This window comes from Pseudophryne corroboree, chromosome 8 (genome assembly GCF_028390025.1).
Source record: "Pseudophryne corroboree isolate aPseCor3 chromosome 8, aPseCor3.hap2, whole genome shotgun sequence".
Taxonomy (NCBI): domain Eukaryota; kingdom Metazoa; phylum Chordata; class Amphibia; order Anura; family Myobatrachidae; genus Pseudophryne; species Pseudophryne corroboree.
In genome coordinates, this window is record NC_086451.1 from 194,723,002 (window position 1) to 194,867,180 (window position 144,179).

Here is a 144,179-nt window from a genome sequence, read left to right on the forward strand (position 1 = left end):
AATCCGCACTTGGGATGGGCGCCCAGCATCCACTACGGACTATGAGAAATAGAATTACCGGTGAGTAAATTCTTATTTTCTCTAACGTCCTAAGTGGATGCTGGGGACTCCGTAAGGACCATGGGGATTATACCAAAGCTCCCAAACGGGCGGGAGAGTGCGGATGACTCTGCAGCACCGAATGAGAGAACTCCAGGTCCTCCTCAGCCAGGGTATCAAATTTGTAGAATTTTGCAAACGTGTTTGAACCCGACCAAGTTGCAGCTCGGCAAAGTTGAAGAGCCGAGACCCCTCGGGCAGCCGCCCAAGAAGAGCCCACTTTCCTCGTGGAATGGGCTTTTACCGATTTAGGATGCGGCAGTCCAGCCGCAGAATGTGCAAGCTGAATCGTACTACAGATCCAGCGAGCAATAGTCTGCTGAGAAGCAGGTGCACCCAACTTGTTGGGCGCATACAGGATAAAGAGCGAGTCAGTCTTCCTGACTCCAGCTGTCCTGGAAACATAAATTTTTAGGGCCCTGACTACATCCAACAACTTGGAAGCCTCCAAGTCATTTGTAGCCGCAGGTACCACGATAGGTTGGGTTCAGATGAAAAGCTGATACCACTTTGGGGAGAAACTGGGGGCGAGTCCTCAATTCTGCCCTATCCATATGGAAAATCAGATAAGGGCTTTTACATGACAAAGCCGCCAATTCTGAAACACGCCTGGCCAAAGCCAATAACATGACCACTTTCCACGTGAGATATTTAAAATCCACGGTTTTCAGTGGCTCAAACCAATGTGACTTTAGGAAATCCAACACCACGTTGAGATCCCAAGGTGCCACTGGAGGCACAAAAGGGGGCTGAATATGCAGCACTCCCTTAACAAAAGTCTGAACTTCAGGTAGTGAAGCCAATTCTCTCTGGAAGAAAATCGATAGAGCCGAAATCTGGACCTTAATGGAACCCAATTTTAGGCCCATAGTCACCCCTGACTGTAGGAAGTGCAGGAACCGGCCCAGCTGAAATTCTTCAGTTGGGGCCTTCCTGGCCTCACACCACGCAACATATTTTCGCCATATGCGGTGATAATGGTTTGCGGTTACTTCTTTCCTAGCTTTAATCAGCTTAGGAATGACTTCCTCCGGAATGCCCTTTTCCTTCAGGATCCGGTGTTCAACCGCCATGCCGTCAAATGCAGCCGCGGTAAGTCTTGGAACAGACAGGGCCCCTGCTGCAGCAGGTCTTGTCTGAGCGGTAGAGGCCATGGGTCCTCTGACATCATTTCTTGAAGTTCCGGATACCACGCTCTTCTTGGCCAATCCGGAACAATGAGTATAGTTCTTACTCCTCTTCTCCTTATTATCCTCAGTACCTTGGGTATGAGAGGAAGAGGAGGGAACACATAAACCGATCGGTACACCCACGGTGTTACCAGAGTGTCCACAGATATCGCCTGCGGGTCTCTCGACCTGGCGCAATATTTTTCTAGCTTTTTGTTTAGGCGGGACGCCATCATGTCCACCTGTGGTTTTTCCCACTGGTTTACAATCATTTGAAAGACTTCTGGGTGAAGTCCCCACTCTCCCGGGTGGAGGTCGTGCCTGCTGAGGAAGTCTGCTTCCCAGTTGTCCACTCCCGGAATGAACACTGCTGACAGTGCTAACACGTGATTTTCCGCCCATCGGAGAATCCTTGTGGCTTCTGCCATCGCCGTCCTGCTTCTCGTGCCGCCCTGTCGATATACATGGGCGACCGCCGTGATGTTGTCTGACTGGATCAGTACCGGCTGGTTTTGAAGCAGGGGTTTTGCCTGACTTAGGGCATTGTAAATGGCCCTTAGTTCCAGAATATTTATGTGCAGGGAAGTCTCCTGACTTGACCATAGTCCTTGGAAGTTTCTTCCCTGTGTGACTGCTCCCCAGCCTCGAAGGCTGGCATCCGTAATCACCAGGATCCAGTCCTGTATGCCGAATCTGCGGCCCTCTTGAAGATGAGCACTCTGCAGCCACCACAGCAGAGACACCCTTGTCCTCGGAGACAGGGTTATCAGACGATGCATCTGAAGATGCGATCCGGACCACTTGTCCAACAGGTCCCACTGAAAGGTTCTTGCATGAAACCTGCCGAATGGAATCGCTTCGTAGGAAGCTACCATTTTTCCCAGGATCCGCGTGCAGTGATGCACCGACACCTGTTTTGGTTTTAGGAGGCCTCTGACTAGAGATGACAGCTCCTTGGCCTTTTCCTCCGGGAGAAACACTTTTCTCTGTTCTGTGTCCAGAACCATCCCTAGGAACAGCAGGCGTGTCGTAGGGACCAGCTGTGACTTTGGAATGTTTAGAATCCAGCCGTGCTGCTGTAGCACTTCCCGAGATAATGCTACCCCTACCAACAACTGCTCTCTGGACCTCGCCTTTATCAGGAGATCGTCCAAGTACGGGATAATTAAAACTCCCTTCCTTCGAAGGAGTATCATCATTTCCGCCATTACCTTGGTAAAGACCCTAGGAGCCGTGGAGAGACCGAACGGCAACGTCTGGAATTGGTAATGACAATCTTGTACCACAAACCTGAGGTACTCCTGGTGAGGATGGTAAATGGGGACATGCAGGTAAGCATCCTTGATGTCCAGCGATACCATGTAATCTCCCTCGTCCAGGCTTGCAATAACCGCCCTGAGCGATTCCATCTTGAACTTGAATTTTTTATATATGTGTTCAAGGATTTCAAATTTAAAATGGGTCTCACCGAACCGTCCGGTTTCGGTACCACAAACATTGTGGAATAGTAACCCCTTCCTTGTTGAAGTAGGGGCACCTTTACTATCACTTGTTGTGAATACAGCTTTTGAATTGCCTGTAACACTGCCTCCCTGCCTGAGGGAGTGGTTGGCAAGGCAGATTTGAGGAAACGGCGGGGGGGAGACGTCTCGAATTCCAGTTTGTACCCCTGAGATACTATTTGAAGGATCCAGGAATCCACCCGTGAGCGAGCCCACTGATTGCTGAAATTTTTGAGACGGGCTCCGCCTGTGGAGCCCCAGCGTCATGCTGTGGACTTAGAGGAAGCGGGGGAGGACTTTTGCTCCTGGGAACTGGCTGTATGCTGCAGCTTTTTCCCTCTACCTCTGGGCAGAAAGGACGCGCCTTTAACCCGCTTGCCCCTATTGGGCCGAAAGGACTGTACCTGATAATACGGTGCTTTCTTTGGCTGTGAGGGAACATGGGGTAAAAATGTAGACTTCCCAGCTGTTGCTGTGGAAACGAGGTCCGAGAGACCATCCCCGAACAATTCCTCACCCTTATAAGGCAGAACTTCCATGTGTTTTTTGGAGTCTGCATCACCTGTCCACTGCCGAGTCCATAACCCTCTCCTGGCAGAAATGGACATTGCACTAATTTTGGATGCAGCCGGCAAATATCCCTCTGTGCATCCCTCATGTATAAAAGTGCGTCTTTTATATGCTCTACGTTTACAAAATAGTGTCCCTGTCTAGAGTATCTATATTTTCTGACAGGGAATCTGACCACGCAGCAGCAGCACTGCACATCCAGGCTGAAGCTATAGCCAGTCTCAGTATAACACCTGTGTGTGTATATATAGATTTCAGGATAGCCTCCTGCTTTCTATCAGCAGATTCCTTCAGGGCGGCCGTATCCGGAGACGGTAGTGCCACCTTCTTTGACAAGCGTGTGAGCGCTTTATCCACCCTAGGGGATGTTTCCCAGCGTGACCTATCCTCTGGCGGGAAAGGGTACGCCATTAGTAACCTCTTAGAAATTACCAGCTTTTTATCAGGGGAAGCCCACGCTTCTTCACACCACTTCATTTAACTCTTCAGATGGAGGAAAAGCTACTGGTAGTTTCTCTCCAAACATTATACCCTTTTTTGTGGTACCGGGGGTAACATCAGAAATGTGCAACATATTTTTCATTGCCTCAATCATGTAACGTGTGGCCCTACTGGAAGTTACATTAGTCTCTTCGTCATAGACACTGGAGTCAGTATCCGTGTCGACATCTGTGTCAACCATCTGAGGTAGCGGGCGTTTTAGAGCCCCTGATGGTTTTTGAGACGCCTGGGCAGGCACAGGCTGAGAAGCCGGCTGTCCCACATTTGGTATGTTGTCAAACCTTTTATGTAAGGAGTCGACACTATCACGTAATTCCTTCCACAGCACCATCCACTCAGGTGTCGACCCCGCAGGGGGTGACATCAAATTTACAGGCATCTGCTCCGCCTCCACATAAGCCTCCTCATCAAACATGTCGACACAGCCGTACCGACACACTGCAAACACACAGGGAATGCTCTGACAGAGGACAGGACCCCACAAAGCCCTTTGGGGAGACAGAGAGTATGCCAGCACACACCAGAGCGCTATATAACACTGGGATCCCACTATCAATGAGTGTTTTCCCTATAGCTGCTTTTTTATATATATTATATCTATACTGCGCCTAAATTTAGTGCCCCCCTCTCTTTTTTACCCTTCTGTAGTATTCAGACTGCAGGGGAGAGCCAGGGAGCTTCCTTCCAGCGGAACTGTGAGGGGAAAATGGCGCCAGGGTGCTGAGGGAGAAGCCCCGCCCCCTTTTTGGCGGACTTTCTCCCGCTTTTTCTGTAATACTGGCAGGGGTAATTTTACATCTATATAGCCTCTAGGACTATATATGATGTATATTTTGCCAGCCAAGGTGTTATTTATTGCCCTCAGGGCGCCCCCCACAGCGCCCTGCACCCATCAGTGACCGAAGTGTGAGGTGTACATGAGGAGCAATGCCGCCGATTTTCCGGACCTTCTTCGTGCTTCTGGCTCTGTAAGGGGGACGGCGGCGGCGCGGCTCTGGGAACGAACACCAAGGTCGGGTCCTGCGGTCGATCCCTCTGGAGCTAATGGTGTCCAGTAGCCTAAGAAGCCCAAACTACCACCTGTTAGGTAGGTTTGCTTCTTCTCCCCTTAGTCCCTCGCTGCAGTGAGTCTGTTGCCAGCAGATCTCACTGAAAATAAAAAATCTAAATATACTTTCTTTCTAGGTGCTCAGGAGAGCCCCTAGTGTGCATCCAGCGCAGCCGGGCACAAGAATCTAACTGAGGTCTGGAGGAGGGTCTTAGTGGGAGGAGCCAGTGCACACCAGTAGTCTAAAAGCTTTCTTTAAAGTTGTGCCCAGTCTCCTGCGGAGCCGCTAATCCCCATGGTCCTTACGGAGTCCCCAGCATCCACTTAGGACGTTAGAGAAAATAAGAATTTACTTACCGATAATTCTATTTCTCGTAGTCCGTAGTGGATGCTGGGAACTCCGTAAGGACCATGGGGAATAGCGGCTCCGCAGGAGACTGGGCACAAAAGTAAAGCTTTAGGACTACCTGGTGTGCACTGGCTCCTCCCCCTATGACCCTCCTCCAAGCCTCAGTTAGGATACTGTGGCCGGACGAGCGTACACAATAAGGAAGGATTTTGAATCCCGGGTAAGACTCATACCAGCCACACCAATCACACCGTACAACTTGTGATCTGAACCCAACAGCATGATAACAGAGGAGCCTCTGGAAAGATGGCTCACAACAACAATAACCCGATTTAGTTAACAATAACTATGTACAAGTATTGCAGACAATCCGCACTTGGGATGGGCACCCAGCATCCACTACGGACTACGAGAAATAGAATTATCGGTAAGTAAATTCTTATTTTCTCTGACGTCCTAGTGGATGCTGGGAACTCCGTAAGGACCATGGGGATTATACCAAAGCTCCCAAACGGGCGGGAGAGTGCGGATGACTCTGCAGCACCGAATGAGAGAACTCCAGGTCCTCCTCAGCCAGAGTATCAAATTTGTAGAATTTAGCAAACGTGTTTGCCCCTGACCAAGTAGCTGCTCGGCAAAGTTGTAAAGCCGAGACCCCTCGGGCAGCCGCCCAAGATGAGCCCCCTTCCTTGTGGAATGGGCTTTTACAGATTTTGGCTGTGGCAGGCCTGCCACAGAATGTGCAAGCTGAATTGTACTACAAATCCAACGAGCAATAGTCTGCTTAGAAGCAGGAGCACCCAGCTTGTTGGGTGCATACAGGATAAACAGGGAGTCAGATTTTCTGACTCCAGCCGTCCTGGAAACATATTTTCAGGGCCCTGACAACGTCCAGCAACTTGGAGTCCTCCAAGTCCCTAGTAGCTGCAGGTACCACAATAGGCTGGTTCAGGTGAAACGCTGAAACCACCTTAGGGAGAAATTGTGGACGAGTCCTCAATTCTGCCCTGTCCGTATGAAAAATCAGGTAAGGGCTTTTATAAGATAAAGCCGCCAATTCTGACACGCGCCTGGCCGAAGCCAGGGCCAACAGCATGACCACTTTCCATGTGAGATATTTAAAATCCACAGATTTAAGCGGTTCAAACCAATGTGATTTTAGGAACCCCAAAACTACATTGAGATCCCAAAGTGCCACTGGAGGCACAAAAGGAGGCTGTATATGCAGCACCCCCTTGACAACGTCTGAACTTCAGGAACTGAAGCCAGTTCTTTCTGGAAGAAAATCGACAGGGCCGAAATCTGAACCTTAATGGATCCTAATTTTAGGCCCATAGACACTCCTGTTTGCAGGAAATGCAGGAATCGACCCAGTTGAAATTCCTCCGTTGGGGCCTTCCTGGCCTCGCACCACGCAACATATTTCCGCCAAATGCGGTGATAATGCTTTGCGGTCACATCCTTCCTGGCTTTGATCAGGGTAGGAATGACTTCTTCCGGAATGCCTTTTTCCTTCAGGATCCGGCGTTCAACCGCCATGCTGTCAAACGCAGCCACGGTAAATCTTGGAACAGACAGGGTCCTTGCTGGAACAGGTCCCTTCTTAGAGGTAGAGGCCACGGGTCCTCTGTGAGCATCTCTTGAAGTTCCGGGTACCAAGTCCTTCTTGGCCAATCCGGAGCCACGAGTATAGTTCTTACTCCTCTCCGTCTTATAATTCTCAGTACCTTGGGTATGAGAGGCAGAGGAGGGAAACACATACACTGACTGGTATACCCACGGTATACTGGTATACCTGAGGGTCCCTTGACCTGGCGCAATACCTGTCCAATTTTTTGTTGAGGCGGGACGCCATCATGTCCACCTTTGGTTTTTTCCAACGGTTTACAATCATGCGGAAGACTTCTGGGTGAAGTCCCCACTCTCCCGGGTGGAGGTCGTGTCTGCCCATTGCCCTCCTGCTTCTTGTGCCGCCCTGTCTGTTCACGTGGGCGACTGCCGTGATGTTGTCCGACTGGATCAGCACCGGCTGACCTTGAAACGGAGGTCTTGCTTGGCTTAGGGCATTGTAAATGGCCCTCAGCTCCAGGATATTTATGTGAAGTGATGTCTCCAGGCTTGACCACAAGCCCTGGAAATTTCTTCCCTGTGTGACTGCTCCCCAGCCTCGCAGGCTGGCATCCGTGGTCACCAGGACCCAGTCCTGAATGCCGAATCTGCGGCCCTCTAGAAGATGAGCACTCTGCAACCACCACAGGAGAGACACCCTTGTCTTTGGTGACAGGGTTATCCGCTGATGCATCTGAAGATGCGATCCGGACCATTTGTCCAGCAGGTCCCACTGGAAAGTTCTTGCGTGGAATCTGCCGAAAGGGATTGCTTCGTAGGAAGCCACCATTTTTCCCAGGACCCTTGTGCATTGATGCACTGACACTTGGCCTGGTTTTAGGAGGTTTCTGACTAGTTCGGATAACTCCCTGGCTTTCTCCTCCGGGAGAAACACCTTTTTCTGGACTGTGTCCAGGATCATCCCTAGGAATAGAAGACGTGTCGTCGGGATCAGCTGCGATTTTGGAATATTGAGAATCCAACCGTGCTGCCGCAACACTACTTGAGATAGTGCTACCCCGACTACCAATTGTTCCCTGGATCTTGCCCTTATCAGGAGATCGTCCAAGTACGGGATAACTAAAACTCCCTTCCTTCGAAGGAGTATCATCATTTCGGCCATTACCTTGGTAAAGACCCGGGGTGCCGTGGACAAACCAAACGGCAGCGTCTGAAACTGATAGTGACAGTTCTGTACCACAAACCTGAGGTATCCTTGGTGAGAAGGGTAAATTGGGACATGGAGGTAAGCCTCCTTGATGTCCAAAGACACCATATAATCCCCTTCTTCCAAGTTCGCAATCACCGCTCTGAGTGACTCCATCTTGAATTTGAACCTGTGTATGTAAGTGTTCAAGGATTTCAGATTTAAAATAGGTCTCACCGAGCCGTCCGGCTTCGGTACCACAAACAGCGTGGAATAATACCCCTGTCCCTGTTGCAGGAGGGGTATCTTGATTATCACCTGCTGGGAATACAGCTTGTGAATGGCTTCCAATACCGCCTCCCTGTCGGAGGGAGACGTCGGTAAAGCAGACTTTAGGGGAGTGCCTGAGTCCGCTTGTAAAGCCCCAGCGTCATGCTGAGGACTTGGCAGAAACGGGAGAAGGCTTCTGTTCCTGGGAACTGGCTGTTTGCTGCAGCCTTTTTCCTCTCCCTCTGCCACGGGGCAGAAATGAGGAGCCTTTTGCCCGCTTGCCCTTATGGGGCCGAAAGGACTGCGCCTGATAATACGGCGTCTTCTTATGTTGAGAGGCTACCTGGGGTAAAAATGTGGATTTCCCAGCAGTTGCCGGGCCACCAGGTCTGATAGACCTACCCCAAATAACGCCTCCCCTTTGTAAGGCAATACTTCCATATGCCTTTTGGAATCAGCATCACCTGACCACTGCCTCGTCCATAACCCTCTTCTGGCAGAAATGGACAGCGCACTTACTCTTGATGCCAGTCGGCAAATATCCCTCTGTGCATCCCGCATATATAGAAATGCATCTTTCAAATGCTCTATAGTCAGTAATATACTGTCCCTATCCAGGGTATCAATATTGTCAGTCAGGGAATCCGACCAAGCCACCCCAGCACTGCACATCCAGGCTGAGGCGATTGCTGGTCGCAGTATAACACCCGTGTGAGTGTATATACATTTTTGGATATTCTCCTGCTTTCTGTCAGCAGGTTCCTTAAGGGCGGCCCTATCAGGAGACGGTAGTGCCACCTGTTTTGACAAACGTGTGAGCGCTTTATCCACCTTAGGGGGTGTTTCCCAACGTGCCCTATCCTCTGGCGGGAAGGGGTATGATGCTAACAACCTTTTAGGAATTATCAGTTTTTTATCGGGGGAAACCCACGCTTCATCACACACTTCATTTAATTCCTCAGATGCAGGAAAAACTACAGGCAGTTTTTTCTCACCAAACATAATACCCTTTTTAGTGGTACTTGTATTATCAGAAATATGTAAAACATTTTTCATAGCATCAATCATGTAACGTGTGGCCCTACTGGAAGTCACATTCGTCTCTTCATCGTCGACACTGGAGTCAGTATCCGTGTCGGCGTCTGTATCTGCCATCTGAGGTAACAGGCGTTTTAGAGCCCCTGATGGCTTTTGAGACGCCTAGACAGGCACGAGCTGAGTAGCCGGCTGTCTCATGTCATCAACCGTCTTTTGTAAAGAGCTGACACTGTCACGTAATTCCTTCCATAAGCTCAGCCACTCAGGTGTCGACTCCCTAGGGGGTGACATCTCCATTACAGGCAATTGCTCCGCCTCCACACCATTTTCCTCCTCATACATGTCGACACAATCGTACCGACACAGCATACACACAGGGAATGCTCTGATAGAGGACAGGACCCCACTAGCCCTTTGGGGAGACAGAGGGAGAGTATGCCAGCACACACCAGAGCGCTATATATAGACAGGAATACCACTATAAAACGTGCTTTTCCCTTTATAGCTGCTGTTATTATTAGAACTGCGCCAAATTAGTGCCCCCCTCTCTTTTTTACCCTTTTCTGTAGTGCAGGACTGCAGGGGAGAGTCAGGGAGACGTCCTTCCAGCGGAGCTGTGATGGAAAATGGCGCCAGTGTGCTGAGGAGATAGGCTCCGCCCCCTTCTCGGCGGCCTTTTCTCCCGCTTTTTGGTGAGTTCTGGCAGGGGTTAAAATACATCCATATAGCCCTGGGGGTTATATGTGGTGTATTTTCGCCAGCCAAGGTGTTTACATTGCTGCTCAGGGCGCCCCCCCCCCTAGCGCCCTGCACCCTCAGTGACCGAAGTGTGAAGTGTGCCTGAGTAACAATGGCGCACAGCTGCAGTGCTGTGCGCTACCTTGTTGAAGACTGATGTCTTCTGCCGCCGATTTTTCCGGACCTCTTCTTGCTTCTGGCTCTGTAAGGGGGCCGGCGGCGAGGCTCTGGGACCGGACTCCGAGGCTGGGCCTGTGTTCGGTCCCTCTGGAGCTAATGGTGTCCAGTAGCCTAAGAAGCCCAAGCTGGCTGCAAGCAGGCAGGTTCGCTTCTTCTCCCCTTAGTCCCTCGATGCAGTGAGCCTGTTGCCAGCAGGTCTCACTGAAAATAAAAAACCTAAAACTAAACTTTCACTAAGAAGCTCAGGAGAGCCCCTAGTGTGCACCCTTCTCGGCCGGGCACAAAAATCTAACTGAGGCTTGGAGGAGGGTCATAGGGGGAGGAGCCAGTGCACACCAGGTAGTCCTAAAGCTTTACTTTTGTGCCCAGTCTCCTGCGGAGCCGCTATTCCCCATGGTCCTTACGGAGTTCCCAGCATCCACTAGGACGTCAGAGAAAATGGGTTTATGAACAAAGCTATTGCTATAACCTGTCCTATAGGGTATATTTGAAGCAAGTGATAAATAAAATAACTGTTGATTTAGTCAATTATCCTAGGATAGGCAGTCTTGTGGAAAGGTGTGAAAAGTCAGTGTGAGAAGCCTTTAAAGTAGATTTCTTGTGGGGGTAGTGATAACGTGTCCTGGGGAATGGATCCTGATTTGAAACAGTGAGCCTTTAGCAATTCAGAGCCTGAATATACGGATATTAGTTGATTAATGGAATAAGTCAGTTATTTGTTGCTCAGAGAACAGAGGTGGATGATGTCTAAGTGAGGGGCTGGATGTAGCTAAAGATAGGTTGTAGTCCACAGTACCTTATCTGGTATGTCCAATGCAGAGTACAGCAGCTGATAAACTGAAGGACTTCTCAGTGGAGGTATGCAGAGGATTCAATCCAGTGTGCATCTCAGCGCAGGAATGCAATCCGTTGGTTTTGATGCGATGTCCGCGTTAGAGTAGTACAAGTTAAAGGTAAGTCCTTGGATATTTATGATGATTCATAGGTCAGTTGTGGTGAATTTAAGCTGTTTTATGGAGATGATCATGCAAAAGGTGAGGCAGCCATCTTGGGCGCCAGTATAACCTTAATTTATGATTGCCATCACCTGTGCTGAATGTAGATGAAGATTATTGTGTTTTTGCGCTGAACAAACAGTGAGAAATGCAGCATATACACCTCAGAAAAATCCACTAATTTTCCATACATCAAATACTAAAAGAAATTAGGTGTACTAATTGCGCAAATCCTGTTTAAATGATTACAAAATTAAATAAATAAACATTACTTCCCTTTTCTTTCTTTATGGGAAGAACAATAACTTCTCAAATGTCACCACATATTGGATTATTTGGACTGAAAAAGATAATACACACAATAGTGCAGACATCCAATTCAAAAACAATAAAGTTTTTATTTATACACCACACTCACAATATGTCAATGGGTTGAGAGCGTATAATAAATCTCTGCATTGAAGGGGAGATAGATGTTTTTGCTGGATTATTTTAGTATCCTCCTGTGCTTTACTGAAATAAATAAAGCAAAGCAATAGTGCAGACTCCCAATTCCAGGAAAGGATTTTAATAAAAAATGCACTCACAAACAAACAAGTTTAAAATCATGTAATATCACTGATGCTAGAGATGACTGTATACTCATCGATCCAAAAAAAAAAGGCCACAGAGTTCCGGATACTCCTAGGATTATCTCCAGGATCGGTCCCAGTCCTATGCCTCTATCCACCAGGTTAGAAATAGCCACACTGCTTAATGCATTTCGAACCCTGCTGGGTTCTTCCTCAGAAGCGTTTGTGGCTAGACAAAATAATCTTACATTTATACCCATTCAATTAATCCCAATAATGTCCATCAGATGTGTCCAATAGTGCACCCACTCCCACTTCCGCTTTCAAAATTTGCGGGGGGAGGCAGTGACATATATGTCCTCCAATGTAAAGATGTCTCTCCCACTCTCACCGCCGCTGACGGCGGACAGGAAGTGACGTCATGCGTGCCACCCGGTCTTATGTGTTCCATATGCGGAGGTTACCACTGAGCGAGTACTTCCTGTTCCCGTCGTCAGCTGCAATAGACAGGAAGTGCCCTCACCAACATCTTTCGAAATCCCCCGGCTTCATTCTTATACAGAAGTGTGCGTTCCACGTATCCATATGCGGTCCAAATCGGCACCATATTTGTTACATACGTCCACTTCCATTCAGTCATGTTTTTTCTCGTTAATTACTCCATCTTTTAATGCATTAGATGTTAATGTTAGTAATGCTTCATTGATCCTCTGTGTTGGGTCAGATCTTAGTTTTTTTATATGTATTTCCTGTATTTAACGGTTTCATGATTTCTTCTATATAGTCCGATTTGTCCATAAGGACAACCGCTCCACCCTTATCCGCTGGCTTAATAACAACTTCCTTATGTTCCTTTAGTGATCTTATTGCCTCATATTCCTTTTTAGACAAGTTACATTTTACCCTTTTCTTTCGTTTCATCAATTTTTCCAACTCGTCATTAACGACTTCGTTGAAACAATTAATGAATTTTCTCCTTTCATAGGTTGGGTTAAAGCTAGAATTATTTTTACATTTCTCACGTCCTGAAGGAGTTTCAACCTCAAGGACAATGTCCTCTTTATTTTTATTCATACAATTTTTTTTTTTTTAAGGGTAAGTTTCCTTATATATTTTTGTGTGTCTATATAAAGACCAAAAGGATCGACTTCCCCTTTGGGGACAAATTTTAACCCTTTCTTTAAGACCCTAATTTCTACTGGTGTCAATACCCTTTTGCTCAGGTTAAAAATCTTACCTTCAGATTCTATCACTTTTGTTCCATTTTTTAGTTTAGGCAAAGTTTTTTTTCTGGCCTCATAGAAACATAGAATTTGACGGCAGATAAGAACCACTTGGCCCATCTAGTCTGCCCCTTTTTTATTTTATCCTTTAGGCAATCTCAACCCTTTTTTAATCTTAATTCTTTGTAAGGATATTCATATGCCTGTCCCAAGCATGTTTAAATTGCCCTACAGTCTTAGCCTCTACCACCTCTGATGGGAGGCTATTCCACTTATCCACTACCCTTTCTGTGAAGTAATTTTTCCTTAAATTTCCCCTGAACCTCCCCCCCTCCAGTCTCAATGTATGCCCTCGAGTTCTAATACTTCTTTTCCTTTGAAGAATCTTTCCCTCCTGAACTTTGTTAAGACCCTTGATGTATTTGAAAGTTTCAATCATGTCCCCCCTTTCCCTTCTCTCCTCCAAACTATATATGTTAAGATCTTTTAGCCTTTCCGGGTAAGTTTTGTGATGTAGGCCATGCACCATTTTAGTTGCCCTTCTTTGTACACTCTCGAATGTATTTATATCCTTCTGGAGAAAGGGACTCCAGAACTGGACACAGTATTCCAGATGGGGCCGTGGCATTATCACTTCTTTTTTCCTGCTACTGATTCCTCTCCCTATGCAACCAAGCATCTGACTTGCCTTTCTCATTGCTTTGTTGCATTGCTTTCCTGCCTTCAAGTCACTTGAAATAGTGACTCCTAAATCTCTTTCCTCCTCAGTAGTTTCCATTATAGTACCCTTGATACTATACTTAGCCTTTGGGTTTTTGAGACCCAAGTGCATGATTTTGCATTTTTTAGCATTAAACTGTAGTTGCCACGTTCTTGACCATTTCTCAAGCCTACCTAGGTCATTAATCATTTGTTTAACCCCTCCCGGTGTGTCTACCCTGTTGCATATCTTTGTATCATCTGCAAAAAGGCATATCTTCCCTTCAATACCATCTGCAATGTCACCAACAAAGATATTAGAGAGAACTGGACCAAGTACAGATCCCTGGGGTACTCCACTGGTAACATTTCCCTCCATAGATTGCACTCCATTAACTACGACTGTCTGTTTCCTATCCTGCAACCAGGTTCTTATCCATTTAACTGATTTATAATCCACCCCCAGGCTTTCAAGTTTATTTAGCAGTCTGCGATGTGGGACAGTGTCAAATGCCTTACTAAAGTCTAGATACGCTACATCTACAGCTCCCCCTTGATCTATTATTTTCACCACAGAGTCAAAAGTCAATAAGATTTGTTTGGCATGATCTCCCACCAGTAAATCCATGCTGTTTTGGATCCTGTAAGTTGTTTGATTTAAGATATTCCACTACTCTTTATTTTAATAGTTTTTCCATTACTTTCCCTACTACTGATGTAAGGCTTACTGGTCTGTAGTTACTTGCTTCTTCCTTGCTTCCACTTTTGTGCAGTGGAACTACATTTGCTCTTTTCCAGTCCTCTGGAATAGCACCTGTATTTAGTGACTGGTTAAATAATTCTGTTAAAGGTGTAACCAGCACATCTTTTAGCTCTTTGAGTATCCTTGGGTGTATCCCATCTGGTCCCATTGATTTATCCACTTTTAGTTTTGAAAGTTCTGTTAGGACCTTCTCCTCTGTAAATGTATTTTCATCTACCTTATTCTTATGAATGTCCTTGCAACTTAACTGTGGCCCCATCCCTTCTTCTGTAGTAAATACTGAGCAAAAATAATTATTTAGGTGATCTGCTATTGCCTTGTCTCCCTCCACCAAAGGCCCACTCTCTGTCTTAAGTCTTATTATTCCTCCATTTGATTTTCTTCTTTCACTTATATACTTAAAAAAAAGTTTTGCCCCCTTTATCTACTGACTGGGCCATTTTCTCCTCAGCTTCTGCCTTTGCACGTCTGATCACTTTCTTAGCATCCTTCCGTCTGTCTAGATACACCTCTTTGTCGTTATTATTTTGAGTCTGTTTGTATTTCCTATAAGCCATCTTTTTTGCTTTCACACTAGTTGATACTTCTTTTGTGAACCACACTGGCTTCCTTTTTCTGGTGCTTTTCCTAACCATTTTGATACAAAGGTCTGTTGCACTTAGTATTGCACTTTTCAGTTTTTTCCACCTATCCTGCACCCCTTCCAAGTTCCTTCAGTCCGCCAATGAATCACTTAAACATCTGCCCATTTTTGCAAAGTCAGCATTTCTAAAATCCAACACCTTTGTTTTTGTGTGACAGGAGTTGGATCCTGTCTTTATACTAAACCATACTGCTTGATGATCACTGTATCCCAGGTGCTCACCCACATATGTATCAGATATCCTATCACCATTTGTAAGAATTAGATCTAATAAGTCTTTGCGAGTGGGCTCCCTCACCAATTGCTTGAGAGATGCTCCCTGTAAGGAATGTAGAAATTGCCACTTGTAGCTGAACTTGCAAAAGACCCCTCCCAATTTACATCAGGTAAATTAAAGTCTCCCATGATTATGGCTTCTCCCTTAAAAGCCATTTTTAGAGATGTCCAACAATAGGTTCCTGTCCAAATCCTGCCCCTGGCCTGGTGGTCTATAGATCACCCCAATGCGAATAAATAAGAATTTACTCACTGGTAATTCTATTTCTCGTAGTCCGTAGTGGATGCTGGGGACTCCGTAAGGACCATGGGGAATAGACGGGCTCCGCAGGAGACTGGGCACTCTATAGAAAGATATAGGACTATCTGGTGTGCACTGGCTCCTCCCCCTATGACCCTCCTCCAAGCCTCAATTAGGAACTGTGCCCGGAAGAGCTGACACAATAAGGAAGGATTTTTGAATCCCGGGTAAGACTCATACCAGCCACACCAATCACACCATATAACACGTGATAGGAACCCCGGTTAACAGTATGATAACAAATAGAGCCTCTGAAGAGATGGCTCACAATAAAACCCAATTTTTGTAACAATAACTATGTACAGGTATTGCAGACAATCCGCACTTGGGATGGGCGCCCAGCATCCACTACGGACTACGAGAAATAGAATTACCGGTGAGTAAATTCTTATTTTTTCTGACGTCCTAGTGGATGCTGGGGACTCCGTAAGGACCATGGGGATTATACCAAAGCTCCCAAACGGGCGGGAGAGTGCGGATGACTCTGCAGCACCGAATGAGAGAATTCCAGGTCCTCCTCAGCCAGGGTATCAAATTTGTAGAATTTTGCAAACGTTTTTGCCCCCGACCAAGTAGCTGCTCGGCAAAGTTGTAAAGCCGAGACCCCTCGGGCAGCCGCCCAAGATGAGCCCACCTTCCGTGTGAAATGGGCTTTTACAGATTTAGGCTGCGGTAAGCCTACCGCAGAATGCGCCAGCTGAATAGTGCTACAAATCCAGCGCGCAATAGACTGCTTAGAAGCAGGAGCACCCAGCTTGGTGGGTGCATACAGGATAAACAGCGAGTCAGTCTTTCTGACTCCAGCCGTCCTGGAAATATAAATTTTTAGGGCCCTGACTACGTCCAGCAACTTGGAATCCTCCAACTCCCCAGTAGCCGCAGGCACCACAATAGGTTGGTTCAAGTGAAAAGCTGAGACCACCTTTGGGAGAAACTGAGGACGAGTCCTCAATTCTGCCCTATCCATATGGAAAATCAGATAAGGGCTTTTACAAGACAAAGCTGCCAATTCTGAAACCCTCCTGGCCGACGCCAGGGCCAACAGCATGACCACTTTCCACGTGAGATATTTTAAATCCACAGTCTTAAGTGGTTCGAACCAATGTGATTTCAGGAACGCCAAAACCACATTGAGATCCCAAGGTGCCACTGGGGGCACAAAAGGAGGCTGAATATGCAGAACTCCTTTGACAAAAAAGACTGAACTTCAGGCAGTGAAGCCAGTTCTTTTTGGTAGAAAATCGACAGAGCCGAAATCTGGACCTTTATGGACCCCAATTTGAGGCCCAACGTCACCCCTGCTTGCAGGAAGTGCAGAAATCGAGCCAGTTGAAATTCCTCCGTCGGGGCCTTCATGGCCTCACACCAAGCAACATATTTTCGCCAAATGCGGTGATAATGTCTTGCGGTGACATCCTTCCTGGCTTTGATCAGGGTAGGGATGACTTATTCCGGAATACCCTTTTCCTTCAGGATCCGGTGTTCAACCGCCATGCCATCAAACGCAGCCGCGGTAAGTCTTGGAACAGACAGGGTCCCTGCTGCAACAGGTCTTGTCTGAGCGGCAGAGGCCAAGGGTCCTCTGTAAGCATCTCTTGAAGTTCCGGGTACCAAGCTCTTCTTGGTCAATCCGGAACCACGAGTATGGTTTTCACTCCTCGCCTTCTTATTATTCTCAGTACCTTGGGTATGAGAGGTAGAGGAGGAAACACATAAACCGACTGGTACACCCATGGTGTCACTAGAGCATCCACCGCTATCGCCTGAGGGTCTCTTGACCGGGCGCAATATCTTGTCAACGTCTTGTTGAGGCGGGACGCCATCATGTCTACCTGTGGTTTTTCCCACCGGTTGACTAGCATTTGGAAGACTTCTGGATGAAGTCCCCATTCTCCCGGGTGGAGGTCGTGCCTGCTGAGGAAGTCTGCTTCCCAGTTGTCCACTCCCGGAATGAACACTGCCGTCAGTGCTAACACATGATTCTCTGCCCATCTGAGAATCCTTGTGGCTTCTGCCATCGCCATCCTGCTTCTCGTGCCGCCCTGTCTGTTTACATGGGCGACCGCCGTGATGTTGTCTGACTGGATCAGTACCGGCTGGTTTTGAAGCAGGGGTCTTGCCTGGCTTAGGGCATTGTAAATGGCCCTTAGTTCCAGGATATTTATGTGAAGAGAAATCTCCTGATTTGACCACAGTCATTGGAAATTTCTTCCCTTTGTGACTGCCCCCCAGCCCCGAAGGCTGGCATCCGTGGTCACCAGGACCCAGTCCTGTATTCCGAATCTGCTGCCTTCTAGTAGATGAGCCCTCTGCAGCCACCACAGCAGCGACACCCTGGTTCTGGCCGATAGGGTTATCCGCTGTTGCATCTGGAGATGGGACCCGGACCATTTGTCAAACAGGTCCCACTGGAACGTCCTTGCGTGGAACCTTCCGAATGGAATTGCTTCGTACGAAGCTACCATTTTTCCCAGGACTCGTGTGCATTGATATACCGACACTTTTTCTGGTTTTAGGATGTCTCTGACCAGAGATGACAATTCCTCGGCTTTTTCCAGTGGAAGAAACACTCTTTTCTGGTCTGTGTCCAGAGTCATTCCCAGGAACAGAAGACGTGTCGTCGGGACCAGCTGTGACTTTGGAATGTTTAGAATCCAGCCGTGCTGTTGTAGCACTTCCTGAGAAAGTGCCAACCCCACTATCAACTGTTCTTTGGACCTCGCCTTTATCAGGAGATCGTCCAAGTATGGGATAATTAAAACTCCCGCGAAGGAGTATCATCATTTCGGCCATTACCTTGGTAAAGACCCTCGGTGCCATGGATAACCCAAACGGCAGCGTCTGGAACTGATAGTGACAGTCCTGTACCACAAATCTGAGGTACTCCTGGTGCGGAGGGTAAATGGGGACATGCAGGTACGCATCCTTGATGTCCAGGGATACCATGTAATCCCCCTCCTCCAGGCTCGCAATAACCGCCCTGAGCGATTCCATCTCGAACTTGAACCTTTTGATATAAGTGTTCAAGGCTTTTAAATTTAAGATGGGTCTCACCGAACCGTCCGGTTTCGGTACCACAAACATTGTGGAGTAGTAACCCTTTCCTTGCTGAAGGAGGGGTACCTTGACAATCACTTTCTGTGAATACAGTTTTTGAATAGCCACCAACACTGCCTCCCTGGCAGAGGGAGTTGCTGGCAAGGCAGATTTTAGGAAACGGCGGGGGGGAGACATCTCGGATTCCAGCCTGTACCCCTGAGATACTACTTGAAGGACCCAGGGATCCACTTGTGAGAGAGCCCACTGTGTGCTGAAAAACCTGAGACGTGCCCCCACCGTTCCCGATTCCGCCTGAGCAGCCCCAGCGTCATGCTGTGGACTTACCGGACGCAGGGGAGGACTTCTGCTCCTGGAAACTAGCTGTGTGCTGCAGCTTTTCCCCCCTTCCTCTGCCCCTCGGCAGAAAGGATGAGCCTCTAGCCCGCTTATTTTTCTGGGGCCGAAAGGACTGTACCTGATAATACGGTGCTTTCTTTTGTTGTGGGGTAGCCTGTGGCAAAAAAGTCGATTTCCCAGGAGTAGCTGTGGAAAAGAGGTCTGAAAGACCGTCCCCAAAAAGTTCCACCCCTTTATAGGGTAAAACTTCCATGTGCCGCTTGGAGTCGGCATCACCTGACCATTGCCTAGTCCATAACCCCCGTCTGGCGGCAATGGACATAGCGCTTATTTTTGATGCCAGCCGGCAAATATCCCTCTGTGCATCACGCATGTATAAGACCGCGTCTTTTATATGGTCAATCGTTAGCAAAATATTGTCCCTATCCATGGTATCAATGTTTTCCGACAGGGAGTCTGACCACGCAGCAGCAGCACTGCACATCCAAGCTGATGCAATAGCGGGTCTCAATATAATGCCAGTGTGTGTGTATATAGCTTTTAGGGTACCTTCCTGCTTTCTATCAGCAGGTTCTTTTAGGGCGGCCGTATCCGGAGACGGTAGTGCCACCTTCTTTGATAAGCGTGTCAGCGCTTTATCTACCCTAGGGGGTGTTTCCCAGCGTGACCTATCCTCTGGCGGGAAAGGGTACGCAGCCACTAACCGTTTAGAAATGATCAATTTCTTATCATCTGGGGAAGTCCACGCTTCCTCACACCCCTCATTTAATTCGTCAGATGCAGGAAAAACTACTGGTAGTTTTTTCTCACCAAACATAATACCCTTTTTTGTGGTACCTGGGGTATCATCAGAAATGTGTAATACATTTTTCATAGCCTCAATCATATAACGGGTGGATCTATTGGAGGGTACACTCGTCTCATCATCGTCGACACTGGAGTCGGTATCCGTGTCGACATCTGTATCTGTCATCTGAGGTAGCGGGCGTTTTATAGCCCCTGATGACATTTGAGACGCTTGGACAGGCACAAGCTGAGTAGCCAGCTGTCCTATGTCGTCAAACCTTTTATGTAAGGAGCTGACACGGTCACGTAATTCCTTCCATAAATCCATCCACACTGGTGTCGACCCCGCAGGGGGTGACATCACATTCACAGGCATTTGCTCCGCCTCCACATCATTATCCTCATCATACATGTCGACACAGCAGACACACAGGGAATGCTCTTACAGAGGACAGGACCCCACAAAGCCCTTTGGGGAGACAGAGGGAGAGTATGCCAGCACACACCAGGGCGCTATATAACACAGGGATATCACTATACAGAGTGTTTTCCCCTATAGCTGCCTATAATATATATATATATATATATATATATATATATATATACTGCGCCTAAATTGTGCCCCCTCTCTTTTTTACCCTTTCTGTAGTGCAGGACTGCAGGGGAGAGCCAGGGAGCTTCCTTCTAGCGGAGCTGTGAGGGAAAAATGGCGCCAGTGTGCTGAGGGAGTTGGCTCCGCCCCTTTTTCGGCAGGCTTTCTCCCGCTATTTTATCGTTTCTGGCAGGGGTTAATATACACCTATATAGCCTCTGGGGCTATATATGGTTTTAGTTTTGCCAGCCAAGGTGTTACTATTGCTGCTCAGGGCGCCGCCCCCCAGCGCCCTGCACCCATCAGTGACCGCAGTGTGTGATGTGCATGAGGAGCAATGGCGCACAGCTGCAGTGCTGTGCGCTACCTTGGAGAAGACAGAAGTCTTCAGCCGCCGATTTACCGGACCACCTTCTTGTTTCTGGCTCTGTAAGGGGGACGGCGGCGCGGCTCCGGGAACGGACGACGAGGTCGGGTCCTGTGTTCGATCCCTCTGGAGCGAATGGTGTCCAGTAGTCTAAGAAGCCCAAGCTACCACCACTTAGGTAGGTTCGCTTCTTCTCCCCTTAGTCCCTCGTTGCAGTGAGCCTGTTGCCAGCAGGTCTCACTGAAAATAAAAAAACCTAAACTATACTTTCTTCTAGGAGCTCAGGAGAGCTCCTAGTGTGCATCCAGCTCAGCCGGGCACAGAAATCTAACTGAGGCTTGGAGGAGGGTCATAGGGGGAGGAGCCAGTGCACACCAGATAGTCCTAAATCTTTCTATAGAGTGCCCAGTCTCCTGCGGAGCCCGTCTATTCCCCATGGTCCTTACGGAGTCCCCAGCATCCACTAGGACGTCAGAGAAATGTCCTTCTTTCCAGTTTCTATGGTGACCCAAAGGGCCTCAGTTTTGGCTTCAATATTTTGTATTAAAGTAGCATTTATGCTTTTTTTCACATACATTGCTACCCCTCCTACTATTCTTCCTATTCTATCTTTCCTAAATAAATTGTGTTTTAGTAAATTGTGGTATAGTTAAGTCCCAGTCATGATTTTCATTGCACCAAGACTCTGTAATTGCCACAAAATCCAGGTTATCCCTTGTCATTATCGTAATTAGCTCTGGAATTTTGTCTCCTAAGCTCCTAGCATTTGTAGACATAGCTTTAAGAATTTTGACTGTGCATTTGTTATTAGTAGCCATGTCCAGAGCGTACAAATAAATGACAAGTTTAAATTACCTGTTTGGGGATGTTGCTCAGTGTTTGTTTTCTTTTACTAATCAGTAATCATACTCTGTCCTTTACACCATGACTACACCTTACTAAATATAAAGATATAGTACACCTGACCACAATGGGTAAATGTTCAAAGGAGGTAAACACCAGTCAGTATGCAATAATAAACTGTTTCACCAGGCAACTTCCCCACACATGCAATGACATTTACAAGAAATCATTACATCAAGAAACATACATAAGTTTGCATAAGAGAGAACTGTAGTGAGCAGGTTTTTAAAAAACGGATAATATGCATAAGATGAATTACATACTTTTGAGGCATTAAGGCAGTCCTTTTGTGGTAGTGTTGGTGTGTTTCCCTTCTGTTTTCCTTCGGTTTAACACAGGTATAATGCTATTTTTATAATAACACTTTTATGTCAGCACTTCTATGTAAGCACTACCAGCCGATGGCTATCCAGCCGTATACTAGACTTCAAATAGGAAAAATATCCATGTGAATGCAATGATTGCAAACTCCACCCAATACAATCTCCCTTTAAGCTAAGGCCATAAATTAGCTTAGAAAAACAGACATTACATACCAATAAGGCAGCCAACTATATCTTTACAAAGAGAAAAACATACAAAAAAAAAAAAAAAACAACTCGCTTTTTCAATATACCTAGACTATTCAATCATGATATTCATTTGACATAATCAGCAAATGCAGTGCAACTTGCTGGGATGTGTAGTTCCACAAATCATACCTAGACTATTCAATCATGATATTCATTTGACATAATCAGCAAATGCAGTACAACTTGCTGGGATGTGTAGTTCCACGAATCATACCTAGACTATTCAATCATGATATTCATTTGACATAATCAGCAAATGCAGTACAACTTGCTGGGATGTGTAGTTCCACGAATCATACCTAGACTATTCAATCATGATACTCATTTGACATAATCAGCAAATGCAGTACAACTTGCTGGGATGTGTAGTTCCACGAATCATACCTAGACTATTCAATCATATTCATTTGACATAATCAGCAAATGCAGTACAACTTGCTGGGGTCTTAGCATGTATCCTCTCTGTTCTTCAAACCACAGTACCAGAAATAGTACTGGAATTGTGAGATCACCTTATAACTAGCTTTCTCGTTGGTGAGAAACTAAAATAATTTGATATCAAATGTCTGCTTGGATAGGGAGAAACTTATTTGATCAGAACCTACTAAACTTGACAAAAAAACATTTCTGGCACTATTACTAGTTTTCAATGCTCTTATCAGAATCCAGGTAATTAGATACACCTGTCTTCAGCAAAATTCCTGTAACACATTACATCTACAAATAAGATGTGAAGCTTCAGTTATTCATTTAATGATTTCAGTATTTTAATAGGGTGTATTTACAATAAACAGTGCTAAAGGTAAACTATTTCAACACATTATAACAGACCAGATATTGCTTTTTTTCTGGGGGGGTTTTCTACTTTTAGGAAAGCAGTCTGTACAAACTCAAAGTAATCATCATTACTTCAGGGTCTCCCGATTTAATGTCAAGTGCTTTTAAAAAACAATCCAAAGCTTCCTTCACATGACCATCATCTTTAAGTTCCTTGCCACGTTTAACCAGTTTAGAGTAAGTGTCTTCATGATGGGAAACATTTATTTGGGTAGTTTTTGTTTCTTTTGCAAGGTAATCAACTTGTTCATCAGAAAGGAGTTCCACTTCATCAGTAGATTCGTTTGTGGAGTCTTCAGTATAAGAGCTTTTGACAAGAAAGTTATTAGGTTTAGAATCCTCTCCTGAAGTCGAAAAGAGAGTTTCTCCAGCTGGTTCCTCTTCAATATATTCAATCTGCACCTCTTCAACTTCTTTAACTTCAGCCTTTATAAATTCATCTTCTTCCTCATCCTCACTCTCGTCTTCATCATCAATATTTTCTTGAACATCTGTTGCTTCCTCTACAGCTACATAAACGAGAGATCTTCTTGAAGCAATAGACCTGCGTCTCCCTGAAAAACTGGTTTGTAGAAAGAGTTTGTCAGAGATAGATTTTTCTAACTTCGGAGTTGATGCACTCACTGCTTTCACTGAAGGGCTGCTGAAAGGTGAAAACACCATATTACCCTCATTTTGCGAGATTTCTGGCTCACTTTCTGAATATATTCTCCTTGTAACTTTACGCTTTGTAAAGAAAAATATCTCCTTGCCTTCCTCTTCGTCATCATCTATGGAAGCATTCATTTTAAAACCATCATTAGTTTCCTGAAAAGAGTTTAATACATCCATTTCATTGTGAGATCTCTCTAGAATTTTTGAGCAGTCTTCAAGTTGGCGTATTGAATACTTTATTTTATCGCTTTCATTTTTAATTTCATGTTCCATGGAAGTTTCCAAGTTGTTGCCTTCTTGACTCATATTTTCTGCAGAGCCATCTAATACTAGTATAGCTTCCTTCTGCAGTGCCTCAGATGTTTCCATCATACTTCCCATTTCACCCACGGAAACAAGATGCTCCTCTCTTTCCAAAGAATCTTCTAACACTAGATTGAAGTCACATGGTAACTGAGCCTTTGAAGGAGACAAATAAGTTTCTTCTTTGAAGTTCATACTAGTATCTTCCATCCAAGACTGTTCTTGTTCTGTAGTTTTGATGGTCAAGCTTTCTGACAGATTTAAACCTGTATTAGTGAACGAATTGCCAACTAGTGAAACTTTTGGAGCAGAATCCACTTCAGCAAAATGTCCATTTGATGGACAAATTCTATTCTGTAGAATAAAAGAATATTGCATTATAACCTAATCAACATATTAAACACAAATATATTTAGGGTCAAATCAAAGATGTATTTCACATATTTAAGATATAGATGGATGTGTAGACTACATCCTCTGACATCAATGAAGTGTTTGACATTAGCAGTGGCAGTCAGACATTTGTTACCAAGGGAGGTTGCAAATGCAGATTTGCTAGTAAGGATTTAAAAGATGGTTCTAGAAAAAGGAGATTTATGGTAAGAACTTACCTTTATTAAATCTCTCTGCGAGTTACACTGGGTTCCCCAGGGATAACATTGGGGTGTAGAGTTGGATCTTGATCCAAGGCACCAACAGGCTAAAAGCTTTGACTTCCCAGGATGCTTAGTGCCGCCTCCTCTAACACTGCCTCCATGCACAGGAGATCAGTTTTGTGAGCCAGTCAAATGCAGTAGCAGATAATAAAGACGACAACCGTTAGTAGCCACATACACCACATTCTCACGACAGGAGAAGGTATCAGCGGCTAATGCCATACAAACCCAAAGAAGCTAAGTGCGTCAGGGGAGTAAACCTAATCAAACGATAAAATCGACTGCTTAGAAGCAGGACACTCAACTTTGTTGGGATCAAAAAGGACAAATAAAGCGTTCGACTTCCTGTGATGAGGTCTCTTCACATAAATTTTCAAAGCCCTCAAGGACTTTGAGGTAATTGAGGAGTCAGCAGCCACTGGCACCACAATAGGTTGGTTGATATGAAAAGCAGACATAACCTTTGGAAGAAACGTACGCATTCTGAGCTCAGCTCTATCCTCATGTAAAATCAAATAGGGGCTCTTGCATAACAATGCCCCCCATTCTGACACACGTCTAGCAGATGCCAATGCCAACAGTGTGACCGCCTTCCAAGTAAGAAACTTGAGGTCTACCTCCTGCAAAGGTTCGCACCAATCCGATTGCAGGAACTGCAGCACCGCATTAAGATACCAAGGTGCCGTAGGAGGCACAAAGGGTGGTTGGATGTGCAGAATCCCTTTCAAGAACGTCTAAGTCTCAGGGAGGGCAGCCAATTGTTTCTGGAAGAAAATGGACAAGGCCGAAATCTGGACTTTTATGGAGCCCAAGCATAGGCCCACATCCACGCCAGCGTGCAGAAAGAGGAGAAACCTTCCCAGTTGAAACTCCACCGTTGGAAACTTCTTGGATTCAGACAAAGACACATACTTTTTCCAAATTCGATGGTAATGTTTAGACGTAACTCCCTTCCTACCCTGAATTAGGGTAGGAAAGACCTTTTTCGGAATGCCCTTTCGAGCCAAGATCTGGCGTTCAACCTCCATGCCGTCAAACGTAGCCGCGGTAAGTCTTGTTAAGCGAACTGCCCCTGTTGAAGGTTCTCACGAAGAGGAAGAGGCCTTGGATCCTCCAGTAGTAACTCCAGAAGATCCGCGTATCAAGCCCTCCTTGGCCAGTCCAAAGCAATGAGGATCGCCTGAACTCTTGTTCTTTTTATTAGTTTGAGAATCCTTGGGATGAGTGGAAGTGGAGGGAACACATACACTGACCAGAACACCAATGGAGTTAACAATGCGTCCACCGCCACTGCCTGTGGGTCTCTCGACCTGGAGCAGTACCTGCAAAGCTTCTTGATGAGGCAAAAGGCCATCATGTCTACCTGAGGTACGCCCCATCGGCAAGTCACCTTTGCGAACACCTCCGGGTGTAGGCCCCATTCTCCTGGATGGAGATAGTGTCTGCTGAGGAAGTCCGCTTCCCAGTTGTCCACTCCCGGAATAAAGATTGCTGATAGCGCCACCGCGTGCCTTTCTGCCCAGAGGAGGATTTTTTACCTTTTTACTTTTTACCTCCGACATTGCGGCTCCGCTCTTCGTTCTGCCCTGTCAGTTAATGTAGGACACTGCCGTCACATTGTCCGACTGAACCTGAATGGCCTGATCTTGCAGAAAATGTGCCACTTGTAGAAGGACATTGTTTATGGCCCTTAGTTCCAGAATGTTTATCTGAAGGATGGATTCCAGACTTGACCACTTTCCTTGGAAGTTTTCCCCTTGGGTGACTGCTCCCCAACCTCTGAGACTTACATCTGTGGTTAGAAGGATCCAATTCTGAATCCCGAACCTGCGGCCCTCGAGTAGGTGAGAAGTTTGCAGCCACCAGAGTAGTGAAATTCTGGCTTTCGGCGATAGGCGTATCCGCTGGTGCATGTGAAGATGTGATCCCGACCATTTGTCTAGGAGATCCAGTTGGAAGGACCTCGTATGGAATCTTCCGTACTGTAGAGCCTCGTAGGAGGCTACCATCTTCACCAGAAGGCGAATTCACTGATGAAACGATACCCGGGGCTGGCTTCAGGACATCCCGTTCCATTGATTGGATCACCAACACTTTCTCTACCGGTAGAAACACCTTCTGTACTTCCGTGTCGAGTATCATCCCCAGGAAGGGCAGTCTCCTTGTCGGCTCCAAATGTGACTTTGGGAGGTTCAGGATCCACCCATGATTCTGGAGTAGTCGAGTTGAGAGTGCAATGCTCTGCAAAAACCTCTCAATGGAAGATGATTTTATCAGGAGATCGTCCAGATATGGAATTATGTTCACTCCTTGCCTGCGGTGGAGTAGCATCATCTCTGCCATGACTTTGGTGAACACTCTCTGTGCTGTGGAGAGGCCAAACGGCAGTGCCTGGAACGGATAGTGACAATCCAGCAGCGCAAATCTGTGATCAGCCTGGTGAGGCGACCAGATCGGAATGTGAAGGTACACATCTTTGATATAAAGGGATACTAGAAATTCCCCCTCCTCCAGACCTGAGATCACCGCTCTCAGAGACAACATCTTAAATTTGAATTACCTTAAGTCGGAGTTCAATGACTTTAGGTTTAAAAACGGCCTTATCGAACCATCTGGTTTCGGCGCCACAAACATGTTTTAGTAATAACCCTTGCGGTGTAGGTGAGGTGGAACTGGGACAATAACATCTGTTTTGACCAAATTTTTAATGGCTTCCTGTAGGACAGCACTTTGTCAGCGAAACTGGTAAGCCTGATTTGAAGAATCTGTGAGGTGGGAGTTCCTGAAACTCCAGTCTGTCACCCAGGGGTCTAGGCATGACGACGCCCAGATGTGAAATTTTTCAGTCTCGCTCCCACCTGCCCGATCTCCAGGCTGGGAGGTCCACAGTCATGCTGAAGATTTTGGAGGAAACAGAACCTGGTTTCTGTTCCTGAGAACCTGTTGGTGCAGGTTTCTCTGACGTCCTAGTGGATGCTGGGAACTCCGTAAGGACCATGGGGAATAGCGGCTCCGCAGGAGTCTGGGCACAACTAAAAGAAAGCTTTTAGACTACCTGGTGTGCACTGGCTCCTCCCACTATGACCCTCCTCCAAGCCTCAGTTAGATTTTTGTGCCCGGCCGAGCTGGATGCACACTAGGGGCTCTCCTGAGCTCTTAGAAAGAAAGTATAATTTAGGTTTTTTATTTTACAGTGAGACCTGCTGGCAACAGGCTCACTGCAACGAGGGACTAAGGGGAGAAGAAGCGAACCTACCTGCTTGCAGCTAGCTTGGGCTTCTTAGGCTACTGGACACCATTAGCTCCAGAGGGATCGACCGCATGGAACTGGCCTTGGTGTTCGGTCCCGGAGCCGCGCCGCCGTCCCCCTTACAGAGCCAGAAGAAGTCCGGAAAATCGGCGGCATGAAGACTTCTGTCTTCACCAAGGTAGCGCACAGCACTGCAGCTGTGCGCCATTGCTCCTCATATACACTTCACACTCCGGTCACTGAGGGTGCAGGGCGCTGGGGGGGCAATAAAAACACCTTGGCTGGCAAAACAATCACAATATATAGCCCAAGAGGCTATATATGTGATAATTACCCCTGCCAGAATCCTTAAAAAAGCGGGAGAAAAGTCCGCGAAAAAGGGGCGGAGCTATCTCTCTCAGCACACTGGCGCCATTTCTCCCTCACAGTTCCGCTGGAAGGAAGCTCCCTGGTTCTCCCCTGCAGTCTACACTACAGAAAAGGGTAAAAAAGAGAGGGGGGGCACTAAATTTAGGCGCAATAAATATTATAGCAGCTATAGGGGACATAATTCAGTTAGTCCCTGCATTATATAGCGCTCTGGTGTGTGCTGGCATACTCTCTCTCTGTCTCCCCAAAGGGCTTCTGTGGGGTCCTGTCCTCTATTAGAGCATTCCCGGTGTGTGTGCGCTGTGTCGGTACGGCTGTGTCGACATGTTTGATGAGGAAAATTATGTGGAGGCAGAGCAGATGCCCATAGAAGTGATGTCACCCCCTGCGGGGCAGACACCGGAGTGGATGGTTTTATGGAAGGAATTACGTGCAAGTGTCGACTCCTTACACAAAAAATTTGACGACATGCCAAATGCGGGACAGCCGGCTTCTCAGCTCGTGCCTGCCCAGGTGTCTCAAAGGCCATCAGGGGCTCTAAAACGCCCGCTACCTCAGATGGCAGATGCAGATGTCGACACGGATACTGATACCAGTGTCGACGACGATGAGTCAAATCTAATGTCCACTAGGGCCATTCGTTGCATGATTGAGGCAATGAAGGAGGTATTAAACATTTCGGATATAAACCCAGGTACCACTAAAAAGGGTATTCTGTTTGGGGAGAAAAAACTACCCGTAGTTTTTCCCCCATCTGAAGAATTAAATGAAGTGTGTGAAGAAGAGTGGGCTTTCCCCGATAAAAGATTGGTAATCCCTAAAAAATTACTAATAGCGTTCCCTTTCCCGCCAGAGGATAGGGCACGTTGGGAAACACCTCCTAGGGTGGATAAAGCGCTCACACGTTTGTCTAAAAAGGTGGCACTTACGTCTCCGGATACGGCCGCCCTAAAGGAGCCTGCGGATAGAAAGCAGGAGGCGATCCTGAAGTCTGTATATACACACTCAGGCATTATACTTAGACCAGCTATTGCGTCAGCATGGATGTGCAGTGCTGCCGATGCATGGTCAGATTCCCTGTCAGAAAATATTGACACCCTAGACAGGGACACTATTCTCCTAACCATAGAGCATATAAAAGACTCAGTCTTATACATGAGAGATGCACAGAGGGAGATCTGCCGGCTGGCATCTAAAATAAGTGCATTGTCCATTTCTGCTAGGAGAGGCTTATAGACTCGGCAGTGGACAGGGGATGCAGATTCCAAAAGGCACATGGAAGTTTTGCCTTATAAGGGTGAGGAGTTATTCGGGGATGGTCTCTCAGACCTAGTTTCCACAGCGACAGCTGGGAAATCAGCATTTTTACCCCAGGTTCCCTCACAGCCTAAAAAAACGCAGTTTTATCAAGTACAGTCCTTTCGGACCCAGAGAAACAGGCGAGGAAAAGGCGGGTCCTTTCTGTCCAGAGGCAGAGGAAAAAGGCTGCAACAAACAGCAGGTTCCCAGGAGCAAAAGTCCCCCCCCGCTTCTTCCAAGTCCGCCGCATGACGGTGGGGCTCCACAGGCGGAGCCAGGTACGGTGGGGGGCCGCCTCAAAAATTTCAGCGATCAGTGGGCTCGCTCACAGGTGGATCCCTGGATCTTGCAAGTAGTATCTCAGGGGTACAAACTGGAATTCGAGGCGTCACCCCCCCACCGTTTCCTCAAATCTGCCTTGCCAACCACTCCCTCAGGCAGGGAGGCTGTGCTAGAGGCAATTCACAAGCTGTATTCCCAGCAGGTGATAGTCAAGGTGCCCCTACTTCAACAAGGACGGGGTTACTATTCCACACTGTTTGTGGTACCGAAACCGGACGGTTCGGTGAGACCCATTTTAAATTTGAAATCCTTGAACACATACATAAAAAAGTTAAAGTTCAAGATGGAATAGCTCAGGGCGGTTATTGCAAGCCTGGACGAGGGGGGATTACATGGTATCCCTGGACATCAAGGATGCTTACCTGCATGTCCCCATTTATCATCCTCACCAGGAGTACCTCAGATTTGCGGTACAAAATTGCCATTACCAATTCCAGACGCTGCCGTTTGGACTGTCCACGGCACCGAGGGTGTTTACCAAGGTAATGGCGGAAATGATGATACTCCTTCGAAAAAAGGGAATTTTAATTATCCCGTACTTGGACGATCTCCTAATAAAGGCGAGACCCAGGGAGCAGTTGTTGGTAGGAGTAGCACTCATCTCAGGAGGTGCTACACCAGCACGGTTGGATTCTGAATATTCCAAAGTCACAGCTGGTTCCGACGACACGTCTACTGTTCCTGGGAATGATTTTGGACACAGTATAGAAAAAAGTGTTTCTCCCGGAGGAGAAAGCCAAGGAGCTGTCATCTCTAGTCAGAGACCTCCTGAAACCAAAACAGGTGTCGGTGCATCACTGCACGCGAGTCCTGGGAAAGATGGTGGCTTCTTACGAAGCAATTCCTTTCGGCAGGTTCCATGCCAGAATCTTTCAGTGGGACCTGTTGGACCAATGGTCCGGATCGCATCTTCAGATGCATCGGCTAATAACCCTGTCTCCAAGAACCAGGGTGTCTCTGCTGTGGTGGCTGCAGAGTGCTCATCTCCTAGAGTGGTGACCACGGATGCCAGCCTTCGAGGCTGGGGGGGCAGTCACACAGGGAAGAAACTTCCAAGGACTATGGTCGAGTCAGGAGACTTCCCTCCACATAAATAAATATTCTATAACTAAGGGCCATTTACAATGCCCTAAGTCAGGCAAAACCCCTGCTTCTACACCAGCCGGTACTGATCCAGTCAGACAACATCACGGCGGTCGCCCATGTAAACCGACAGGGCGGCACAAGAAGCAGGACGGCAATGGCAGAAGCCACAAGGATTCTCCAATGGGCGGAAAATAACGTAAGAGCACTGTCAGCAGTGTTCATTCCGGGAGTGGACAACTGGGAAGCAGACTTCCTCAGCAGGCACGACCTCCACCCGGGAGAGTGGGGACTTCATCCAGAAGTCTTCACACTGATTGTAAATCGTTGGGAACGGCCACAGGTGGACATGATGGCGTCCCGCCTAAACAAAAAACTAGAGAGATATTGCGCCAGGTCAAGGGACCCTCAGGCGATAGCGGTGGACGCTCTAGTGACACCGTGGGTGTACCAGTCAGTTTATGTGTTCCCTCCTCTGCCTCTCATACCAAAGGTACTGAGAATAATAAGAAAACGAGGAGTAAGGACAATACTCGTGGTTCCGGATTGGCCAAGAAGAGCTTGGTACCCGGAACTTCAAGAGATGATCTCAGAGGACCCATGGCCTCTGCCGCTCAGACAGGACCTGTTGCAGCAGGGGCCCTGTCTGTTCCAAGACTTACCGCGGCTGCGTTTGACGGCATGGCGGTTGAACGCCGGATCCTAAAGGAAAAGGGCATTCCGGAGGATGTCATTCCTACGCTGATTAAAGCCAGGAAAGATGTAACGGTAAAACATTATCGCCGCATATGGCGGAAATATGTTGCTTGGTGTGAGGCCAATAAGGCCCCAACAGAGGAATTTCAGCTGGGTCGATTTCTGCACTTCCTACAGGCAGGAGTGACTATGGGCCTAAAATTAGGCTCCATTAAAAGGTACAGATATCGGCTGTCTATTTTTTTCCAAAAAGAACTAGCTTCACTACCTGAAGTTCAGACATTTGTAAAAGGAGTGCTGCATATTCAGCCCCCCTTTGTGCCTCCAGTGGCACCCTGGGATCTCAACGTGGTGTTGAATTTCCTAAAATCACATTGGTTTGAGCCACTAAAGACCGTGGATCTAAAATATCTCACGTGGAAAGTGGTCATGTTATTGGCTTTGGCTTCGGCCAGGCGTGTATCAGAATTGGCGGCTTTGTCATTTAAAAGTCCTTATCTGATTTTCCATATGGATAGGGCAGAATTGAGGACTCGTCCCCAGTTTCTCCCTAAAGTGGTATCTGCTTTTCACTTGAACCAACCTATTGTAGTGCCTGCGGCTACTAGCGACTTGGAGGATTCCAAGTTACTGGACGTAGTCAGGGCCTTGAAAATTTATGTTTCCAGGACGGCTGGAGTCAGGAAAACTGACTCGCTATTTATCCTGTATGCACCCAACAAACTGGGTGCTCCTGCTTCTAAGCAGACTATTGCTCGCTGGATTTGTAGCACAATTCAGCTGGCGCATTCTGCGGCTGGACTGCCGCATCCTAAATCAGTAAAAGCCCATTCTACAAGGAAGGTGGGCTCATCTTGGGCGGCTGCCCGATGGGTCTCGGCTTTACAACTTTGCCGAGCTGCTACTTGGTCAGGGGCAAACACGTTTGCAAAATTCTACAAATTTGATACCCTGGCTGAGGAGGACCTTGAGTTCTCTCATTCGGTGCTGCAGAGTCATCCGCACTCTCCCGCCCGTTTGGGAGCTTTGGTATAATCCCCATGGTCCTTACGGAGTTCCCAGCATCCACTAGGACGTCAGAGAAAATAAGAATTTACTCACCGATAATTCTATTTCTTGTAGTCCGTAGTGGATGCTGGGCGCCCGTCCCAAGTGCGGATTGTCTGCAATACTTGTACATAGTTGTTGTTCACAAAAGGGTTATTGTTATGAGCCATCTGTTGAGAGGCTCAGTTAAATTTCATACTGTTAACTGGATATGGTAGTCACGAGTTATACGGTGTGATTGGTGTGGCTGGTATGAGTCTTACCCGGGATTCAAAATCCTTCCTTATTGTGTCAGCTCTTCCGGGCACAGTATCCTAACTGAGGCTTGGAGGAGGGTCATAGTGGGAGGAGCTAGTACACACCAGGTAGTCTAAAAGCTTTCTTTTAGTTGTGCCCAGACTCCTGCGGAGCCGCTATTCCCCATGGTCCTTACGGAGTTCCCAGCATCCACTACGGACTACGAGAAATAGAATTACCGGTGAGTAAATTCTTATTTTTTGGATTTTTCCCGACCACCCCTAAAGAAAGTGGAAGGGGATTTAGATTTTTTATATTTTGCGGTCCAAAAGGAGTGCAGTGTGGACGTAGGATAAGATTTCCTAGTCGGTGGAGCTGCTGAGGGTAGAAAGGTTGACTTACACGCAGTTGCCGTGGAAATCCACACATCCAATGCGTCCCCAAACAGAGCCTGACCTGTGAAGGGTAGGTTCTCCACACTTTTCTTAGATTCTGCATCCGCAGTCCATTGGCGTAGCCAGAGTCCTCTGCATGCCGAGACCGCCATGGAAGTAGCACTTGCATTCAGAATTCCAAAGTCTTTCATGGCCTCTACCATGAACCCAGTAGAATCCTGTATGTGACGCAAAAACAAATCAATGTCACTCCTATCCATAGTATCTAAGTCCTCTAGTAATGTGCCTGACCACTTTACTATGGCCTTAGAAATCCACGCACAAGCACAAGTGGGCCATAAAGCCACACCTGTAGCCGTGTACATAGATTTGAGCGTAGTCTCAATCTTGCGGTCAGCCGGCTCTTTTAGTGCGGTTGAAATAGGGACATGTAAAACCACCTTTGTAGACAACCTAGATACAGAAGTGTCTACTATAGGCAGGTTTTCCCATTTCTTTCTATCCTCTTCAGGGAAAGGAAAACAATGAGAATTCTTTTATGGATCTGGAAACTTCTCTCTGGGTTTTCCCAGGATTTTTCAAATAGGATTTTCAATTACCTACCAGTAAATCCTTTTCTCGTAGTCCGTAGAGGATGCTGGGGTCCATTTTAGTACCATGGGGTATAGACGGTTCCGCAGAAGCCTTCGGCACTTAAAGACTTTTCAACAGTGTGAACTGGCTCCTCCCTCTATGCCCCTCCTCCAGACCTCAGTATAAAAACTGTGCCCGAGGAGACGGACAACTTCGAGAGAAGAATTTACAGTAAACTAGTGGCAAGATTCACACCAGCTCACACCATACAAAACATGCCGCCTAACATGGCTTTCAACATAACCCATGCTAACGTGCATGCATAACGCAACAGCTGTGAACATCTTAACACATGAGAACGTGTAAAAAACAAAACGTAATTCTGCAGGAAAAATGAGCACTGGGCTGCGAGAAAATGATTTACCGGTAGGTAATTAAAATCCTATTTTCTCTTAAGTCCTAGAGGATGCTGGGGTCCATTTTAGTACCATGGGTATGTACCAAAGCTCCCAGTACGGGCGGGAAAGTGCTAATGTTCCTTCAAAACTGACTGACCAAACTGAAAGTCGTCAGCAGCCAAGGCGCCAAACTTGTAAAACTTAGCAAACGTGTTTGCCCCTGACCAAGTAGCGGCTCTGCAAATTTGCAACACCGAGACACCCCGGGAAGCCGCCCAGGAAGAACCCACTTTCCTCGTAGAGTGGGCCTTTACCGAACTCTAACGGCAATCCTGCCGTGGAATAAGCGTGCTGAATGGTACCTCCGATCCAGCGCGCAATAGTCTGACTAGAAGCAGGACCCCCAATCTTGTTGGGGTCATAGAGGACAAAGATTCTGTTTTCCTTATCAGAGCCGTTCTTGCAACATAAGTCCTCAATGCTCTGACGACATCCAAGGACTTTTGAAATGGCTGAGGTGTCAGAAGCCACTGGCACCACCACAGGTTGGTTGATATGGAAATAAGACACAACCTTTAGAAGAAAATGCTGATGCGTCCGCAGTTCAGCTCTATCTTCATGAAAATTCAAATAAGGACTCTTGTGTGACAGAGCCCCTAATTCAGACACTCGTCTGCCTGAGGCCAAGGCCAACAGCATGACCACTTTCCAAGTGAGAAACTTCAACTCTACCTCTTGTAGAGGCTCAAACTAGTCTGATTTAAGGAACTGAAACACCATATGAAGATCCCATGGCGCCGCAGGAGGCACAAAGGGAGGTTGAATGCGCAGAACCCCCTTCACGAACGTCTGGACCTCAGGAGGGAAAGCCAACTGTTTCTGAAAGAAAATGGACTGGACAAGGCCGAAATTTGGACCTTGATAGACCCTAATCTCAAGCCAGCATCCACACCCGCCTGTAGAAATAGGAGCAGACGTCCTAATTTAAACTCCACCGCAGGAGACTTCTTGGATTCACACCAAGATACATATTTTCTCCAAATAAGATGGTAATGTTTGGACGTTACCCCTTTCCTGGCCAGAATAAGTGTGGGAATTACTTCATTGGGAATACCCTTATGGGCTAGGATCTGGCGCTCAACAGTCATGCCATCAAACGCAGCCGCGGAAAGTTTTGATAAACAAACGGCCCGTGCTGAAGCAGGTCCTCGCGAAGAGGAAGAGGCTGAGGATCTTCCAGTAAAAACTACTGAAGATCTGGATACCAAGCCCTCCTTGGCCAGTCTGGAAAAAATAAGAAAGGTGGGCTCATCCTGGGCGGCTGCCCGGGTGGTCTCGGCATTACAGCTTTGCCGAGCAGCTACTTAGTCAGGGACAAACACGTTTGCTAAGTTTTACAAGTTTGACACCATGGCCGCTGATGACCTAAAGTTTGGTTAATCGGTTCTGCAGGGTCATCCACACTCTCCCGCCCGTACTGGAGCTTTGGTATAACCCCATGGTACTAAAGTGGCCCCCAGCATCCTCTAGGACGTATGAGAAAACAGGATTTTTATACCTACCAGTAAATCCTTTTCTCCTAGACCATAGAGGATGCTTGGCACCCAACCCAGTGCGTACTTTACCTGCAGTAGTTAATTTGTTATAGTTTTACACAGGTGTTGTGTTCAACAGTTTCAGCATGTTGCTGCAATGGTCATGCTCGTTGGCACGTGTTATGTTGTATGCCATGTTGTGAGGCATAGTTGAAGTGTGAGCTGGTGTGAATCTCACCATTAACTTAAAAGTAAATCCTTTTCTCGAATTGTCCGTCTCCCTGGGACAGTTCCTATACTGAGGTCTGGAGGAGGGGCATAGAGGGAGGAGCCAGTTCACACTCTGAAAAAAGTCTTGAAGTGCCCATGGTACTAAAGTGGATCCCAGCATCTTCTACGGACTAGGAGAAAAGCATTTACGGGCAGGTATAAAAATCCTGTTTTTAAGTAATTCTATGCAAAGACGAATATTGCAAAATATGCCACCCAATTCTGCCATCGTCACCCATGACTAGACTGCAATAATCACCCAATGCTACCCTCACCAACTGCTTTTCTAATCACCACAAGCAGCGATCACTACACTATCTACTACTACTATTACTACACTATAATTAACACATCCTGCTGTCAAAGTTTAAATGTATTCTTCTGTCTCATTACCTAAACACTCAAGTTTTCCCACTTATGGAATAAAGTGGAGAGCACCTAACAAACTACTATTTAATACTTATCGAAATCAAGTATCGGGCATATTTAATTACCCTCAGGTTTAACTAGTAGTGTAGAGAATGCATGGAGAAAAAAAATAAGAATTTACTTACCGATAATTCTATTTCTCATAGTCCGTAGTGGATGCTGGGAACTCCGTAAGGACCATGGGGAATAGCGGCTCCGCAGGAGACTGGGCACAAAAAGTAAAAGCTTTAGACTAGCTGGTGTGCACTGGCTCCTCCCCCTATGACCCTCCTCCAAGCCTCAGTTAAGATACTGTGCCCGGACGAGCGTACATAATAAGGAAGGATCTTGAATCCCGGGTAAGACTCATACCAGCCACACCAATCACACCGTACAACTCGTGATCTGAACCCAGTTAACAGTATGATAACCGTAGGAGCCTCTGAAAAGATGGCTTCCAACAATAAACAACCCGATTTGTTTTTAACAATAACTATATACAAGTATTGCAGACAATCCGCACTTGGGATGGGTGCCCAGCATCCACTACGGACTATGAGAAATAGAATTATCGGTAAGTAAATTCTTATTTTCTCTGACGTCCTAGTGGATGCTGGGAACTCCGTAAGGACCATGGGGATTATACCAAAGCTCCCAAACGGGCGGGAGAGTGCGGATGACTCTGCAGCACCGAATGAGAGAACTCCAGGTCCTCCTCAGCCAGGGTATCAAATTTGTAGAATTTAGCAAACGTGTTTGCCCCTGACCAAGTAGCTGCTCGGCAAAGTTGTAAAGCCGAGACCCCTCGGGCAGCCGCCCAAGATGAGCCCACCTTCCTTGTGGAATGGGCTTTAACAGATTTTGGCTGTGGCAGGCCTGCCACAGAATGTGCAAGTTGAATTGTACTACAAATCCAACGAGCAATCGTCTGCTTAGAAGCAGGAGCACCCAGCTTGTTGGGTGCACACAGTATAAACAGCGAGTCAGATTTTCTGACTCCAGCCGTCCTGGAAACATATATTTTCAGGGCCCTGACTACGTCCAGCAACTTGGAGTCCTCCAAGTCCCTAGTAGCCACAGGTACCACAATAGGTTGATTCATGTGAAACGCTGAAACCACCTTAGGGAGAAATTGAGGACGAGTCCTCAATTCCGCCCTATCCGAATGAAATATCAGGTAAGGGCTTTTATAGGATAAAGCCGCCAATTCTGATACGCGCCTGGCTGAAGCCAGGGCCAACAGCATTACCACTTTCCATGTGAAATATTGCAAATCTACTGTGGCAAGTGGTTCAAACCAATGTGATTTTAGGAACCCTAAAACTACATTGAGATCCCAAGGTGCCACTGGAGGCACAAAAGGAGGCTGTATATGCAGTACCCCTTTGACAAACGTCTGAACTTCAGGCACTGAAGCCAGTTCTTTCTGGAAGAAGATCGACAGGGCCGAAATTTGAACCTTAATGGATCCTAATTTTAGGCCCATAGACAATCCTGCTTGCAGGAAATGTAGGAAACGACCCAGTTGAAATTCCTCCGTAGGGGCCTTCTTGGCCTCACACCACGCAACATATTTTCGCCAAATGCGATAATGTTTTGCAGTTACATCCTTCCTGGCTTTGATCAGGGTAGGGATGACTTCATCTGGAATGCCTTTTTTCTTCAGGATCCGGCGTTCAACCGCCATGCCGTCAAACGCAGCCGCGGTAAGTCTTGGAACAGACAAGGTCCCTGCTGGAGCAGGTCCTTCCTTAGAGGTAGAGGCCACGGGTCCTCCGTGAGCATCTCTTGCAGCTCCGGGTACCAAGTTCTTCTTGGCCAATCCGGAGCCACGAGTATCGTTCTTACTCCTCTCCTTCTTATGATTCTCAGTACTTTTGGTATGAGAGGAAGAGGAGGGAACACATATACCGACTGGAACACCCACGGAGTTACCAGAGCGTCCACCGCTATTGCCTGAGGGTCCCTTGACCTGGCGCAATATCTGTCCAGTTTCTTGTTGAGACGGGACGCCATCATGTCCACCTTTGGTTTTTCCCAACGGTTTACAATCACTTGGAAGACTTCTGGATGAAGTCCCCACTCCCCCGGGTGGAGGTCGTGTCTGCTGAGGAAGTCTGCTTCCCAGTTGTCCCTCTGTTTACGTGGACAGCCGTGATGTTGTCCGACTGGATCAATACCGGTTGACCCTGAAGCAGAGGCCTTGCTTGACTTAGGGCATTGTAAATGGCCCTTAGCTCTAGGATATTTATGTGAAGAGACGTTTCCATGCTTGACCACAAGCCCTGGAAATTTCTTCCCTGTGTGACTGCTCCCCAGCCTCTCAGGCTGGCATCCGTGGTTACCATCATCCAATCCTGAATGCCGAATCTGCGGCCCTCTAGAAGATGAGCCTTCTGTAACCACCACAGGAGAGATACCCTTGTCCTTGGAGATAGGGTTATCCGCTGATGCATCTGAAGATGCGATCCGGACCATTTGTCCAGCAGATCCCACTGAAAAGTTCTTGCATGGAATCTTCCGAATGGAATCGCTTCGTAAGAAGCCACCATTTTTCCCAGGACTCTCGTGCACTGATGCACTGACACTTGTCCTGGTTTTAGGAGGTTCCTGACTAGCTCGGATAACTCCCTGGCCTTCTCCTCCGGGAGGAACACCTTTTTCTGGACTGTGTCCAGAATCATCCCTAGGAACAGTAGACGTGTTGTTGGAATCAGCTGTGATTTTGGGATATTTAGAATCCACCCGTGCTGACGTAGCACTACCTGAGATAGTGCTACTCCGACCTCTAACTGTTCCCTGGACCTTGCCCTTATCAGGAGATCGTCCAAGTAAGGGATAATTAATACGCCTTTTCTTCGAAGAAGAATCATCATTTCGGCCATTACCTTGGTAAAGACCCGTGGTGCCGTGGACAATCCAAACGGCAGCGTCTGAAACGGATAATGACAGTTTTGTATCACAAACCTGAGGTACCCTTGGTGAGAAGGGTAGATTGGGACATGGAGATAAGCATCCTTGATGTCTAGAGATACCATATAGTCCCCTTCTTCCAGGTTCGCTATCACTGCTCTGAGTGACTCCATCTTGAATTTGAACCTTTTTATGTAAGTGTTCAAAGATTTTAGATTTAAAATTGGTCTCACCGAGCCGCCCGGCTTCGGTACCACAAACAGCGTGGAATAATACCCCTTTCCCTGTTGTAGGAGGGGTACCTTGATTATCACCTGCTGGGAATACAGCTTGTGAATAGCTTCCAATACTGCCTCCCTGTCGGAGGGAGACGTTGGTAGAGCAGACTTCAGGAACCGGCGAGGGGGAGACGTCTCGAATTCCAATTTGTACCCCTGTGATACTACCTGCAGGATCCAGGGGTCCACTTGCGAGTGAGCCCACTGCGCGCTGAAATTCTTGAGACGGCCCCCCACCGTGCCTGAGTCTGCTTGTAGAGCCCCAGCATCATGCTGAGGACTTGGCAGAAGCGGGGGAGGGCTTCTGCTCCTGGGAAGAGGCTGTATGGTGCAGTCTTTTTCCCCTTCCTCTGCCCCGGGGCAGAAATGAGCGGCCTTTTTCCCTCTTGCCCTTATAGGGACGAAAGGACTGGGTTTGAAAAGACTGTGTCTTTTTCTGTTGAGAGGTGACCTGGGGTAAAAAGGTGGATTTTCCAGCCGTTGCCGTGGCCACCAGGTCCGATACACCGACCCCAATAACTCCTCCCCTTTATACGGCAATACTTCCATATGTCGTTTGGAATCCGCATCACCTGACCACTGTCGCGTCCATAACGTTCTTCTGGCAGAAATGGACATCGCACTTACTCTAGATGCCAGGGTGCAAATATCCCTCTGTGCATCTCGCATATATAGTAATGCATCCTTTAAATGCTCTATAGTTAATAATATACTGTCCCTATCCAGGGTATCAATATTTTCAGTCAGGGAATCCGACCAAGCCACTCCAGCGCTGCACATCCAGGCTGAGGCGATCGCTGGTCGCAGTATAACACCGGTATGTGTGTATATACCTTTTAAGATATTTTCCAGCCTTCTATCAGCTGGTTCCTTGAGAGCGGCCGTATCAGGAGACGGTAACGGCACTTGTTTTGATAAGCGTGTGAGCGCCTTATCTACCCTAGGGGGTGTTTACCAACGTGCCCTAACCTCTGGCGGGAAAGGGTATAGTGCCAATAATTTATTAGAAATCAGCAGTTTTTTATCGGGGGAAACCCACGCTTTATCACACACCTCATTTAATTAATCTGACTCAGGAAAAACTACTGGTAGTTTTTTCACACCCCACATAATACCCTTTTTTGTGGTACTTGTAGTGTCAGAAATGTTCAATGCCTCCTTCATTGCCGTGATCATGTAACGTGTGGCCCTACTGGACATTACGTTTGTCTCGTCACCGTCGACACTGGATTCAGTATCCGTGTCTGGGTCTGTGTCGACCATCTGAGGTAACGGGCGTTTTAGCGCCCCTGACGGTGTCTGAGACGCCTGAACAGGCACTAATTGATTTGTCGGCTGTCTCATGTCGTCAACAGTTTTTTGCAAAGTGCTGACATTGTCACGTAATTCTTTAATTACGACCATCCAGTCAGGTGTCGACTCCCTAGGGGGTGACATCACTAACACAGGCAATTGCTCTGCTTCCACATCATTTTCCTCCTCATACATGTCGACACAATCGTACCGACACCCAGCACACACACAGGGAATGCTCTGATAGAGGACAGGACCCCACTAGCCCTTTGGGGAGACAGAGGGAGAGTTTGCCAGCACACACCAGAGCGCTATATATATACAGGGATAACCTTATATAAGTGTTACTCCCTGTTATAGCTGCAGTATTTATATATTAGCTGCCAATAGTGCCCCCCTCTCTGTTTTACCCTGTTTCTGTAGTGCAGGACTGCAGGGGAGAGTCAGGGAGCCGTCCTTCCAGCGGAGCCGTGAAAGAAAATGGCGCTTGTGTGCTGAGGAGAAAGGCTCCGCCCCCTTCACGGCGGCCTTTTCTCCCGCTTTTTTCAGGAAACTGGCAGGGGATAAATGCATCCATATAGCCCAGGAGCTATATGTGATGCATTTGTTTTAGCCATATAAGGTTTTTACATCGTTTTTATTGCGTCTCAGGGCGCTCCCCCCCAGCGCCCTGCACCCTCAGTGACCGGAGTGTGAAGTGTGCTGAGAGCAATGGCGCACAGCTGCAGTGCTGTGCGCTAACTTATTTGAAGACAGGAACATCTTCTGCCGCCGCTTTCTCCGGACCTCTTCGCTCTTCTGGCTCTGTAAGGGGGCCGGCGGCGCGGCTCCGGGACCCATCCAGGCTGAACCTGTGATCGTCCCTCTGGAGCTAATGTCCAGTAGCCAAGAAGCCCAATCCACTCTGCAGGCAGGTGAGTTCGCTTCTTCTCCCCTTAGTCCCACGATGCAGTGAGCCTGTTGCCAGCAGGACTCACTGAAAATAAAAAACCTATTTAAACTTTTACTTCTAAGCAGCTCAGGAGAGCCACCTAGCTTGCACCCTTCTCGTTCGGGCACAAAAATCTAACTGAGGCTTGGAGGAGGGTCATAGGGGGAGGAGCCAGTGCACACCAGCTAGTCTAAAGCTTTTACTTTTTGTGCCCAGTCTCCTGCGGAGCCGCTATTCCCCATGGTCCTTACGGAGTTCCCAGCATCCACTAGGACGTCAGAGAAATAAGATTTTAAACCTATCGCTAAACCTTTTTCTTCTAGTCTGTAGAGGATGCTGGGGACTCCGTAAGGACCATGGGGAATAGACTGGCTCCGCAGGAGACATGGGCACTAAAAAGAACTTTAGATATGGGTGTGCACTGGCTCCTCCCTCTATGCCCCTCCTCCAGACCTCAGTTAGAGAACTGTGCCAAGAGGAGACTGACAGTACGAGGAAAGGATTTTTGTTAATCTAAGGGCAGGATTCATACCAGCCCAAACCATCCACACCGTATAACATGGAATATACGAACCAGATAACAGCATGAAACAAAACAGCATCAGCCCGAGACTGATCAAAACTGTAACATCACCACGTTAAGGTCCCAGGGTGCCACTGGAGGCACAAAAGGAGGCTGGATATGCAGCACTCCCTTCACAAAAGTCTGGACTTCTGTGAGAGAAGCCAATTCCTTCTGAAAGAAAATGGATAGGGACGAAATCTGAACCTTAATGGAACCTAATTTTAGGCCCAAATTCACTCCCGTCTGTAGGAAGTGAAGGAAACGGCCCAAATGGAATTCTTCCGGAGGAGCATTCCTGGACTCACACCAAGATACATACTTTCGCCATATACGGTGATAATGTTTCGCTGTCACGTCTTTCCTAGCCTTTATCAGAGTAGGAATGACCTCATCCGGAATGCCCTTTTCCGCTAGGATCCGGCGTTCAACCGCCATGCCGTCAAACGCAGCCGCGGTAAGTCTTGGGACAGGGCCCCTGTTGTAACAGGTCCTCTCTGAGAGGAAGAGGCCATGGATCTTCTGTGAGCATTTCCTGCAGATCCGGATACCAGGCCCTTCGCGGCCAATCTGGAACAATGAGAATTGTCTGTACTCCTCTTCGTCTTAGGATTCTCAATATCTTTGAGATGAGCGGAAGAGGAGGGAACACACAGACCAACTGAAACACCCATGGTGTCAACAGGGTGTCCACCGCCACTGCCTGAGGGTCCCTTGACCTGGCGCAATACTTTGGTAGTTTCTTGTTGAGGCGTGACGCCATCATGTCTATCTGAGGCAGTCCCCACCGACTTGCAATCTCTGCGAATACTTCCTGATGAAGTCCCCACTCTCCTGGATGTAGATCGTGTCTGCTGAGGAAGTCTGCTTCCCAGTTGTCCACTCCCAAAATGAAGACTGCTGTCATGGCGCTTACATGATTTTCCGCCCAGCGAAGAATCCTGGTGGCTTCTGCCATTGCCACTCTGCTCTTTGTTCCGCCTTGGCGGTTTACATGCGCCACTGCAGTGATGTCTGACTGGATCAGAACCGGTAGGTCGTGAAGCAAATTTTCCGCTTGTCGAAGGCCGTTGTATATGGCCCTCAACTCCAGTACGTTGATGTGAAGACAAGCCTCCTGGCTTGACCAGAGACCCTGGAAGTTTCTTCCCTGTGTGACTGCTCCCCAACCTCGGAGGCTCGCGTCCGTGGTTACCAGAACCCAGTCCTGAATGCCGAACCTGCGACCCTCCAGTGGGTGAGCACTCTGCAGCCACCACAGGAGAGATACCCTGGCCCTGGGGGACAGGGTGATCATCTGATGAATCTGTAGATGAGACCCGGACCACTTGTCCAGAAGGTCCCATTGAAACGTTATCGCATGAATGGAATGGCTTCGTAAGTCGCCACCATCTTTCCCAGAACTAGAGTGCAGTGATGCACCGACCACCTTTTTGGTTTGGCTTCAATAGGTCCCTGACCAAAGACACGAGTTCTTGGGCCTTTTCCGTCGGAAGAAAAACACTTTTCTGGTCTGTATCAGAATCATGCCTAAGAAAGGCAAACGAGTCGTTGGAACCAACTGTGACTTCGGGATATTGAGAATCCAGCCGTGCTGTTGCAACACCCTCAGGGAGAGTGATACGCTGTTCAGTAACTGTTCTCTCGATCTCGCTTTTATTAGGAGATCGTCCAAGTACGGGATAATTGTGACACCCTGCTTGCGCAGGAGCACCATCATTTCCGCCATTACCTTGGTGAAAATTCTCAGGGCCGTGGAAAGCCCAAACGGCAACGTCTGAAATTGGTAATGACAATCCTGTACAGCAAACCTCAGGAACGCCCGATGAGGCGGATTATATGGGGACATGAAAGTATGTATCCTTTATGTCCAGGGACACCATATAATCCCCCCCTTCCAGGCTGGCGATGACCGCTCTGAGTGACTCCATCTTGAACTTGAACCCTTTTAAGTATAGGTTTAAGGATTTTAAATTCAAAATGGGCCTGACCGAACCGTCCGGTTTCGGGACTACAAACAGAGTTGAGTAATACCCCATCCCCTGCTGAAGCAGGGGGACTTTGACCACCACTTGTTGAAGACACAATTTTTGAATTGCATTTAACACTATCTTCCTCTCTGGGGGAGAAGCCGATAGGGCAGATTTGAAAAACCGGCGAGGAGGCACCTCTTCGAATTCCAGCTTGTAACCCTGGGAAACAATTTCTATTGCCCAGGGATCCACCTGTGAGTGAACCCAGACGTGGCTAAAAAGTCGAAGACGTGCCCCCACTGGGGCGGACTCCCTCAGCGGAGCCCCAGCGTCATGCGGTGGATTTTGTAGAGGCCGGGGAGGACTTCTGCTCCTGGGAACTAGCTGTGATTGGCAGCTTTTCCCCTTGCCCTTACCTCTGGCAAGAAAGGAAGATCCCCGCACTCTTGGGTTTATGCGACCAAAAGGACTGCATCTGATAATAAGATTTTACTCACCGATAAATCTATTTCTCGTAGTCCGTAGTGGATGCTGGGGACTCAGTCAGGACCATGGGGAATAGCGGCTCCGCAGGAGACAGGGCACAAAAAGTAAAAGCTTTTGGACCTAGGTGGTGTGCACTGGCTCCTCCCCCTATGACCCTCCTCCAAGCCTCAGTTAGGATACTGTGCCCGGACGAGCGTACACAATAAGGAAGGATTTTGAATCCCGGGTAAGACTCATACCAGCCACACCAATCACACCGTACAACTTGTGATCTGAACCCAGTTAACAGTATGATAACAGAGGAGCCTCTGAAAAGATGGCTCACTACAACAAAAACCCGATTTTGTTAACAATAACTATGTACAAGTATTGCAGACAATCCGCACTTGGGATGGGCGCCCAGCATCCACTACGGACTACGAGAAATAGATTTATCGGTGAGTAAAATCTTATTTTCTCTAACGTCCTAAGTGGATGCTGGGGACTCCGTCAGGACCATGGGGATTATACCAAAGCTCCCAAACGGGCGGGAGAGTGCGGATGACTCTGCAGCACCGAATGAGAGAACTCCAGGTCCTCCTCAGCCAGGGTATCAAATTTGTAGAATTTAGCAAACGTGTTTGCCCCTGACCAAGTAGCTGCTCGGCAAAGTTGTAAAGCCGAGACCCCTCGGGCAGCCGCCCAAGATGAGCCCACTTTCCTTGTGGAATGGGCTTTTACAGATTTTGGCTGTGGCAGGCCTGCCACAGAATGTGCAAGCTGAATTGTACTATAAATCCAACGCGCAATAGTCTGCTTAGAAGCAGGAGTACCCAGCTTGTTGGGTGCATACAGGATAAACAGCGAGTCAGATATCCTGACTCCAGCCGTCCTGGAAACATATTTTCAGGGCCCTGACTACGTCCAGCAACTTGGAGTCCTCCAAGTCCCTAGTAGCCGCAGGCACCACAATAGGTTGGTTTAGGTGAAACGCTGAAACCACCTTAGGAAGAAATTGAGGACGAGTCCTCAATTCCGCCCTATCCGAAAGAAATATCAGGTAAGGGCTTTTATAGGATAAAGCCGCCAATTCAGATACTCGCCTGGCAGAAGCCAGGGCCAACAACATTACCACTTTCCATGTGAGATATTTTAATTCCACCGTGGCAAGTGGCTCAAACCAATGTGATTTTAGGAATCCCAAAACTACATTGAGATCCCAAGGTGCCACTGGGGGCACAAAGGGAGGCTGTATATGCAGTACCCCTTTTACAAAAGTCTGAACTTCAGGAAATGAAGCCAATTCTCTCTGAAAGAAAATCGACAAGGCCGAAATTTGAACCTTAATGGACCCTAACTTTAGGCCCATGGACAGTCCTGTTTGCAGGAAATGTAGGAAACGACCTAGTTGAAATTCCTCCGTCGGGGCCTTCTTGGTCTCGCACCACGCAACATATTTTCGCCAAATACGGTGATAATGCTGTGCGGTTACATCCTTCCTAGCTTTAATCAGGGTAGGAATAACTTCATCTGGAATGCCTTTTTCCTTCAGAATCCGGCGTTCAACCGCCATGCCGTCAAACGCAGCCGCGGTAAGTCTTGGAACAGACAGGGTCCCTGCTGAAGCAGGTCCCTTCTTAGCGGCAGAGGCCACGGGTCCTCTGTGAGCATCTCTTGAAGTTCCGGGTACCAAGTCCTTCTTGGCCAATCCGGAGCCACTAGTATAGTTCTTACTCCTCACCGTCTTAAAATTCTCAGTACCTTGGGTAAGAGAGGCAGAGGAGGTAACCCATACACCGACTGGAACACCCAAGGTGTTACCAGAGCGTCCACAGCTATTGCCTGCGGGTCTCTTGACCTGGCGCAATACCTGTCTAGTTTTTTGTTGAGGCGTGACGCCATCATGTCCACCTTTGGTTTTTCCCAACGGTTCACAATGAGGAAGACTTCCGGATGAAGTCCCCACTCTCCCGGGTGTAGGTCGTGTCTGCTGAGGAAGTCTGCTTCCCAGTTGTCCACTCCCGGAATGAACACTGCTGACAGTGCTATCACATGATTTTCCGCCCATTGCAGAATCCTTGCAGCTTCTGTCATTGCCCTCCTGCTTCTTGTGCTGCCCTGCCTGTTTATGTGGGCGACTGCTGTGATGTTGTCCGACTGGATCAACACCGGCTGACCCTGAAGCAGAGGCTTTGCTAGGCTTAGAGCATTGTAAATTGCCCTTAGTTCCAGTATATTTATGTGAAGTGAAGTCTCCAGGCTTGACCACACTCCCTGGAAGTTTCTTCCTTGTGTGACTGCTCCCCAGCCTCTCAGGCTGGCATCCGTGGTCACCAGGTTCCAGTCCTGAATGCCGAATCTGCGGCCCTCTAGGAGATGAGCACTTTGCAGCCACCCCAGAAGAGATACCCTTGTCCTTGGAGACAGGGTTATTTTCTGATGCATCTGAAGATGCGATCCGGACCATTTGTCCAGCAGATCCCACTGAAAAATTCTTGCGTGGAATCTGCCGAATGGAATCGCTTCGTAAGAAGCCACCATTTTTCCAAGGACCCTTGTGCATTGATGCACTGACACCTTTCCTGGGTTTAGGAGGTTCCTGACTAGCTCGGATAACTCCCTGGCTTTCTCCTCCGGGAGAAACACCTTTTTCTGGACTGTGTCCAGAATCATCCCTAGGAACAGCAGACGTGTCGTCGGAATCAGCTGCGATTTTGGAATATTTAAAATCCACCCGTGCTGTTGTAGTACTTCTTGAGATAGTGCTACTCCGACTTCTAACTGTTCTCTGGACCTTGCCCTTATCAGGAGATCGTCCAAGTAAGGGATAATTAATACGCCTTTTCTTCGAAGAATCATCATTTCGGCCATTACCTTGGTAAAGACCCGGGGTGCCGTGGACAATCCAAACGGCAGCGTCTGAAACTGATAATGACAGTTTTGTATTACGAACCTGAGATACCCTTGGTGAGAAGGGCAAATCGGGACATGGAGATAGGCATCCTTGATGTCCAGAGACACCATATAGTCCCCTTCTTCCAGGTTCGCTATCACTGCTCTGAGTGATTCCATCTTGAATTTGAACCTTTTGATATAAGTGTTCAAAGATTTTAGATTTAAAATCGGTCTCATCGAACCGTCTGGTTTCGGTACCACAAACAGTGTGGAGTAATATCCCTTCCCTTGTTGTAGGAGGGGTACTTTTATTATCACCTGTTGGGAGTACAGCTTGTGAATGGCTCCCAATACCGCCTCCCTGTCGGAGGGAGCTATTGGTAAAGCAGACTTCAGGAACCGGCGAGGGGGAGACGTCTCGAATTCCAATTTGTACCCCTGAGATACTACTTGCAGGATCCAGGGGTTCACTTGCGAGTGAGCCCACTGCGCGCTGAAATTTCTGAGACGACCTCCCACCGTACCCGAGTCTGCTTGTAAGGACCCAGCGTCATGCTGAGGACTTGGCAGAAGCGGAAGAGGGCTTCTGTTCTTGGGAAGAAGCTGTCTGCTGCAGTCTTTATCCCCTTCCTCTACCCCGGGGCAGATATGACTGTCCTTTTGTCCGCTTGCCTTTATGGGAACGAAAGGACTGATGCTGAAAAGACGGTGTCTTTTTCTGCTGAGAGGTGACTTGAGGTAAAAATGTGGATTTCCCAGCCGTTGCCGTGGTTACCAGGTCTGATAGACCGACCCCAAATAACTCCTCCCCTTTATACGGCAATACCTCCATGTGCCGTTTTGAATCCGCATCACCTGACCACTGCCGCGTCCATAACCCTCTTCTGGCAGAAATGGACAGCGCACTTACTCTTGATGCCAGAGTGCAAATATCTCTCTGTGCATCTCGCATATATAAAAATGCATCTTTTAATTGCTCAATAGTCAATAAAATACTGTCCCTATCCAGGGTATCAATATTCTCAGTCAGGGAGTCCGACCACGCCACCCCAGCACTGCACATCCAGGCTGAGGCGATTGCTGGTCGCAGTATAACACCAGTATGTGTGTATATACTTTTAAGGATATTTTCCAGCCTCCTATCTGCTGGCTCCTTAAGGGCGGCCGTTTCTGGAGACTGTAACGCCACTTGTTTTGATAAGCGTGTGAGCGCCTTTTTCTACCCTAGGGGGTGTTTCCCAACGAGCCCTAACCTCTGGTGGGAAGGGATATAGTGCCAATAATTTTTTAGAAATTAGCAGTTTTTTGTCGGGGGTAACCCACGCTTCATCACACACTTCATTCAATTCATCTGATTCAGGAAAAACTACGGGTAGTTTTTTCACACCCCACATAATACCCCTTTTCGTGGTACTTGCAGTATCAGAGATGTGCAAAACCTCCTTCATTGCCGTGATCATGTAACGTGTGGCCCTACTGGAAAATACGTTTGTTTCTTCACCGTCGACACTGGAATCAGTGTCTGTGTCCGTGTCGACCCACTGAGGTAACGGGCGTTTTATAGCCCCTGACGGTGTTTGAGACGCCTGGACAGGCACTAACTGAGCTGCCGGCTGTCTCCTGTCGTCAACAGTTTTCTGTAACGTGCCGACACTGTCACGTAATTCCTTAATTACGGCCATCCATTCAGGTGTCGACTCCCTAGGGGGTGACATCACCATTATAGGCAATTGCTCCGCCTCCACATCATTTTCCTCCTCATACATGTCGACACACACGTACCGACACCCAGCACACACACAGGGAATGCTCTGATAGAGGACAGGACCCCACTTAGCCCCTTGGGGAGACAGAGGGAGAGTTTGCCAGCACACACCAGAGCGCTATATATGTATAGGGACAACCTTACAATAAGTGTCTATCCCTTATAGCTGCTTATATCTGTTATTTTGCCAAATAAGTGCCCCCCTCTCTTTTTTACCCTGTTTCTGTAGTGCAGGATGCAGGGCAGATTCTGGGAGCCTTCCTACCAGCGGAGCTGTGTGGGAAAAATGGCGCTGTGTGCTGAGGAGATAGGCCCCGCCCCCTTCACGGCGGGCTCTTCTCCCGCTTTTTTTCTGGAAAACTGGCAGGGGTTAAATACATCCATATAGCCCAGGAGCTATATGTGATGTATTTTTTGCCAAATAAGGTAAATTCATTGCTTCCCAGGGCGCCCCCCCCCCCAGCGCCCTGCACCCTCAGTGACCGAAGTGTGCTGAGAGCAATGGCGCACAGCTGCAGTGCTGTGCGCTACCTTATGAAGACAGGAAAGTCTTCTGCCGCCGATTTATGGACCTCTTCTTGCTTCAGCATCTGTAAGGGGGCCGGCGGCGTGGCTCCGGGACCCATCCATGGCTGGGCCTGTGATCGTCCCTCTGGAGCTAATGTCCAGTAGCCAAATCCACTCTGCACGCAGGTGAGTTCGCTTCTTCTCCCCTTAGTCCCACGCTGCAGTGAGCCTGTTGCCAGCAGGACTCACTGAAAATAAAAAAAACCTAAGTATACTTTTACTTCTAAGCAGCTCAGGAGAGCCACCTAGATTGCACCCTTCTCGGCCGGGCACAAAGATCTAACTGAGGCTTGGAGGAGGGTCATAGGAGGAGGAGCCAGTGCACACCACCTAGGTCCAAAAGCTTTTACTTTTTGTGCCCTGTCTCCTGCGGAGCCGCTATTCCCCATGGTCCTGACGGAGTCCCCAGCATCCACTTAGGACGTTAGAGAAAATGTGGTGTTTTCTTAGACTGTGAGGAAACATAAGGCAAAAAAGTTGATTTACCTGCCGTAGCAACAAGGTCCGTGAGACCTTCCCCAAACAATTCCTCACCCTTGTAAGGTAAAACCTCCATATGCCTCTTCGAGTCGGCATCGCCTGTCCATTGTCGGGTCCATAGGGCTCGTCTAGCCGAAATCGCCATAGCGTTGCCTCTGGAACCCAGTAGGCCAATGTCTCTCTGAGCATCACATATATAGGACAGCATCTTTAATATGACCCAGGGTCAATAAAATGTTTTCCTTATCCAGCGTGTCTATAAATCAGCAGATAAGGTATCTGTCCATGCTGCTACCGCGCTACAAACCCAAGCCGACGCTATCGCCGTTCTGAGTAAGGTACCAGTATGTGTGTAAATAGACTTCACGGTAGTCTCCTGCCTGCGATCAGCAGGATCCTTGAGGGTTGCCGTATCTTGAGATGGCAGCGCTACCTTTTTGGATAAGTGTGTCAACGCTTTATCCACCCTCGGGGAGGATTCCCATCGTATCCTGTCCTTAGTCGGGAAAGGATAAGCCATAAGAATCCTTTTGGGAATCTGCAGTTTTTTGTCTGGAGATTCCCAAGCCTTTTCAAATAATTAGTTCAGCTCATGAGATGGGGGAAAGGTTACCTCAGGTTTCTTCTCCTTATACATGCGCACCCTCGTTTCAGGGACAGGGGGTTCATCCGTGATATGCAACACTTCTTTTATAGCATTAATCATATAATGAATACTTTTAGCCAATTTTGGCTGCAAATTTGCATCATCGTAGTCGACACTGGAGTCAGGCCCCTGCGACATAGTGAAAGGCAGGGCTAAACTCCCTGTACATTCCCTTGACTAAGCTTTGTCCAAACTTTTGTGCAATAAATTCACATTTGCATTTAAAACATTCCACATAGCCAACCAGTCAGGTGTCGGCGTTGCCGACAGAGACAACACTCATTTGCTCCACCTCCTCCCTAGAAGAGCCTTCCGCTTCAGACATGCCGACACACGCGTACCGACACACCACACACCCAGGGAATTCTCTATCTGGAGACAGTTCCCCCACAAGGCCCTTTGGAGAGACAGAGAGAGAGTATGCCAGCACACACCCAGCGAAAAAATTACCCAGATAGCGCTTTTAATACAAAATATATATATATATATATATATATATATATATATATATATATATATATATATATATATATATATATATATATATATATATATATATATATATATATATATATATATATAGTAGTCTACCGTCGGCGGCACTCAAAAAATATACTGCAAACACTGGTATGTGCTAATCAACGTTTCGAGGAATTTATTACCTCGTCATCAGGATACAAAAGACAAATACAAACGTACATTTAAAGACCTGCACCTCACCACGTGACGACGGCTGGCTCCGGAAGCTGGCGCCCACTGATGACGACATCATCCTAACCACCGTTGCCATAACAGCCGCAATAATCAAACACTGTGACACAAGAAAATGACATCATAAGGTTACCTTCCCATAACAGTGCAGTGTGTAGTCAATCAGAAGGAATTGGAGGAATTGGATGACATCTTGGACAAGGCACACCAGTCCAATGAGATCACCGGCAAGCTCTGTGCGGCATTAAAACAGGAATTTCCGGTGGTACCAGTACTATTTACGGTACCAAAAATACACAAGAATTCCTTAAAACCACCGGGGAGACCAATCATATCTGCACAAGGAGCACTTTACCAACCGGTATCCAGATTTTTAGATAGCATCCTCCAGCCCTTGATTGTACAGCAGAGGGGCTTCATCAAGGATACTACCGCATTTCTGAACATGCTTAATTCAGTCATAGAAATACCAGCGGGGACCATGATATGTACCATCGACATCTGCAGTCTGTACACCTGCATTCCCCAAGCTCAGGGCCTGACAGCAATGAAAGAGTTTCTAATTAAAATCAAGATGGACACGTTCAACATGGATCTTTTCCTCAGACTTTTAGAACTAACACTCACAAGGAACTATTTCCTATTCGACGGCAAGTTCTTTTGCCAAACAAGTGGGTGTGCGATGGGGAGTAACGTATCGCCATCATTTGCAAACGTGTTCATGCTGCAGGAAGAGCAGGAAATGTTCTTCAACAACCAGGAAGCTGCCAAATACATCATTAAGTACTGTAGGTACATAGATGATGTGTTCATCCTATGGTCTGGGGGCCCGGAGCAGTTCAACGAGCTTATTACCTCCATTAACAGCAGGGATTCACCCATCAGGGTTACGGCACAAAGTAGCCATGAGGCCCTCAATTATCTGGATGTCTGGGTATCCATCAAAGGGAACAAGATCAACACTGAAGTGTACTACAAACCCACAGACAAAAACACACTATTAAGAAGTAACAGCCACCATCCCAGGGCTCTAAAGAAAGGGCTGCCCAAGTCGCAGCTCATCAGAGCAGCCAGGATTACCAGCGAAACATCCGACGTTGATGGAGCTTTAAACAAAGTGGTGACACGCTTTATGGAGAGAGGATATGACAGAAAAGAGCTATTGGAATGTAAACGGGCGGTCTCTGAGATACCGAGAACAAGGTTATTGGAACAACGAGACAGGGAGAACACCCAAGCCATACCGTTTGTCACCAAATACAACACGTCGAGTCCGGTGGTACCCAGAGCACTCAAGGCTCTGTGGCCCATTGTTGCAACGGACAAGAATTTGCCCACATTTCGGCAAAAGAAACCACTGGCATGTTATACTCGTAGTAAGAACATCAAGGACATGGTGATGCATACGGACATCACGGGGTTTGACAGAACAATGCCAATATCTACGTTTCTTACCAAGGCCCCGGGCTGCTATAAATGCCTGGGGTGTGACACATGCAAGTACATGAGTCCGGGTAGTACATTCACTTCATGCTCTTCAGGCAAATCTTTCAAGATAAATCATGTCCTCTCTTGTACAACAACGTATGTAGTATACGTAATAACGTGCCCATGCCAGCTCCAATACGTGGGCAAAACCATACGCACCTTCAGAGAGCGTTTTGCCATGCACAAATCTTCAATCAAAGCCGTACTAACCGGTAAACCCACGGATCAACCAGTGGCGAAACATTTCAAAGAGATGGGACACGTACTGAAGGATATGAACTTTTCCATTATTGACCATGTCCCTAGAAGGATCAGAGGGGGGGATAGACATGGCCAACTATTACGCATGGAGGCAAAATGGATGTTCAAACTGGACACCATAAGGCCGAAGGGCCTTAATGAGATGATACAATGGAATGTATTATAGCCTTGTAGTACCACCACCTCCGATGCACAACAGTCCAGCCCCATGCCTCTAGAATCTAATGTGTACGTGTCAGACTGAGTAGATTTATCTGGGGAGCCTTTGGCAGCGATTGAATCTGTTTACAATTTCTTTGCTATCTTTGTATGTTTATAGTATGATAAAGTAGGATGGGGTTTCAGTGCTCAGCAGGCTCATCACTATACACAGAGCCTGCGTTGAATATAACTTTTTTCACTAGAACATCAGTGCGGCGCAAGCGGTGAACAACCCGGAAGTCAGGCCCCAGTACATTGCCGGGTTTCCATGGGAACGCAGCGTGTCAGAGGCGGAAGGACACGAAGGCGTCCTGGTTTCCTTGGCAACACAGGAGACTGACTTCATGCGGGGGAAACTGCGCGGCGCACGGATGACGTCACCACACTGGAGACGGCCGGGTGAGACGCACAGTCCACCGGCAGCCACGATGCTTCCCGCCAACGGGTCTTCCCCACTTCACTATATAAGGTACTGTAATATGTTTGTTTTTCACTTGTGGTTCACCTTGACAAAGGGGCGGATGTGCCCCGAAACGTTGGCCTGAACAATTTGTAACATGGAATAAATTTTGCACGTTTTTTTTCACCTACCATGAGTCTCTGAGTGCCGCTGTATATTTGGGACAGTTATATATATATATATATATATATATAGTAGTCTACCGTCGGCGGCACTCAAAAAATATACTGCAAACACTGGTATGTGCTAATCAACGTTTCGAGGAATTTATTACCTCGTCATCAGGATACAAAAGACAAATACAAACGTACATTTAAAGACCTGCACCTCACCACGTGACGACGGCTGGCTCCGGAAGCTGGCGCCCACTGATGACGACATCATCCTAACCACCGTTGCCATAACAGCCGCAATAATCAAACACTGTGACACAAGAAAATGACATCATAAGGTTACCTTCCCATAACAGTGCAGTGTGTAGTCAATCAGATTTACATAAAATGATGTCTCAATTTGACTAGAATCACTAGGGTGGAACTAACAGAGTATTGAACAAGTATTAAAAAACTCCTGAGTTCAAAAAACCGTAATATATTCCCATTAAAGATGATCAGTGTCATCCATACATCATCCAAATAATTTAAATATTTAACAAATCATATAGACTATCCAGAGAATGTTAGATATCAATCAAACATTAAAGGAAACAGTGTAGCCCTAAGCTCTCATTAAGCCCTTTAGGCGCCAAGGTGTTCAGTCTATGTATCCACCTGGATTCACAGCGCAATAAAGCTAGTGATCTATCGCCACCCCGATTTCTAGATGGAATATGATCAATGATCATGTATCTAAGGGTTGACAAATTATGTCCGGCTTTCACGAAGTGTCTAGAGACCGGTTGATCACTGTGACCCTTCTCAAGTGCATTTCTAATGGACAGTCTGTGGGTGGCCATACGTTCCCGTAGGGTTCTGTCCGTTTTACCTACGTAACTTAAACCACAGGGACATGTAATCATATACACAATGTACTTGGTGGTACAAGTTACCCGATGTTTAAGGAGATATTTTTTGCCACTATATGGGTGTCTGAAACTATCACCGGCTACCATATATCGACAGGTGGTGCAATTTAAACACTTAAAACACCCGTTTTTTCGGGCCAGAAAATGTGTTTCCGGGGTTGCATCTTTAGATATATTAGTCCTAACCACCCAATCATAAATGTTTTTGCCTCTGGTATAACAATGCATTATCCTTTTATCTTGAAGATTTAAATTTTTATCTGTGCACACTATAGGCCACAGATTTTTTGTTATTGACCTAATGTCATTACTTTTGTCGTTGTAGTGGTTAACCCAAGGTAAATACGTAGTGTTAGCCTTCTTATTCCTAGGGATTAAAAGTTGCTCCCGCGGAATAGCCATTACCTTGTTTTTGGACACGGATAACAATTGTTCATCATTTTTTAGATGTTCTCATTGAACTAAAGGATGGGCAAATCTCCACTAATTTATACAGCAAACAGACAGATCGCAATACTTTGCTCCATGCAGCTAGTTTCCACCCTAAGCCCCTCAAGTATGGATTACCGTATTCACAGTTTCTCCGCGCTAGGCGCATATGCAGCAATGATGAGATGGCCATTAACAATATTGACCTGATGATTCAAAAATTCATTACAAGGGTAAGGATGAACAATTGTTATCAGTGTCCAAAAACAAGGTAATGGCTATTACGCGGGAGCAACTTTTAATCCCTAGGAATAAGGCGGCTAACACTACGTATTTACCTTGGGTTAACCACTACAACGACAAAAGTAATGACATTAGGTCAATAACAAAAAATCTGTGGCCTATAGTGTGCACAAATAAAAATTTAAATCTTCAAGATAAAAATAAGATTTTACTTACCGATAAATCTATTTCTCGGAGTCCGTAGTGGATGCTGGGGTTCCTGAAAGGACCATGGGGAATAGCGGCTCCGCAGGAGACAGGGCACAAAAAGTAAAGCTTTTCCAGATCAGGTGGTGTGCACTGGCTCCTCCCCCTATGACCCTCCTCCAGACTCCAGTTAGGTACTGTGCCCGGACGAGCGTACACAATAAGGGAGGATTTTGAATCCCGGGTAAGACTCATACCAGCCACACCAATCACACCGTACAACTTGTGATCTAAACCCAGTTAACAGTATGATAACAGCGGAGCCTCTGAAAGATGGCTTCCTTCAACAATAACCCGAATTAGTTAACAATAACTATGTACAATTATTGCAGATAATCCGCACTTGGGATGGGCGCCCAGCATCCACTACGGACTCCGAGAAATAGATTTATCGGTAAGTAAAATCTTATTTTCTCTATCGTCCTAGTGGATGCTGGGGTTCCTGAAAGGACCATGGGGATTATACCAAAGCTCCCAAACGGGCGGGAGAGTGCGGATGACTCTGCAGCACCGAATGAGAGAACTCCAGGTCCTCCTTAGCCAGAGTATCAAATTTGTAAAATTTTACAAACGTGTTCTCCCCTGACCACGTAGCTGCTCGGCAAAGTTGTAATGCCGAGACCCCTCGGGCAGCCGCCCAAGATGAGCCCACCTTCCTTGTGGAGTGGGCCTTTACAGATTTAGGCTGTGGCAGGCCTGCCACAGAATGTGCAAGTTGGATTGTGCTACAGATCCAACGAGCAATCGTCTGCTTAGACGCAGGAGCACCCATCTTGTTGGGTGCATACAATATAAACAACGAGTCAGATTTTCTGACTCCAGCTGTCCTTGCAATATATATTTTTAATGCTCTGACAACGTCCAGTAACTTGGAGTCCTCCAAGTCACTTGTAGCCGCAGGCACTACAATAGGCTGGTTCAGATGAAATGCTGACACCACCTTAGGGAGAAAATGCGGACGAGTCCGCAGTTCTGCCCTGTCCGAATGGAAAATCAGATATGGGCTTTTGTAAGATAAAGCTGCCAGTTCTGACACTCTCCTGGCCGAAGCCAGGGCTAGAAGCATGGTCACTTTCCATGTGAGATATTTCAAATCCACCTTCTTTAGTGGTTCAAACCAATGAGATTTTAGAAAGTCCAAAACCACATTGAGATCCCACGGTGCCACTGGAGGCACCACAGGAGGCTGTATATGTAGCACTCCCTTAACAAAGGTCTGGACTTCAGGGACTGAAGCCAATTCTTTTTGAAAGAAAATCGACAGGGCCGAAATTTGAACCTTAATAGATCCCAATTTGAGACCCATAGACAATCCTGATTGCAGGAAATGTAGGAATCGACCCAGTTGAAATTCCTCCGTCGGAGCACTCCGATCTTCGCACCACGCAACATATTTTCGCCAAATTCGGTGATAATGTTGCACGGTTACTTCCTTCCTTGCTTTAATCAAAGTAGGAATGACTTCTTCCGGCATGCCTTTTTCCTTTAGGATCCGGCGTTCAACCGCCATGCCGTCAAACGCAGCCGCGGTAAGTCTTGAAACAGACAGGGACCCTGCTGAAGCAAGTCCCTCCTTAGAGGTAGAGGCCACGGATCTTCCGTGATCATCTCTTGAAGTTCCGGGTACCAAGTCCTTCTTGGCCAATCCGGAACCACTAGTATTCTTACGCCTCTTTGCCGTATAATTCTCAATACTTTTGGTATGAGAGGCAGAGGAGGAAACACATACACCGACTGGTACACCCAAGGCGTTACCAGCGCGTCCACAGCTATTGCCTGCGGATCTCTTGACCTGGCGCAATACCTGTCCAGTTTTTTGTTGAGGCGAGACGCCCTCATGTCCACCATTGGTCTTTCCCAACGGGTTACCAGCAAGTGGAAGACTTCTGGATGAAGTCCCCACTCTCCCGGGTGAAGATCGTGTCTGCTGAGGAAGTCTGCTTCCCAGTTGTCCACTCCCGGGATGAACACTGCTGACAGTGCTATCACATGATTCTCTGCCCAGCGAAGAATCCTTGCAGCTTCTGCCATTGCACTCCGGCTTCTTGTGCCGCCCTGTCTGTTCACATGGGCGACTGCCGTGATGTTGTCCGACTGGATCAACACCGGTTTCCCCTGAAGCAGAGGTTCTGCCTGGCTTAGAGCATTGTATATTGCTCTTAGTTCCAGAATGTTTATGTGAAGAGACGTTTCCAGGCTCGTCCATACTCCCTGGAAGTTTCTTCCTTGTGTGACTGCTCCCCAGCCTCTCAGGCTGGCGTCCGTGGTCACCAGGATCCAATCCTGTATGCCGAATCTGCGGCCCTCCAATAGATGAGCACTCTGCAACCACCACAGAAGAGACACCCTTGTCCTTGGAGACAGGGTTATCCGCAGGTGCATCTGAAGATGCGATCCGGACCATTTGTCCAGCAGATCCCACTGAAAAATTCTTGCGTGGAATCTGCCGAATGGAATCGCTTCGTAAGAAGCCACCATTTTTCCAAGGACCCTTGTGCATTGATGCACTGACACCTTTCCTGGTTTTAGGAGGTTCCTGACAAGCTCGGATAACTCCTTGGCTTTTTCCTCCGGGAGAAAAACCTTTTTCTGAACCGTGTCCAGAATCATCCCTAGGAACAGCAGACGAGTTGTCGGCATTAACTGGGATTTTGGAATATTCAGAATCCACCCGTGCTGTTTTAGCACTTCTTGCGACAGTGCTAATCCCATCTCTAGCTGTTCTCTGGACCTTGCCCTTATTAGGAGATCGTCCAAGAATGGGATAATTAATATGCCTTTTCTTCGAAGAAGAATCATCATCTCGGCCATTACCTTTGTAAAGACCCGAGGTGCCGTGGACAATCCGAACGGCAGCGTCTGAAACTGATAGTGACAGTTTTGTACAACGAACCTGAGGTACCCCTGGTGTGAGGGGTAAATTGGAACGTGGAGATACGCATCCTTGATGTCCAAGGATACCATAAAGTCCCCCTCTTCCAGGTTCGCTATCACTGCTCTGAGTGACTCCATCTTGAACTTGAACTTCTTTATGTACAGGTTCAAGGACTTCAGATTTAGAATAGGCCTTACCGAGCCATCCGGCTTCGGTACCACAAAAAGAGTGGAATAATACCCCTTCCCTTGTTGTAGAAGAGGTACCTTGACTATCACCTGCTGAGAGTACAGCTTGTGAATGGCTTCCAAAACCGTCTCCCTTTCGGAGGGGGACGTTGGTAAAGCAGACTTCAGGAAACGGCGAGGTGGATCTGTCTCTAATTCCAACCTGTACCCCTGAGATATTATCTGCAGGATCCAGGGATCTACCTGCGAGTGAGCCCACTGCGCGCTGTAATTTTTGAGACGACCACCCACCGTCCCCGAGTCCGCTTGAGAAGCCCCAGCGTCATGCTGAGGCTTTTGTAGAAGCCGGGGAAGGCTTCTGTTCCTGGGAAGGAGCTGCCTGTTGCTGTCTCTTCCCTCGACCTCTGCCTCGTGGCAGATATGAATAGCCCTTTGCTCTCTTATTTTTAAAGGAACGAAAGGGCTGCGGTTGAAAAGTCGGTGCCTTTTTCTGTTGGGGAGTGACTTGAGGTAGAAAGGTGGATTTCCCGGCTGTAGCCGTGGCCACCAAATCTGATAGACCGACTCCAAATAACTCCTCCCCTTTATACGGCAAAACTTCCATATGTCGTTTTGAATCCGCATCGCCTGTCCACTGTCGCGTCCATAAAGCTCTTCTGGCCCAAATGGACATAGCACTTACCCGTGATGCCAGTGTGCAGATATCCCTCTGTGCATCACGCATATAAAGAAATGCATCCTTTATTTGTTCTAACGACAGTAAAATATTGTCCCTGTCCAGGGTATCAATATTTTCAATCAGGGACTCTGACCAAACTACCCCAGCACTGCACATCCAGGCAGTCGCTATAGCTGGTCGTAGTATAACACCTGCATGTGTGTATATACTTTTTTGGATATTTTCCATCCTCCTATCTGATGGATCTTTAAGTGCGGCCGTCTCAGGAGAGGGTAACGCCACTTGTTTAGATAAGCGTGTTAGCGCCTTGTCCACCCTAGGAGGTGTTTCCCAGCGCTCCCTAACCTCTGGCGGGAAAGGGTATAATGCCAATAATTTCTTTGAAATTATCAGCTTTTTATCAGGGGCAACCCACGCTTCATTACACACGTCATTTAATTCTTCTGATTCAGGAAAAACTATAGGTAGTTTTTTCACACCCCACATAATACCCTGTTTAGTGGTACCTGTAGTATCAGCTAAATGTAACGCCTCCTTCATTGCCAAAATCATATAACGTGTGGCCCTACTGGAAAATACGGTTGATTCGTCACCGTCACCACTGGAGTCAGTGCCTGTGTCTGGGTCTGTGTCGACCGACTGAGGCAAAGGGCGTTTCACAGCCCCTGACGGTGTTTGAGTCGCCTGGACAGGCACTAATTGATTGTCCGGCCGTCTCATGTCGTCAAACGACTGCTTTAGCGTGTTGACACTATCCCGTAGTTCCATAAATAAAGGCATCCATTCTGGTGTCGACTCCCTAGGGGGTGACATCCTCATATTTGGCAATTGCTCCGCCTCCACACCAATATCGTCCTCATACATGTCGACACACACGTACCGACACACAGCAGACACACAGGGAATGCTCCTAACGAAGACAGGACCCACTAGCCCTTTGGGGAGACAGAGGGAGAGTTTGCCAGCACACACCAAAAGCGCTATATATAACAGGGATAGCCTTATAATAAGTGCTCCCTTATAGCTGCTTTATATATATCAAAATATCGCCATAAATTTGCCCCCCCTCTCTGTTTTACCCTGTTTCTGTAGTGCAGTGCAGGGGAGAGACCTGGGAGCCGTCCTGACCAGCGGAGCTGTGAGAGGAAATGGCGCCGTGTGCTGAGGAGATAGGCCCCGCCCCTTTTCCGGCGGGCTCGTCTCCCGCTATTTAGTGAATCCAGGCAGGGGTTAAATATCTCCATATAGCCTCTGGGGGCTATATGTGAGGTATTTTTAGCCTTTATATAGGTTACATTTGCCTCCCAGGGCGCCCCCCCCCAGCGCCCTGCACCCTCAGTGACTGCGTGTGAAGTGTGCTGAGAGGAAAATGGCGCACAGCTGCAGTGCTGTGCGCTACCTTTAGAAGACTGCAGGAGTCTTCAGCCGCCGATTCTGGACCTCTTCTGACTTCAGCATCTGCAAGGGGGCCGGCGGCGCGGCTCCGGTGACCATCCAGGCTGTACCTGTGATCGTCCCTCTGGAGCTGATGTCCAGTAACCAAGAAGCCAATCCATCCTGCACGCAGGTGAGTTCACTTCTTCTCCCCTCAGTCCCTCGTTGCAGTGATCCTGTTGCCAGCAGGACTCACTGTAAAATAAAAAACCTAAGCTAAACTTTTTCTAAGCAGCTCTTTAGGAGAGCCACCTAGATTGCACCCTTCTCGGCCGGGCACAAAAATCTAACTGGAGTCTGGAGGAGGGTCATAGGGGGAGGAGCCAGTGCACACCACCTGATCTGGAAAAGCTTTACTTTTTGTGCCCTGTCTCCTGCGGAGCCGCTATTCCCCATGGTCCTTTCAGGAACCCCAGCATCCACTAGGACGATAGAGAAAGGATAATGCATTGTTATACCAGAGGCAAAAACATTTATGATTGGGTGGTTAGGACTAATATCTAAAGATGCAACCCCGGAAACACATTTTCTGGCCCGAAAAAACGGGTGTTTTAAGTGTTTAAATTGCACCACCTGTCGATATATGGTAGCCGGTGATAGTTTCAGACACCCATATAGTGGCAAAAAATATCTCCTTAAACATCGGGTAACTTGTACCACCAAGTACATTGTGTATATGATTACATGTCCCTGTGGTTTAAGTTACGTAGGTAAAACGGACAGAACGGGAACGTATGGCCACCCACAGACTGTCCATTAGAAATGCACTTGAGAAGGGTCACAGTGATCAACCGGTCTCTAGACACTTCGTGAAAGCCGGACATAATTTGTCAACCCTTAGATATATGATCATTGATCATATTCCATCTAGAAATCGGGGCGGCGATAGATCACTAGCTTTATTGCGCTGTGAATCCAGGTGGATACATAGACTGAACACCTTGGCGCCTAAAGGGCTTAACGAGAGCTTAGGGCTACACTGTTTCCTTTAATGTTTGATTGATATCTAACATTCTCTGGATAGTCTATATGATTTGATAAATATTTAAATTATTTGGATGATGTATGGATGACACTGATCATCTTTAATCGGAATATATTACGGTTTTTTGAACTCAGGAGTTTAATACTTGTTCAATACTCTGTTAGTTCCACCCTAGTGATTCTAGTCAAATTGAGACATCATTTTATGTAAATCTGATTGACTACACACTGCACTGTTATGGGAAGGTAACCTTATGATGTAATTTTCTTGTGTCAGTGTTTGATTATTGCGGCTGTTATGGCAACGGTGGTTAGGATGATGTCGTCATCAGTGGGCGCCGTCTTCCAGCTTCTGGAGCCAGCCGTCGTCACGTGGTGAGGTGCAGGTCTTTAAATGTACGTTTGTATCCTGATGACGAGGTAATAAATTCCTCGAAACGTTGATTAGCACATACCTGTGTTTGCAGTATATTTTTTGAGTGCCGCCGACGGTAGACTACAAATTGGAATACCCCGTGCTGGGGACTCCTACAGAAGGCACCTACGGCTTGTGATTTTTACATTGGGAGTGCTGCCTACTTGGAGAGAGATATATATATATATATATATATATATATATATATATATATATATATATATATACATACACACACATATATACATATATATATATATATATACACACATACATATACACACACACACATATATATATATATATATATATATATATATATATATATATATATATATATATATACACACACACATATATATATATACATACATACATACATACATACACACACATATATATATAATAAATAAAACACTGCACCAAATTATGTGCCCCCCCCCTCCCTTCTTTCAAACCCTCTGTCACCGTGTTCAGCAGGGGAGAGTCCGGGGAGCCAGCTTCTCAGCGGTGTGCTGTGGAGAAAATGGCGCTGGTGAGTGCTGAGGATCAAGCTCCGCCCCCTCAGCGGCGGGCTTCGGTCCCGCTTGATTTCTTTTAAAAACTGGCGGGGGATCTCAAATATACAGTGCAGAGCCCATATATGTCCTGATTTTCCAGACCAGAGGTTTAAATTGCTGCCCAGGGCGCTCCCCCTGCGCACTGCACCCTTACAGTGCCTGCCGTGTGTGTGATGTGCAGGAGCAATGGCGCGCAGCGTTACCGCTGCGCTTTATCTCAGTGAAGATCCGAAGTCTTCTGCCGCCTCTGAAGTCTTCTTTCTTCTCATACTCACCCGGCTTCTATCTTTCGGCTCTGAGGAGGACGGCGGCGCGGCTCCGGGACGAACAGCTAGGAGAGACCTGCGTTCCGACTCCCTCTGGAGCTAATGGTGTCCAGAAGCCTAAGAAGCAGAGCCTAGCAGTTAAGTAGTTCTGCTTCTCTCTCCTCAGTCCCTCGATGCAGGGATGCAGGGAGCCTAACAAAATTTCTTTCAGGAAACTCAGGAGAGCTCCCTGTAAAGCACCCAGTCTCCTCTGGGCAAGTATCAAACTGAGGTCTGGAGGAGGGGCATAGAGGGAGGAGCCAGTGCACACCCATATCTAAAGTTCTTTTTAGTGCCCATGTCTCCTGCGGAGCCAGTCTATTCCACATGGTCCTTACGGAGTCCCCAGCATCCTCTAGGACGTAAGAGAAATATGCATTTGCCATATATAAAAAGGAGCTGGATTAGAGGATTTTGCGTACTTCCAGCCCCGTTTGGAAGTACAATAGGTGTAGTGAAGGTATCACAGCAGAACAACCATAAAGCATTGCATGAGACATATAGGCAGCACAAACCATTATGCTGCAGTTTACTTTTGCTCAGCAGAGTCTCCTACGCTGAAATACCTCTAGTAATTCACTTACCAGATTGGCGGATTCTTTTGTAAATGGACAAGGAAGTAAAATGTCTTCTTCACTAGAATCTTCTAAATTGGTTATGTGGCACTTTACATCTTTTGGAGATTCCTTTTTAAATGGAACAAATGGCAGATTTTCTTCATCAACAGAATCTTCAATGATCAAACTGGTCATCTGGGAGTTGTCATCATTTGGCGATTGCCTTTTAAGGGGAACAGGATGGAGATTTTCTTCTTCATCTCCACTAACATCTATCAATAAACTTTCCATATGAGAACTTACATTTGCAACATCATAGTCTGTAAGGTCTATGGTTTTATGGGGAGAGAGAAGGGGTTTATTAATTTGAGGATTTTTGTGTTTCGATTTTTCAGGAAACACATTTGGCCGTAGCCATGCTCCTTCAGATCCCTTTCTTATCTGTTCCATTAATTGCTCATTCATTTGAGATTCCATCTGTAATAGCTCACGAGCTTTCTGCACCCTCTCTTGAATGTATTGGCCTTCACATTCATCTTCTTCATCTTGGGAGGACACCTCATGTGTATATATCAGATCATGGTCAGAAATTCCAAAAATCTCTAGAGTATGCAAGTAAGCTATATGTTCATCAAGATTAGTGTCAGTTTTCCTCTGGGATGAATGCATATTCTGAAGCTGAATCTGTGTTGAAGAGGTCCGTGTATCTTCTAAAGAAAATAGTTCTTTCAGTTCTTGCTTTGAAAAGTAGCGAAAGGGATTTTTCTTGTCACCCGTTGTTTGCCTTATTAAGGAGTCTTTGAAGATTTGTCTTCTGTATATTTTTTCTTCCACTGTGCCACAAGTTATAAGTCTATAAATGACTACATTTTCCTGCTGTCCTATTCTATATGCTCTATCAACGGCTTGTGCATCAGTAGCTGGATTCCAACTGGGGTCAAAAATAACCACACGGTCAGCTGCAGTTAGGGTTAATCCGACGCCTCCGACTTGTGTAGTCAACAGCAGCACTGAAAAGCTACGGTTACTCTGAAATGTGCTTATTCTTTTTTGACGATCAAATAGCGAAACTGTTCCATCAACACGCAAGACCTTAAAACTTCTATTATTCAAGATGCGATCAATCATGTCAAGCATTTTTCGTGACTGGGAGAAAACAAGAGTTCTGTGTCCTTCATCTTTCAGTTTGTGGAGGAGATCTATTAAAAGCATGAGTTTTCCAGACTCCTCAATCAAAGCCTCGTCAGAAAGGTGGTCATATTTTGTGATGGCCTCAAGAGCATTTTCCTCTGTTCCATCCCCTTCCAAACCAAGCTGAACACATGCTCTTGCAGATAGAAGTCTGGGATGATCACACAGCTTTTTCAGAATATTCAACTCTGCTAGAGGAGATCTAGTAGTCATTAGCAATTCCTTAATTTGATCCAGAGATATAAACTTTCGGTATACGTCTTCCTGAATGGGAGATAAATACACCCATATTATGAAGTCATTTTTTCGTGTAAGAGAAGGCATCGTAGGAACGTCAATATTTGACTCCTTTGTCTGCTGGTCCGCTACCTTTTTACTCTGTACATCATTCTTTGTACGTCTTAGAAAATAAGGCTGAATAATTTTCATGAGGTTCTCGGATATCTTCAGCCCGAGAGCTTTTTCACCTGGTGTAGAATCTTTCTCTCTAGCCCTTGTAATGGGATTTTCATACTCCATTTTAAATGTCTTCGAGGTACCCAGTAGTGTCCCTTGACAGGCAAAGTCAAAGAGAGCCCACATCTCATGCAGATTGTTTTGGACAGGTGTTCCTGTGAGAAGTATGCGGTTTTTGGCAGGAATTGCAGAGCAAGATTTAGCGGTCTTTGTCGATGATGTTTTGATTTTATGAGCCTCATCTAAAATAATATAATCCCAAGTAAACTCTCTACCATTGTATGTAGACAACTGTTGCCAGTTATTAATTAACATTTGGTAGGTGGTAATAAGAACACCACCCTTTCTCTGGATTTTTTCAAGGTTTCTTGATCTCTCTTTCTTACTTGTACCATGAAATTCATTTACTCTCATGCCTGGAGTCCATTTTTCAAACTCCTTTACCCAATTGCTGATTAGAGTTGTTGGCATAATTAACAATATGAAATTTACTAATTCAGCATCAAACATTCCAGAAAGGAAGCCAATAACCTGGATCGTCTTTCCAAGACCCATGTCATCTGCCAGAATGCCACCTTTTCTTTCATCTCTGTGTAGACTGTACAGAAATGCTACACCCTCTCTCTGATGTAAAAATAACTTATTATACAATTCATTGTAGAGCATCAAGCCGCTGTCTAACACATCTATAAACTCATCATCTTGTTCAGTTTGGAGTGTAAGTTCTCGAAGAGCCTCATCGAGCTTTGCTATGCGACCTTTTAACTTTTCACTGGGATGTATGCCATCTGCTTTTTTAAAATATTCTATTGACTTCAACAGGTTTCCATTCTTTGCTTCTTGCTTGGCCTTTCGGATATATCTGCAGAAAACAAAATATATATATACCCTTTAGGACTACATGTTGTGAAGACTAGAATTGTCAAAAACAAATGATTACAATTCCCAAATCAGACTTCTATGGGTGGAAATGATTGCTATTATCTAGATTCTAGAGCATTCCTGCAAGTATACCCACAAAAAGGTTTGAAATTGCTGCCCTTATACCGGAACTGTTGGGACACCAATGTAGAAATAAGATAGTTTCATTTAGTGCAGAATCACCCTAATAAAGAAAAAACAACAGTATCAGGGTATAACTCCATATGTCACATACCCATCATTCCACTAGGGTTGGCGTACTCCCAGAGTCATGTTTTATCAGCATATGTAAGACAACTAAGAGGAAAAGATGACTCGTGTGGGGGACACTCTATAAAAGAATTCGATATGATAAATTTTTATTACATGAATATCAATCTCCTAAGAATAGAGATAGTAGGATTTTGGTTACCTACGGGTAAATCCTTTTCTCAGTCCGTAGAGGATGCTGTGGTCCACATAAGTACCATGGGGTATAGATGGGTCCACTAGGAGCCATTGGCACTTTAAGAGTTTGAGACTGTGGGCTGGCTCCTCCCTCTATGCTCCTCCTACCAGACTCAGTCTAGAAACTGTGCCCGAGGAGACGGACATCTTCGAGAGAAGGATTTAACACGTATAGTGGCGAGATTCACACCAGCTCACACATACAAGGCACATCAAGCGAACTTAGCTTAAAAACTCAGCAACCGCTGAAACATTACTTACCAAGTAACAATGCAGTACTCAACTAAAAAAAAAGTTGTAAAAAATTAATGAAAGCAGAAAAACAAAGCGCTGGGCGGGCGACGAGCATCCTCTATGGACTACGAGAAAAAGATTTACCGGTAGGTTACCAAAATCCTATTTTCTCTTACGTCCTAGAGGATGCTGGTGTCCACATTAGTACCATGGGGATGTACCAAAGCTCCCAGAACGGGAGGGAAAGCGCGGAGGCTCCTGCAGAACTGATTGACTAAACTTCAGATCATCAGAGGCCAAAGTAACAAACTTGTAGAACTTTACAAACGTATTCGACCCAGACCAAGTTGCAGCTCGGCAAAGTTGTAACGCAGAGACACCCAGGCAGCCGCCCAGGAAGACCCCACCTTACGAGTAGAGGGGGCCTTGATAGACGTAGGAAACGCATGCAGGATAGTGAACCTGATCATCTGCTTAGAAGCAGGACACCCAATTTTCTTGGGATTATACAGAACAAACAGAGTCCGATTTTCTGTGACGAGCAGTTCTCCTCACATAGATTTTCTGAGCCCTTACAACATCCAAGGACTTCTAAGAAATTGAGGAGTCAGTAGCCACTGGCACCATAATAGGTTGGTTGATATGAAATGCCGACACAACCTTCAGGAGAAACTGCTGACGTATCCGGAGCTCAGCCCTATCTACGTGGAAGATCAAGTATGGGCTTTTACAAGACAAAGCCCCCAACTCTGACACACGTCTAGCAGAAGCTAAGGCCAACAACGTGACAGCCTTCCACGTAAGAAATTTGACCTCAGCCTTCTGTAGAGGCTCAAACCAGTCTGATTGGAGGAACTGCAACACCACCTTAAGGTCCCAAGGCGCCGCAGGTGGTACAAAGGGAGGTTGGATGTGCAGAACTCTCTTCAAAAAGGTCTGAACCTCAGGGAGGGCAGCCAATTGTTTCTGGAAGAAAATGGATAGGGCCGAAATATGGACCTTCACAGATCCCAACTTCAGGCCCATATCCACACCGGCTTGTAGGAAGAGGAGAAACCGCCGCAGTTTAAACTCCACCGCAGGAAATTTCTTGGACTCACACCAAGATACATATTTTTTGCAAATTTGATGGTAATGTTTAGACGTTACTCCTTTCCTAGCCTGTATCAGGGTAGGAATAACCTTGTTCGGAATGTCTTTTCGAGCTAGTATCAGGCGTTCAACCTCCATGCCGTCAAACGTAGCTGCAGTAAGTCTTGATAGGCGAACGGCCCCTGCTGCAGCAGGTCCTCTCGAAGAGGAAGAGGCCTCAGCTCTTCTTGCAGTAGCTCCAGAAGATCCGCATACCAAGCCCTTCTTGGCCAGTCTGGAGCAATGAGGATTGTTTTAACCTTTGTTCTTATGAGTTTTAGAACTCTTGGGATGAGTGGAAGTGGAGGAAACACGTAAACCGACTGGAACACCCACGGAGTCACTAGGGCGTCCACCACCACTGCTTGCGGGTCCCTCGACTTGGAACAATACCGCCAAAGCTTCTTGTTGAGACAAGAGGCCAACATGTCGATCTGGGGTAAGCCCCAAAGATCTGTTACATCCTTGAACTCCTCCGGATGGAGACCCCACTCCCCTGGATGGAGATAGTGTCTGCTGAGGAAGTCCACTTCCCAGTTGTCTACTCCCGGAAATTAAGATTGCTGACAGCGCCAACGCGTGCTCTTCTGCCCAGAGGATGATTCTTGCTACCTCTGCCATTGCAGCTCTGCTCTTCATTCTGCCCTGTCGATTTATGTAAGCCACTGTTGTCACAATGGCAGACTGCACTTGAATGGCCCGATTTCTCAGAAGATGGGCCGCTTGGAGAAGACAGTTGTAGACGGCTCTTAGCCCGAGAATGTTTATCGGCAGGCCGGCTTCCAGACTTGACCACCTTCCTTGGAAGGTTAACCCTTGAGTGACTGCGCCCCAGCCCCGAGACTTGCATTCGTGGTAAGAAGGATCCAGCCCTGAATCCCGAACCTGCGGCCCTCCAGAAGGTGAGGAAATGGCAGCCACCACAGGAGTGAAATCCTGGCCTTTGGCGACAGACGTATTCTCTGGTGCATGTGTAGATGGGATCCCGACCACTTGTCCAGGAAATCCAGTTGGAAGGACAGAGCGTGAAACCTCCCGTACTGCAGAGCCTTGTAAGAGGCCACCGTTTTAGACAGAAGGTAAATGAACTGACACCTGAGGCTGGCTTCAGGACATCCCGGACCATCGTTTGAATCACCAACGCCTTTTCCGCTGGGAGAAACACCCTCTGCACATCCGTGTCGAGGATCATTCCCAGAAAGGACAACCTCCTGGATGGTTCCATATGAGATTTTGGAAGATTCAGGATCCAACCATGTTCCCTGAGAAGCTGGGTCGTGAGTGCTATGGACCGTAATAGCTTCTCCTTGGACGATGCCTTTATCAACAGATCGTCCAGATACGGAATTATGTTCACCTCGTCTGCGAAGGAGAATCATCATTTTCACCATCACCTTGGTGAATACCCTCGGTGCTGTGGATAGGCCGAATGGGAGGTCCTGGAACTGAAAGTGACAGTCCAACAGTGCGAATCGAATATACACTTTGAAGCTGCAGCCAAATTGGAATGTGGAGGTAGGCATCCTTGATATCCAGGGATACTAGGAATTCTCCCTCCTCCAGACTTGATATCACTGCCCTTAGACAGTGATCGCAAAAACGCGGCATAGCGCGTATTTTACCCAATATTAAGGTCCAGGGACTCAATTTTTCTGAATGGGTGGGTCGTCGGGGACGCGCTCCACTGGGATTGGCTGGAGGTGTAATGACTGATGTCTCCCTTGTCCGGCTGCAGAGAGAACTAAAAATGTGGAGAGGGAGCCTCTTGGTCAAGGGAGACATCAATCATTACACCTCTAGCCAATCTGAGTGGAGCGCGTCCCCAGGGACACACCCATTCACAAAAAGTGTATATGACACTTCCCTGCTTCCCGGGCGCTCTGGCCGCGACAGTCTGTGTATTCATAACACAGCAGCTACCAGCATGTTCAGTGCTGGCGCTGCTGCAGTTCTGATAGGCTGATGCGCGCCTTTAGATTTAAACCACATGGGGGAGGGGGACACGCACCTCTGATGTCCTGCATGCTTTACTAAGCGCAGCAGCAGCAGCGGGGTTGGGGAGTATGTTCCAGGCGGCGCACACCACACAGGAGGATCTGGCAGTGAAGGAGGGAAAGGGCGGCTACACTACCGCACATCAGTGCTAGTGCTCGCAAAAGTCCGTCCTTGATACTCTCTGTGCAGTCCATCACGAAGCAGGTTAAGGTCTCACTGTACGCTCCCCCCCTTTACCACCCGTGTTAGTACTGCACTCCTACCCCGATGCCGCCATCTTCACATCAGCCCCCCGCTTGCTAGGGAAGTCGGTGACTCACTCTAGTGTTCACTGTAGGCTGTTTTAGCAGGGCACCGCGCCCTGCCCGTTTATTAGCAGGCAAAACCCGCCCTGCCCCTTTTGCGGCGCCCTGCTTGAACAGCCGCCCGCTTCCTGCCCTCCCGGCGTGTATAGATGCCGTGCGCATGCGCGCGGCATCCATTCACGCATTGGGAGAGGGCTGGGGGAAGCCCAGCACCGATGGAGGTGCTGGGCATGCCCCCAAAAGTGACGTCGCCGGCCACAGACGCTCTCTATAGTAGCGTCTGTGGGCCGCACCGCCCCCCTAAATTGTGTAGATGTGGTCACGCTTCCTAATTTGCGTGGCCGCGCCCCCGTTTCAGACGGAGTCCGGCGCCCTGCCCCTTTTCACTCCTAGAGTGAACACTACACTCACCACTGAACTTCTGCTCTGTAAGGGGGTGGCGGCATGCTGCTAGGGTGAGCGATCCCGTGGCGAGGAACAATCTATCCCCTCAGGAGCTCAGTGTCCTCTCAGCGGAGATAGTTGCTCAGACCCCGCAGGGCGGACACTTCCTCCTTAGTCCCACGAAGCAGGAAGGCTGTTGCCAGCAGCCTTCACGTAAAATAATACACTCTAAAATAAGATTTTAAACCTACCGGTAAATCTTTTTCTCCTAGTCCGTAGAGGATGCTGTGGACTCCGTAAGGACCATGGGGTATAGACGGGCTCTGCAGGAGACATGGGCACTATAAAGAACTTTAGATGGGTGTGCACTGGCTCCTCCCTCTATGCCCCTCCTCCAGACCTCAGTTAGAGAACTGTGCCCAGAAGAGACGGACAGTACGAGGAAAGGATTTTTGTTAATCTAAGGGCAAGATTCATACCAGCCCAAACCATCCACACCGTATAACCCGGAATATACGCAATCAGTCAACAGTATGAACAAAAACAGCATCAGCCAAAAGACTTATCTTAACTGTAACATAACCCTTATGTAAGCAATAACTATATACAAGCCTTGCAGAAATATGTCCGCACTGGGACTGGCGCCCAGCATCCTCTACGGACTAGGAGAAAATAAGAATTTACTTACCGATAATTCTATTTCTCGTAGTCCGTAGTGGATGCTGGGAACTCCGTAAGGACCATGGGGGATAGTGGCTCCGCAGGAGACTGGGCACAAAAAGAAAGCTTTAGGACTACCTGGTGTGCACTGGCTCCTCCCCCTATGACCCTCCTCCAAGCCTCAGTTAGGATACTGTGCCCGGACGAGCGTACACAATAAGGAAGGATTTTGAATCCCGGGTAAGACTCATACCAGCCACACCAATCACACCGTACAACTTGTGATATGAAACCCAGTTAACAGCGTGATAACAGAGGAGCCTCTGAATAGATGGCTCACAACAAGAACCCGGTTAGTTAACAATAACTATGTACAAGTATTGCAGACAATCCGCACTTGGGATGGGCGCCCAGCATCCACTACGGACTACGAGAAATAGAATTATCGGTAAGTAAATTCTTATTTTCTCTGACGTCCTAGTGGATGCTGGGAACTCCGTAAGGACCATGGGGATTATACCAAAGCTCCCAAACGGGCGGGAGAGCGGATGACTCTGCAGCACCGAATGAGAGAACTCCAGGTCCTCCTCAGCCAGGGTATCAAATTCATAGAATTTTGCAAACGTGTTTGCCCCTGACCAAGTAGCTGCTCGGCAAAGTTGTAAAGCCGAGACCCCTCGGGCAGCCGCCCAAGATGAGCCCACCTTCCTTGTGGAATGGGCTTTTATGGATTTAGGCTGCGGTCATCCTACCGCAGAATGCGCCAGCTGAATAGTGCTACAAATCCAGCGCGCAACAGACTGCTTAGAAGCAGGAGCACCCAGCTTGTTGGGTGCCATCAGGATAAACAGCGAGTCAGTTTTCCTGACTCCAGCCGTCCTGGAAAAATAAAATTTTCAGGGCCCTGACTACGTCCAGCAACTTGGAATCCTCCAAGTCCCTAGTAGCCGCAGGCACCACAATAGGTTGGTTCAAGTGAAAACCTAAGACCACCTTTGGGAGAAACTGAGGACGAGTCCTCAACTCTGCCCTATCCATATAGAAAATCAGATAAGGCTTTTACATGACAAAGCCGCCAATTCTGACACACGCCTGGCCAAGGCCAACAGCATGACCACTTTCCACGCGAGATACTTTAGCTCCATGGTTTTAAGTGGCTCAACCAATGCGACTTTAGGAAATCCAACACCACGTTGAGATCCAAAAAGTGCCACAGGAAGCACAAAAGGAGGCTGAATATGTAGTACTCCTTTAACCAAAGTCTGAACTTCAGGCAGTGAAGCCAGTTCTTTCTGGAAGAAATTCGACAGAGCCGAAATCTGGACCTTGATGGACCCCAATTCGAGGCCCAAACGTCACCCCTGCTTGCAGGAAGTGCAGGAATCGACATAGTCGAAATTCCTCCGTCGGGGCCTTCATGGCCTCCCACCAAGCAATAAATTTTCGCCAAACGCGGCGATAATGTTTTGCGGTGACATCCTTCCTGGCTATGATCAAGGTAGGGATGACTTCCTTCGGAATACCCTTTTCCTTTAGGATCCGGTGTTCTACCGCCATGCCGTCAAACGCAGCCGAGGTAAGTCTTGGAACAGACAGAGTCCCTGCTGCAGCAGGTCTTGTCTAAGCGGCAGAGGCCAAGGGTCCTCTGCCAGCATCTCTTGAAGTTCCGGGTACCAAGCTCTTCATGGCCAATCCGGAACCCAGAGTCTGGTTTTCACTCCTCGCCTTCCTATTATTCTCAGTACCTTGGGTATGAGAGGTAGAGGAGGAGACACAAACCGACTGGTACACCCACGGTGTCACTAGAGCGTCCCCAGCGATCGCCTGAGGGTCCCTTGACCTGGCGCAATATCTTTTCAACTTCTTGTTGAGGCGGGACGCCATCATGTCCACCCGTGGTCATTCCCAACGGTTTACCCGCATTTGGAAAACTTCTGAATGAAGTCCCCATTCTCCTGGATGTAGGTCGCCCATCGGAGAATCCTTGTGGCTTCTGCCATCGCCATCCTGCTTCTTGTGCCGCCCTGTCTGTTTACATGGGCGACCGCCGTGATGTCGTCTGATTGGATCAGTAACGGCTGGTTCTGAAGCAGGGGCCTTGCTTGGCTTAGGGCATTGTAAATGGCCCTTCGCTGCAGAATATTTATGTGAAGCGAAATCTCCTTGGAAATTTCTTCCCTGTGTGACTGCACCCCAGCCCCGAAGGCTGGCATCCGTGGTCACCAGGACCCAGTCCTGTATTCAGAATCTGCGGCCTTCTAGTAGATGAGCCCTCTGCAGCCACCACAGCAGCGACACCCTGTTTCTTGCTGACAGGGTTATCCGCTGTTGTATCTGTAGATGGGACCCGGACCATTAGTCCCACAGGTCCCACTGGAACGTCCTTGCGTGGAGTCTTCCGAATGGAATTATGCTTCGTACGAAGCTACCATTTTTCCCAGGACTCGTGTGCATTGATGTACCGACACCTGTCCTGGTTATAGGATGTCTCTGACTAGAGATGACAACTCCTCAGCTTTTTCCACTGGAAGAAACACTCTTTTCTGGTCTGCGTTCAGAAACATTTCCAGGAACAGAAGACGTGTCGTCGGGACCAGCTGTGACTTTGGAATATTGAGAATCCAGCCGTGCTGTTGTAGCACTTCCCGAGAGAGTGCTACCCCCACTACCAACTGTTCTTTGGACCTCGCCTTTATCAGGAGATCGTCCAAGTACGGGATAATAAAAACTTCCTTCTTGCGAAGGAGTATCATCACTTCTGCCATTACCTAGGTAAAGACCTTCGGTGCCGTGGACAACTCCACCGGCCGCGTCTGGAACTGATAGTGACAGTCCTGTACCACATATCTGAGGTACTCCTGGTGAGGAGGGTAAATGGGGACATGCAGGTACGCATCCTTGATGTCCAGGGAGACCCCGTAATCCCCCTCGTCCAGGCTCGTAATATCCGCCCTGAGCGATTCCATCTTGAACTTGAATCTTCTGATATAAAAGTTCAAGTATTTTAATTTCAAGATGGGTCTCACCGAAACGTTTCGGTACCACAACCACTGTGGAATAGTAACCCCTTCCTTGCTGAAGGAGGGGCACCTTGACAATCACTTGTTGTGATTATAGTGTTGAATATCCACCAACACCGTCTCCCTGGCAGAGGGAGGTGCCGGTAAGGCAGATTTTAGGAAACGGCGGGGGGAAGAACGTCTCGAACTCCAGCCTGTACCCCTGAGATACTACTTGAAGGACCCAGGGATCCATGTGAGAGAGCCCACTGTCCGCTGAAATTTCTGAGACGGGCCCCCACCGTACCCGGGTCCGCCTGAGCAGCCCCCGCACCATGCTGTGGACCTACCGGACGCAGGGAGGATTTCTGCTCTTGGGAACTAGCTGTGTGTTGCAGCTTTTTCCTCTACCTTTGCCTCTCGGCAGAAAGGATGAGCCTCTAGCCCTCTTGCTTTTCTGGGGCCGAAAGGACTGTACTTTGTAAATACGGTGCTTTCTTTTGTTGTGGGGTAGCCTGTGGCAAAAAAATCGATTTCCCAACAGTAGCTGTGGAAACTAGGTCTGAAAAGCCATCCCCAAACAGTTTTACCCCCTTATAGGGCAACTTCCATGTGCCGATTCGAGTCGGCATCGCCTGACCAATGCCAAGTCCATAACCCCCGTCTGGCGGCAATGGACCTAGCGCTTATTTTTGATGCCAGCCGGCAAATATCCCTCTGTGCATCACGTATGTATAAGACCACGTCTTTTATATGCTCTATTTTCAGCAAAATATTGTCCCTATCCATAGTTATTTTCCGTCAGGGAATCTGACCACGCAGCGGGAGCACTGCACATCCATGCCGAAGCCACGGCTGGTCGCAATATAATGCCCTAGTGTGTGACTATATCTTATAGGGTAACCTCCTGCTTTCTATCAGCAGGTCCCTTCAGGGCGGCCGTATCCGGAGACGGTAGTGCCACCTTTTCTGATAAGCGTGTAAGAGCTGTATCTACCCTATGGGGTGTTTCCCCGCGTGACCTATCCTCTGGCGGGAAAGGGTACGCTGCCAATAACCGTTTTAGAAATTATCAATTTCTTACCGGGGGAAGACCACTCTTCCTCACACACACCTCATTTAATTTCTCAGATGCAGGAAAAACTACTAATAGTTTTCTCTCACCAAACACAATACCCTTTTATGTGGTACCTGGAGTATAATCATAAATGTGTAATACATTTTTCATTGCCTCAATCCTGTAACGGGTGGACCTATTTGGAGGGTACACCAGTCTCATCGACGTCGACACTGGAGTCAGTATCCGTGTCGACATCTGTGTCTGTTATCTGAGGTAGCGGGCAATTTTAGAGCCCCCCATGACATTTGAGACGCTGGAACAGGCACAAGCTGAGTAGCCGGCTGTTCTGTGTCGTCGACCTTTTATGTAAGGAGTTGACACTTTCACGTAATCTTTCCATAAGTTCAACCACACCGGTGTCGACCCCGCAGGGGGTGACAACATATTTACAGCCATTCGCTCCGCCTCCACCTCATTATCCTCCACATACCTGTCGACACAGCCGTACCGACACACAGCACACACACAGGGAATGCTCTGATAGAGGACAGGACCCCACAAAGCCCTTTGGGGAGACAGAGGGAGAGTATGCCAGCACACACCAGGGCGCTATATATCACAGGGATAGCACCTATAAAAAGTGTTTTCCCTTATAGCTGCATATATATATATGTATACTGCGCCTAAATTGTGCCCCCCCTCTCTTTTTAACCCTTTCTGTAGTGTATTAACTGCAGGGGAGAGCCAGGGAGCTTCCCTCCAACGGAGCCGTGAGGGAAAAATGGCGCCAGTGTGCTGAGATAGCTCCGCCCCTTTTTCGCGGACTTTTCTCCCGCATTTTTATGGATTCTGGCAGGGGTTAATGTACATCCATATAGCCCTGGGGGTTATATGTGATGTATTTTTGCCAGCCAAGGTGTTAATATTGCTGCTCAGGGCGCCCCCCCCCCAGCGCCCTGCACCCATCAGTGACCGCAGTGTGAGGTGTGCATGAGGAGCATGGCGCACAGCTGCAGTGCTGTGCGCTACCTTGATGAAGACTGATGTCTTCTGCCGCCGATTTTCCGGACCTCTTCTTGCTTCTGGCTCTGTAAGGGGGCCGGCGGCGCGGCTCTGGGACCGGACTCCGAGGCTGGGCCTGTGTTCGATCCCTCTGGAGCTAATGGTGTCCAGTAGCCTAAGAAGCCCAAGCTGGCTGCAAGCAGGCAGGTTCGCTTCTTCTCCCCTTAGTCCCTCGATGCAGTGAGCCTGTTGCCAGCAGGTCTCACTGAAAATAAAAAACCTAAAACTAACTTTTATCTAAGAAGCTCAGGAGAGCCCCCTAGATTGCACCCTGCTCGGTCGGGCACAAAAATCTAACTGAGGCTTGGAGGAGGGTCATAGGGGGAGGAGCCAGTGCACACCAGGTAATCCTAAAGCTTTCATTTTGTGCCCAGTCTCCTGCGGAGCCGCTATCCCCCATGGTCCTTACGGAGTTCCCAGCATCCACTAGGACGTCAGAGAAAAAGATTTACCGGTAGGTTTAAAATCTTATTTTCTCTTAGGTCCTAGAGGATGCTGGGGACTCCGTAAGGACCATGGGGATTATACCAAAGCTCCAGACCGGGCGGGAGAGTGCGGATGACTCTGCTGCACCGATTGAGCAAACATGAGGACCTCATCAGCCAGGGTATCAAACTTGTAGAATTTTGCAAAAGTGTTTGAACCCGACCAAGTCGCGGCTCAGCAAAGCTGTAATGCCGAGACGCCTCGGGCAGCCGCCCAAGAAGTGCCCACCTTCCTAGTGGAATGGGCCTTTACCGAATTTGGTAACGGCAATCCAGCCGTAGAATGAGCCTGCTGAATCGTGTTACAGATCCAGCGAGCAATGGTCTGCTTAGAAGCAGGAGCGCCAACCTTGTTGGCTGCATACAGGATAAACAGTGCCTCTGTTTTCCTAAACCGAGCCGTCCTGGCTACATACATTTTTAAGGCCCTGACTACATCAAGGGACTTGGAATCCTCCAAGTCATCTGTAGTCACAGGTACCCACAATAGGTTGGTTCATATGAAACGACGAAACCACTTTAGGCAAAAATTGAGGACGAGTCCTTAATTCCGCTCTATCCTCATGGAAAATCAGATAGGGGCTTTTGTGAGACAAAGCCGCCAATTCGGACACCCGCCTTGCAGATGCCAAGGCCAACAAGATGACCACTTTCCAAGTGAAAAATTTTAATTCAACCATTTGAAGAGGTTCAAACCAGTGAGATTTATGGAACTGTAACACCACGTTAAGGTCCCATGGTGCCACTGGAGGCACAAAAGGAGGCTGTATGTGCAGTACTCCCTTTACAAAAGTCTGGACTTCAGGGAGAGAAGCCAATTCCTTCTGAAAGAAAATTGATAGGGCCGAGATCTGTACCTTAATGGAGCCTAATTTTAGGCCCATATCCACTCCCGTCTGTAGAAAGTGGAGAAAACGGCCCAGATGGAATTCTGCAGTAGGACCATTCTTGGCTTCACACCAAGATACATACTTTCTCCATATACGATGATAATGTTTCGCAGTCACCTCTTCCTAGCCTTTATCAGAGTAGGGATGACTTCTTCTGGAATGCCTTTCTCAGCTAGGATTCGGTGTTCAACCGCCATGCCGTCAAATGTAACCGCGGTAAGTCTTGGAACACACAGGGCCCCTGTTGCAACAGGTCCTCTCTGAGAGGAAGAGGCCACGGATCTTCTGTGAGCATTTCCTGAAGATCTGAATACCAGGCCCTTCGAGGCCAATCTGGAACAATGAGTATTGTCCACACGCTTTTTCATCTTATGATTCTCAATATCTTTGAGATGAGTGGAAGAGAAGGGAACACATAGACCGACTGAAACACCCACGGTGTCACCAGGGCGTCTACTGCTACTGCCTGAGGGCCCCTTGACCTGGCACAATACCTCCGAAGCTTCTTGTTGAGGCGTGACGCCATCATGTCTATTTGAGGAAGTCCCCAACGACTTGTTATCTCTGCAAAAACTTCTTGAAGAAGTCCCCACTCTCCTGGATGGAGATCGTGTCTGCTGAGGAAGTCTGCTTCCCAGTTGTCCACTCCCGGAATGAAGACTGCTGCCAAAGTGCTTATGTGATTTTCCGCCCAGCGAAGAATCCTGGTGGCTTACGCCATTGCCGCATTGCTCCTTGTCCCGCTTTGGCGGTTTACATGAGCCACGGCTGTGTCGTTGTCTGATTGAATCAGAACCGTTAGGTCGCGAAGAAGATTCTCCGCTTGACGTAGGCCGTTGTATATGGCCCTCAATTCCAGTACGTTGATGTGTAGACAATTCTCCTGGCTTGACCATAGTCCCTGAAAGTTTCTTCCTTGTGTGACTGCTCTCTATCCTCGGAGGCTCGCATCCGTGGTCACCAGAACCCAGTCTTGAATACCGAATCTGCGACCCTTGAGAAGGTGAGCACTCTGCAGCCACCACAGGAGAGACACCCTGGCCCTGGGGGACAGGCTTATTTTCTGATGAATTTGAAGATGGGACCCGGACCACTTGTCCAGAAGGTCCCACTGAAACGTCCTCGCATGAAACTGCCGAAGAGGATGGCCTCTTAGGTTGCCACCATTTTTCCAAGTACTCGAGTGGATTGACGGACTGACACTCTTTTCGGTTTTAACAGGTCTCTGACCATGTTCTGGAGTTCCTGGGCTTTTTCCATTGGGAGAAAAACCCTCTTTTGTTCCGTGTCCAGAATCATGCCTAAGAAAGATAGCAGAGTTGTTGGAAACAACTGTGACTTTGGTAGAATCAGAATCCAGCCATGTTGCTGCAGCACTCTCAGGGAGAGTGCCACGCTTTTCAGCAACTGATCTCTCGATCTCGCTTTTATCAGGAGATCGTCCAAGTACAGGATAATTGTGACTCCCTGCCGGCGCAGGAGCACCATCATTTCCGCCATTACCTTGGTGAAAATCTTCGGGGCCGGGGAAAGCCCAAACGGCAACGTCTGAAACTGGCAATGACCGTCCTGTACAGCGAATCTCCGGTACATCTGATAAGGGGGATCTATGGGGACATGAAGGTATGCGTCCTTTATGTCCAGTGACACCATAAAATCACCCCCTTCCAGGCTGGAGATAACTGCCCGGAGCGATTCCATCTTGAATTTGAACTTTTTCAAGTACAGGTTTAGGGATTTTAAATTTACAATGGGTCTGACCGAGCCATCCGGCTTTGGGACCACAAATAGGGTTGAATAGTACCCCTTCCCCTGTTGAACCAGGGGAACCTCGACAACCACTTGTTGTTGACAGTTTCTGAATTGCAGCTAAAACTATCTCCCTCTCTGGGGAAGAAGCTGGTAAAGCCGATTTGCAAAACCGGCGAGGAGGCACGTCTTCGAATTCCAGCTTGTAACCTTGGGATACGATTTCCATTGCCCAAGGATCCATGTTTGACTGAACCCAGACGTGGCTGAAAAGTCGAAGACGTGCCCCCCCACTGGCGCGGACTCCCTTAGAGGAGCCCCAGCGCCATGCAGTGGATTTAGTGGAAGCCGGGGAGGACTTCTGCTCCTGGGAACTAGCCGTAGCAGGCCGTCTTTTCACTCTACCCTTACCTCTGGCGAGGAAGGAAATGCCCCGACTTCTCCTGAACTTATGCAACCGAAAGGACTGCATCTGATATTGCAGCGTTTTCTTTTGCTGTGGGGAAACAAAGTAAAAAGGTAGATTTACCCGCGGTAGCTGTGGAAACCAGGTCTAGCAGATATCGCCATAGCGTTGGCTCTCGAACCTAGCAGACCAAAGTCTCTCTGAGCATCTCTCATATATAAGACTGCGTCTTTAATGTGACCTAAGGTCAATAAAATGGTATCCCTATCCAGGGTATCAATGTCAGCTGACAAAGTATTCGTCCAAGCCGCTACAGCGCTACAAACCCAAGCAGACGCTATCGCCGGTCTGAGCAAGGCACCCGTATGTGTATAAATTGATTTTTAAGGTAGTTTCCTGTCTGCGATCAGCAGGATCCTTGAGGGCTGCCGTGTCTGGAGACGGTAGTGCCACCTTTTTTGACAAGCGCGTTAACGCCTTGTCCACCCTGGGTGAGGATTCCCACCGTAACCTGTCCTGCGCAGGGAAAGGATACACCCTAAGGATTCTCTTGTCTGGAGTTCCCAAGCCTTTTCAAATAACGCGTTTAGCTCATGAGATGGGGGAAAGGTTACCTCAGGTTTCTTTTCCTTAAACATGTGTACCCTTTTGTCAGGGACAGAGGGGTCATCTGTGATATGTAAAACATCCTTTATTGCAATAATCATATAATGAATACTTTTAGCCACCCTTGGGTGTAACCTCGCATCATCGTAGTCGACACTGAGTCAGAATCCGTGTCGGTATCAGTGTCTGCTACTTGGGACAGGGGACGTTTCTGAGACCCGGAAGGGCCCTGTTACAGTCAAAGCCATGGATTGACTCCGTGTTCTATCCCTGGACTCTGCTTTGTCCAATCTTTGATGTAATAAAGACACATTTGCATTTAAAACATTCAACATTTCCAACCAGTCAGGTGTCGGCGTTGCCGACGGAGACACCACAATCATTTGCTCCACCTCCTCCTTAGATGAGCCTTCTGCTTCAGACATTCAGACACACGCGTACCGACACCCCCACACACTCAGGGATATATCTGGAGACAGTTACCCAATAAGGCCCTTTGGAGAGACAGAGAATGCCAGCACACACCCAGCGCCACCAGACACTGGAAACCAATTCCCAGTTAAAATAGCGCTTTTATATAAATATATGTATATACACTCACTGCGCCAATTAAATGTGCCCCCCCCCCACCACCTCTTTTCTGCCCTCTATCACCATGTTCAGCAGGGGAGAGTCCGGGGAGCCAGCTTCTCTGCAGTGTGCTGTGGAGAAAATGGCGCTGGTTAGTGCTGGAGGATCAAGCCCCACCCCCTCAGCGGCGGGCTTCGGTCCCGCTTAAATTTCCAATACTGGCGGGGTTATATATATATATATATATATATATATATATATATATATATATATAGCCAGTCCCTAGATGTTTATTATTGCTGCCCAGGGCACCCCCCCTGCGCCCTGCACCCTTCAGTGCCCGCTGTGTGTGTGTGAGCAATGGCACGCAGCGTTACCGCTGCACATTACCTCAGAGAAGATCTGAAGTCTTCTTTCTTCTTATACTCACCCGGCTTCTATCTTCCGGCTCTGTGAGGACGACTGCAGCGCGGCTCCAGGACGAACGGCGAGGGTGAGACCTGCGTTCCGACCCTCTGGAGCTAATGGTGTCCAGTAGCCTAAGAAGCAGAGCCTATCGTTTAAGTAGGTCTGCTTCTCTCCCCTCAGTCCTACGATGCAGGGAGCCTGTTGCCAGCAGTGCTCCCTGAAAATAAAAAAAATAAGAATTTACTTACCGATAATTCTATTTCTCGGAGTCCGTAGTGGATGCTGGGGTTCCTGAAAGGACCATGGGGAATAGCGGCTCCGCAGGAGACAGGGCACAAAAAGTAAAGCTTTAGGATCAGGTGGTGTGCACTGGCTCCTCCCCCTATGACCCTCCTCCAAGCCAGCTAGGTACTGTGCCCGGACGAGCGTACACAATAAGGGAGGAATTTTGAATCCCGGGTAAGACTCATACCAGCCACACCAATCACACCGTACAACTTGTGATCTAAACCCAGTTAACAGTATGATAACAGCGGAGCCTCTGAAAAGATGGCTCACAACAATAATAACCCGATTTTTGTAACTATGTACAAGTATTGCAGATAATCCGCACTTGGGATGGGCGCCCAGCATCCACTACGGACTCCGAGAAATAGAATTATCGGTAAGTAAATTCTTATTTTCTCTATCGTCCTAGTGGATGCTGGGGTTCCTGAAAGGACCATGGGGATTATACCAAAGCTCCCAAACGGGCGGGAGAGTGCGGATGACTCTGCAGCACCGAATGAGAGAACTCCAGGTCCTCTTTTGCCAGGATATCAAATTTGTAGAATTTTACAAACGTGTTCTCCCCTGACCACGTAGCTGCTCGGCAGAGTTGTAATGCCGAGACCTCTCGGGCAGCCGCCCAAGATGAGCCCACCTTCCTTGTGGAATGGGCCTTAACCGATTTAGACTGTGGCAGGCCTGCCTCAGAATGTGCAAGTTGAATTGTGTTACAAATCCAACGAGCAATCGACTGCTTAGAAGCAGGCGCACCCAACTTGTTGGGTGCATACAGTATAAACAGCGAGTCAGATTTTCTGACTCCAGCTGTCCTGGAATATATTTTCAGGGCCCTGACAACTTCTAGCAACTTGGAGTCCTCCAAGTCCCTAGTAGGTGCAAGGCACCACAATAAGCTGGTTCAGGTGAAACACTGACACCACCTTAGGGAGAGAACTGGGGACGAGTCCGCAGCTCTGCCCTGTCCGAATGGACAAACAGATATGGGCTTTTTTGAGAAAAAACCACCAATTTGACACTCGCCTGGTCCAGGCCAGGGCCAAGAGCATGGTCACTTTATATGTGAGATGCTGCAAATCCACATATTTGACTGGTTTTAAACCAATGTGATTTGAGAAATCCCAGAACTACGTTGAGATCCCACAGTGCCACTGGAGGCACAAAAAAGGGGTTTGTATATGCAATACTCCCTTGACAAACTTCTGGACTTCAGGAACTGAAGCCAATTCTTTCTGGAAGAAAATTTACAGGGCCGAATTTGAACCTTAATGGACCCCAATTTGAGGCCCATAGACACTCCTGTTTGCAGGAAATGCAGGAAACGACCGAGTTGAAATTTCTTTGTGGGGCCTTCCTGGCCTCACACCACGCAACAAATTTTCGCCACACGTGGTGATAATGTTGTGCGGTCACCTCCTTTCTGGCTTTGACCAGGGTAGGAATGACCTCTTCCGGAATGCCTTTTTTCCCTTAGGATCCGGCTTTCCATCGCCATGCCGACAAACGCAGCTGCGGTAAGTCTTGGAACAGACATGGTACTTGCTGAAGCAAGTCCCTTCTTAGCGGCAGAGGCCATAAGACCTCTGTAAGCATCTCTTGAAGTTCCGGGTACCAAGTCCTTCTTGGCCAATCTGGAGCCATGAGTATAGTTCTTACTCCTCTACGTCTTATAATTCTCAGCACCTTAGGTATGAGAAGCAGAGGAGGGAACACATACACCGACTGGTACACCCACGGTGTTACCAGAACGTCCACATCTATTGCCTGAGGGTCCCTTGACCTGGCGCAATACCTGTCCCGTTTTTTGTTCAGACGGGACGCCATCATGTCCACCTTTGGTATTTCCCAACGGTTTACAATCATGTGGAAAAAACTTCTCAATGAAGTTTCCACTCTCCCGGGTGGAGGTCGTGCTGAGGAAGTCTGCTTCCCAGTTTCCATTCCCGGGATGAAAAACTGCTGACAGTGTTATCACATGATTTTCCGCCCAGCGAAAAGTCCTTGCAGTTTCTGCCATTGCCCTCCTGCTTCTTGTGTCGCCCTGTCTGTTTACGTGGGCGACTGCCGTGATGTTTTTCCCACTGGATCAATACCGGCTGACCTTGAAGCAGAGGTCTTGCTAAGCTTAGAGCATTATAAATTTACCCTTAGCTCCAGTATATTTATGTGGAGAAAAGTCTCCATACTTGATCACACTCCCTGGAAATTTTTCCCTTGTGTGACTGCTCCCCAGCCTCTCAGGCTGGGCTCCGTGGTTACCAGCATCCAATCCTGAATGCCGAATCTGCGGCCCTCTAGAAGATGAGCACTCTATAACCACCACAGGAGAGACACCCTTGTCCTTGGATATTGGGTTATCCGCTGATGCATCTGAAGATGCGATCCGGACCATTTGTCCAGCAGATCCCACTGAAAAGTTCTTACGTGAAATCTGCCGAATGGAATTGCTTCGTAGGAAGCCACCATTTTTACCAGGACCCTTGTGCAATGATGCACTGTTTTAGGAGGTTCCTGACTTGCTCGGATAACTCCCTGGCTTTCTCTTCCGGGAGAAACACCTTTTTCTGGACTGTGTCCAGAATCATCCCTAGGCACAGCAGACGTGTCGTCGGGATCAGCTGCGATTTTGGAATATTTAGAATCCACCCGTGCTGATTGTAGCAGTATCCGAGATAGTGCTACTCCGACCTCCAACTGTTCCCTGGACTATGCCCCTATCAGGAGATCGTCCAAGTAAGGGATAATTAAGACGCCTTTTCTTCGAAGAAGAATCATCAATTCGGCCATTACCTTGGTAAAGACCCCGGGGTGCCGTGGACAATCCAAACGGCAGCGTCTGAAACTGATAGTGACAGTTCTGCACCACGAACCTGAGGTACCCTTAGTGAGAAGGGCAAATTTGGGACATAGAGGTAAGCATCCCTGATGTCCCGGGACACTATATAGTCCCCTTCTTCCTGGTTCGTTATCACTGCTCTGAGTGACTTCATCTTAATTTGAACCTTTGTAAGTGTTCAAAAAAATTTTTTTAGAATAAGTCTCACCTAGCCTTCTGGCTTCAGTACCACAATATAGTGTGGAATAATACCCCTTTTCTGTAGTAGGAGGGGTAATTTAATTGTCACCTGCTGGGAACACAGCTTGTGAATTTTTTCCCATACTACCTCCTTGTCGGAGGGAGACTTGGTAAAGCAGACTTCAGGAGCCTGCGAAGGGGAAACGTCTCGACATTCCCATCTGTACCCCCGGGATACTACATGTAGGATCCAGGGGTCCTGTACGGTCTCAGCGCCATGCTGAGAACTTGTCAGACGCGGTGGGACGCTTCTGTTCCTGGGAATAGGCTGCCTGTTGCAGTCTTCTTCCCTTTCCTCTATCCCTGGGCAGATATGATCTTATAGGGACGAGAGGACTGAGGCTGAAAAGACGGTGTCTTTTTCTGCAGAGATGTGACTTAGGGTAAAAAACGGTGGATTTTCCAGCAGTTGCCGTGACCACCAGGTCCGATGGACCGACCCCAAACAAGTCCTCTTCCTTTATACGGCCATACTGTGCCGTTTGGAATCTGCATCACCTGACCACTGTCGTGTCCATAACATCTTCTGGCAGTTATGGACATCGCGTTTATTCATGATGCCAGAGTGCAAATATCCCTCTGTGCATCTCGCATATATAGAAATGCTCTATAGTCAATAAAATACTGTCCCTGTCAAGGGTATCAATATTTTTAGTCAGGGAATCCGACCAAGCCACCCTAGCTCTGCACATCCAGGCTGAGGCGATCGCTGGCCGCAGTATAACACCAGTATGTGTGTATATACTTTTTATTATATTTTCCAGCCTTGTCAGCTGGTCCTTGAGGACGGCCCTATCTATAGACGGTACCGCCACTTGTTTTGATAAGCGTGTGAGCGCCTTATCCACCTTAAGGGGTGTTTCCCAACGCGCCCTAACTTCTGGCGGGAAAGGGTATACCGCCCATAATTTTCTATCGGGGGGAACCCACGCATCATCACACACTTTATTTAATTTATCTGATTCAGGAAAAACTATGGTAGTTTTTTCACATCCCACATAATACCCTCTTTTGTGGTACTTGTAGTATCAGAAATACGTAACACCTCCTTCATTGCCTTTAACGTGTGGCCCTAATAAGGAATACGTTTGTTTATTCACCGTCGACACTGGATTCAGTGTCCCTGTCTGTGTCTGTGTCGACCGACTAAAGTAAACGGGCGTTTTAAAACCCTTGACGGTGTTTTTGAGACGTCTGGACCGTACTAATTGTTTGTCGGCCGTCTCATGTCGTCAACCGACCTTGCAGCGTGTTGACATTATCACGTAATTTCCTAAATAAGCCATCCATTCCGGTGTCGACTCCCTAGAGAGTGACATCACCATTACAGGCAATTGCTCCGCCTCCTCACCAACATCGTCCTCCTACCTGTCGACACACACGTACCGACACACAGCACACACACAGGGAATGCTCTGATAGAGGACAGGACCCACTAGCCCTTTGGAGAGACAGAGGGAGAGTTTGCCAGCACACACCAAAAACGCTATAATTATATAGGGACAACCTTATATAAGTGTTTTCCCTTATAGCATCTTAATATATATATAAGCATATCGCCAAATTAGTGCCCCCCCTCTCTGTTTTAACCCTGTTTCTGTAGTGCAGTGCAGGGGAGAGCCTGGGAGCCTTCCCTCCAGCCTTTCTGTGAGGGAAAATGGCGCTGTGTGCTGAGGAGATAGGCCCCGCCCCTTTTTCGGCGGCCTCGTCTCCCGCTCTTAACGGATTCTGGCAGGGGTTAAATATCTCCATATAGCCTCCGGAGGCTATATGTGAGGTATTTTTAGCCAAAATAGGTATTCATTTGCCTCCCAGGGCGCCCCCCTCCCAGCGCCCTGCACCCTCAGTGACTGCCGTGTGAAGTGTGCTGAGAGGAAAATGGCGCACAGCTGCAGTGCTGTGCGCTACCTTTAGAAGACTGAGGAGTCTTCTGCCGCCGATTCTGGACCTCTTCTTACTTCAGCATCTGCAAGGGGGCCGGCGGCAAGGCTCCGGTGACCATCCAGGCTGTACCTGTGATCGTCCCTCTGGAGCTGATGTCCAGTAGCCAAGAAGCCAATCCATCCTGCACGCAGGTGAGTTCACTTCTTCTCCCCTAAGTCCCTCGTTGCAGTGATCCTGTTGCCAGCAGGACTCACTGTAAAATAAAAAACCTAAGCTAAACTTTCCTAAGCAGCTCTTTAGGAGAGCCACCTAGATTGCACCCTTCTCGGCCGGGCACAAAATCTAACTGGCTTGGAGGAGGGTCATAGGGGGAGGAGCCAGTGCACACCACCTGATCCTAAAGCTTTACTTTTTGTGCCCTGTCTCCTGCGGAGCCGCTATTCCCCATGGTCCTTTCAGGAACCCCAGCATCCACTAGGACGATAGAGAAACCTAACAAAATTATTTTTCAGAGAAACTCAGGAGAGCTCCCCTGTAGTGCACCCAGTCTCCTCTGGGCACAGGATCTAACTGAGGTCTGGAGGAGGGGCATAGAGGGAGGAGCCAGTGCACACCCATCTAAAGCTCTTTATAGTGCCCATGTCTCCTGCGGAGCCCGTCTATACCCCATGGTCCTTACGGAGTCCCCAGAATTCTCTAGGACGTAAGAGAAAAAAACTTTACTAGAGAAGCTCTGTAGAGCTCCCCTAGCTGTGACCGGCTCCTCCGGGCACATTTTGTAAACAGAGTCTGGTAGGAGGGGCATAGAGGGAGGAGCCAGCCCACACTCTCAAACTCTTAAAGTGCCAATGGCTGCTGGTGGACCTGTCTATACCCCATGGTACTAATGTGGACCCCAGCATCCTCTAGGACATAAGAGAAAAGATGGAGAGGTTTGGGAACCTGATTGAAGAGAAGGGAAGCAAATGTCAGTAATAGAGACACTGAATAAGTGACCCGACAGGTAGGTGGTGAACTAGTCAAGGGTAGAGTTAATGAGAAGAGTGATTGACCGTTTTAATAGCAGAGGAAGAGAGAAGTGGCACTTTGACTTGTTTACAAATCAGTCAGTCATTCATAAGCCTGCAAACAGTAAAGCGCATATCTTAAACTGGGCAATACGATATCCGATCCAGTAGATTTGACAGACATCAGTGCATATCGGGCAATGTGTATGCCCAATATGCGCGCCCCCACCGTCGTTAGTAATGTCTTCTGGTCGGCCTGCTGCAGGAGCGACAGAAGACATCTCTACAGATGCCATGGTGCAAAATCTTTTATGGCATCCCGCGTCACTGTTGTACCTCTGCGCACGTGCCAATGCAGGGTCACATCGGACCAGCTGGGTACACACATCATCTAGAGTACACAGATGCTACTAGCTGCATAGCAATATATACAGCATGTCCTGTCACATTGCGAGTCTCCATAATGTAACTGTTTTCATTTGCAGTTCTCTGTTATTAAGCATATTGTATGACTAGAAGTTACAAGACACTGACAACAAGCTTAAATATTTTGTTTGAAATATGAATACTGTGTACTCTCATTTTGCTAGATAATGGCCTACACAGATTTGCAAAAGGGTGAAGCAGCCCTGACAACTGTCTTTTGTGCTACCTGTAATTATGATGTTCAGGATGCTAGTGGGTACATGACAGACTGCGGTATCCCGGTTTCTAGAATGGGAGGGGGCAAGTAATTTATTCCTTCCTTGCCTTAACCAGCCTGGGGTGGCAACTAAGGACACAGGGGTGGCAGCTACGGCTAATCCCCCATGGTGACTAAACCTAACCCCAATAGTCGGGATGTCATTGGTTGGGGTTCCGGCACCGGGATTCCAAGTGGTGTCAGGATTCTGGCGGTCGCCTGACTGCCAGCATCCAGTGCACCGGGATACTGACCGCATCCCATTTAACCCTCAGTCAGGCACAGCAAAGCTGTTCTCACTCCACTCTCCGCCCCAAGGGGGCGAAGAGGCCTGTCCTACCTAGTACCTTCCTGTTTCTAGGTGCTGTTCGAAACTGCCCTAGTCAGTTTTCCTGCCACCTGCGTGGAGTGCAGTGGTGAACCTCCTGGCCTCTCAGGCACACTGCGCCCAAACTCCTCCGTTTTTTGAAGGTTAGTTTTTCCTTTTAGTTTATTTTGCTCATTTTATGAATGAAAATGACAAAACGAGTTTTATGGTAAGAACTTACCTTTGTTAAAACTCTTACTGCGAGGTACACTGGGCTCCACAAGGATAGACATTGGAGGTGTAGAGTAGGATCTTGATCCGAAGCACCAACAGGCTCAAAAGCTTTGACCTTCTTCCCAAGATGCATAGCGCCGCCTCCTATATCACCCCACCTACGTGTACAGGAGCTCAGTTTTGTTAACCAGCCCAATGCAGTAGCAAGTAAAAGAGATGACAACTGCAAGTTGCCACAAACACCACACTCTCCCGACAGGAGAAGTGTCAGCGGCTAATGCCATACCAACCCAAAGAAGCTAAGTGCATCAGGGTGGGCGCCTTGTGGAGACAAGTGTACCTCGCAGAAAGAGTTTTAACAAAGGTAAGTTCTTACCATAAAACTCGTTTTCTGCTGCGGGGTACACTGGGCTCCACAAGGATAGACATTGGGGATGTCCTAAAGAAGTTCCTTATGGGAGGGGACGCACTGTAGCGGGCATAAGAAGCATCCTGGGAAGCGGCAGTATCGAAGGCATGGAACCTTATGAACGTGTTCACTGAGGACCACGTAGACACCTTGCACAATTGTTCAAAGGCCGCACGACGGCGGACTGCCCAAAAAGGTCCAACGGACCGAGTAGAATGGGCCGTAATGTGAGCAGGAGCTGATAGACCAGCCTTCACATAAGCATGTGCAATCACCATTCTAATCCATCTGGCCAAAGTTTGCTTGTGAGCAGGCCAGCCCCGTTTGTGAAATCCAAACAGCACAAAGAGAGAACCAGATTTCCTAATAGGAGCAGTTCTCTTCACATAGATACGGAGAGCCCGTACCACATCCAAAGACCGTTCTTTGGGAGAGAGATTAGGAGAAACAAGTGCCGGAACCACAATCTCCTGGTTAAGGTGGAACGAAGAAACCACCTTAGGTAAATATCCGGTACGAGTCCTAAGAACCGCCCGTTCACGGTGAAATATCAGATATGGGGTACAACAAGACAAGGCACTCAAATCCGACACTCTTCTAGCTGAAGAAATAGCCAGCAGAAACACCACCTTAAGGCAAAGCCTCTTAAGATCAGCTGTACCAAGAGGTTCAAACGGAGACTCTTGTAACGCCTCCAAAACCACCGACAAGTCCCAAGGAGCCACAGGCGGGACATAGGGAGGTTGGTTACGCAACACACCCTGAGTGAAGGTATGCACATCAGGTAAGGTCGCAATCTTTTTCTGAAACCAAACAGACAAGGCAGATATTTGAACCTTGAGGGAGGCCATACGCAGGCCTAAGTCTAGGCCCTGCTGAAGAAAGGCCAACAATTTGGCTGTACTAAACTTGGAAGCGTCATAATTGTTAGATGCGCACCAAACAAAGTAAGAATGCCAGACCCTATAGTAAATCCGAGCAGAAGCTGGTTTCCGGGCCCGCAACATAGTTTGAATAACCGCCTCAGAAAACCCTTTAGCCCTCAAGACAGAAGCTTCAAGAGCCACGTCGTTAAAGACAGCCGGGCCAGGTCCTGGAAGACAAAGGGGCCCTGAACGAGGAGGTCTGGGCGTTGCGGAAGTAGAATTGGACGCTCTGACGATAGACCCTGCAGGTCTGAGAACCAGTGCCGTCTGGGCCACGCTGGAGCTATGAGAAGCAGAATTCCTCTTTCTTGCTTGAACTTCCAAATTACCCTGGGCAGGAGCGACACCGAAGGGAACACGTACGGCAGTCGAAACCTCCACGGCACCGCCAGCGCATCCACGAATGCTGCTTGAGGATCCCTCGTCCTTGCTCCGAAGACAGGAACCTTGTAATTGTGTCGAGACGCCATCAGATCTATGTCTGGAAGGCCCCACTTTTCCACTAGGAGTTGAAACACTTCTGGATGGAGGCCCCACGCTCCTGAGTGTACGTCCTGACGACTGAGAAAGTCCGCTTCCCAATTCAGGACCCCCGGAATGAATATTGCCGATATGGCCGGCAGATGGCGTTCCGCCCAATGTAGAATCCGTGAGACTTCCTTCATTGCCAATCGGCTTCGAGTGCCGCCTTGATGATTTATGTAAGCCACTGTGGTGGCGTTGTCCGACTGTACTTGAACAGGACGGTTCTGGATTAGATGCTGGGCCAGGTTCAACGCATTGAAGACCGCCCACAATTCCAGAATGTTGATCGAGAGGAGAGATTCCTCCTTGGTCCACCGACCCTGAAGGGAGTGTTGCTCCAGCACCGCTCCCCAACCTCTGAGACTGGCATCTGTCGTCAACAGGACCCAGTCAGATATCCAGAAGGGACGACCCCTGCACAATTGTTGGTCCTGGAGCCAACAGTGCAGCGACAGACGGACCTCCGGAGTCAATGAGATCATGCAAGATCTGATCCGGTGAGGCAGGCCGTCCCACTTGGCTAGAATCAGCCTCTGGAGGGGGCGAGAATGAAATTGATCATACTCCAACATGTCGAATGCTGATACCATGAGGCCCAGCACCTGCATCGCCGAATGTATCGACACTTGCGGACGAGAAAGGAAGCAACGAATCCTGTCCTGAAGCTTCAGGACTTTCTCCTGAGACAAGAACAACTGCTGGTTGTGAGTGTCCAATAGCGCTCCCAGGTGCACCATGCTCTGAGCAGGGACCAGGGAGGATTTCTTCCAGTTGATGAGCCACCCGTGGGCTTGTAGAAACTGGACAGTCATATCCAGATGACCTAGGAGAATTTCTGGGGAATTTGCCAGGATTAACAAGTCGTCCAGATACGGCAGTATCCTGACCCCTTGACGGCGGAATACCACCGTCATCACCGCCATGACTTTGGTGAAGACTCGCAGAGCCGTAGTTAAACCAAAAGGTAACGCCCAAAACTGGTAATGGAGGTTGCCAATCGCAAACCTCAGGTATTGCTGATGTGACACTGCTATAGGAATATGCAGGTAAGCATCCTGTATGTCCAGGGAGACCATGTAGTCCCCAGGTCCCAAGGCCAAAACTATAGAGCGAAGGGTTTCCATACGGAACTTGGAAACTTTCACAAACCTGTTCAATGCCTTGAGGTTGAGAATGGGCCGGGAGGACCCATTCGGTTTCGGGACCAGAAACAGCGGGGAATAGTACCCCGGCCCCTCTGAGCAAAAGGCACCTGTACTACGAGTCCTGTATCCAGGAGGGTCTGTACCACCGAATGTAGAGTGTTTGCCTTTGTCTGGTCCAACGGGACGTCTGTCAGGCAAAATCGATGAGGGGGTCGGTTTTTGAAGGTTATGGCGTAACCTCGAGTGACGACTTCCTGTACCCATGCATCTGAAGTGGTCTTCAACCATTCCTGGGTATACCCTAGAAGCCGGCCCCTCACCCTGGGATCCCCCAGGGGAAGGCCAGCCCCGTCATGCGGCAGGCTTATCGGTCTTGAAGCTGGCTGTCGAGCAGCCCAGGCTCTTTTGGGCTTCGGCTTACCAGGTTTATAAGTGCGGGCCTGCTTGTTGTACGCCTGACCTTTTGCTTTACCTGAAGGACTAAAGGGGCGAAAGGAAGTACCTTTAGCCTTCGACACAGAAGGAGCGGTACTCGGCAGACAGGCAGTTTTGGCAGTAGCCAAGTCAGCCACTATCTTATTTAAGTCCTCCACAGACCAGGATCTCAGCCACAATATCCGGCGAGCCAGGACTGATGTAGTAGAGTCCTTGGCTGCTAGGATACCGGCATCAGAAGCCGCCTCTTTAATATAGTGAGAAGCTGTGACAATATATGACAAGCATTGTCAGAAGAGATTTCAGCTTCTAACTCCAAGGCCCACGCTTCAATAGCCTCTGCAGCCCATGTTGCTGCAATAGTGGGCCTTTGTGCAGCACCCGTGAGGGTGTAAATAGCTTTCAGACAACCCTCCACACGTTTATCCGTAGGCTCTTTTAGAGATATGACGGTAGTGCAGGTAGAGCGGAGGAAACCACCATCCCTAGCCACATGCGAGTCTACTGGAGGAGGCGTTTCCCAATTTTTAGACAGCTCAGGCGCGAGGGGATAGCGAGCCAGCATCTTCTTTTGAGGCACAAACTTCTTTCCCGGGTTTCCCCAGGGTTCCTGACGTATATCCACTAGGTGGTTAGAGTGAGGTAAAACTTGTTTAACCACCTTCTGACGCTTGAACCTATCTGGTTTCTTAGGAGGGGCGGATGGCTCGGGATCATTCGTAATCTGTAAAATTAACTTAACCTCCAAAAGATCAGGAACATCCACATGTGAACTACCCTCCCCATCAGCAGTATCTGTGTCAGAATCTGTAGGGTCAGTGTAAGCGCCATCTTCATCAGACAAGGTGTCAGTGACAGCACTGGATTGTGAGGAGATAAGAGCTTGCTTAGAGGACCCCTTGGTCTTAGGCGAGCGAAGGTCAGACTTTTTAGTAGTCAAGGACTGGTTCAACTTCTTCAATTGAGCAGATAAATTGTCCGCCCAAGGCGGGTTAGCTGCGGGGACCACATACGGTTGCACCGGCATAGGAGGTCCCATAGGGGATGTTAGTTCAGTAACTAGCGTATGTAGAAGCGTGGAGAAAGTAGCCCACGGTGGGTCATTATGTACCCCTGTTGCCACAGTCCCACTGGGGGGCAAGAAGCCCCCAGAACCAGAGCCCACAGTTGCTATAGTCTCCTCATAGGGGTCTGTGGCTTCAGCAACACCGGCAGTGTGTTCAGCCCCAGAACCCTTACCTTTAGAAGCAGACATGATATAACTTGCAGTATCAGGTAACAGTACTATTGGCAGCAGCACAATACCTCTTACCCAAACCCCTGCGCAGTGTAGTCAGCACAAGCAGAGACACAGTAGAGATATGGTGACTAAAATCACAGAGAAAAAATAAGATTTTACTCACCGGTAAATCTATTTCTCGTAGTCCGTAGTGGATGCTGGGGACTCCGTAAGGACCATGGGGAATAGACGGGCTCCGCAGGAGACTGGGCACTCTATAAGAAAGATTTGGTACTATCTGGTGTGCACTGGCTCCTCCCTCTATGCCCCTCCTCCAGACCTCATTTAGGATACTGTGCCCGGAAGAGCTGACACAATAAGGAAGGATTTTGAATCCCGGGTAAGACTCATACCAGCCACACCAATCACACCGTATAACTCGTGATACTATACCCAGTTAACAGTATGAAATATAACTGAGCCTCTCAACAGATGGCTCAACAATAACCCTTTAGTTAGGCAATAACTATATACAAGTATTGCAGACAATCCGCACTTGGGATGGGCGCCCAGCATCCACTACGAGAAATAGATTTACCGGTGAGTAAAATCTTATTTTCTCTAACGTCCTAGTGGATGCTGGGGACTCCGTAAGGACCATGGGGATTATACCAAAGCTCCCAAACGGGCGGGAGAGTGCGGATGACTCTGCAGCACCGAATGAGAGAACTCAAGGTCCTCCTCAGCCAGGGTATCAAATTTGTAGAATTTAGCAAACGTGTTTGCCCCTGACCAAGTTGCAGCTCGGCAAAGTTGTAAAGCCGAGACCCCTCGGGCAGCCGCCCAAGATGAGCCCACTTTCCTCGTGGAATGGGCTTTCACTGATTTAGGATGCGGCAATCCAGCCGCAGAATGCGCCAGCTGAATTGTGCTACAAATCCAGTGAGCAATAGTCTGCTTAGAAGCAGGAGCACCTATCTTGTTGGGTGCATACAGGGCAAAAAGCGAGTCAGTCTTCCTGACTCCAGCCGTCCTGGAAACAAAGTTTCAAGGCCCTGACTACATCCAGTAACTTGGAATCCTCCAAGTCACTAGTAGCCGCAGGCACCACAATAGGTTGGTTCAAGTGAAAAGCAGATACCACCTTAGGGAGAAACTGGGGACGAGTCCTCAATTCTGCCCTATCCATATGAAAAATCAGATAAGGGCTTTTACAAGACAAAGCCGCCAATTCTGACACACGCCTGGCCGAAGCCAAGGCCAATAACATGACCACTTTCCACGTGAGATATTTCAGATCCACAGTTTTAAGTGGTTCAAACCAATGTGATTTTAGGAAACTCAACACCACATTGAGATCCCAAGGTGCCACGGGAGGCACAAAAGGGGGCTGAATATGAAGCACTCCCTTTACAAAAGTCTGAACTTCAGGCAGTGAAGCCAGTTCTTTCTGGAAGAAAATCGACAGAGCCGAAATCTGGACCTTAATGGAACCCAATTTTAGGCCCATAGTCACTCCCGACTGTAGGAAGTGTAGAAAGCGACCCAGCTGAAATTCCTCTGTTGGGGCCTTCCTGGTCTCACACCACGCAACATATTTTCGCCAAATACGGTGATAATGGTTCGCGGTTACTTCTTTCCTGGCTTTTATCAGCGTAGGAATGACTTCCTCCGGAATGCCCTTTTCCTTTATGATCCGGAATTCAACCGCCATGCCGTCAAACGCAGCCGCGGTAAGTCTTGGAACAGACAGGGCCCCTGCTGCAGCAGATCCTGTCTGAGCGGTAGAGGCCATGGGTCCTCTGATATCATTTCTTGAAGTTCCGGGTACCAAGCCCTTCTTGGCCAATCCGGAACCACGAGTATCGTTCTTACTCCTCGCCTTCTTATTATTCTCAGTACCTTTGGTATGAGAGGCAGAGGAGGGAACACATAAACCGACTGGTACACCCACGGTGTCACTAGAGCGTCCACAGCTATCGCCTGAGGGTCCCTTGACCTGGCGCAATATCTCTTTAGCTTTTTGTTGAGGCGGGACGCCATCATGTCCACCTGTGGCCTTTCCCAACGGTTTACCAACAGTAGGAAGACTTCTGGATGAAGTCCCCACTCTCCCGGGTGTAGGTCGTGTCTGCTGAGGAAGTCTGCTTCCCAGTTGTCCACTCCCGGAATGAACACTGCTGACAGTGCTAGTACGTGATTTTCCACCCATCGGAGAATCCTTGTGGCTTCTGCCATTGCCATCCTGCTTCTTGTGCCGCCCTGTCGGTTCACATAGGCGACTGCCGTGATGTTGTCTGACTGGATCAGTACCGGCTGGTTTTGAAGCAGGGGTCTTGCCTGACTTAGGGCATTGTAAATGGCCCTTAGTTCCAGAATATTTATGTGAAGGGAAGTCTCCTGACTTGACCATAGTCCTTGGAAGTTTCTTCCCTGTGCGACTGCTCCCCAGCCTCGAAGGCTGGCATCCGTGGTCACCAGGACCCAGTCCTGTATGCCGAATCTGCGGCCCTCTAGAAGATGAGCACTCTGCAGCCACCACAGTAGAGACACCCTGGTCCTTGGAGACAGGGTTATCAGTTGATGCATCTGAAGATGCGATCCCGACCACTTGTTCAAGAGGTCCCACTGGAAGGTCCTCGCATGGAACCTGCCGAATGGAATTGCTTCGTATGAAGCCACCATTTTTCCCAGGACTCGTGTGCAGCGATGCACCGATACCCGTTTTGGTTTTAGGAGGTCTCTGACTAGAGATGACAGCTCCTTGGCTTTCTCCTGCGGGAGAAACACTTTTTTCAGTTCTGTATCCAAAATCATCCCCAGGAACAGTAAACGAGTGGAAGGAACCAGCTGTGACTTTGGAATGTTCAGAATCCAGCCATGCTGTTGTAGCACTTCCTGAGATAGTGCTACTCCGACCAGTAACTGCTCCCTGGACCTCGCCTTTATAAGGAGATCGTCCAAGTACGGGATAATTAAAAAACTCCCTTTTTTCGAAGGAGTATCATCATTTCTGCCATTACCTTGGTAAACACCCTCGGTGCCGTGGACAGTCCAAACGGTAGTGTCTGGAATTGGTAATGGCAATCCTGTACCACAAATCTGAGGTACTCCTGGTGAGGAAGGTAAATAGGGACATGCAGGTAAGCATCCTTGATGTCCAGGGATACCATGTAATCCCCCTCGTCCAGGCTTGCAATAACTGCCCTGAGCGATTCCATCTTGAACTTGAATTTTGTTATGTAAGTGTTCAAGGATTTCAAATTTAAAATGGGTCTCACCGAACCGTCTGGTTTCGGTACCACAAATAGTGTGGAATAGTAGCCCCGGCCTTGTTGAAGTAGGGGTACCTTGACTATCACCTGCTGGGAATACAGCTTGTGAATGGCCTCTAGCACAGCCTCCCTGCCCGATGGAGTCGTCGGTAAGGCTGATTTGAGGAAACGGCGGGGGGGGGGGGGGGGGGGAGGCGCCTCGAATTCCAGCTTGTACCCCTGAGATACTACTTGAAGGATCCAGGGATCCACCCGTGAGCGAGCCCACTGATCGCTGAAATTCTTGAGGCGGCCCCCCACCGTACCTGGCTCCGCCTGTGGAGCCCCACCGTCATGCGGCGGATTTGGAAGAAGCGAGGGAGGACTTTTGGTCCTGGGAACCTGCTGTGTGTTGCAGCTTTTTCCCCCTTCCTCTGCCTCTAGACAGAAAGGACCCGCCTTTTCCCCGCCTGTTTTTCTGGGGTCGAAAGGACTGTACTTGGTAATACGGTGCTTTCTTAGGCTGTGAGGGGACATGGGGCAAAAATGCAGACTTCCCAGCCGTTGCTGTGGAAACAAGGTCTGAGAGACCGTCCCCGAATAACTCCTCACCCTTATAAGGCAAAACTTCCATGTGCCTTTTAGAATCTGCATCTCCTGTCCACTGCCGAGTCCATAAGCCTCTCCTAGCAGAAATGGACAAAGCACTTATTCTAGATGCCAGCCGGCAGATCTCCCTCTGTGCATCTCTCATGTATAAGACCGAGTCTTTTATATGCTCTATGGTTAGCAATATAGTGTCTCTGTCTAGGGTGTCAATATTTTCCGACAGGGAATCTGACCAAGCAGCAGCAGCACTGCACATCCAGGCTGAAGCAATAGCTGGTCTCAGTATAACACCAGTGTGTGTGTAAATAGAAAGCAGGAGGCTATCCTAAAATCTATCAGCAGGTTCCTTTAGGGCGGCCGTATCCGGAGACGGTAGTGCCACCTTTTTAGACAAACGTGTGAGCGCTTTATCCACCCTAGGGGGAGTTTCCCAACGTGACCTATCCTCTGGCGAGAAAGGGAACGCCATTAGTAATTTTTTTGAAATCACCAATTTTTTTATCGGGGAAAGCCCACGCTTCTTCACACACCTCATTCAATTCCTGATGGGGGAAAAACTATAGGTAGTTTTTTCACCCCAAACATAATACCCTTTTTTGAGGTACCTGGGTTTATATCAGTAAGGTGTAATACCTCTTTAATTGCCTCAATCATGCCACAAATGGCCCTAGTGGACATTAAATTTGACTCATCGTCGTCGACACTTGCATCAGTATCCGTGTCGACATCTGTGTCTGCCATCTGAGGTAGTGGTCGTTTCAGGGCCCCTGACGGCCTTTGAATCGTCTGGGCAGGCACGAGCTGAGAAGCCGGCTGTCCCGCATTTGGCATGTCGTCAAATTTTTTATGTAAGGAGTCGACACTTGCACGTAATTCCTTCCATAAATCCATCCACTCAGGTGTCTGCCCCGCAGAGGGTGACATCACATTTATAGGCATCTGCTCCGCCTCCACATAAGTCTCCTCAAACATGTCGACACAGCCGTACCGACACACCGCACACACAGGGAATGCTCTTAAGGGAGACAGGACCCCACAAAAGCCCTTTGGGGAGACAGAGAGAGAGTATGCCAGCACACACCAGAGCGCTATAGTAATACAGGGACTAACTGAATTATGACCCTTTATAGCTGCTTATTATATTAAACTGCGCCCAAATTTAGTGCCCCCCTCTCTTTTTTACCCTTTCTGTAGTGTAGACTGCAGGGGAGAGTCAGGGAGCTTCCTTCCAGCGGAACTGTGAGGGAATAATGGCGCCAGTGTGCTGAGGGAGAAGGCTCCGCCCCTTTTTCGGCTGCCTTTTCTCCCGCTTTTTTCTGTATTCTGGCAGGGGTAATTACCACATATATAGCCTCTGGGGCTATATATTGTGGTTATTTTGCCAGCCAAGGTGATATTATTGCTGCTCAGGGCGCCCCCCCCCCCAGCGCCCTGCACCCTCAGTGACCGAAGTGTGTATGAGGAGCAATGGCGCACAGCTGCAGTGCTGTGCGCTACCTTGGTGAAGACTGAAGTCTTCTGCCGCCGATTTTCCGGACCATCTTCATGCTTCTGGCTCTGTAAGGGGGACGGCGGCGCGGCTCCGGGAACGAACACCAAGGACGAGTCCTGCGGTCGATCCCTCTGGAGCTAAAGGTGTCCAGTAGCCTAAGAAGCCCAAGCTAGCTGCAAGCAGGTAGGTTCGCTTCTTCTCCCCTTAGTCCCTCGATGCAGTGAGCCTGTTGCCAGCAGGTCTCACTGTAAAATAAAAAACCTAATTTAAACTTTCTTTCTAGCAGCTCAGGAGAGCTCCTAGTGTGCAACCAGCTCGGGCCGGGCACAGAAATCTAACTGAGGTCTGGAGGAGGGGCATAGAGGGAGGAGCCAGTGCACACCAGATAGTACCAAATCTTTCTTATAGAGTGCCCAGTCTCCTGCGGAGCCCGTCTATTCCCCATGGTCCTTACGGAGTCCCCAGCATCCACTAGGACGTTAGAGAAATACGTATTAGAGTATATCTTGTGAAAATCCTATATAATTATAAAACCTGACGCACCAAGCCCCCTCAGGTTATAGAATATAGGGATAGCAATGTGAGTGAGAGACACGAAACGGAAACCACTCAGCAAGCTAATGCACACACATATAGTCACATGTAAACAATGCAGAGGTTATTACTAACAATACTGCTGCACTGGACCAGCTTATATAGCCATGTAGTCAAAAGATGTAACACTGCACAGTAAGAACTGGATGTATATCACAGGGTACTTTTACCAGAGAACCCTGACTATAGGCACTCTTTCTTAACTAACACTGTCTATTTAACATGTAAAATACTTAAGTGTCATGTAAAGTTACAGCGCCTTCAACTAGGCGGCTTTACACAGAAGGATTTACCCAAGCAGTCCCAGGAACAGTGTAGCTGAGAGAAATGGCACCCAAACACTGACAGGGAGTGAGGGAGACAGAGATATGCAGCTCCTGGGCGGGAACATTTGCTGGAAATAACGCCCTGGGGCTGGGGCTCCAGGTCTAAGCCTTATCCCCGTGCTGGCAAAACCACTGGGTACTGTGGGCTACTAGTAAAAATAAGAATTTACTTACCGATAATTCTATTTCTCATAGTCCGTAGTGGATGCTGGGAACTCCGTAAGGACCATGGGGAATAGCGGCTCCGCAGGAGACTGGGCACAAAAAGTAAAAGCTTTAGACTAGCTGGTGTGCACTGGCTCCTCCCCCTATGACCCTCCTCCAAGCCTCAGTTAAGATACTGTGCCCGGACGAGCGTATATAATAAGGAAGGATCTTGAATCCCGGGTAAGACTCATACCAGCCACACCAATCACACCGTACAACTCGTGATCTGAACCCAGTTAACAGTATGATAACCGTAGGAGCCTCTGAAAAGATGGCTTCCAACAATAAACAACCCGATTTGTTTTTAACAATAACTATATACAAGTATTGCAGACAATCCGCACTTGGGATGGGCGCCCAGCATCCACTACGGACTATGAGAAATAGAATTATCGGTAAGTAAATTCTTATTTTCTCTGACGTCCTAGTGGATGCTGGGAACTCCGTAAGGACCATGGGGATTATACCAAAGCTCCCAAACGGGCGGGAGAGTGCGGATGACTCTGCAGCACCGAATGAGAGAACTCCAGGTCCTCCTCAGCCAGGGTATCAAAATTGTAGAATTTAGCAAACGTGTTTGCCCCTGACCAAGTAGCTGCTCGGCAAAGTTGTAAAGCCGAGACCCCTCGGGCAGCCGCCCAAGATGAGCCCACCTTCCTTGTGGAATGGGCTTTAACAGATTTTGGCTGTGGCAGGCCTGCCACAGAATGTGCACGTTGAATTGTACTACAAATCCAACGAGCAATCGTCTGCTTAGAAGCAGGAGCACCCAGCTTGTTGGGTGCATACAGTATAAACAGCGAGTCAGATTTTCTGACTCCAGCCGTCCTGGAAACATATATTTTCAGGGCCCTGACTACGTCCAGCAACTTGGAGTCCTCCAAGTCCCTAGTAGCCACAGGTACCACAATAGGTTGATTCATGTGAAACGCTGAAACCACCTTAGGGAGAAATTGAGGACGAGTCCTCAATTCCGCCCTATCCGAATGAAATATCAGGTAAGGGCTTTTATAGGATAAAGCCGCCAATTCTGATACGCGCCTGGCTGAAGCCAGGGCCAACAGCATTACCACTTTCCATGTGAGATATTTCAAATCTACTGTGGCAAGTGGTTCAAACCAATGTGATTTTAGGAACCCTAAAACTACATTGAGATCCCAAGGTGCCACTGGAGGCACAAAAGGAGGCTGTATATGCAGTACCCCTTTGACAAACGTCTGAACTTCAGGCACTGAAGCCAGTTCTTTCTGGAAGAAGATCGACAGGGCCGAAATTTGAACCTTAATGGATCCTAATTTTAGGCCCATAGACAATCCTGCTTGCAGGAAATGTAGGAAACGACCCAGTTGAAATTCCTCCGTAGGGGCCTTCTTGGCCTCACACCACGCAACATATTTTCGCCAAATGCGATGATAATGTTTTGCAGTTACATCCTTCCTGGCTTTGATCAGGGTAGGGATGACTTCATCTGGAATGCCTTTTTTCTTCAGGATCCGGCGTTCAACCGCCATGCCGTCAAACGCAGCCGCGGTAAGTCTTGGAACAGACAAGGTCCCTGCTGGAGCAGGTCCTTCCTTAGAGGTAGAGGCCACGGGTCCTCCGTGAGCATCTCTTGCAGCTCCGGGTACCAAGTTCTTCTTGGCCAATCCGGAGCCACGAGTATCGTTCTTACTCCTCTCCTTCTTATGATTCTCAGTACTTTTGGTATGAGAGGAAGAGGAGGGAACACATATACCGACTGGAACACCCACGGAGTTACCAGAGCGTCCACCGCTATTGCCTGAGGGTCCCTTGACCTGGCGCAATATCTGTCCAGTTTCTTGTTGAGACGGGACGCCATCATGTCCACCTTTGGTTTTTCCCAACGGTTTACAATCACTTGGAAGACTTCTGGATGAAGTCCCCACTCCCCCGGGTGGAGGTCGTGTCTGCTGAGGAAGTCTGCTTCCCAGTTGTCCACTCCCGGAATGAACACTGCTGACAGTGCTATCACATGATTTTCCGCCCAGCGGAGAATCCTTGCAGCTTCTGCCATTGCCCTCCTGCTTCTTGTGCCGCCCTGTCTGTTTACGTGGGCGACAGCCGTGATGTTGTCCGACTGGATCAATACCGGTTGACCCTGAAGCAGAGGCCTTGCTTGACTTAGGGCATTGTAAATGGCCCTTAGCTCTAGGATATGTGAAGAGACGTTTCCATGCTTGACCACAAGCCCTGGAAATTTCTTCCCTGTGTGACTGCTCCCCAGCCTCTCAGGCTGGCATCCGTGGTTACCAGCATCCAATCCTGAATGCCGAATCTGCGGCCCTCTAGAAGATGAGCCTTCTGTAACCACCACAGGAGAGATACCCTTGTCCTTGGAGATAGGGTTATCCGCTGATGCATCTGAAGATGCGATCCGGACCATTTGTCCAGCAGATCCCACTGAAAAGTTCTTGCATGGAATCTTCCGAATGGAATCGCTTCGTAAGAAGCCACCATTTTTCCCAGGACTCTCGTGCACTGATGCACTGACACTTGTCCTGGTTTTAGGAGGTTCCTGACTAGCTCGGATAACTCCCTGGCCTTCTCCTCCGGGAGAAACACCTTTTTCTGGACTGTGTCCAGAATCATCCCTAGGAACAGTAGACGTGTTGTTGGAATCAGCTGTGATTTTGGGATATTTAGAATCCACCTGTGCTGACGTAGCACTACCTGAGATAGTGCTACTCCGACCTCTAACTGTTCCCTGGACCTTGCCCTTATCAGGAGATCGTCCAAGTAAGGGATAATTAATACGCCTTTTCTTCGAAGAAGAATCATCATTTCGGCCATTACCTTGGTAAAGACCCGTGGTGCCGTGGACAATCCAAACGGCAGCGTCTGAAACTGATAATGACAGTTTTGTATCACAAACCTGAGGTACCCTTGGTGAGAAGGGTAGATTGGGACATGGAGATAAGCATCCTTGATGTCTAGAGATACCATATAGTCCCCTTCTTCCAGGTTCGCTATCACTGCTCTGAGTGACTCCATCTTGAATTTGAACCTTTTTATGTAAGTGTTCAAAGATTTTAGATTTAAAATTGGTCTCACCGAGCCGTCCGGCTTCGGTACCACAAACAGCGTGGAATAATACCCCTTTCCCTGTTGTAGGAGGGGTACCTTGATTATCACCTGCTGGGAATACAGCTTGTGAATAGCTTCCAATACTGCCTCCCTGTCGGAGGGAGACGTTGGTAGAGCAGACTTCAGGAACCGGCGAGGGGGAGAAGTCTCGAATTCCAATTTGTACCCCTGTGATACTACCTGCAGGATCCAGGGGTCCACTTGCGAGTGAGCCCACTGCGCTCTGAAATTCTTGAGACGGCCCCCCACCGTGCCCGAGTCTGCTTGTAGAGCCCCAGCGTCATGCTGAGGACTTGGCAGAAGCGGGGGAGGGCTTCTGCTCCTGGGAAGAGGCTGTATGGTGCAGTCTTTTTCCCCTTCCTCTGCCCCGGGGCAGAAATGAGCGGCCTTTTTCCCTCTTGCCCTTATAGGGACGAAAGGACTGGGTTTGAAAAGACTGTCTTTTTCTGTTGAGAGGTGACCTGGGGTAAAAAGGTGGATTTTCCAGCCGTTGCCGTGGCCACCAGGTCCGATAGACCGACCCCAAATAACTCCTCCCCTTTATACGGCAATACTTCCATATGTCGTTTGGAATCCGCATCACCTGACCACTGTCGCGTCCATAACGTTCTTCTGGCAGAAATGGACATCGCACTTACTCTAGATGCCAGGGTGCAAATATTCCTCTGTGCATCTCGCATATATAGTAATGCATCCTTTAAATGCTCTATAGTTAATAATATACTGTCCCTATCCAGGGTATCAATATTTTCAGTCAGGGAATCCGACCAAGCCACTCCAGCGCTGCACATCCAGGCTGAGGCGATCGCTGGTCGCAGTATAACACCGGTATGTGTGTATATACCTTCTAAGATATTTTCCAGCCTTCTATCAGCTGGTTCCTTGAGAGCGGCCGTATCAGGAGACGGTAACGCCACTTGTTTTGATAAGCGTGGGAGCGCCTTATCTACCCTCGGGGGTGTTTCCCAACGTGCCCTAACCTCTGGCGGGAAAGGGTATAGTGCCAATAATTTATTAGAAATCAGCAGTTTTTTATCGGGGGAAACCCACGCTTTATCACACACCTCATTTAATTTATCTGACTCAGGAAAAACTACTGGTAGTTTTTTCACACCCCACATAATACCCTTTTTTGTGGTACTTGTAGTGTCAGAAATGTTCAATGCCTCCTTCATTGCCGTGATCATGTAACGTGTGGCCCTACTGGACATTACGTTTGTCTCGTCACCGTCGACACTGGATTCAGTATCCGTGTCTGGGTCTGTGTCGACCATCTGAGGTAACGGGCGTTTTAGCGCCCCTGACGGTGTCTGAGACGCCTGAACAGGCACTAATTGATTTGTCGGCTGTCTCATGTCGTCAACAGTTTTTTGCAAAGTGCTGACATTGTCACGTAATTCTTTAATTACGACCATCCAGTCAGGTGTCGACTCCCTAGGGGGTGACATCACTAACACAGGCAATTGCTCTGCTTCCACATCATTTTCCTCCTCATACATGTCGACACAATCGTACCGACACCCAGCACACACACAGGGAATGCTCTGATAGAGGACAGGACCCCACTAGCCCTTTGGGGAGACAGAGGGAGAGTTTGCCAGCACACACCAGAGCGCTATATATATATACAGGGATAACCTTATATAAGTGTTACTCCCTGTTATAGCTGCTGTATTTATATATTAGCTGCCAATAGTGCCCCCCTCTCTGTTTTACCCTGTTTCTGTAGTGCAGGACTGCAGGGGAGAGTCAGGGAGCCGTCCTTCCAGCGGAGCTGTGAAAGAAAATGGCGCTTGTGTGCTGAGGAGAAAGGCTCCGCCCCCTTCACGGCGGCCTTTTCTCCCGCTTTTTTCAGGAAACTGGCAGGGGATAAATGCATCCATATAGCCCAGGAGCTATATGTGATGCATTTGTTTTAGCCATATAAGGTTTTTATATCGTTTTTATTGCGTCTCAGGGCGCTCCCCCCCAGCGCCCTGCACCCTCAGTGACCGGAGTGTGAAGTGTGCTGAGAGCAATGGCGCACAGCTGCAGTGCTGTGCGCTACCTTATTTGAAGACAGGAACGTCTTCTGCCGCCGCTTTCTGTAAGGGGGCCGGCGGCGCGGCTCCGGGACCCATCCAGGCTGAACCTGTGATCGTCCCTCTGGAGCTAATGTCCAGTAGCCAAGAAGCCCAATCCACTCTGCAGGCAGGTGAGTTCGCTTCTTCTCCCCTTAGTCCCACGATGCAGTGAGCCTGTTGCCAGCAGGACTCACTGAAAATAAAAAACCTATTTAAACTTTTACTTCTAAGCAGCTCAGGAGAGCCACCTAGCTTGCACCCTTCTCGTTCGGGCACAAAAATCTAACTGAGGCTTGGAGGAGGGTCATAGGGGGAGGAGCCAGTGCACACCAGCTAGTCTAAAGCTTTTACTTTTTGTGCCCAGTCTCCTGCGGAGCCGCTATTCCCCATGGTCCTTACGGAGTTCCCAGCATCCACTAGGACGTCAGAGAAATGATTTTAAGGGAAAACCTGATCTGCACTCATGCCCTGGTGATCTTATGGGATCGCCTGTACTGCCACAGTGTCCACCGCCAGCACGCGCGGCCCACCTCCCACTGACCGCGCCGGATCGCAATAAAGTACGGGTCCCGCGAGCGGGACCCACTCACCACCTCCCGAAGCGCGGCCACGCGATCCCGGAGAGCCCCCGTCGTGTGTGTCTGACTTTAGAAGAAAACCGGAGCCTCCTGCTGTAGTTACCCGGCAACCAGGGCTCAGGAGTGTACAGCGCTGCAGCAATGAATGTCACTAGACATGTACACACTGCTGCAGCCCTTAACGTCTTCAATTTTCTTCTCTAAAAGCTCTACTTAGGGCTGCCCAGAGCAGCCCCTCTGTTATGTGCCTGCTATCTGCAGCACCAACAACAAAACTGAGCTCCTGTGCAAGGAGGCGGGGTTATAGAGGAGGCGGCGCTATGCATTCTGGTACAGTCAAAGCTTTTGAGCCTGTTGGTGCCTCGGATCAAGATTCTACTCTACACCCCCCCCCCCCCCAATGTCTTTCCTTGTGGAGGCCAGTGTACCCCGCAGCAGAAAATAAGAATTTACTCACCGGTAATTCTATATCTCGGTAGTCCGTAGTGGATGCTGGGGACTCCGTAAGGACCATGGGGAATAGACGGCTCCGCAGGAGACTGGGCACATCTAAAGAAAGATTTAGGTCTATCTGGTGTGCACTGGCTCCTCCCCCTATGACCCTCCTCCAAGCCTCAGTTAGGACACTGTGCCCGGAAGAGCTGACACAATAAGGAAGGATTTTGAATCCCGGGTAAGACTCATACCAGCCACGCCAATCACACCGTATAACTCGTGATAGGAACCCCGGTTAACAGTATGATAACAACGGAGCCTCTGAACAGATGGCTCGCAATAACAACCCGATTTGTGTAACAATAACTATTTACAAGTATTGCAGACAATCCGCACTTGGGATGGGCGCCATGGGCGCCCAGCATCCACTACGGACTACGAGAAATAGAATTACCGGTGAGTAAATTCTTATTTTCTCTGACGTCCTAGTGGATGCTGGGGACTCCGTAAGGACCATGGGGATTATACCAAAGCTCCCAAACGGGCGGGAGAGTGCGGATGACTCTGCAACACCGAATGAGAGAACTCCAGGTCCTCCTCAGCCAGGGTATCAAATTTGTAGAATTTTGCAAACGTGTTTGCCCCTGACCAAGTAGCAGCTCGGCAAAGTTGTAAAGCCGAGACCCCTCGGGCAGCCGCCCAAGATGAGCCCACCTTCCTTGTGGAATGGGCTTTTACAGATTTAGGCTGCGGTAGTCCCACCGCAGAATGCGCCAGCTGAATAGTGCTACAAATCCAGCGCGCGATAGTCTGCTTAGAAGCAGGAGCACCCAGTTTGTTGGGTGCATACAGGATAAACAGCGAGTCAGTTTTCCCGACTCCAGCCGTCCTGGAAACATAAATTTTCAGGGCCCTGACTACGTCCAGTAACTAGGAATCCTCCAAGTTCCTAGTAGCCGCAGGCACCACAATAGGCTGGTTCAAGTGAAACGCTGATACCACCTTCGGGAGAAACTGAGGACGAGTCCTCAACTCTGCCCTATCCATATGGAAAATCAGATAAGGGCTTTTATAGGACAAAGCCGCCAATTCTGACACACGCCTGGCCGAAGCCAGAGCCAACAGCATGACCACTTTCCACGTGAGATATTTCAAATCCATAGTCTTAAGTGGTTCAAACCAATGTGATTTCAGGAACTCCAAAACCACATTGAGATCCCAAGGTGCCACTGGGGGCACAAAAGGAGGCTGAATACGCAGAACTCCTTTGACAAAAGTCTGAACTTCAGGCAGTGAAGCCAGTTCTTTCTGGAAGAAAATCGACAGGGCCGAAATCTGGACCTTAATGGACCCCAATTTGAGGCCCAACGTCACCACTGCTTGCAGGAATCGACCCAGTTGAAATTCCTCCGTTGGGGCCTTCCTGGCCTCACACCAAGCAACATATTTCCGCCAAATGCGGTGATAATGTTTTGCGGTGACATCCTTCCTGGCTTTGATCAGGGTAGGGATGACTTCCTCCGGAATGCCCTTTTCCTTCAGGATCCGGTGTTCAACCGCCATGCCGTCAAACGTAGCCGCGGTAAGTCTTGGAACAGACAGGGCCCCTGCTGCAGCAGGTCCTGTCTGAGCGGCAGAGGCCAAGGGTCCTCTGAAAGCATCTCTTGAAGTTCCGGGTACCAAGCTCTTCTTGGCCAATCCGGAACCACGAGTATAGTTTTCACTCCTCGCCTTCGTATTATTCTCAGTACCTTGGGAATGAGAGGCAGAGGAGGAAACAAAAACCGACTGGTACACCCACGGTGTTACTAGAGCGTCCACAGCGATCGCCTGAGGGTCCCTTGACCTGGCGCAATATCATTTTAGCTTTTTGTTGAGGCGGGACGCCATCATGTCCACCTGTGGTCTTTCCCACCGGTTTACCAGCATTTGGAGGACTTCTGGATGAAGTCCCCATTCTCCCGGTTGGAGGTCGTGCCTGCTGAGGAAGTCTGCTTCCCAGTTGTCCACTCCCGGAATGAACACTGCTGTCAGTGCTAACACATGATTTTCCGCCCATCGGAGAATCCTTGTGGCTTCTGCCATTGCCCTCCTGCTTCTTGTGCCGCCCTGTCTGTTTACATGGGCGACCGCCGTGATGTTGTCTGATTGGATCAGTACCGGCTGGTTCTGAAGCAGGGGCCTTGCTTGGCTTAGGGCATTGTAAATGGCCCTTAGCTCTAGAATATTTATGTGAAGCGAAATCTCCTGATTTGACCACAGTCCTTGGAAATTTCTTCCCTGTGTGACTGCGCCCCAGCCCCGAAGGCTGGCATCCGTGGTCACCAGGACCCAGTCCTGTATTCCGAATCTGCGGCCCTTTAGTAGATGAGCCCTCTGCAGCCACCACAGCAGCGATACCCTGGTCCTTGCCGACAGGGTTATCCGCTGTTGCATCTGGAGATGGGACCCGGACCATTTGTCCAACCGGTCCCACTGGAAAGTCCTTGCGTGGAACCTTCCGAATGGAATTGCTTCGTACGAAGCTACCATTTTTCCCAGGACTCGTGTGCATTGATGTACCGACACCTGTCCCGGTTTTAGGAGGTCTCTGACTAGAGATGACAACTCCTCGGCTTTTTCCACTGGAATAAACACTTTTTTCTGGTCTGTGTCCAGAATCATTCCCAGGAACAGAAGACGTGTCGTCGGGACCAGCTGTGACTTTGGAATATTGAGAATCCAGCCGTGCTGTTGTAGCACTTCCCGAGAAAGTGCTACCCCCACTACCAACTGTTCCATGGACCTCGCCTTTATCAGGAGATCGTCCAAGTATGGGATAATTAAAACTCCCTTCTTGCGAAGGAGTATCATCATTTCGGCCATTACCTTGGTAAAGACCCTCGGTGCCGTGGATAACCCAAACGGCAGCGTCTGGAACTGATAATGACAGTCCTGTACCACAAATCTGAGGTACTCCTGGTGAGGAGGGTAAATGGGGACATGCAGGTACGCATCCTTGATGTCCAGGGAGACCATGTAATCCCCCTCGTCCAGGCTCGCAATAACCGCCCTGAGCGATTCCATCTTGAACTTGAACCTTTTGATATAAGTGTTCAAGGATTTTAGATTCAAGATGGGTCTCACCGAACCGTCCGGTTTCGGTACCACAACATTGTGGAATAGTAACCCTTCCCTTGCTGAAGGAGGGGTACCTTGACAATCACTTGCTGTGAATACAGTTTTTGGATAGCCACCAACACTGCCTCCCTGGCAGAGGGAGTTGCTGGTAAGGTAGATTTTAGAAAACTGCGGGGGGGGGGGGGGGGGGGGGGGGGGGGAGGGAACGTCTCGAATTCCAGCCTGTACCCCTGAGATATTACTTGAAGGCCCCAGGGATCCACCTGTGAGAGCCCACTGTGTGCTGAAATTTCTGAGACGGGCCCCCACCGTACCCGGATCCGCCTGTGAAGCCCCAGCGTCATGCTGTGGACTTACCGGACGCGGGGGAGGACTTCTGCTCTTGGGAACTGGCTGTATGCTGCAGCTTTTTCCCTCTACCTTTGCCTCTCGGCAGAAAGGATGCGCCTCGAGCCCTCTTGTGTTTATGGGGCCGAAAGGACTGTACTTGATAATACGGTGCCTTCTTTTGCTGTGGGGTATTCTGGCGGCAATGGACATTGCGCTTATTTTTGATGCCAGCCGGCAAATATCCCTCTGTGCATCGCGCATGTATAAGACAGCGTCCTTTATATGCTCTACTGTCAGCAAAATAGTGTCCCTATCCAGGGTATCAATATTATCCGACAGGGAATCTGACCACGCAGCAGTAACACTGCACATCCATGCTGATGCAATCGCTGGTCGCAATATAATGCCTGTGTGTGTATATATAGCTTTTAGGGCAGCCTCCTGCTTTCTATCAGCAGGATCCTTTAGGGCGGCCGTATCCGGAGACGGTAGTGCCACCTGTTTTGATAAACGTCTACCCTAGGGGACGTTTCCCAACGTGACCTATCCTCTGGCGGGAAAGGGTACGCTGCCAATAACCGTTTAGAAATTATCAATTTCTTATCGGGGGAAGTCCAGGCTTCCTCACACACCTCATTTAATTCCTCAGATGTAGGAAAAACTACTGGTAGTTTTTTCTCACCGAACAAAATACCCTTTTTTGTGGTACCTGGGGTACTATCAGAAATGTGTAATACATTTTTCATTGCCTCAATTATGTAACGGGTGGACCTATTGGAGGGTACACTAGTCTCATCGTCGTCGACACTGGAGTCGGTATCCGTGTCGACATCTGTGTCTGCCATCTGAGGTAGCGGGCGTTTTAAAGCCCCTGATGACATTTGAGACGCTGGAACAGTCACAAGCTGAGTAGCTGGCTGTCCTATGTCGTCAAACCTTTTATGTAAGGAGCTGACACTGTCACGTAATTCCTTCCATAAGTCCATCCACACAGGTGTCGACCCCTCAGGGGGTGACAACACATTTACAGGCATTTGCTCTGCCTCCACGTCATTTTCCTCATCATACATGTCGACACAGCGGTACCGACACACAGGGAATGCTCTGACAGAGGACAGGACCCCACAAAGCCCTTTGGGGAGACAGAGGGAGAGTATGCCAGCACACACCAGAGCGCTATATACCACAGGGATATCACCTATAAAGAGTGTTTTCCCTTATAGCTGCATATATATATTATACTGCGCCTAAATTTGTGCCCCCCCCCTCTCTTTTTTACCCTTTCTGTAGTGCAGGACTGCAGGGGAGAGCCAGGGAGCGATCCTTCCAGCGGAGCTGTGAGGGAAAATGGCGCCAGTGTGCCGAGGGAGATGGCTCCGCCCCTTTTTCGGCGGGCTTTCTCCCGCTTTTTGTGTTATTCTGGCAGGGGTAATTCACACCTATATAGCCTCTGGGGCTATATATGGTGTCAGTTTTGCCAGCCAAGGTGTTAATATTGCTGCTCAGGGCCCCCCCCCCCAGCGCCCTGCACCCATCAGTGACCGAAGTGTGTGGTGTGCATGAGGAGCAATGGCGCACAGCTGCAGTGCTGTGCGCTACCTTGGAGAAGACAGAAGTCTTCAGCCGCCGATTTTCCGGACCATCTTGCTTCTGGCTCTGTAAGGGGGACGGCGGCGCGGCTCCGGGAACGGACGACGAGGTCGGGTCCTGTGTGCGATCCCTCTGGAGCTAATGGTGTCCAGTAGCCTAAGAAGCCCAAGCTACCACCACTTAGGTAGGTTCGCTTCTTCTCCCCTTAGTCCCTCGCTGCAGTGAGCCTGTTGCCAGCAGGTCTCACTGTAAAATAAAAAACCTTAACTATACTTTCTTTCTAGGAGCTCAGGAGAGCCCCTAGTGTGCATCCAGCTCGGCCGGGCACAGAAAATAAGAATTTACTCACCGGTAATTCTATTTCTCGTAGTCCGTAGTGGATGCTGGGAACTCCGTAAGGACCATGGGGAATAGCGGGCTCCGAAGGAGGCTGGGCACTCTAGAAAGATTTATGACTACCTAGTGTGCACTGGCTCCTCCCACTATGACCCTCCTCCAAGCCTCAGTTAGGACACTGTGCCCGGACGAGCTGACATAAGGAAGGATTTTGAATCCCGGGTAAGACTCATACCAGCCACACCAATCACACCGTACAACTCGTGATACTATATCCAGTTTGACAGTATGAAAACAACTGAGCCTCTCAACAGATGGCTCAACAATAACCCTTTAGTTAGCAATAACTATTTACAAGTATTGCAGACAATCCGCACTTGGGATGGGCGCCCAGCATCCACTACGGACTACGAGAAATAGAATTACCGGTGAGTAAATTCTTATTTTCTCTGACGTCCTAGTGGATGCTGGGAACTCCGTAAGGACCATGGGGATTATACCAAAGCTCCCAAACGGGCGGGAGAGTGCGGATGACTCTGCAGCACCGAATGAGAGAACTCCAGGTCCTCCTCAGCCAGGGTATCAAATTTGTAGAATTTTGCAAACGTGTTTGCCCCTGACCAAGTAGCTGCTCGGCAAAGTTGTAAAGCCGAGACCCCTCGGGCAGCCGCCCAAGATGAGCCCACCTTCCTTGTGGAGTGGGCATTTACAGATTTTGGCTGTGGCAGGCCTGCCACAGAATGTGCAAGCTGAATTGTACTACAAATCCAGCGAGCAATAGTCTGCTTAGAAGCAGGAGCACCCAGCTTGTTGGGTGCATACAGGATAAAAAGCGAGTCAGATTTTCTGACTCCAGCCGTCCTGGAAACATATTTTCAGGGCCCTGACAACGTCTAGCAACTTGGAGTCCTCCAAATCCCTTGTAGCCGCAGGCACCACAATAGGCTGGTTCAGGCGAAACGCTGACACCACCTTAGGGAGAAACTGGGGACGAGTCCTCAATTCTGCCCTATCCATATGGAAAATCAGATAAGGGCTTTTACATGATAAAGCCGCCAATTCTGACATTCGCCTGGCTGAAGCCAAGGCCAATAACATGACCACTTTCCACGTGAGATATTTTAGATCCACGGTTTTTAGTGGCTCAAACCAATGTGATTTTAAGAAACTCAACACCACGTTGAGATCCCAAGGTGCCACAGGAGGCACGAACGGGGGCTGAATATGCAGCACTCCTTTCACAAATGTCTGAACTTCAGGTACTGAAGCTAGTTCTTTTTGAAAGAAAATCGACAGAGCCGAGATCTGTACTTTAATGGAGCCTAGTTTTAGGCCCATATTCACTCCTGCTTGCAGGAAATGCAGAAATCGACCTAGTTGAAATTCCTCTGTTGGGGCCTTTTTGGCCTCGCACCATGCAACATATTTCCGCCATATGCGGTGATAATGATTTGTCGTAACATCTTTCCTGGCTTTAATAAGCGTAGGAATTACTTCTTCCGGAATACCCTTTTCCTTCAGGATCCGGCGTTCAACCGCCATGCCGTCAAACGCAGCCGCGGTAAGTCTTGGAACAGACAGGGCCCCTGCTGTAGCAGGTCCTGTCTGAGCGGCAGAGGCCACGGGTCCTCTGAGATCATTTCTTGAAGTTCCGGGTACCACGCTCGTCTTGGCCAATCCGGAACCACGAGAATTGTGTTTACTCCTCGCTTTCTTATTATTCTCAATACCTTTGGTATGAGAGGCAGAGGAAGGAACACATAAACCGACTGGTACACCCACGGTGTCACTAGAGCGTCCACAGCTATCGCCTGAGGGTCCCTTGACCTGGCGCAATATCTTTTTAACTTTTTGTTGAGGCGGGACGCCATCATGTCCACCTGTGGTTTTTCCCAACGGTTTACCAGCATCTGGAAAACTTCTGGATGAAGTCCCCACTCTCCCGGGTGGAGGTCGTGTCTGCTGAGGAAGTCTGCTTCCCAGTTGTCCACTCCCGGAATGAACACTGCTGACAGTGCTAGTACATGATTCTCCGCCCATCTGAGAATTCTTGTGGCTTCTGCCATCGCCATCCTGCTTCTTGTGCCTCCCTGTCGATTTACATGGGCGACTGCCGTGATGTTGTCTGACTGGATCAGCACCGGCTGGTGTAGGAGCAGGGATTTTGCTTGACTTAGGGCATTGTAAATGGCCCTTAGTTCCAGAATATTTATGTGAAGGGAAGTCTCCTGACTCGACCATAGTCCTTGGAAGTTTCTTCCCCGTGTGACTGCCCCCCAGCCTCGAAGGCTGGCATCCGTGGCCACCAGGACCCATTCCTGTATGCCGAACCTGCGGCCCTCTAGAAGATGGGCACTCTGCAGCCACCACAGTAGAGACACCCTGGTTCTTGGAGACAGGGTTATTAAGCGATGCATCTGAAGATGCGATCCGGACCATTTGTCCAATAGGTCCCACTGAAAGATTCTGGCATGGAACCTGCCGAAGGGAATTGCTTCGTAAGAAGCTACCATCTTTCCCAGGACCCGCGTGCAGTGATGCACCGATACCTGTTTTGGTTTCAGGAGGTCTCCGACTAGAGATGACAACTCCCTGGCTTTCTCCTCCGGGAGAAACACTTTTTTCTAGACTGTATCCAGAATCATACCCAGGAACAGTAGCCGTGTCGTCGGAACCAGCTGTGACTTTGGTATATTCAGAATCCAGCCGTGCTGGTGCAGCACTTCCTGAGATAGTGCTACTCCCACCAACAACTGTTCCTTGGACCTCGCCTTTATTAGGAGATCGTCCAAGTACGGGATAATTAAAACTCCCTTTTTTCAAAGGAGTATCATCATTTCCGCCATAACCTTGGTAAATACCCTCGGTGCCGTGGACAGTCCAAACGGCAGCGTCTGGAATTGGTAATGGCAATCCTGTACCACAAATCTGAGGTACTCCTGGTGAGGAAGGTAAATAGGGACATGCAGGTAAGCATCCTTGATGTCCAGGGATACCATGTAATCCCCCTCGTCCAGGCTTGCAATAACCGCCCTGAGCGATTCCATCTTGAACTTGAATTTTGTTATGTAAGTGTTCAAGGATTTCAAATTTAAAATGGGCCTCACCGAACCGTCCGGTTTCGGCAACACAAATAGTGTGGAATAGTAACCCCGGCCTTGTTGAAGTAGGGGTACCTTGATTATCACCTGCTGGGAATACAGCTTGTGAATTGCCGCTAGCACCGCCTCCCTGTCTGAGGGAGCAATCGGCAAGACAGATTTTAGGAACCGGTGGGGTGGAGACGCCTCGAATTCCAGTTTGTACCCCTGAGATACTATTTGAAAGATCCAGGGATCCACCTGTGAGCGAGCCCACTGATCGCTGAAATTCTTGAGGCGGCCCCCCACCGTACCTGGCTCCGCCTGTGGAGCCCCACCGTCATGCGGCGGACTTGGAAGAAGAAGCGGGGGAGGACTTTTGCTCCTGGGAACCTGCTGTTTGTTGCAGCCTTTTTCCCCTACCTCTGCCTCTGGACAGAAAAGACCCGCCTTTTCCACGCTTGTTTTTCTGGGTCCGAAAGGACTGAACCTGATAAAACGGCGCCTTCTTAGGCTGTATGGGGACATGGGGTAAAAATGCTGACTTCCCAGACGTTGCTGTGGAAACTAGGTCCGAGAGACCATCCCCAAATAATTCCTCACCCTTATAAGGCAAAACTTCCATGTGCCTTTTAGAATCTGCATCTCCTGTCCACTGGCGAGTCCATAAGCCTCTCCTAGCAGAAATGGACAATGCACTTACTTTAGATGCCAGCCGGCAGATTTCCCTCTGTGCATCTCTCATATATAAGACTGAGTCTTTGATATGGTCTATGGTTAGCAGGATCGTGTCTCTGTCTAGTGTCAATATTTTCTGACAGTTTATCTGACCACGCAGCGGCAGCACTGCACATCCATGCTGACGCAATAGCTGGCCTAAGTATAATGCCTGAGTGTGTATACAGACTTCAGGATCGCCTCCTGCTTTCTATCAGCAGGTTCCTTGAGGGCGGCCGTATCCGGAGACGGTAGTGCCACCTTTTTAGACAAACGTGTGAGCGCTTTATCCACCCTAGGAGGTGTTTCCCAACGTGACCTATCCTCTGGCGGGAAAGGGAACGCCATTAGTACCTTCTTAGGAATTACCAATTTTTTATCAGGGAAAGCCCACGCTTCTTCACACACTTCATTTAATTCATCTGATGGGGGAAAAACTACGGGTAGTTTTTTCTCCCCAAACATAATACCCTTTTTAGTGGTACCTGTATTTATATCAGAAATGTGTAACACCTCTTTCATTGCCTCAATCATGCAGTGAATGGCCTTAGTGGGCATCAGGTTAGACTCATCGTCGTCGACACTGGTGTCAGTATCAGTGTCGACATCTGGGTCTGCGGTCTGAGGTAGCGGGCGTTTTAGAGCCCCTGATGACCTGAGAGACGCCTGGACAGGCACGAGCTGAGAAGTCGGCTGTCCCACATTTGGCATGTCGTCAAATTTCTTATGTAAGGAGTCTATACGTGCACTCATTTCTTTCCATAAGCTCATCCACTCAGGTGTCTGCCCCGCAGGGGGTGACATCCCTTCTAAAGGCATCTGCTCCGTCTCCACATCATTATCCTCATCAAACATGTCGACACAGTCGTACCGACACACCGCACACACACAGGGAATGCTCCAACAGAGGACAGGACCCACAAAAGCCCTTTGGGGGGACAGAGTGAGAGTATGCCAGCACACACCAGAGCGCTATATAATGCAGGGACTAACTGAGTTATGTCCCCTATAGCTGCTTTTTCTATATAAATGTATACTGCGCCTAAATTTAGTGCCCCCCCTCTCTTTTTTACCCTTTTCTGTAGTGTAGACTGCAGGGGAGAGCCAGGAAGCTTCCTTCCAGCGGAGCTGTGAGGGAAAAATGGCGCCAGTGTGCTGAAGGAGATAGCTCCGCCCCTTTTCCGCGGACTATTCTCCCGCTTTTTCCTATATTCTGGCAGGGGTATTTTCCACATATATAGCCTCTGGGGCTATATATTGTGGTATTTTTGCCAGCCAAGGTGTTATTATTGCTTCTCAGGGCGCCCCCCCCCCAGCGCCCTGCACCCTCAGTGACCGGAGTGTGAAGTGTGTGTGAGGAGCAATGGCGCACAGCTGCAGTGCTGTGCGCTACCTTGGTGAAGACTGATGTCTTCTGCCGCTGATTTTCCGGACCTCTTCTTGCTTCTGGCTCTGTAAGGGGGACGGCGGCGCGGCTCCGGGACCGAACACCAAGGCTGGGCCTGCGGTCGATCCCTCTGGAGCTAATGGTGTCCAGTAGCCTAAGAAGCCCAAGCTGGCTGCAAGCAGGCAGGTTCGCTTCTTCTCCCCTTAGTCCCTCGCTGCAGTGAGCCTGTTGCCAGCAGGTCTCACTGAAAATAAAAAACCTAATTTCTATACTTACTTTCTAAAGGCTCAGGAGAGCCCCTAGTGTGCATCCAACCTCGGCCGGGCACAAAATCTAACTGAGGCTTGGAGGAGGGTCATAGTGGGAGGAGCCAGTGCACACCAGGTAGTTATAAATCTTTCTAGAGTGCCCAGCCTCCATCGGAGCCCGCTATTCCCCATGGTCCTTACGGAGTTCCCAGCATCCACTAGGACGTCAGAGAACTCTAACTGAGGCTTGGAGGAGGGTCATAGGGGGAGGAGCCAGTGCACACCAGATAGACCTAAATCTTTCTTTAGATGTGCCCAGTCTCCTGCGGAGCCGTCTATTCCCCATGGTCCTTACGGAGTCCCCAGCATCCACTAGGACGTTAGAGAAAGTAAAAGATACATCTTATGCAAAAAAAACTGCATACGATATATCTAATACTATCCCGCCAACAGGGAGGCTGCCGGGAGGTTGGAGGAAATCTTATGACAGGACGGACGGTCATGTCGTATAAGTGTATGGGGCCCTTAGTGTATGACCACACACAAACTACATGGTGCACAGGAAGGAAATATGTTTGGGGGCAGAGGGCACGTTGAGACTCCCACCCCTCCCTCCTTCAATATTTCAAAGGTAACACACAGCTAAGTAAATAGCGCATTACACACAAGTACCAAGTCTCTCACACAAACACACCCTGTCTCACCGACCTCTCAAATGTCTCTGCCTGCTCCGGGTCCTCCTGCGCTCGGGACAGAATACTGGCCTCAAGCGAACTACGCTGCTGTCTTTCCGCCGACTCCATGCTAAGCGCAGCAGAGACGGGTCACGGTGCGGGGGCGGCGGTGATTGTGCGGACTCAGCTACAGCAGTTGCGACCGTACGGGCCGAACCCGCCACTGATTCAAACCGCTTCCCAACAAGCTCTGCATGGAGGCGGAGCTAACGCTTGCTGTATTCCGTTCTCTGCTGTGGTTAGTCAGTGCCCTTAGTGGGCGCGTTATCCTATTGGCTCTAGCTCAGCCTACCCTCCTGCACTAGTGTCAGAGTGTGTGCATTTTCTGCTATCTCCCTGCAGTATTCAGTGCTCACACGTTTGTGTCTACGTTCCCTTCCTGATCAGGACCAGGAAGTGACAGCGGGAGAGGGCAGTAGATAACTTCCGCCCTTACAGCACCTAAATGTTTTATCCATTCTCTGCTTGTCTGAGGTTATTTTGTTTTATCTCTGCACCATTGTTCGCTTGACACTCTTCGGGCTCCGTGTCTTGCTTCACTCACCACAGGTTACCGTTCCAAATAGTTTGTGATATGGAACAAAATAGAAATTGGTGCTGTTTTTCTTGCGCACAAACGGGCAGCTCTAATGAACTAGAGAAAATGGGATCACACCCAAAATCCCCAACACTATTACAACAAAGACAATTTTATCTCCGGTTCATATGTGCGCCCCAATAAAACAAATGGTGATTAATAAAAGTTAGAAATACTCCCCTGGTTTAACACTCCTCTTCACAACTCCATTTTCCTTCAAGAACGATGTTTGTAACATGAAAAGGAAGAGAGAATGCAGAAATCCTTGTGTAGTATTGTTTAGGTATAAATGCACATTCAAAGATGGTTAACAAATCACCACACCAATAGTGATATGCAAATTTGTGTCGGGGTCTTAACTCCCTAAATCAAACCACTCACAATTGTGAGGAAAAGGAGAGGCAAAGATAATCATTCATTGATGGAACACCGTCACCATAAATCTCAGGGTATGCCCCCTTCAACAGGAAACTCACAAAAAGGTAATTTGTGTAAGGCGTGGTAAACACTTCATCCTCATAACTTCATCACAAAGAGAAAATAAGAGGCAGGGGATGTCCCCTTCACCAAAAAACTCACAATCTGAGCCTTGTATAAAATGCAAAGCAGGTGGGTCTTTGTTTCCTTTTCAAATTCACACTCAGCTTCCAGGGTAAATCCTCAATATAAAGTGAGAGAATGTACCGGTTTTGGATAATATAAAACACTTTATTAAAATTTTCTTAAAAAGAGAACTTTAGAGGGCATACCCGGGTTGGAGAGATGTCCAAGAATATGATGGTAAGTGCATGAAAACGGGCCCCCGTTTCAGCAATCCCAGAGTCCTCTCCTTGCCAGGTAATGTCCCTCTTGTAGACTCGGGTGCCCCGACCAACGCGTTTCAATCCTTCAAGGATCTTTGTCAAGGTGTATGGGGTAACCTGGAGCATGTGCAATTTATACCCAGTTAATGAGTAATCCAATACAGATGTACATAATAGACAATTCCAACCCTCCCTCTGTATAACTATAATAACAAGTCTCCATTAAATATGGTCTTCTGATCAATCCATAATCCCGGTTCCAGGTCCGATAAATGCCCATCTCAATATGGCCGCCGGGTCACTTCCGTCCGATCCAAAATGGTGTCTGCCCCACTTCCGCCGGCGGTGTAATGTATAGTCCTCCTTACCTTTTTGTGAGTTGTGAAGAGGAGTGTTAAACCAGGGGAGTATTTCTAACTTTTATTAATCACCATTTGTTTTATTGGGGCGCACATATGAACCGGAGATAAAATTGTCTTTGTTGTAGTTTGTGATATGGACTCAGGGGTTTATGGGAAAGGACCTTTCCATGAAGGGTAATGTCAAGTTGAGGACCTTTCCCAATAGCCCCCTGGGTACATGGTAGCGTCTAGTTTCTCTTCGTACAGAGGACCTTTCCCATAACCCACTGGGTCCATGTCACAATAGACACAACCCTGGGAACATGTCCCCAACTATTTAGAATATTAACTTGTGGTGAGTGGAGCGGAGCGAAACACCGAGCCCGAAGCGTAGCGAGCTAAGCGAGCCCACAATGGTACAATGGTGCATAGATAAAACAAAATAACCTCAAACAAACTCAGAATGGATAAAACATTAACGTGCTGTAAGGGTGGAAGTTCTCTCTAAGACCTCTGTTGCTGTCACTTCCTGGTCCTGATCATGAAGAGGTCTATGTTTCCTTCATAATCAGGACCAGGAGAATATCCTGTCATCACTGCCCCTGGCTGTGCTTGTCGCTACTTCCTTTGCGTGTCCCTGAGGTGGCAGCAGCAGTGCAGGTTCTACCTACCCTCCGGACGACTTATAATAAATGACTCTTAGTCCCGTTGGTTGATGTAAACGTTTCAGAATCTTTTACTTATGTTTCTGCAGCAGGGTACACTGGTTTCCACAGGGAAACATCGGGGTGTAGAGTGGATCCAGAGGCACCAACAGGTATAGCTTTAGCTGTCCAAGGATGCATAGGGGCCTCCTCTATAACCCTGCCTCCAGGCACTGAGAGCTCAGTTTTTAGTTGGTGCATGCAGCAGCAGGTCACTGAACAGGGGGGTTGCACTGAGCAGCCCTGAAAGCTTTTCAATTTGAAGAGTAAAACTTTGCTTCTGAGCTGGCAGCACTGTATGTCAAAGTGACATTCAGTGCTGCAGCTCCATCACCTTCCAAGCAGCGCCGCACACTCCCGTTGGCCTGGTTCCCGGGTACCTGTGGCAGATACGTCCCAACTTAGGCACGGTCGGAGGAGGTAAGAGGGTCTCCTAAGTGGGACCCGCCACTAAACCACGATCCGTCCTCGGTCTGGGGAGACGGACTGCTGCGCTGGCATGGACACTATCACTGGGCAGGGACCCCACTAGACCACCAGGGCACTGGAGCGCAGGTCAGGTGTATTAACACCAACTTAATGGGGCTCCATAGTACCTGCGGTGGAAGACCAGCATAGAGGAGGAGGCGCCTGACCTGCAGCCCCTCCTACGGCCTAGAGCGCCATCTGCTTGCAGATTTCCCGCCCTAGAGCAGCCTCACCTTCTCCCTCTCTCCCTCACAGAGACTCTGGGCTCCATTTTTACAGCATAGCTGCAGCAGGTCTCCGGGATTGCAGGGCAAGGTCACCCATGTAAAGCCGCATGTGTACAGCACTGAGCCTTTACATTCACTTGAGTATTCTACATGTCTTAGTGACAGCGTTAGTTGAGAAAAGGTGTACTTTGCAGGATATATTGTACGAGTATTCTGCTATATCCTCCGGTCTGAGACAGCGCTGTGATATGTATATATATAAGTCTACTGCAGCATTATTGTCATCTAATTTCTGCATTGCATGGGACTGTGGGGGTCATTCTGACCTGATCGCATTCTGCAGCGGTGTGATCGGGTCAGAACTGCGCCGACGCCGCAGTGCACCGGCGCATGCCAGACGTCCGAAGGCCCTCTTTGCCTACTAATCGCCTCTGTCTGATTGACAGGCAGGGGCAGTCCCTGGATGGGAGGGGGTGGCACGTGCCGTTTCGGGGCGCGGTCCAGCCAACGCAGGCGTGGCCAGACCGTGCAGGGGGCGATGCCTTTGTACTTGTGTGGGGAGGGGCGGCCAGACATGCGGGGCGGACTAGCCCTGTGCTGGGCTTCCCCCGCATGTCAGGGAAGATGATCGTAGCTGTGCTAAATTTAGCATCGCAATTTCTGCTTGTTAGCAGAAATAGAGGAAGCCTCCTGCTGGCGCAGCTTAGCTGCGCCTGCAGGAGACCCGCCGCCATCTTCCCGATCAAAGTGGCTGCGTGTGATTCCACGCAGCTGCCGCGATTATGCCCCCATTCATGATGCACCGCCCCCCCTTCATCCAGCTCCGCCCCCTGGAACTCTTCTCCCTGGAAACGGAGCATTACCTGCCCCCACCCCATGACCGCCACTGCCTGATTGACAGGCAGAGGAGATCACATTTTCTGCACCCCCCCCCCGCAGAAAATGCGTCACATGCGCAGGATGGGCGCTTCGCATGTGCCCGCATCTTTTTCTCAAAAATTCCGGTTAGATCGCAGACTGCGATCCAACCTGAATTAGGCCCATTGTCCCTATGGTAAACCCGCCTTGGGCAGAAAATTTGTCTAACCAACTGCAGCAACTAAACCAGTCTCTGTTTAAACAGAAGTCTACCCCGGGTCACTCCCGTGTCCCTGGTTCCTCGTCACAGTCTACAAACCTCTCTGATGTCTCATCTGAGAGGAGGGGGAGTATACGGTCCTGTCTGACACTGAGGCCCTCATTCCGAGTTGATCGCTAGCTAGCTACTTTTAGCAGCCGTGCAAATGCATTGTCGCCGCCCACCGGGGAGTGTATTTTAGCATAGCAAGAGTGCTAACGCCTGTGCAGTCGAGCGGCAGCAAACACATTTTGTGCAAAACAAGACCAGCCCTGTAGTTACTTATTCTGTGCGATGATTGCTGCAACGAATGACACGGTAATGACACCAGCTACCTGCCCAGCAAACGCCTCGCCACGCCTGCATTTTTCCAAACACTCCCAGAAAACGGTCAGTTGACACCCATAAACGCCCTCTTCCGGTCAATCTCTTTGCTATCGGCTGTGCAAATGGAATCTTCGCTAGATCCTGTGCACAGCAGCGATGCTCTTTGTGCCCGTATGACGCGCGTGCGCATTGTGGCGCATACGCATGCGCAGTTTTGCCTTTTTTTACCTGATCGTTGCGCTGCGAAAATCGACAGCGAGCGATCAACTCAGAATTGATTGATGTCCCTGCCCTGGTGGTTGCTCTTAAGCATATCCTTTAAATCACAGATGAGGAGGATTCCACTACTATGGCAAAGAAAACTGATAAGTTTAAACAGCAGAAGGTGGTTAAAATTGTTTTACCTCATTCTGACCATTTAGTGGACATCAGACGGGAACCCTGGTCTAATCCAGGGAAGAAATTCCCTATTCCTAAATGGGCCTTGGCTCGCTACCCTCTCCCTGCAGCGGTGTGTAAAAAATGGGAGACTCCACCGCCGGTGGATTCTCATGTCACCTGCCTCATGGTGTCATCCACTCTGCCTGTCACCACTGTCACCTCACTGAGGGAGCCAACAGATAAGCGTGTTCAAGGGAGCCTGAAATCTGTATATTCCCTTACAGGGACTATTCATAGACCCACTATAGCTGCCTCTTGGGCCGCAAAAGGTATTGAGGCGTGGATTCAGGCTTTAGAGGAGGAGCTGCCCGAGGATATTTATGACAATGCCAGACAATACCTGTCTCATATTACCACCGCTTCTTATTACATTCAAGAGGCGTCCTCTGAGGCAGGAGTATTGGCAGCCAAAGTGTCTGCTACATCTGTCCTGTCACGCCGCATACTGGGGTTGAGGTCGTGGAAAGTGGACTTGGACTCCAAGAAGACTTTGGAAGTCCTCCCCGTCACAGGGGACATTTTGTTTGGGGAAGACCTAAAAAAAATTGTGTCTAACAATTTTTTTTCCCAACTACTAATCCTTCTGCACAGAAGGCAAAAAGTACCACTTTTCGTTCCTTTCAGCCTCAAGGGAAAGCAAAAGGTCAGTCATACCCGAGACAATCTCGTGATCCAAAAACCTCCAACACCAAAGCAAAGCAATCTTGGGCAGCCCATAAGCCTGCTGCAAAACATGAGAAGCCTGCTGCATTATGGGGTGGGCCTCCCCCTGTGGGACCCCAGGGTGGGAGGCCAACTTCTACAGTTTGCCCAGGTCTGGCTCATGACCACTTCAGACGCATGGGTACTGGAAGTTGTCTCTCATGGCTACGCTGTCTCCGTCAAGAAACGTCCCCCTCACCAATTCTGCACTACGGCTCTCTTTTGGGATCCGTTGAAAGCGCAGGCTCTGCACATGGTTGTAAGTTCCCTCCTGAGCACGGGAATGGTTGTGCCGGTTCCTCTGTCCCAAAGGGGCAAAGATTATTACTCAACCCTGTTTCTTGTCCCGAAACCCAATGGGTCATGCCGGCCTATACTCAACCTCAAATCTCTGAACAGGTTTGTGAGAGTGTCCGAGTGTTGTATGGAAACGTTGCGCTCAATTGTGCTAGCTATGGATCGCAGTTTGGAACGATATTACCCTAACAGAACCATTCCTGCCAGCATTAGAGTCTAGACTGTGTCTGTTTGGGCTAGATATTGAGGAGACACATTCCCTGGTCATATACTGTGTTACGCACACCAGTGCTAACAGGAGTATACCGGTGTATGAACAGAGAGGGATGCGAGGCAAAACGAACTCACAGACAGTATAACACAACATACACAGGAGGTGATGGAATAACTAATAAACACAAAATGAACGGGGAAGCCCAAAGGCTCAGGAATTGGGTGTCTCCCTAGTGTCAGGAATGCTCAGATGGAATAGAGCGGACAATGAAGCGAGATGTAGTGATTTAACATGTGGAGCACCCAAAATGATGTTGCTAAGAGCAACAGGAAAACCCCCAAAGGGTTACCAACGGGTGTGGGAATAAACTCCTTGGTCAGAGATAGAAATATAGACACAAGGAGAGTATCCACAATCCTAACCCCCACTTGCAGGGCACAGGTTCAGCTTACTGCCACTAAACTGACACCTGGACGCCCTGCACAGTGAGGGAGGATTAAGCAAGCAGGTCTGAGAGTACAGCCGCAAACCTGCTGGGTTCACAGAATAGCAAAAGAACTCCAGCAGGTTAAACAACTGACTCCAGTCTTACTGCTAGGTCCGGATTGGCAGAATGAAGTACCGAATCCCAAGGCCTATTCGCAGTAAGCAACAAGTAAATACAAAGTCACACAGTACTAGCTAACTCTCTGGAACTGACTAACAAACAAAGATTCAGCAGCATTTGCCTAGCCTGAGAGGATGGTTTATATAGCAGGTGCTGTCCACGCCCCACTCAGACCTCACAGACTGTGAGCACAAAACCAGCGCCGGATTCCCTGCCGTGCACAGAGCCTGTAACCACTACACAGTAAAAACCCGGACCGGAGTATCAGCTGCGCTCAGGTTACTTCGCTAACACTTGCCTCCCGGTTGCCATGGCGACGTGGCAGTACAGAACAGGAAATCCTAACAGTACCCCCCCTCTGATGAGGGGTCAAAGAACCCCTACCACCGGGTTTATCGGGGAACTGCGAGAAGAAAGAGCGTATCAGTCTGGGGGCATGAAGATCACAACTGCGCACCCACGACCGCTCCTACGGGCCATACCCCTTCCAGTGCACCAAAAATGACAGCCGACCCCGAACCATCTTGGAGTCAATAACCCTTTCAACCACAAACTCCCTCTGACCCCGTATCAGAAGAGGAGAAGGTCTTCCACTGGAAGAAGGATTACTAACCGCCAGTTTTAAAAGGGAACAATGAAATGTTTTATTGATACCCAATGAACGGGGCAGATCTAACTGAAATGCCACCAGATTGATAACCTTGGTGATCTTATAAGGGCCGATGAACCGGGGGCCTAACTTATGAGATGGCTGTCTCAACTTCAAATTCTTGGTGGACAACCAGACGAAGTCTCCTAATTTAAAGCTGCAGGGTCTTCTCCACTTATCAAAAACCCTTTTGGTCACTAATGACACAGACACAAGGGCTTTCTTAACTTTCCTCCAAATACCCCTAAGGGCCGAAACCACAGATGAACCACCAGGCGTGGAATCCAGGGGGTCAAAAGAATTGGCCTTAGGATGATGCCCATACACACAAAGGAAGGGAGAGATCCCTGTAGCAGAGTGAGCCGCGTTGTTATAGGCAAACTCCGCCATGGACAGATGAGCAACCCAGTCAGTATGACACTTGGAGACATAACACCTGAGGAACTGCTCCAAGGACTGGTTCACCCTCTCAGTCTGCCCATTAGACTGTGGATGGTAGCCTGACGACAAGCTCACAGAAATCTGGAGATCAGAACAAAATGCCCTCCAGAATTTGGCCACAAACTGGGATCCACGGTCAGAGACCACATCAAGTGGCAACCTGTGGAGGCGCACAACATGCTGCATAAATAACTCAGACAGGCGTCTGGCCGATGGCAACCCAACCAGTGGAACGAAATGCGCCATCTTCGAAAACCTGTCAACGACAACCCAAATGGCTGTCATCCCCGAGGATTTGGGCAAGTCCACCACAAAATCCATGGAAATGTGGGTCCATGGCTTAGATGGAATAGAGAGTGGATGTAATGGGCCGACAGGAACCCCTCTAGGAGTTTTATTTCGGGCACAAACGTCACATGCCCGAACCCACTGATCCACATCCCTAGCCACCGAGGGCCACCACACCGCCCTAGACAGCAACTCCCGAGTTCTGGCAATACCCGGATGCCCTGCCGACCTCTTGGCATGGAATTCCAGGAACACTCGCTGTCTTAACCTAGGAGGCACAAACAAGAGACCTACCGGAAGGTCTGGAGGAGCCTGCTCCTGTGTTCTAAGGACTAATGACAAGAGGTCCTGGGTAATGCCCACTTTAATACATGATGGGGACACAATGGGCAATGGCTCCTCGGTGGTCTCTTGGACTGGAGCAAAACTCCGCGAGAGCGCATCAGCCTTGATGTTTTTTGACCCAGGGCGATATGTTATCAAAAAATTAAAGCGAGCAAAAAACAAAGCCCATCGTGCTTGCCTGGCATTGAGCCGCTTCGCTGACTCTAAATATGCCAGATTCTTATGGTCGGTGAGAATTGAGACCACAAACTTAGCCCCCTCAAGCCAGTGTCTCCACTCCCCGAGTGCATCCTTTATAGCCAACAATTCCCGGTTACCCACATCATAATTCATCTCGGCAGACGAAAATTTACGGGAAAAGTAAGCACAGGGATGAAGGCGATTATCAGACACCCCCATCTGAGAGAGCACTGCCCCAATACCTATCTCAGAGGCATCCACTTCTACCACAAAAGGACGCTCTGGATCTGGGTGTCGCAGCACCTTGGCCGAGACAAATGCCCTTTTGAGACGGGCAAAGGCCGCTTTGGCCTCACAAGACCAGTGAGCAACATCCGCCCCTTTCTTAGTGAGTGCCACCAAGGGGGCCACTATAGACGAAAATCCAGCGATGAACCGTCTATAAAAATTCGCAAAGCCCAGAAAACGCTGAAGCGCCTTCAAACTAGTGGGCTGCACCCAATCCAGGACTGCCTGTACCTTAGAACCCTCCATTTGGAAACCTTCTGAGGAGATAATATACCCTAGAAATGCGATTTGCTGGACTTCAAATTCGCACTTCTCCAGCTTCGCCCCAAGCTGGTGGTCTCTGAGTTTCTGGAGGACTAAGCGTACATGCTTCCGATGTTCCTCCAGGGAATGGGAGAAGATTAGGATGTCATCTAGATAAACAACTAAAAATCTATCCAAATATTCCCTGAGCACATCGTTCATGAATTCCTGGAAGACTGCCGGGGCATTAGAGAGCCCAAAAGGCATCACCAAATATTCATAATGCCCTGAGTGGGTATTAAAGGCAGTCTTCCATTCATCCCCCTCTCTTATTCGGATTAGATTGTAAGCACCGCGTAGGTCAATCTTAGAAAAAATGGTGGCAGTACGAAGCTGGTCAAACAAAACCGAAATGAGAGGCAGTGGGTACGAGTTTTTAATCGTGATACGGTTCAATTCCCTGAAGTCGATGCAGGGTCGCAACGAACCGTCCTTTTTACCCACGAAGAAGAACCCCGACCCAACTGGGGACTGTGAGGGTCTGATACATCCCTTAGCCAAGTTCTCCTGAATGTACTCTGCCATAGCCTGAGTCTCAGGACGTGACAGGGAGTACAACCTGCTCTTGGGAAGCTTAGCATCCGGCAACAAATCAATGGCACAGTCATAGGGGCGATGGGGAGGTAGTACCTCCGCAACTTTTTTGGAGAACACATCCGCAAAATCTGCATAACATCCTGGCAATCCTGGCAAACTTAGCTGCGAGAGCCTGACTGGAAGGCTCAAGCAACTCCTGAAACAATCACTACCCCAACTAAGAATCTCCCCAGAGACCCAGTTAAATTGAGGGTTATGGGCCCTTAACCAGGGTAACCCCAAAACCAATGGGGCAAAAGAACAGACAGTCACATAGAAAGACAATTTTTCAGAGTGTGTGGCTCCAATAAACAAAGGAATTTGGCTGGTGCAGGAGGTAATTTTACCCTGGGACAATGGTTCCCCGTTTAACCCACAGATCTCAATCTCTGATGCCAAAGGTCCTGAGGGAACAGAGTGTTCCAGGGCGAATTGACGGTCCATAAAAACCCCATCGGCCCCACTGTCAACAAAGGCCTCAGTCTTGACAGTTTGACCGAGGATCTCCAAAGTCACCGGAATGAGAAAAGTCTTTTTGGGAAAATCTGACTTCTGGCCTGACAGGATATTTCCCATCACCCTCAGGCCCTGAAGTTTTCCGGCTTTTCTGGGCATGATACTACGACATGACCTTTATTCCCACAGTACAAACACAAACCCTGCTGTCTCCTCCGCGTCTTCTCACGCGAGGAGAGGCGGGTAGCCCCAATCTGCATAGGCTCCTAGGAATATTCCTCAGAGTCTGAGGTTCCCTTGGGAAAAAAGGAAACAGCGGTCTCCCTTTCAAGCCTACGCTCTCTCAGCCGTCTATCCACCCGGATGGATAACTGCATGAGCTGATCTAAGCTATCAGGCGAGGGATATTGTACCAGTTGGTCCTTTATCTGGTCAGAAAGGCCCCTTCGGTACTGGTTTCTCAGGGCTGGGTCATTCCACTGGGTATCATGAGCCAACCTCCGAAACTCCGTACTATAAACCTCAGCTGGCCGTCGCCCTTGCTTTAGGACCGTAATCTGAGCCTCGGCTGAAGCCATCTTGTCAGGGTCATCATACAAAATGCCCAGTGCCGTAAAAAAAGCATCAACACTTTTAAGCGACGGACAGTCAGGCTGTAACCCATATGCCCAGACCTGTGGGTCTCCTTGTAGCAAGGAAATCACCATGCCCACCCGCTGAATCTCCGACCCAGAAGACTGGGGCCTAAGCCTGAAATATAGCTTACAGCTCTCCTTGAAACAAAAGAACTGCGAGCGATCTCCAGAAAAACGATCCGGGAGATTTACTTTCGGCTCCTTAACCCCTAAACTTGCCGCTGCTGCTGCGGGAGCTCCGCTAGCGGCCTGCGGGGTGTTCATTTTAATGGACATCTCATTAAATTGTCGAGTCAGGACCTGCACCTGATCGACCACCTGTTGCAAAGTATTTTGAGGGGTATGCTCCATATTCCCACAAAATTTCAACAGGAGTAGGGCTGCTGAATATGTTACGCACACCAGTGTTAACAGGAGTATACCGGTGTATGAACAGAGAGGGATGCGAGGCAAAACGAACTCACAGACAGTATAACACAACATACACAGGAGGTGATGGAATAACTAATAAACACAAAATGAACGGGGAAGCCCAAAGGCTCAGGAATTGGGTGTCTCCCTAGTGTCAGGAATGCTCAGATGGAATAGAGCGCACAATGAAGCGAGATGTAGTGATTTAACATGTGGAGCACCCAAAATGATGTTGCTAAGAGCAACAGGAAAAACCCCAAAGGGTTACCAACGGGTGTGGGAATAAACTCCTTGGTCAGAGATAGAAATATAGACACAAGGAGAGTATCCACAATCCTAACCCCCACTTGCAGGGCACAGGTTCAGCTTACTGCCACTAAACTGACACCTGGACGCCCTGCACAGTGAGGGAGGATTAAGCAAGCAGGTCTGAGAGTACAGCCGCAAACCTGCTGGGTTCACAGAATAGCAAAAGAACTCCAGCAGGTTAAACAACTGACTCCAGTCTTACTGCTAGGTCCGGATTGGCAGAATGAAGTACCGAATCCCAAGGCCTATTCGCAGTAAGCAACAAGTAAATACAAAGTCACACAGTACTAGCTAACTCTCTGGAACTGACTAACAAACAAAGATTCAGCAGCATTTGCCTAGCCTGAGAGGATGGTTTATATAGCAGGTGCTGTCCACGCCCCACTCAGACCTCACAGACTGTGAGCACAAAACCAGCGCCGGATTCCCTGCCGTGCACAGAGCCTGTAACCACTACACAGTAAAAACCCGGACCGGAGTATCAGCTGCGCTCAGGTTACTTCGCTAACACTTGCCTCCCGGTTGCCATGGCGACGTGGCAGTACAGAACAGGAAATCCTAACAGTACCCCCCCTCTGATGAGGGGTCAAAGAACCCCTACCACCGGGTTTATCGGGGAACTGCGAGAAGAAAGAGCGTATCAGTCTGGGGGCATGAAGATCACAACTGCGCACCCACGACCGCTCCTACGGGCCATACCCCTTCCAGTGCACCAAAAATGACAGCCGACCCCGAACCATCTTGGAGTCAATAACCCTTTCAACCACAAACTCCCTCTGACCCCGTATCAGAAGAGGAGAAGGTCTTCCACTGGAAGAAGGATTACTAACCGCCAGTTTTAAAAGGGAACAATGAAATGTTTTATTGATACCCAATGAACGGGGCAGATCTAACTGAAATGCCACCAGATTGATAACCTTGGTGATCTTATAAGGGCCGATGAACCGGGGGCCTAACTTATGAGATGGCTGTCTCAACTTCAAATTCTTGGTGGACAACCAGACGAAGTCTCCTAATTTAAAGCTGCAGGGTCTTCTCCGCTTATCAAAAACCCTTTTGGTCACTAATGACACAGACACAAGGGCTTTCTTAACTTTCCTCCAAATACCCCTAAGGGCCGAAACCACAGAGGAACCACCAGGCGTGGAATCCAGGGGGTCAAAAGAATTGGCCTTAGGATGATGCCCATACACACAAAGGAAGGGAGAGATCCCTGTAGCAGAGTGAGCCGCGTTGTTATAGGCAAACTCCGCCATGGACAGATGAGCAACCCAGTCAGTATGACACTTGGAGACATAACACCTGAGGAACTGCTCCAAGGACTGGTTCACCCTCTCAGTCTGCCCATTAGACTGTGGATGGTAGCCTGACGACAAGCTCACAGAAATCTGGAGATCAGAACAAAATGCCCTCCAGAATTTGGCCACAAACTGGGATCCACGGTCAGAGACCACATCAAGTGGCAACCCGTGGAGGTGCACAACATGCTGCATAAATAACTCAGACAGGCGTCTGGCCGATGGCAACCCAACCAGTGGAACGAAATGCGCCATCTTCGAAAACCTGTCAACGACAACCCAAATGGCTGTCATCCCCGAGGATTTGGGCAAGTCCACCACAAAATCCATGGAAATGTGGGTCCATGGCTTAGATGGAATAGAGAGTGGATGTAATGGGCCGACAGGAACCCCTCTAGGAGTTTTATTTCGGGCACAAACGTCACATGCCCGAACCCACTGATCCACATCCCTAGCCACCGAGGGCCACCACACCGCCCTAGACAGCAACTCCCGAGTTCTGGCAATACCCGGATGCCCTGCCGACCTCTTGGCATGGAATTCCAGGAACACTCGCTGTCTTAACCTAGGAGGCACAAACAAGAGACCTACCGGAAGGTCTGGAGGAGCCTGCTCCTGTGTTCTAAGGACTAATGACAAGAGGTCCTGGGTAATGCCCACTTTAATACATGATGGGGACACAATGGGCAATGGCTCCTCGGTGGTCTCTTGGACTGGAGCAAAACTCCGCGAGAGCGCATCAGCCTTGATGTTTTTTGACCCAGGGCGATATGTTATCAAAAAATTAAAGCAAGCAAAAAACAAAGCCCATCGTGCTTGCCTGGCATTGAGCCGCTTCGCTGACTCTAAATATGCCAGATTCTTATGGTCGGTGAGAATTGAGACCACAAACTTAGCCCCCTCAAGCCAGTGTCTCCACTCCCCGAGTGCATCCTTTATAGCCAACAATTCCCGGTTACCCACATCATAATTCATCTCGGCAGACGAAAATTTACGGGAAAAGTAAGCACAGGGATGAAGGCGATTATCAGACACCCCCATCTGAGAGAGCACTGCCCCAATACCTATCTCAGAGGCATCCACTTCTACCACAAAAGGACGCTCTGGATCTGGGTGTCGCAGCACCTTGGCCGAGACAAATGCCCTTTTGAGACGGGCAAAGGCCGCTTTGGCCTCACAAGACCAGTGAGCAACATCCGCCCCTTTCTTAGTGAGTGCCACCAAGGGGGCCACTATAGACGAAAATCCAGCGATGAACCGTCTATAAAAATTCGCAAAGCCCAGAAAACGCTGAAGCGCCTTCAAACTAGTGGGCTGCACCCAATCCAGGACTGCCTGTACCTTAGAACCCTCCATTTGGAAACCTTCTGAGGAGATAATATACCCTAGAAATGCGATTTGTTGGAGTTCAAATTCGCACTTCTCCAGCTTCGCCCCAAGCTGGTGGTCTCTGAGTTTCTGGAGGACTAAGCGTACATGCTTCCGATGTTCCTCCAGGGAATGGGAGAAGATTAGGATGTCATCTAGATAAACAACTAAAAATCTATCCAAATATTCCCTGAGCACATCGTTCATGAATTCCTGGAAGACTGCCGGGGCATTAGAGAGCCCAAAAGGCATCACCAAATATTCATAATGCCCTGAGTGGGTATTAAAGGCAGTCTTCCATTCATCCCCCTCTCTTATTCGGATTAGATTGTAAGCACCGCGTAGGTTAATCTTAGAAAAAATGGTGGCAGTACGAAGCTGGTCAAACAAAACCGAAATGAGAGGCAGTGGGTACGAGTTTTTAATCGTGATACGGTTCAATTCCCTGAAGTCGATGCAGGGTCGCAACGAACCGTCCTTTTTACCCACGAAGAAGAACCCCGACCCAACTGGGGACTGTGAGGGTCTGATACATCCCTTAGCCAAGTTCTCCTGAATGTACTCTGCCATAGCCTGAGTCTCAGGACGTGACAGGGAGTACAACCTGCTCTTGGGAAGCTTAGCATCCGGCAACAAATCAATGGCACAGTCATAGGGGCGATGGGGAGGTAGTACCTCCGCAACTTTTTTGGAGAACACATCCGCAAAATCTGCATAACATCCTGGCAATCCTGGCAAACTTAGCTGCGAGAGCCTGACTGGAAGGCTCAAGCAACTCCTGAAACAATCACTACCCCAACTAAGAATCTCCCCAGAGACCCAGTTAAATTGAGGGTTATGGGCCCTTAACCAGGGTAACCCCAAAACCAATGGGGCAAAAGAACAGACAGTCACATAGAAAGACAATTTTTCAGAGTGTGTGGCTCCAATAAACAAAGGAATTTGGCTGGTGCAGAAGGTAATTTTACCCTGGGACAATGGTTCCCCGTTTAACCCACAGATCTCAATCTCTGATGCCAAAGGTCCTGAGGGAACAGAGTGTTCCAGGGCGAATTGACGGTCCATAAAAACCCCATCGGCCCCACTGTCAACAAAGGCCTCAGTCTTGACAGTTTGACCGAGGATCTCCAAAGTCACCGGAATGAGAAAAGTCTTTTTGGGAAAATCTGACTTCTGGCCTGACAGGATATTTCCCATCACCCTCAGGCCCTGAAGTTTTCCGGCTTTTCTGGGCATGATACTACGACATGACCTTTATTCCCACAGTACAAACACAAACCCTGCTGTCTCCTCCGCGTCTTCTCACGCGAGGAGAGGCGGGTAGCCCCAATCTGCATAGGCTCCTAGGAATATTCCTCAGAGTCTGAGGTTCCCTTGGGAAAAAAGGAAACTGCGGTCTCCCTTTCAAGCCTACGCTCTCTCAGCCGTCTATCCACCCGGATGGATAACTGCATGAGCTGATCTAAGCTATCAGGCGAGGGATATTGTACCAGTTGGTCCTTTATCTGGTCAGAAAGGCCCCTTCGGTACTGGTTTCTCAGGGCTGGGTCATTCCACTGGGTATCATGAGCCAACCTCCGAAACTCCGTACTATAAACCTCAGCTGGCCGTCGCCCTTGCTTTAGGACCGTAATCTGAGCCTCGGCTGAAGCCATCTTGTCAGGGTCATCATACAAAATGCCCAGTGCCGTAAAAAAAGCATCAACACTTTTAAGCGACGGACAGTCAGGCTGTAACCCATATGCCCAGACCTGTGGGTCTCCTTGTAGCAAGGAAATCACCATGCCCACCCGCTGAATCTCCGACCCAGAAGACTGGGGCCTAAGCCTGAAATATAGCTTACAGCTCTCCTTGAAACAAAAGAACTGCGAGCGATCTCCAGAAAAACGATCCGGGAGATTTACTTTCGGCTCCTTAACCCCTAAACTTGCCGCTGCTGCTGCGGGAGCTCCGCTAGCGGCCTGCGGGGTGTTCATTTTAATGGACATCTCATTAAATTGTCGAGTCAGGACCTGCACCTGATCGACCACCTGTTGCAAAGTATTTTGAGGGGTATGCTCCATATTCCCACAAAATTTCAACAGGAGTAGGGCTGCTGAATATGTTACGCACACCAGTGTTAACAGGAGTATACCGGTGTATGAACAGAGAGGGATGCGAGGCAAAACGAACTCACAGACAGTATAACACAACATACACAGGAGGTGATGGAATAACTAATAAACACAAAATGAACGGGGAAGCCCAAAGGCTCAGGAATTGGGTGTCTCCCTAGTGTCAGGAATGCTCAGATGGAATAGAGCGCACAATGAAGCGAGATGTAGTGATTTAACATGTGGAGCACCCAAAATGATGTTGCTAAGAGCAACAGGAAAAACCCCAAAGGGTTACCAACGGGTGTGGGAATAAACTCCTTGGTCAGAGATAGAAATATAGACACAAGGAGAGTATCCACAATCCTAACCCCCACTTGCAGGGCACAGGTTCAGCTTACTGCCACTAAACTGACACCTGGACGCCCTGCACAGTGAGGGAGGATTAAGCAAGCAGGTCTGAGAGTACAGCCGCAAACCTGCTGGGTTCACAGAATAGCAAAAGAACTCCAGCAGGTTAAACAACTGACTCCAGTCTTACTGCTAGGTCCGGATTGGCAGAATGAAGTACCGAATCCCAAGGCCTATTCGCAGTAAGCAACAAGTAAATACAAAGTCACACAGTACTAGCTAACTCTCTGGAAGTGACTTACAAACAAAGATTCAGCAGCATTTGCCTTGCCTGAGAGGATGGTTTATATAGCAGGTGCTGTCCACGCCCCACTCAGACCTCACAGACTGTGAACACAAAACCAGCGCCGGATTCCCTGCCGTGCACAGAGCCTGTAACCACTACACAGTAAAAACCCGGACCGGAGTATCAGCTGCGCTCAGGTTACTTCGCTAACACTTGCCTCCCGGTTGCCATGGCGACGTGGCAGTACAGAACAGGAGATCCTAACATACTGCTACGTTTTATGCCTAACTACTCTTGCAAAAGTGCTGATGGCCAGGAAATGGTTTTCCCCTGAATCACCTAATATATTTAATTGGAGAGCTTTGGTTAACGAAGTGTCTGATCATGAAAAGGCGATGTTTAGATCTAGAGGCACGATGGTTAATTATGTTAACAAATGGGATAGATGGAATACGTCAATCCTCGGAATGAGGGTGACGCACTAGGAACTGAAGTATATGTCTTAAATATTATATTGTGGGAGCCTATACTTGTTTACTCTGGAGCAGGCTAGGAGCTTACTTTCTTAATATATTGTTTTTGCTTATTCATGCTGCAATGCCTACTATGTGATGCATTACGTTTAACTGATATGATGTAAATCTTAAGCTATTGACATGTCTATTCTAACATGTATGTACTTGACCTACGTATTGAGTTATTTTTAGTTGCTGCTTGTTGTTGTTTTTTTTTGTATGCTTATTGAAAAAAGAAAAATTTCAATAAAAAGTACTGAATTTAAAAAAAAATTGTGCTGGATATGGACCCTGGAGACTATATGAAATCCCTGGATATACAGGATGCTTATCTGAATATTCCTATTGCCATCTCACATCAACAGTTCCTGCAGTTTGCTATTGGCAACCTTCACTACCAATTCCAGGCTCTGCCATTTGGATTGGCTACGGCTCCTCAGATCTTCACCAAGGTTATGGCTATGATGACGGCCCATCTATGTCGCCAGGGAATCAGAATCCTCCCGTACTTGGATGACCTACAGATTCTGGCAAGTTCACACGAAGTCCTCCTCAGTCATCTACAACTGACGGTGACTTTCCAGCAAGCTCACAGGTGGCTAATAAATTGGAAAAAGTCCTCGCTGGTCCCAGCTCAGAGCATGGTGCACCTTGGGGCACTCTTGGATACGCACAGTCAGAGACTGTTCCTGTCTCCAGACAAAGGGGGTAATTCAGACCTGATCATAGCAGTAAATTTGTTAGCAGTTGGGCAAAACTATGTGCACTGCAGGTGTGGTAGATATAACATTTGCAGAGAGAGTTAGATTTGGGTGGGTTATTTTGTTTCTGTGCAGAGTAAATACTGGCTGCTTTATTTTTACACTGCAATTTAGATTTCAGTTTGAACACTCCCCACCCAAATCTAACTCTCTCTGCACATGTTATATCTGCCCACACTGCAGTGCACATGGTATTGCCCAACTGCTAACACATTTGCTGCTAGGATCAGGTCTGAATTACCCCCAAAGTCTTGAAAATTCAGGGCAGGATAAGGCGCTTCCTTCATCTCCCCATGGTGTCGATACACTCGGCGATGCAAGTACTTGGCCAGTTGGTGCTGTCCTTCGACTTGGTAGAGTACGCTCAATTTCACTCTCGTCCTCTGCAATGGTTGATCCTATCCAAGTGGGACAGCCTACCTCATCGGATCAGATACCAGATGGTCTTGTTGACTCCAGAGGTTCGGCTGTCACTGTCCTGGTGGCTCCAGGACCAGCAATTGTGCAGGGGCTATCCATTCTGGATCCCCACCTGGGTCCTACTGACAATGGACGCCAGTCTGCGGGAATGGGAGCGCTGTTGGAGCAATACTCATTTCAGGGTCGTTGGACCAAGGAGGAATCACTCCTCCTGATCAACATTCTGGAGCTGAGGGCAGTGTTCAATGCACTGTCTCTTGCCCTGCTTCTGGTATGGAACAGGCCTGTCAGGTACAGTTGGACAACGCCACTACAGTGGCATACATAAACCATCAAGGCAGCACTCAAAGCTGCATGGCAATGTTGGAAGTGTCAAAAATCCTTTGATGGGCAGAACGGCATCTGCCAGCCATATAGGCATTGTTCATTCTGGGCATCCTGAACTGGAAAGCGGACTTCCTCAGTCGCCAGGGTGTTCAGTCTGGAGGGTGGAGCCTTTATCCAGAAGTCTTTCAACTCCTCGTGGACTGGTGGGGTTTACCGGATGTAGACCTTATGGCGTCTCAACACAATCATAAGGTTCCGGTCTTCGGATCATGAACCAGGGATCCTCAGGCAGCATTTGTGGTCACACTGGCAATTCCGTTGAACTTTCAGCTGACGTACGTATTCCCTTCGGTGTCACTCCTGCCCAGGGTACAACGGAAGTTCAAGCAAGAAGGAGGAATGCTGATTCTGGTCGCTCCTGCATGGCTCAGATGGCATTGGTTCTCAGACCTACAGGGTCTCTTGTTAGAGCATCCCCTTCTACTTCCTTAGCATCAAGACCACCTCATGCAGGGCCCTTGTCTCTACCCTGACCTGGCCAGACTGGCTTTGACAGCATGGCTCTTGAAGCATCACTCCTGAAGGCCAAAGGATTTTACTGAGGCAGTTGTTCAGACTATGCTGAAGGCTCACAAACCGACCTCTGCCCGGATATATTGCAGGGTTTGGTATTTTTACTTCACCTGGTGTGCAGATAAGAATTACGACACTTATAGATTCCAAACTTCCAGAATTCTGGCTTTCCAACAAAGAGGCTTAAACTTAGGTCTTCATCTGGTCTCCTTCAAGGTGCACATATCTGCCTTGTCAGTGTGGTTTCAGCGCAAAATTGCCTCTATACCTGATGTTCATATGTTTACTCGGGGTGTTCTACGTATTCAGCCTCCCTGTGTGTCCCCAATGGTTCCATGGCACCTGTCTATTGTATTGAAAGCCCTTCAAGAGTCTCCATTCAAACCTTTTGAGTCGGCAGACCTCAAATGTGTCACGGCCAAGGTCCTCTTCTTGCTGGATATTGCCTCTGCAAGAAGGGTCTCGGACTTAGGCGCTTAGTCCTGATATCTGCCCTTCCTGATTTTTTACCGTGACAGGGCGGTTCTTCGAACTTGACCCGGTTATTTGCCTAAGGTGGTGTCATCATTTCACCTTAACCAAGAGATTGTGGTTCCGGTCTTTATCTCTTGGGATTTGTCAGTCAAAGAATGTACTTTGGGTGTGGTAAGGGCTCTCCGTGTCTATGTGGACAGGACTGCTTTCATTAGGCGATCGGATACCCTCTTTGTCCAGTTAGGTTTTCACAAACGTGGCTGGCCTACGAACAAGCAAACCTTGGCCAGATGGATTAGAATGGTGATTGCACAAGCCTATGAGCAGGCTGGACACCCAGCTCCTGCTGCAATTAAGGCCCATTCTACCCGGTCTGTTGGACCTTCTTGGGCAGCCCGCCGTGGCGCGTCTGTAGAACAATTGTGCAAGGCGGCTACTTGGTCCTCTGTGAACACATTTCTAAGGTTCTATGTCTTTCATACCTTCGCCTCCCAGGATGCTTCCTTTAGATGACGGATTCTCACATCCGCTAAGGCACATCCCCTCCCTTGAGGAACTGCTTTAAGACATCCCTGATGTTTCCCAGTGGAAACTTGTGTACCCTGCTGCAGAAAAGGAGTGTTATGGTAGACTTACCATGGTTAACACTCTTTCTGTGAAGTACACAAACAGAACCACAAATACTTGCAATACCTGTAACATCTGATACAATGTTTGGACTAGTGCAATACAATGGATGTAAAGCATTTGTTTTGAAAGAGGCATTGTGGAGACAATAGGAGGAGATAGCTAAACTGCATGCTGAGATTTGTAGAATGTCTGTGTCTTTGAGGCCTCCACTGCCCAAGTGTGCCACCAGAAGATATTCTGCCTGGACTACTGTGGGCTCTCAAGGGCAGAGATTTCCAGAGGGACACAGACACCTTCCACAAGGAGTGACACTGCAAAACTCATATGCTGCTCTTGCAGGGCTGGAAGATACAACTAACAGAGACACTACAGAACAGGAGGATATGGGGATATTTACCAACTATAGGAATAGGAAAAGGAACAGGAAGATTGCATCTTCAAAAAGGACTGCACTTCTCTTAGGAGAATCCATTATTAGAGGAATACATCTGGGAAATGCAAAGGATGTAGAGAAACAAGTATGGCGCTTACCTGGAGCCACAGCTCCAAGGGATAAAGGGGGTCATTCCAAGTTGATCGCTCACTGCCGATTTACACAGCGCAGCGATCAGGTAAAAAAACTGCATTTCTGCTCATGCGTATGCCCCGCAATGCGCACGTGCGACGCACGGGTACAAAGCTTTATGTGGTTGTGCTAAGGTTCTAGCGAAGTTTTCCTTTGCACTGGCAGCAGCAAGAAGATTGACAGGAAGGGGGCGTTACTGGGTGTCAACTGACTGTTTTCAAAAACGCAGGGGTGTCTGAAAAAACGCAGGCGTGGCTGGGCTTTCGCTGGGCGGATGTATGACGTCAAATCTGGACACAAATAGGCTGAAGTGATCGCAAGCATTGAGTAGGTTCAGAGCTACTCTGAAACTGCATAAACTGTTTTTGTAGTGCTCGGCTGCACATGCGTTTGTACTTTTGCTAAGCTAAAATACACTCCCCAGTTGCCGGCGGCATAGCATTTGCATGGCTGCTAAAACTAGCTAGTGAGCGATCAACTCAGAATGACCCCCAAAGGCGCATGCTAAGAATTGTGAAGGCAGCAAGAAAAGATGGGGAGGAAGATGTCATTGTCCACCAAGGGAAAAATGATCTGGCTAATGGCTGTAAAAGATTAATTTAGGAAGTCAGGGACTGCTCTGAAGCAGGTGGTAACCACTGTAACTTTTTCAGAAATATTGCCAGTACACAGAGGGGAAGACAGAACTCAATGCATCAGAAACTTCAATGTTTGGCTAAGGACATGGCGCAATGAGGAGAGATTTGGATTTATAGGCCACAGTCACACCATCTGGCAAGATAGAAGCTTATACAAAAGTGATGGCCTGCACCCATCTTCAAGGGGAACGAGAATACTAACTGAACAGTTTGGATACTTCATCAAGAACTATTTAAACTAACAGATGGGGCAGTGAACCAAATAGTTATAAAGCAATCTGCTCCCCCAACACAAAGGTATTGTTTCTGCAGGCAAAGGGAATAGGAAGCATATCCACAGCAACAGAAGATAATTTAGATCAAAACCAAATAAACACAGGCAGAGATAACATAGCTAGGAACAGGAAAAGCACAAACAAGACTCTAAAAGCTATGTGTGCAAATGCTAGGAGCTTAGGAAATAAAATCCCAGAACTAATTGCAATAATGACAAGGGATGATCTAGACATAGTGGCAATTATAGTCATGGTGCAATGAAAATCATGACTGGGACATAGCTATATCGGGATATACTTTATTTAGGAAGGACAGAATGGGAAAAAATCGGAGGAGGAGTAGCAATGTATTTAAAAAAAAAAGCACAAATACTACCTTAATACAATGTATTGAAGAAAAAACTGAGTCCCTTTAGGTGACCATAGAAACAGGGGAGAAGTTGATTATTCATATTGGCGTGATATACAGGCCACCAAATCAGGAAGAGGAACTGGACAAGAACCTATTGTAGGACATAACTAAAATGGCATTAAAAGGAAAGGTAATAATCATGGGAGACTTTAATCTTCCTGATGTAAACTGGGAGGTGTCTGTTGCTAGTTCCAATAGAACTTAATGCAAAAAGAAAAAAGGGGATGTTCCGCACTAGTAAGTAGTAACAGACAAAACATTATTGTAAGGTAAAATGTCCGTAACCGACCTTGGAGATATAACACTGATGTGTAAATAAACCTTCGGTGGTGCTCCCAGAGTCAGTGGGTTTACATTGAAAAAATCAAGAGAGAAAAAGAAAGACTCTATGTCTTTTGATCTTAGAAGCAAAGCTCTGGAAGGCCTGGTCAATACTTGTTTGGGAGACTGCCAAGGAACACCAGGTGCAGTAAACTTGGCTGGAAAGCAGCAGGAACATTCCTCTAATTTTCTTCTTCTCCTCTTTCAATAGAAACAATAGATTGATCTTTATAAGTTTCATATATGAATGTCCATATCTTCTCACAAACTTATTGTGTCTTTAAAATCACTTCTTTATGATTTAATCCTCTATCGGTTGACTATCATTAATATTTATCAACTCAGCAGATTATACACTCCTGTCTAATCCGCTGCATTAAAATGCCTATGGTGACACTACTGTCAGACATTGATACAGTAGGTGGTTCAACACCATATTAGGCAACAAACCTTTCAATCTAATGGTGCCTAGATTAACTCACGGGATATCATCACAGTAGATTCTAGCTATCCACCTGCTGATAGTGGACATATGTTAAGCTACTCCTGCATTTATATATAATAATTTTTCATCTTTTGCAGTATTTACTGTTTATGAATTTGAATTACCTTGGTATTTATATTTGTGTTTAGAATACCTTATCTTTATTGTCACACTATATTTTATATGATCCTAAATAAAGGTTACATTTTACTGTCTCATTTTTTCAAAAAGAGTGCCCCAGCATAGAGTCTTTCTATTTCTCTCTTGATTTTTTCAATGTAGTTCCAATAGAAGTAGGGACATTTTAAATTCCCTTCAGGGAGCATCCCTCCACCAATTGGTGAGGGAGCCCACTCTGGAAAATGCAATATTAGACTTAATGCTTACAAATGGAGACAGAATATCGGACGTAAAAGTGGGTCAAAATCTGGGATCCAGTGATCATCAAGCAGTATGGCTCAGCATAAAGACAGAGACTGAGTTATCCCATACAAAAACAAAGGTGTTGGATTTTAGGAAGGCTGATTTTGTTGGGATGGGAAAATGTGTAAGCGATTCTTTAGCAGAGTGGATGAACTTGGAAGCAGTGCAGGAGAGGTGGGAAACATTAAAAAGTGCAATATAAAAGGCAACAGACCTTTGCATCAAAAGTGTTCGGAAAAACACAAGGAAAAGGAAGCCAGTGTGGTTTGCAAAAGAAGTAACAAATATTGTGAAAGCAAAAAGGATGGCTTTTAGGAAATAAAAGCTGACACAAAAAAAATGAATACAAAGAGATATATCTTATTAAACAGAAGGAGACTAAGAAGGTAATCAGATGTGCAGAGGCACAAGCTGAGGAGAAAATAGCCCAGTCAGTGGGTAAAGGAGGCAAAACTTTTTTTAAGTATAAAAGCGAAAGGAGAAAAACAAAAGGCGTAATAATAAAACTAAAGACAGAGACTGGGAGTCCTGTTGAAGGAGACAATGTAATAGCAGATCATCTTAATAATTATTTTTGCTCAGTATTCACTACTGAACGAGAAGGGAAAGGGGCCACAGTTAAGTTGCAGGGATATTCAGGAAAATGAAACAAGTACATTTACAGAGGAGAAGGTTCTAACAGAACTCTCAAAGCTGAAAGTGAACAAATCTATGGGGCCAGAAGGGATACATCCAAGGATACTAAAAGAACTTAAATAGGTGCTGGTAGCACCATTGACAGAATTATTCAACCAGTCATTAGCTACAGGAGTAATTCCAGAGGACTGGAAAAGAGCGAACGTAGTCCCACTGCACAAAAGTGGAAGCAAGGAAGAGCGAACAACTACAGACCAGTTAGGCTTACATCAGTAGAAGGAAAATTGATGGAAACACTCTTAAAAGAAAGAGTTGTATATTATCTCAAATCCAACAATTTACCAGATCCCAAACAGCATGGATTCACTGGGGGAAGATCATGTCAAACAAATCTTATTGACTTTTTTGACTATGTGACTAAAGTGGTGGATAAAGGTGGAGCCGTGGATATAGTTTATATAGACTTTAGTAAGGCTTTTGACACTGTTCCACATCTCAGTCTGCTAAATAAACTTGAAAGTTTGGGATTGGATACTAGGATTATTGAATGGATAAGATCTTGGTTGCAGGATAGAAAACAGAAAGTTGTGGTAAACGGAGTGCATTCACAGGAGGGAAATGTTACCAGTGGAGTACCCCAGGGATCTGTACTTGGACCAGTGCTTTTTAATATCTTTATTGGTGACATTGCAAATGGCATTAAAGGGAAAGTATGCCTCTTTGCAGATGGTACAAAGTTATGCAACAGGGTAGACACACTAGGAGGGCTAAAACAAATTATTGAGGATCTAGGTAGATTAGAGGAATGGTCAAGGGTGTGGCAATTGCAGTTTAATGC

The 144,179-nt window shown here is 48.2% G+C and overlaps 1 protein-coding gene across 1 annotated transcript; it reads right to left on the minus strand.

The window, feature by feature from the left end:
- Window positions 1–23,049: 23,049 nt before the first annotated feature.
- On the minus strand, window positions 23,050–119,131 carry ERCC6L (ERCC excision repair 6 like, spindle assembly checkpoint helicase). The gene is made up of 3 exons (XM_063937041.1): window positions 118,760–119,131; window positions 64,515–66,996; window positions 23,050–24,455 (listed from the first exon to the last, which is right to left on the minus strand). Exons 1-3 carry the CDS (start codon window positions 118,852–118,854, stop codon window positions 23,175–23,177), a joined length of 3,858 nt encoding a protein of 1,285 aa, XP_063793111.1. The 5' UTR covers window positions 118,855–119,131; the 3' UTR covers window positions 23,050–23,174.
- Window positions 119,132–144,179: the final 25,048 nt, after the last annotated feature.

Coding starts and splice junctions, on each gene's coding strand:
- ERCC6L (XM_063937041.1), bottom strand. CDS start 118,854: ATGGAGTCGGCGGAAAGACAGCAGCGTAGTTCGCTTGAGGCCAGTATT. Junction 66,997..118,759: donor CAGGCAGAGACATTTGAGAG/GTCGGTGAGACA, acceptor TGTTTTCTGCAG/ATATATCCGAAAGGCCAAGC. Junction 24,456..64,514: donor CAAAAGAATCCGCCAATCTG/GTAAGTGAATTA, acceptor TTTATTCTACAG/AATAGAATTTGTCCATCAAA.